Raw genomic sequence first — 144,179 nt, 5'->3', positions numbered from 1 at the left:
GTCACATGCGATATCTCAGACAACTGCACTGCATCATTTGTGGAGGATGACATGTTCATTGTTGCCTTGTTTAACACCTGATTTACTTAACAAAAAGCACATCTCAATAGGTGGTTCAGGTAAATCATGATATCGCTAAAGGGGGACTTTCCTATTTTTCTCTATTGCGCCTCTACTTTTCCTCAAGCAAGGGAGAGGCTGACTTTTATTTTTTTTTACCCTTTAGTGTGTGTACTTTGGGATATCGCTTTAACAGTAAACAAAAAAAAATCGCCAGAGGACATCTTTCATACTCAATGTTCCAGGTACAACAGTGTTTGTCAGTTTCTGATTCATCTACAACAAATAATGGTTTTAACTGAAAAGCACTAATGTCCTAGTGAAATAAATACTTACCCAGTGAACAGGAGGGAGCAATGTTCTCTGCATGTATTTGTAAGGACAACATACTTGAATCATTTAAGACTTGAGCCCATTTTGAATTTAACATTACCTACCTAGGCTCTTGTACTATATTGCATATATACATGTATGACTAATTGTGGTCAGTTTGTGGCTATTTGCATCTTTCAGTAATAATTTAGACTGCAAGAAACCCTGGCTGCTGTAACACATGACCTAGTATACTGTACACCGCCACTATGTTATTAAGAATCTGAGACTGCAATCCATTGATCAACATATTCATTACCCCCTCTATTCTTTGAGACAATGGTTTAGCCCTTAATTGAATGGTTTAGACCTGAAATGATCTCAATGAACAGAATACATACTGAAATATCTTTAGAAGTTGTAAAGTCTCCATCTCAGTTATGTGTTCTTGTAGCTAATTGATTTGGCTTCTAATTTTATCTACCTCAGTTTCTGTTCAATGCAATTGTGTTGCTTGTTCAGTCATTATAGGTCTAAAGAATACCGGAAAAGCCTGCCTCAGTTTTTCATATGTAACATTTAAACGTATGGCATTTGATAAACTGCAGTGTTCTTAAAAAAGCAATACTGGTATAAAACTGTTTGCAAAAAAAAAACTACTGGATGTACACTCGGTATGCCCCCAAAACACACTTCAAATTATATTTCCATCAAAATGTTCCATGTGCTTTCACATTTGTGTTTGCAGTCAAACTTAAGTGAATATCCACTTTTCTTTCCATGTCTGTAGCTAGGTTTCTATCAAATTGACAACAGATTCATACGAATATTAAAAAATTAACAAAGAAAATACTGCATGCTCACTTTCCCACCAGTGATGTTTCCACCAAACAGACCTGTTGCGGATAAAACTCATTGCGTGATGACGTAGGGCACAAAACATTTTCTTTTTCGCTGAAGTTTATGTACCGACAAAAAAAAAATCTATTCTATTTGGCGCATAAAGGCGTTTCCACCGCCATTTCTCTCATCATACATTTTACAGACACAAAAAGATCACACCATGCCGAACAAACAAATGATCTGTCGTATTTATAAAATTGTACCGAAACTTCCATTTATTTTTAATACTTTTACTTTAGCCACAAAACTGTGCAGGGAAATGTGGTTTGTGTCGTAGATGTTTTACCTTCTGGAGTCATAAAAAGGGAAATAATCTGACAATGTTATGATGATGCGATGGCTTTTAAATCATACCATTTTACTTTTAGCCCAGTCCTGTTGTATAATTCTTAAGCATTGTCTGTGTGACCACTGTTTTTATTCTTATTAATCACTGTGATTTTTCTTATCTGCAACGATTGTGTTTTGGGGTAAATACTAATTTGTGGGTCAATCCTGGTCCTTGAAGGCTGTGTCTAGTTTGTTCTTTTGATTGGTTTTCTAGCTCAAAATCAATGCTTGATTATATAGCAACTATGAAAACCAATAGACGGGGTGGCCCTCAGACGAGTTGAGGACACTAGCTGGATTACCTGAAAATATACAGTAAATATAGTAGTTAGTGGAACCATACAGTACCACTGAACAAAAGGGTCAAAGATCTGACAATGTGTAGTTTTCTATTTTTTAGGTGGAGCCATCAATGGAGAAATAACCACTAATATGTTGACATTTTTAATAGCCAGGAGTATATTAAATTGCGAGAAACATAAAGGTAATTTAATGTAAATTGTGATAGTACCTGAATTGCTGCTTAGTGCTTACCCCACCATAGTCTAAATTGTACAGTGTAAATCTTAACAAAGCGCCTTGCCCTCAAGGAGGTAGGGTTAAGATCATGCCTTCTGTTATTGTCTAAGGGCATAATCTTCACAGCAATAAATCACATTCACCTGTATGCCTTCAGAGGCCAGATTAATGAGGGCTGTTGGGTAATACCAATGTATAGAATCTCAAAATGTAGATTCTATTTATATGTATCGATCAGCCTTATGGATTTGGCTTCGCAACATCAAGTTCAGTAAGGTCCAGTTAATTTATACTGTACATGTAAATGTTAATTTTAATATCATGAAATGTTTTTGAAAATCTAAAAATATAGTAGCATGAATTTGTAGCTATTTGTATTATTGAGTAGCTTCTTGCTACCCTTCATTATTCCAGAGAAAACCCAGTTGGAAAGCATTTGTTGGCCATGGTTACACTCCTTTCAGCACAACAATTGATTCCAAAATACTTTTAGCACACAGGAAGCTGAGCACCATAACAATTTCAATAAACCTACAACAGCTGTTCCAAGAGATTCATTCAATGTGATAACCTTGTTTTATAATATTATTTCTAGGAGGGGTGAAATATTGAGGCTGACCCCATTTGTCTGTTTGCTACACTTTGGACAAATGAATAAACAGACACTTACTGGTTATTCAAACAACTATTTGTCACTAACAAAACATTACACAGGAAAACCATTTCAGACACACAGACCGAAAACGTCAGTGTTTTATATAGCAAATATGTTGGAATGAACAAATCGATTTTCCCCAGATTTCAAAGGTTTAGAGTCCGAGCTAAAGTCATATGTACATTAGAAACTTGATTTTACATTACCTGATTCTGCTCAGTTGGGGACAGAGGAATGTTTGATATACAGTATCTATGGTATTTTTTACTGGCTAATCACTGGTTGCTAATAAATCCACTTTCCACCAAAGCAATTTTTTAAAAGGTATATTTGGCTTCATCAGTCAAGCAACAAACACCACACCAGCAAAATGTTTGAATTAAAAGTGACCTGTAAACATTAAATATTAATTGGGATTCTGTGATGTAATTTCCTGTTTGATAATTTCCTGTTCCTGTTAAAAGGTTAGTCATCTGAATGAATGTATGGAGAGCGATTTAATAGGCAGGCTCTGCTCTGGGTTCCACCACTGAAATGATAAACTGAAATGGCAGCAGGCCACGAGTTGTTTAGAGGACCGATGCTTGGTCAACGAAGGTAGCCAAAGTGATGTCTCTCTGAGAGAGGCCCCCACAGTCGTGTGTGCTGAGTGTGATTTGGACCTGGGGGAAAGGAGAAGATGGAGTGAGGATAAGGATGAGAGACTGCAGGAAAGACATGGTAAATGGAAACCAGAATGACAGGAATGGGTGAGAATGAGACATACAGAGGGACATTTACATTTAAAAAAATGTCAAGTCACAACATACCTTTTACAACAAGTGACGCTAACAGCTTTGTCTATATCTATTTTACCCCAGGCAGTGGGCCTTGGGCAGGGGCTTATTGAAATACCTTGTTGTACACGTTAAACCACTCAGGGTGATGGTCCATCTTCTCAGCTTGTAGTGCCACCCTGGACATGAAACCAAAGGCCTGTGATAAAGTAGCAGATTATACTTCCAAGGTCTTATTGTCACAGTCAAGTAATATGCATTGTATAGCCTACAGCCATTTATTAGCAAGTTTCGTATTTTGTTTGACGTCACATGGTCAGAAAATAATCTGTGCCTGTATTCAAAAAGTATCTCAGAGTAGGAGTGCTGATCTAGCTAGGATCAGTGTTGACTTTTAGAACATAATGAATAATATAGCATGGACAGAGAGCACCTGATCTTAGATAAAACAGACACTTTATAAATAATGGGCCCTGAGCCCTAGTTTGAGTATATTGTCCAAGCCTTTCTGACCTGGTTAAAGTCTTTGAAGATGAACTCTTTGTAGATGGCATCCCTGCCCACAACCTCCACCCATTGGGCGTTCCGTAGCAGGGGGAGTAAGTGGTCCCTCTCCTCCTCACTCAAACCCTGGATTTTACTGGCCTGGAAGAGCAAAGCAAACATTCACCGGATTCCAATGTAAAGGGGGCAGTTGCACAAATGCAAACTGTGATTGGTTACAAAGAAGCCCATCTGGAATCAATAGAGTGTTGCATAGCATTTCCAAGGCCTGTTCATAAGGGTGCAAATGTTACAGAACGTTCAGATAGAAATGTGTTTTGTAGAACAAGACATGTACAATTACCGGTTATGTAGAATTGGGAATTGTGTCAGCTTTATTAATAAAAAAAAATTCACCCTAACTGCAAACACCCTGGTTTTCAAAATGGGGGAGGCTTCATTGCATTCTCCATATCGCTTCAATAGAATTCCCATAGAGATAGATAGAGGACTCAAGTGCCCAAAAGCCCGTTTTAGAATGGGTCGAGGACTTTCCCCATTTTGGAAGTAGTCAACTGGGTGGGACTTCCTATGGGATAAGGAAGGATCACATAATTCCATCCTGGTCACCAGGAGGGCTCAGCCAATGAATTATACTTGTGATGAAACATTCCATAGCTGCAGATGGCAGTAAATGGCCAACCTTGTCTTTATACCTGTTCAAACAACACACTCTAGCTGGCAGTGTGCACACTTTCAGTTTGTTTACCAACTCATAGAAGTAGTGGAAGAAGAAAATGGGCCATTTCAAAATGGAGATGGCATCAAAGGCGCTGCCCATGCTCTCAGACACCATAATGGGACAGATATAATGATGCAATGTCTAAGTCTATGGGAATCCCACAACGCTTCACACATGTGGTATCACATGAGCTTAAAACTCAGTTAATTCTGAAAGGTAAATCAAAAAGGAGGCTTATGTCAGCTGCAGTTGTGAACGGAAAAGGCACAGACTATGGAGTGCAATAATAAGCAAATCACTCATCTTCAACTAATTTGTGTTATAGATTAAAAGGCATGCAACTGAATGAATGAAGGGAGATATTTGAGGATTTGTCAATGCCCCCAAATGAACGTAATGGTGTTGAGCCAACATAGACACAAAGCAAACATGTCACAATGAAGTAGTCGATACTGCTGATAAAGTGGAACGAAGTCAACAGGTATCTTAGCAACAGGCTAATCTGTTCTATCTGAGAAACGCTGACAGATTTTGGGGACAGCACATTGAGCACAGGCATACAATAACCTGAGGCTTCAACCTCATCTCATCCAATGATTGGCTGCATAGAGACTGTTCCTGTCAGGACAATAATATGTTTTATTGCAAAACAACGTATACACTTTAGGTGCCATCTCATGTTATAATATTGAGTTACTATTCTGTTCGTCAAATATTCTATTTGGCACGATTAAATGATCAATCAACAGTAAAAACTCATATTGCTTCATCTTCAGTATCTATTGAAGACAACGCAGCAACATAACAATACAGTTGGCACTTGGCTATGAGCAGCGCCCTCTGATAAGATTGAAGCAATTCACTCACCATGGTTTTTGTCTGTTCTCAGAGAGACAGAGGGCTCGGCTTCTGCTCGTTTCACTTGCAGTGAGTCAATCTGCTATTGCAGTTAGCAGCTGGAATGCAAGCGGGGGTCCTGTTTCAGCTGTCCATGCAGAAGCCTGAAGAGAAATGCCCTCTTCTGGTTATACTGCCCAGCTTGTCTTCAGCATGGCAATCATCATAAATCCTCTGCCGTTGCCCATAACAACGCCATTTCTCTAGCCAGTCTTTATGAGGGGAAATTGAAAAGGGCAACCATGTAGGATTATGTTTTCTTCGTGAAAGGAGGATCACACATTATGTTCTCATATACAACAGCACTTACTGTAATCAAAAATCACTGATTCACATGAGTGCAGGATACTAATGTTCAATGGTTTACTGCGATGGAGACGTAGACTTAGCTAAATGAAGACCCATATGTCTGAGCGAGTCGACGGTTACCTCTGTCCCACTGTCATGGTCCAATGCAGGTCAAAGTTTAATGAGTTGCCCTACTGTGAGATGACCCCTGTGAACTCAGCCCTCACGGGGAGCGCTCATGGAAATTAACTAGTTAATGAAATGAACCAACGGAGAGGATGTGACAAGTGATAATGTTAAATGGCTGAATGAGTGTGGGAAATTAATATGCCGCTTCAGTGGTTTGGTTTGATTTGCACTGCAAAGGATTTGTTAATGTGCATATATTGAGTGGCTAGAACTTGAGGTAGATGGGTAATGGGGGTTGTTGTACTGATAGAGGGTTGTTTGAGCTCTCTTCTTTCCCCCAAATGATATCACCTTAGAATATGGCTCCCTCTCATCTGTATATCCTTTGTCGTAAGACAGACCCTGGGATGGTACACCAATAGAGTCTTAGTACCAACATATCAATGCACACATGTTCATATTGCAAAGGGTTTCAAATGTGTGGGTAAAACCTTTAGGTACCATGTACTATGAATAACCCCTTCATAATACATTATAAGCACACATATAACTCCTTATGTGACTGTTTATGTTGTCTTATCCCCTCAATCCAAACCCAAAGACACTCCAAGCCAAACGAGGGGAACTACTCTGCACGCATGCATACTGCCCTTGAAACACTATTTGTAACTGTCTGTCATAAAGATGAGTGGCAGTGGAATTGTTTTGTAGTAGGAAATAGAGCTCAGAAGAATTCCAACACAGACACTATTTTTTTGCTCCTTCTTATACAACCAAGCTAAATGAAGGAAAGCATAATGCAAAGTTGTATTCAGGCGAGTGTTCTCCTTCAGGTGTAAGGGCGAAAGAGGTGGTCTTATTTTGATGTCCAACAGAGAATGTGTAAGGCTGTGTATGCATAGTCGAACAGCAAAGTTCAATCCACGTGGCTGTATATACAGTACCGTGGCTTCACTTTATCAACTGTAACCAAAATGAGCGACGTTTTTACATATTAGATCATTTTCTTCAAGGCAGCACAAAATGACGTGTCAGTTTACTTGTATTTACTGTTACCACTTTATAACCAACTTTTAAAAACAATTTGTCACAGCTTTGCCATATCTTAAAGTACAATGAAATGTGTAGATTTGACATTGAATATCATTTAAAAGAGGAAAGAGAATTTGCAAACTGTCATTTGTTGTCAGTTGTAGGCATGCTATTTACAGTGTTTTACGCCTGCTTTATCGTTATGATTCAGATAAAGCTTTTTCATGGAATTGTAAATGACTGTATTCATATTTTTATGAATCCATTGTTCTTTAAGACTGCCTGCATTGAAAATGGACCAGGCATGGCTTACGCTCCATAACCTTCTACCAACCAAAGTTGATGTCCTCGACATCTCTGATTACTGTTACAAGGTACAGTGTCTGTCTATAAATTCTACAAGGTTGAAAAGGGGTAAAAATGTCAACTAGAGATTTACAGAGAGGTAACAATATTGTTAGATAAAAATGCAAAAAGACAGTTTCATATTTTAGCTTCGTTCACAGGTGTAACAATGCTCAGTACATCTGTTTCTGAGTGCACATGCTTGCATATTTGTATAAAACAAAGAACATCATGCATACAGTGTTTGACGGTGACATCATGCCCAAACATCACAAACCAGTGCATTTTTAGAATCTACTTAACCTGTTTTCTCTTCCATGCAGGGTCTGTACCAGCCCGTTGTCAGTGTTTGTCACAGCTTTGCTGTGACACAACTCTCTGCAGGTAATGTATTCACAGATATTGAGCACATAATTAAACATAAGACATAACATCTACACAAGCAAAACATATCAATTGCCGTAGGCATTGTTGCCATCAATGAGCAACATGCATGACTTAAAACATGATATACATAGACTTGAATTAGTATACTGAACATTCCACATAACATCATGATTTGTAAGTAAATCACTACACATTCTAGTTCCTTGTGTTTTTGATAATTAGAGTCCTCTCTCAGTGGATTGGCTGCAGGTCTGTAACCTTCCCAGATCCTGACACAGAGCAGAATATACTGCTTTGGCATTCTGATGATTGCATTTGAGATTATTTCCTGGGGTGGGAGTGTAATCCTGACCTGCTTTCTGAGCCTGACAGATGCTTCTGCTGAAACTACCTCGCCACATATTGATCAGAGGCCCTTTGTGGGGTTAATAGGAGCTGACACGCCAATAATGATGGAAAGAGCCATTAAGCCTGCAAAGATACCGGTGGAAACCTCAGAAGGCATGTTACGGCAGTGGCCGTATTTATAAACAATCAGAGCGTTACAAGACATCAGGGTAGAGCATTGACATTTGGGGGTCACCTTAAACGTGCTCCAAGGGATCTGGTTTCACAGGACAAGGCAGGTTCATCTTCTCCTCTTCAGTTGAGGTCTAGTCTTGGACTTCCTATAGATCAATGCCGAGGTCCCTAACCAGAGTGAGCCACTATCGAATTCCTTTCCCCCTTAAAAAAAACACTCCAAGTGATAGCTAGTATGTCATCCCCCAGTCGATCAATAGGAGCTTGTAATGCACATTTTTTGGGGAGGGGGGGTGAAACTGGAGACGTGTAGGATACAGCTGAAGGCTGCACTACTGGCTTATGGACACTAGGTGTCCCCCACGAGCTACATTGATTCCTGTGTGGACCCTTCAGAGGGGAGGGTGTGGAAAGGACCATTTACCACTATGGGAAATTCATACAAATGTGTACTGCAACAATGTTGAGTGAATGTGTGACAGATACAAAGGACAATCAAATGCATGCTTTTTGATGATCACTGAAAAAAACGTAATGATGAGCTGGTCGTTCGTTGCCTTTGTGTCTTCCCCCTATGGAGTGCATTGTTGTTGATACAGCCGTAGTCTCCCATCAATGTCACCTGCTACCATACTGTGCATGTCAGTCCAAGTAACACTCATTTGCTTGTGTAAACAAAACCAATTTCCTGTCATTTTGAAAACAAAATATTTAGAACAGCATCCTTTTAATTGTTTTATTACTTTGGATACTTTTTTAACTATAGATAAATAATTTTACTGACAATGTCCAATCAACGGGACAAGATGATTTAAGATATGGACTTTTATGTACGTTTTATGTACTTTTTGTGACATCACAATTACTTAGTACAGTGGATGATAACTGTTAATAATGGCAAATGCCAACAAAAGTGAAAGTAGACAGTACTAAAGTACTTGTGAATCCTTCTTGGAGTAAGGCTCAGCCTGAGACTTTGATCCTCACAGTTCCTAATTGAGTCAGCAAAGAGGAGCCGTGTTGTACACTCCTATTGAGAAGTAATTCTCTCTCCTCTCATGGGACAAGATGTGTATCGATTAGATAAGACAGTCTTTCTTGAAGCAGATAAAAGAAAAGCTTTTCTGTTTGTTTTGGATGGTGCTCTGCACAGGAAAGGGATTGTGGGTTATACATTAGGGAGCATGGAGGGATTAAGCCGTAATGGGATTTTGAAAGCGTTTCTCCATAATGTACACTCTACTTAACAATATTTCAGATTATGTTGTAGATCAGACTTTTAAGGCCAAGTAGCCATTATCTGGCAGATATATGGCTAGTGTGACAGCACCCCCCGCAGTATTATGAGCTTCCATTAGCTTCACTGTCTGGTGATTATAGTCAGGCCCCATAGGGCTCTCACAGCATTAAGTAATGGGCTGGTCATCAGCAGAAGCTAAAGGCAGATGGGCAGGTTAGAGTTAGCCTTTGCAATTTAAAAGTTAACTTTAACCCTATCAGTCTCGAAACCCCAGCAAAAATAGTATTTTCATTTATCTGACTTTCATTTATCTGCATGTCCAGCCCTTATATTTAGCCTCACAATGAAGTGTTTTACTATTTTATTTCAGGACAACCAGGGCTACAAGTAGAATCAAAAACAATTTGACATGAACAGTTGCATTCATGATTTTTATTGACAAATGTCAATAAATCAAAGAAGGTCAGGAGGAAGCAAAAACATAATATAAATTCATTTCTATGAATGCTGTGTACAGAAATGGTTTGCTCAGTGGGAAATTAGTTTGGAGTTAATGAGCATATTACAGTATTATAGACACTGTGTCCTGGGCTATAAAATCTATAAAATCCCTGAATATTACAGTGGACATGCAAGTCCACTCTCTAATGTTATTTGTACTGTATTTTACTTGTATTTATTAAATTAACCTTTTTTTAAAAAAAATCAGGACGTCAAACTGAGACCAACGTCTCTTTTACAATGAGCCATGAATGACATAAATGACAGAAAATACACATCAAAATATGAACACAATGCCAGCAGAAATGCCAAGTGTACGTTGGGCCATAGCACACAGTCCTGAGAGAGGCTGGCATTTACCCTCTGGATGGTGGCAGGGTGGAAATCTCTCTTCTGGAGAAGGGTAGATATTGCAATCTTAGCAAGAGGAATGATGGTGGAGGCCCTCTCTATCAGACTCTTGGTGATGTGGCCATCCTCTCTTGTAGGGCATGCAGGTCATTGGTCCCCGTGTGAATGATGATATGGCTGAGGGTGACAAGCTGGGCTTACAGTCAAGAGCTCCATAGCACTCTCTGTTGTGGGGCCCCATAACTTTGCCACCTTTTTATTAGAGAAACGTTTATTCTCTAATATAAACTTTTCATTGCAGTCCGTCATTAATATAATGCCTGGTTTCTCGTCAGGTCTGTGGAGTGATGGGAGGAATTACGGACTGTGAGATGGGGATGGAGGGGGTCAGCTGGGTTGGTCCATTGGTTGGTTGGGTTGGTTGGTGTGTTCTGATTTAGCTGTTGGCTTGGTCCTGGGTTTCTTTTGGGACTCTTTGTAGAGTGGATGGTGGTGGCGGGGAAATTCCTGCCTTAGCTCATGTAGCTCCATCTGCAGGTCCTCCATCTGGCTGGTGGCTATAAGATGCTGTGGTACTGCAGGTGTCACATGTGAGAGACACATGCCCAGGACTGTGTCTGCTGCAGGCAAGGGAGGGAGTGGGACACTGGGGACTACATACTGGGGCACAGAGGGAGTGGAGGATGCTGTAGGTAGTGGACAGTGGAGAAGTTTTAAGTTCAGCAACAAGAGGTTTTATTTGCTCATAGTAGTGGAAACATTTATCCAGACTGACCCCCGAACCTTGAACCATCACAGTGCCGTTATTATAAGTATTAATGTTACATTTTGGAGGTGGTATCAATGTACAGTTGCCTCATTGATCTGTTTTTCTGACATTTTAAGTTGTTGGTCTTGTGGAGAGCTGTTTTAGGATGAAGTCTGCCCTCAGAGTCTCTGGGGATTCTATTAGCAATTTCTTTTTTCCTGACTCACTTGTAACATTTTCAGGATATGTGATGGCAAGGTCTCTGAAAGAAATGCTTAGAGAATACATCCATCTTCATCTCCATGGTGACCTATTTTAAAAATGCACTCTGCTATAGAATGATGTGCATGTGCCTATTGATAAAAGCACCTATTTAAATAATGTGCCTATAGATACATTCACTTTTGTAGGAATAATACAAATAAATATATTTATATATATATAACACATTACACATAAGATACTCTCTCAATGTTCAGAATGTTCCCACCTCCTTTCCAAGTGCTCTTTTTCCTTCTTGTTTGTTTGTTTGTCTGAACGATCTTCCAGAAATACCTAAAAAGATCCTTCCTGTTTCTCCCTCTGTTGGTTATCTATGTCCTAATTCTTCTTGTGGTCCTTGTTGGGTTTACAGTCCCCCAATCCCAATCCTTCCTTGTGTTGCCTGATGATTCAGTAGATGAGCCATGCAAGAACCAAGTCGATCAATCTCTCAACATCTCTCCAAACCGTTTCCACAAAATAAAAGTATCTTCCAATTCCTCTAGATGTGCAGAACACAACAATACACTAAAATAAACTGTTCACATATACTAAAATAATTTAACAAAACATTGACATTTAAGGAGGAGCTCATGGAATTGGTTGCTAGGAGACTTGTGTTGCACTTACAGTAGCTCAAACCACAAGTCACCTGCCAGGTTAATGTAAGCAACAATGCTTCCCGTGTGGTTTGTGATATAGTGACGATTATAAAGTATTAATTAAACTAATACACATGACTTAGTCATTTTAGGATCTAATTTCCATGTCCAATGCTGTTTTTGAGTTTAAATGTATCCCTACTCCGTAAGCTATTTAGCTGATAATAAAGATGACTCTACTGTACAGTACATATATAAAGGGTTTTAATTACTTTAGCAAAGACACGATTTCCTTTCATATCACATTTCTATCAGGAGGATAAGAAACTAGGGCCAACGCACCATACCCACATTTACCCCAGCATGAATTGAGAGTAATATGGCTTTTTAATGAGTGACTGACAGAGAGGTTGGACTTTTTCAGAAGTGATCTAGTGCGTATTCTTTGTTCAGAGTGGATGTCATAGTGTCTATTCAACCAAAGATTAAATGTTTTTCCACTCTACGACAGACAGGGAGCACCTTGTTTACTTTCCCCTCTGCTTTGAGGCCTCTAATAACATAGCTGTTTTCAAATTCTATAGGTCAATGACACTTGTTTGGCCAATTTATTGTAGTTTACCTTTTATATTATATGGCTATTATCTTTCAATATAGCTGTAACGAGTGCTCTGAGAGTCGGGAAGCAAGTTCAGGGAGTGAGTGTTTTAATAAATAAAATAAACACAAAACACAAACAACGCACCGACATTAAAACAGAGACAACAACACCTGAGGAAAGAACCAACGGGAGTGACAGATATAGGGAAGATGATCAAGGAGGTGATTGAGTCCAGGCGAGTGTCAAGAGGCGCAGGTACGCGACACGATGGTGACAGGTGTGTGGGACAATCAGAAGCCTGACCTAGAGGCCGGAGAGGGAGTAAATGTGACAACAGCACATTAAGGTGTTAATGCAGTGGTTTAAACTTCACTGTTTCTTACTAAACAAGACAGTAGTCATAATACACCAGTGTAGTAATTGCAGATTTTTGTTGCTGATACAAAAGGTATCTGTAGGTGATTCATAGGATTTCACAGATTACATTATTAAGATTTGAAACCTACCCCAAAAAGCAGTATCTCTATTCTGTCTGTGCCCTGCTGCTGACACATATTAGTCTACTGCACATAGGTATAGTAATCCCCAAAAGCATTCTGTATCATTGATGACAGTCCACTACACTCAATCCATCTTTGTTTCCTTGTTCTGTTACAAAGTAGCCTAAGAGAATGTTCATTTTTGGATACCTTAAGGCTCAGATTACCTAGATTGACTGCTCTGTGATGGATTGGTCTAGTGTTTCATATTAGGGCTGTTTCTCTCCCTCGAGGGACCCCCTGTGACACTGGTTGGGTGACAGAACGCCACTGGGGAGCCTAGAAACAGACGATAGGGAGAAAATCATTTGAGCTGGCCTGGAAGTGGTCAGCTCTAGTCAGATCCTGGTTTGATAGAGAGGTATATAACACTCCTGACATGGACATCCAGACAGGGCTGTGATGTAACCTAGGAAGTTGTTGTCTGATTTCTCTGTTCAGTTCAGTCGGAAAGGCTTTGGGTCTTTTAAACTTTATGTATTCATCATTTTTTTAGAATGATTTAAAAAATATATGTTTTTTAAAAATGTTTATATCTTCCAAATTTACAAGGGAGGTCCATTCTCCGCTTCCCATCTGCACAGGCAGACTTACCTTTTTGATGGTGCTGCTGACACATTGCTCACCTATGTGTCATTGCTCCCTACCTATACAGGTACTGTATTTGATTAATTCTACAGAAGACTTTGTAAATGCTCCTTGTTTTCTGTTTACAGGAGGTGCTGTATGACAAAGCGTATCGAGACCGTTTGCTGCAAAGGCCCACAGTATGCAATGGATGTTGGTAATAATATTCATATTCACTTATTGCAATGCAAATCTCAAGTTAGGATTTAAAGGGAAAGTGCAGTCAAAAACGTGATTTTCCTGTTTTGACATTGAGATTAAAAAAAAGTTGCATTGGATCTTTCACCCTACTATGTTTTCTATACAATATATTATGTTTATACATCCAAAACATCACTCATCTTAAAGAATGCATTGTCCTTTGGAATCAAAACTCAACGAGCTTAGATTTACCAAATGCATTGAGACGTTTTCGTCAACTTATTCTATGACATTTGAGAGGCATTTGAAATTACTGAAAGCCTCCAGACTCCAGTCAAAGTCATTTGTGAGATGCTAATATGATAATTGATAAAAAATGTTAGCGGAGTCAGCAGACCTACATTAGAGTGATAGATCAAGCATTGTGTCTATCCTCTTGTTTTAGTCCATAACGTGACAGCCTGACAGGTTCATGTGTATTTTTGGAGAGCATGAATAGCTCCTCTCATCTTCTGGAGGAAGAGGCCTTCATCTCCCATATGCTCTCATGATGGCAGTCAGATCCATCATACAGAATTAGTGCTAGTGTCTTCCTGCTCTGGCCCTCCAAACTGCAGCATGGAGGCCAACAGGCCAGGGTAATCAAACTGGGAGAGCAAGTAATCCAAGCCTGCTATTCAAAAAACAAGGAAGTAGTGGCCAACTACTACTCACCACAGCTAGAAGGAAGGATAGAGACATACAAGTCCAACTCGATCCATCTGACTCATTTTGGTACTCTGTAACTGCAAATTCAAGTTTTGTTTGCGTTTGTTACACATTAGCAGAGGCAATACTATCAAGTAAGCATGATTTGACGATTGTAAAATAAACAGAATAATGTTTTTGGCAACACTGAACATTACATGCTGTTTACATTATTACAGGGTATTTATTTACTAGGGCCTAACTTATGTAATGTGTTTAAGTCATGGCATGTACGTACAAGCTTGTTACATGGTTATAACTGGTTGCTACTTTGGTATAAGGCCTAAGTATCATAAAGAAGTACCCAAAAATGAAACTTTGTTGACTGAAATGTTTTTGTTCAGGATGAAACCCAAAGTTGTGTGGATGAGGCTAACACTGCCAAACCAAAATCAACACGACTGCACTCCCTTGATACTTTCTGAGGGTATGTACATGGATAATTGTTTCTCTCTAGCGCCACATACGACTTGTTTACAAGCTAATTGATTTCAGGCTAATCATAAAAGCATGCTGAAGTTATACAGAACACAAAACATAGTGTGTATTGTATGAGTGTGTATTGTATAATGAAAGATCATTGGGGTCACTGTCTGGTTACATGGTCACTTAAGCCATTGTTTTCAGGCAATCGCTTTGGGCATGATTTGTAATATCTCTTGTTGTCTATCTACCGTTGAGAAGAGTGTATTTCTGTTGGACAGGAGTGATGTGATTTAATCTCGGATCCCTGCTCTTCTCTCTGGAAACAGGAAGCTGGTGTGGGTTTTACCTCCCCCTTGCCAAATAATTGATGTAATAATACCGTCAACATATCAGCACACATTCACTGAACCATAGATCTACAGCTGAGATAGAAAGGAAAGAGCTTCCCAGAGCAAGGTTTTTAGTATCGTGCAGACTGCTCCATGTCTGCTCCCTTCACTTTAATGTGGGGAAATTATTTGTCAGCTGTAAGAATATATTGGACAGATTATTTTGGAAATGTTGAAATCTCATTCACTGTGTCCGCTCAATCTGACTTAATATTGTTTTGGTCATAGAAGAAAAATAAGAAAGGGAGCGCTGCTAGGATAAAAATAAAAAAACATCCATATTGGGCTTTACAATCATTTACACAAAGACTTAGAAATCTATTTAAAATGACAAAAAAGAACATGACAGTAAGGATCTTTAAAAAGAACTTGCAGTGTTTTGTGTTGGCGGTTGTCCTATCTGTTTTGGTAAAGGGTTTAATTGGTCATCAACAAAAATGAGGACCAAGGCACTCATGTACTTAAAATGCCTTTATTGTTATTGTTCAATGGAACAAAGATTTAAAACCTATACTGAAATCCTTCTGAGTTTTTCATCAGAAAGTACAAAAGGTAACATTGTATATCTTCAAATCAACATACCAAGCCTTCCTCAACTGGGGAAAATAAATTGCTCAACATCACATTGTTTCAAAATGCTTTTAGGTACCAGGAAATGACCATGATGTAGATACCGTATAATACATCTTAATGAATCACATTTTCAAATGCTCTAGAGAAGTACAAGTTAAAAGCCAAATTAGAAGCTTGTGAAAACAAGTGTTCTAACTGCTGTTCCCTGACACGAACCAGTAGCCTAACTTTTCTCTGGGCTTTTCACATATAGTCAACAACAGACCTCTCATTAGAAATATGTCAGAATGTTGAAATGTGTTGGATGTGCTCTAACAATGCAATTGTTATTTGTCCAAAACTGTTTATTTTCCCTTTGAATATATAATTTAAAAAAACTTTGATCAAAAACAATTAAAGAATGTTCAAATGTTGAAAGACTAAAAAGTAGCCACCCTTTGCCTTGAGGACAGCTTTGAGCCAATCAGTTGTGTTGTGACAAGGGAGGTGTGGTATACAGAAAATAGCCCTATTTGGTAAAAGACTAAGTCCATATTATGGCAAGAACTGCTCAAATAAGCGAAAAGGAACGAAAGTACATCACTACTGACATGAAGGTCAGTCAATACAGAACATTTCATGGACTTTTAAAGTTTCTTCAACTGCAGTCGCAAAAACCATCAAGTGCTGTGATGAAACTGGCTCTCCTGAGGACCACCACAGGAAAGGAACACCCAGAGTTACCTCTGCTGCAGAGGATAAGTTCATTAGTTACCAGCCTCAGAAATTTCAGTCCAAATAAATGCTTCACAGATTTAAAGTAACAGACATATCTCAACATCAACTGTTCAGAAGAGACTGTGAATCAGGCCTTCATGGTCAAATTGCTGCAAAGAAACCACTTCTAAAGGACACCAATAATAAGAAGAGACTTACCTGGGCCAAGAAACACGAGCAATGAACATTAGACCATTAGAAATCTGTCCTTTGGTCTGATGAGTCCAAATTTGACACTTTTAGTTCCAACCTCCATGGCTTTGTGAGACGCAGAGTAGGTGAACGGATGATCTCTGCATGTGTGGTTCCCACCGTGAAGCATGAAGGAGGAGGTATGGTGGTGTGGGGGTGCTTTTCTGGTGACACTGTCTGTGATTTCTTCAGAATTCGAGGCACACTTAACCTGCATGGCTACCACAGCATTCTGCAGCGATACTCCATCCCATCTGGTTTGGGCTTAGTGGGACTATCATTTGTTTTTCAACAGGACAATGACCCAACACACAGGACAATAGCCCTGTAAGGGCTGTTTGACCAAGAAGGAAAAAGATGCTGAGAGTGCTGCTTCAGATGACCTGGCCTCCACGATCACCCGCCCTCAACCCAATTGAGATGGTTTGGGATGAGTTGGACCGCAGAGTGAAGGAAAAGCAGCCAACAAGGCGTAGGGGTTGGTAATCTTCTCTAGTTGCGCCATGATTGGCTTAGTATTCTGTCACTCATGGGGACACTACTTCACTGCAAAATCTACAGGGAGAGCTAGAAAGTTCAAGCCAACTTTGGTGCTGCCATAGATTTACATTAGAAGTGCCCATCCAAGAAGGCTCAAGGTCATTGGCCACAATTTGAATTCGCGATTTGAATACATTTTATCTACCGTAGCTTTGCTTGGACTGATCATCATGTCAACATCATACTTTCAAAATCTTAGCTAGCAAGCTAGAAAATCAACATGGATCACGTCGACAATCTACTGGCAAATCATTTTCAATCCTAGTCATATGAAGAGAAAATATAGATAACATTTATCGGTGGTCATTGGCCATTTGACAAACATTACACAACAAGTTGGAAATCGCAAATTCAACAATGAGTGGTTTGGAAGGAATCAGTGGCTAACTGCAAGCGTTGCAAAGCAATGACTATTTTTCTTCCCCTGCTATTCATTGGAGTGGGTGTGTAGTCCAAGTCTGGGTTTAAGAGTCTATTTTCAAAGCTTAAAAGGATAAACATTCACCAGAAACAACATGGGCCAGAATAGGATGAATACATTGGCCATGATGTCCGTTCAGCATGATTTCTGTCACGTTCAAAACAAATGGAAACTCAGAACTGGGAAATCTCAGACTTCAGTGAGTTAAAGACAACAGGGAACTCTGGGTAAAAAAAATAGCTTCGACTGGAAAAATTCGTTTTGAATGGTCATCCAACTCGAAATTCCAAGTCAGGAACTCTGGTCTCTTTCTAAAGCTCCGACCTGAAAATCACTGACGTCATGATTCGACCTTGTTTTTTTCCAGAGTTCCCAGTTGTCTTGAAAGCACCATAAATCCAGAGAATGCCAGACTTTGATGACAATTTGCCCACAAGATGGACCGCCGCGCCACCTTCCTGTTCAAGTGAGCACAACGGTAAGTCCAAAAATGTATTGTATGCTGCTTCACAAATTATGTTATATGCCAGGGAAATATGTATACTGTATCTAAGAAAGTAATATTAAGTGTACAGTATGTTGTGTGGTAATCTGTTAGCAGTCCATGTGCGGCACCCAATAATTTGGTCCCTATCCCCCTCATCACTTAGCCTACTGTTCTGACTTGGTGGTGCACACGTAGCCTATAGCCTGTTTTAAAGAAATGTCATCTAATATTTTAAGAGCTTTCATTATATGCTCATATGCCCCCTTTATTTATCCTACGGTCCTGACTTGGTGTGCTGGGAGAATACTGTAAGAACGGCCCATGTTCTGAATTATGTTGTTGTACATTTTGAAAGTGCTCAACAAACAGTTATATTGGCTACGTCCATCCTACCTCACTCATTAATTTCTTAATCAAAATTAAGGATTGCCTCTGATCCGCTCATCATCCCCTTATGCCATAGTTTGTACATCTCAATTGTCAGTAGAAACCACATGTGTATTAAGCAAGTCAGCCATATCAGTTATGTTTTTTTTTTTAAAGGGAGTAAAATTAGTCTGAATAACTGTTTTGCTGCCAGACAAGGCTCTGCTGATAGCCAGGTGCATCAGCGGTAAGGATTCACTCCACGGTGCTGAAAAGAAAGCTCTGTTATTGGGACAGCTTTCTGTAGGGCTTAACAGTTTGTGGGCACCATTTGTCACCACTATAGTGCAACTAATGTATTGTTTAGTGTTGTGTTGTGGCTTTGCTGGCATGCTTCTAAAACAAAACATGTTGAGTTTGCCCCACCAAGATTCAAATGCTATAATCGGCAATGTGAATGAAGGATACTACAACACGTGTTATGACGGGTTTCATAAAGGTGTTATGAATGCCTTATGTATACCCCCTTCAAGTATACCCCCTTCAAGTGTTACTGTATTTTCTCATATCCTATGTAATACAAATGTAAAGATGTCAGAGGATATACTGCTGAGACAACCTGTAAAATATTGATGTTCTCATGCTTAATCAAAACCTGACTCAGGGCTCAAAATTCATATTCCAATGCACCTCAACAGGCTGAGTTATGATCCAGATGCCAGTAACAACTTTCCATTGAGGAGAGGAGGCATCAGTCATCTGTCATGAAGCTACATTTCTTGAAGCCAAAAGGGTTTCGTCTCCTCTGAAAGACTTTTCAGCTCATTCCTCAGACTCCACTGACATGAGTTATAGAGAACAGCTAGACTGCGTAAAAACAATTCTAAAAGGACCTTGATTTTTATCTTGTGTCCACTGCTAAAAGCCTGCAGCAATTTCACGTATTTTGAAGAATACGTACCTAAATATTATTGTCATATATTAGGAGACGCAGCAATACAGCAAAACAGGATGGTGTCAATTACAAAAGGTACCAAGGGACTGAAATAATAACATGGTCTCATTAGAATGTCAAAGTAGTGACATTTAACCTTTGCAGTTATACAGTATGTCACCTAAGATGACATGTCACAGTGTGGTTGGGGACAGGTTAATGGATAGGGTTAGGGACATGTTAATGGATAGGGTTAGGGAATACAACCACTATGTTTAAATGTTACGCTCGTCGTTGGAAGGAGTAGACCAAGGTGCAGCGTGGTAGGCGTACATCTTTCATATATCGATGACACCGGAAAAACAACAAATACAAAACGAAACGCACAGTTCTGTAGGGCTGGAAAGCAACAGTACAAAAACAAGATCTCACAAATTAAGGTGGAAAAAAGGCTGCCTAAGTATGATCCCCAATCAGAGACAACGATAGGCAGCTGCCTCTGATTGGGAACCATACCCGGCCAACAAAGAAATAGACAACGTAGATTGCCCACCCTGACCTAACCAAATAGAGAATAAAAGATCAGGTCATGACAGTACCCCCCCCCCCCCCCCCAAAGGTGCGGATTCCGGCCGCAAACCTGAACCTATAGGGGAGGGTCCGGGTGGGCATCTACCCTCGGTAGCGGCTCTGGTGCGGGACGCAGACCCCGCTCTGCTAGTGGCTCCGTCAACTTCAGTGGCGCCTCTGGTGCGGGGATCGTCGCCGGGAGCTCTGGATCATGAATCATCGCCGGAAGAATGGATGGATCATTGCCAGGGATTCCGGACCGTAGATCGTCGCAGAAGGCTCCAGGCAGGGATCCGTCGCTGGAGGCTCCGGGCCATGGATCATCACTGGAGTCCTCGGGCCATGGATCATCACTGGAGTCCTCGGGCCATGGATCATCACTGCAGGCTCCGGGCCATGGATCATCACTGCAGGCTCCGGGCCATGGATCGGGTCTGGAGCGTTGAGCTGGCACCACGCATCCTGGACAAAGGACAACCCTCGCAACGGCAAGTGCGGGGAGCTGGCACAGGACACACTGGGCTGTGAAGGCGCACCAGAGACACAGTGCGTAAGGCCGGCGCAGAATATACTGGGCCATGGAGGCGCACTGGAGGTCTGGATCGTAGAGCTGGCACAACGCGTCCTGGACAAAGGACTACCTTCGCACGGGGCTGTGGATGCGCATTGGAGACACAGTGCGTATCATCGCAAAACATGGTGCCTGACCTGTCACACGCTCCCCACGATGAGTACGGGGAGTTGGCTCTGGTTCAACCCCTGGCTCCGCCAACCACCCCGTGTGCCTCCCCTCCCAATTGTTTTTTTTGGGGGGCTGCCTCTCTGGCTCCCGTCGTGGTTGCGAACTCCGGAGTCGTCGTTGATCCTCCTTTGCTGCCTCCGCCTGCTTCCATGGCAGGCTCTTGTCTCCTGCCATGATCTCCTACCACGTCCAGGAAGTCCTCCAATCCCTGCTCCTCCTGGCCACGCTGCTTGGTCCGTTTGTGGGATCTTCTGTTACGATCGTTGGAAGGAGTAGATCAAGGTGCAGCGTGGTAGGCGTACATCTTTCATTTATCGATGACACCGAAAAAACAACAAATACAAAACGAAACGCACAGTTATGTTGGTCTGGAAAGCAACAGTACAAAAACAATATCCCACAAACTAAGGTGGATAAAAGGCTGCCTAAGTATGATCCCCAATTAGAGACAACGATAGACAGCTGCCTCTGATTGGGACCCATACCTGGCCAACAAAGAAATAGACAACATAGATTGCCCACCCTAGTCACACCCTGACCTAACCAAATAGAGAATAAATATCTCTAAGGTCAGGGCGTGAAATTCAATGTTAACATTCTGTCGTATTTCGAATGAGGTACAGTATGTGTGGAGTCAACCCTGTCAATAAAGTACTTCTTAATTGTTACAAAATATGAACAACTTAGCACATTGTGTGCGCCAATGTTATTGATAGAATTGGAAAGAGCGATGTTAATTGAGAGGACAATCTATACTTTTCATTCTGAAAGGCAGCAGTGTTTGGCCACTGAAATAGGCGGCATGACATTTCGTTTCAAGTCCATGACATTTGTAACGACTAGGTTGTACTTGATGTGGCTAGCAATAATGTAAGTTACTCAATAGTGATTGAGTGTAGCCATCCATTTGCTTTAAGGATAAAGAAGCAGTGTATTGAACTGAAAACCTAATTGCTGATGCCTGTAAAGAGATCAAAATCCAAGAAATGTGATGGCGTTATCGTCCAAAAGCATCTATTAGCCATGACGGTGTGTCTGTGTTTGTGTAGAAACGACGTGGTGTTTTGTGGTCATTCACCTGTATCTGTCTGGTGTTCATAAAACTGTTATTAATCCAAAAAAACGTTATTTGTATCCTGACAGGCTTGATCTATTCAATTTGCTGATAAAGTGGTAAAAATTAGTCATATGATATTTTGGACAACAATCAAGTCTATACAAAGAAGGAGCTTTACACTGACAATCTTTTGAATTTGAACTAAGTGTATATTTAGTTTTGTATTGTAACGTATCTTAATAATTACAATCTGTGTCCCTCTATCAGGCCAATTTCATAAGGCAATGGAAGGTTAAAGAATTGATAGTTTAGTCTGACTAAGATGGTTCTCTTACAGAAGTAGGCCAGAGAGTTGACACCAAAAGCATTACATTAAAAAGATTGGCAATAAGGTACTATATTGCGGCAATTTACACAGAGCTCATCTGGAAAATGGCTTAACCTTTGTTTCTGTTTCTAAGATGACTAATGGACGTATTCGTTACAATCTGAATGAGAATGCACAGGAGGTGTGTGTGAAAAAGTGTTTGTGTGCATGTGTGTGCAGAAGTGCATGCATGTATTCAAGTGTCCATGTGTGTCTGTGTATATGCATGTGTGAATGCATGTGCATGCATGTGCGTGTATGCAGAGTTCGCTTGGCTTTATTAGCCCTTTTGAGATGATAGTGCCAGATTAAAATCTTGAATCAGCAGGTTAGGGCTAAAGAGAGTCGTAATGGCTTCTGGTGTACTTCTTAATTGCATCTGGGCAGAAAAAAACAAAGGGAGGCTCAAGCTTAGGTAGACACAGTGCAACTTATCAGACCACCTCTACTGGGAGCGTGCTTTAATCTCTTTATGGTCCTTAAAGACAGCCTAATGTTTTATTTCTTCCATTAAAATGACTCTTGAATCAAAAGCAGAAACTGCCTTTTAAGCTGGTGGAAGGAGTCAAGCTGCGATAGAGAAAGCCACTGCACTATACCTGACACTGGGCGTGTTGTGTATTCCACCAAGCAAATCTGTGCAATGTAATGCAAATACACACTTTCTGACACGTGAAACAAGCACCCATCTCCAGTAGCAGCTGATTCAGTGTAGTATTCCGTCACGCATGCTGTGTTTCAGCAGCCCTCGCGAGCAGTAAGTTGTAAGTGTGTCATAAATTAGAGCCAAAGTCTTAAGTCAGCAGTCCTGCACGAGGAGATCTGGAGGACAAGTGTTCATTTCCTGAGTGATTCATAATGCTTAGATTGCATTATCTTGTATTGCATTTCCTTGTGTGACAGAATATATGCCCCACCCTTGGCCTTTGGATCTTTGATTTAGAAGTTATGTCTTTATTAAAAAGGTAAACGATGGAAACTGAGTGGTATTCTAAAACCATTATACAGTATACCGTAAAGACATTTTCTTTATAATTTCATGTTAGGTGTCAAAGACCAATAGAAACAATGTTAGCCTACAAACTGAATCTATTTTTCCCCCCAATATTTTATAGACTTTCCCTGACAATCATGTCTTTTGTAAACTATGGAGGTGTAGGGTACTGGATATATGAACATGCACCATGGACTGGTTAGTATACAATTCTATGATACATCACCACACCAAACTCTCTCCAATTTCAATGCTACTGTAAATTCAGGCTGTGATGTAATTTCTTATCTGGGCCATATCAAGGACCCTCCCAATGGATCAATAACACTAACAACCTAAGGGGAGATGAGGAGGGAGGCTTGCATGTTACATTTTAATGAAGACTATTACCAAATACATCTCCAACAGTATTTAATAAAGGTGAACTCAATTTAAGTTGTATAATAGCCCCTTCATCACATCCGCTGAATCGTATTGATTCCAGAGGATAGTTGATGGATTTTGATATTACGACGAGGCTCCTTACTGTCATGGAGGTTCGGACGTTTAGAAATCCCTATAATAAGAAAAGCTGTATTTTAAGGGTATTGAATAAATTATTATTAAATCACACGCTCAGGCTGTTTTGGAGTGTTGCCAAGTTTGTACATAGCAAGCCCTGATTATCTGGATATAAGACCAATAACTATACTGTATATCTGTAGTAGTATAGTAGGTATACTGTATGTTTTGTTTCTCACAATGAGTATATATAGTCCTGCACTTAAGACAGTATGCATCTGTCTGCCTGTCTGTTTGGTCTATCCATCTGTATTGATACGCATGTCTCGGTGTTCCAAGTCTTACTGTGGCCGATGTTGTGGGTTTGACTGCAATAACTAATTCAATAAATCACTGTTGAATTATTTGCAGGCATGAGTAGAGGAAGCTCTTATACATAGCACAAATGAATACTGCTCCTACAGTGCAGACACAGTAAATCAGTTCACTCAAGTTACTAAAACTACACTAATGGTGTTTCAGTACCTTTGTTTCAATTTCAGAATTGATTGACAGTGGGTTGTTTGAAGGTTCCTTTGCGAAGACTTTCAGACACTCATTTTTACACGGACAATTATTGAATATTACGCACTAAATAGTTTTGTCCTATGTTTATTTAACACAAAAGGCTCTAAGAGGTCTAATGATGTGATTAGATGTGGCGCTTCATAGTCAGGAACTTTAAATGGGTGGTGTATCACTGTAACAGAATAGCCAATTTAGGAGACCAATCATTATGTCAGCGCAGTCATTTGGTAAACATTACAAAGAATACAGTGAATTATAGATTGACATTTGATATCAGGAAATGCTATTAGACCCTTTAACCAGCAAGATTATCCTTTATCCTTCGGTATTGTGACTAATTAAAGGGATATTACACTCAAATCAAAGTTTGTCAGATGTTTTTATTTTCCTCAAAATGAGTCTTTTGATAAGTCCACAGCCTATGTCTTCTGTTTAGAAGATTCCTGAGTAGTCTCTCAGTCCCTGCCACTGAAAAACATCCCCATCCTGCCATCACCATTTTTACTTTATTTATTTAACCTTTATTTAACCAGGAAGGGCTCATTGAGATTTAAAATCTCTTTTTCAAGAGCGTCCTGGCCAAGATAGGCAGCACCAAGTCATTACAAAAATTACAGACAAACAACATGAAAAACTACAAGTAATCTAGTAAAAACCATAGAATTCACAAGAGTATAACAAAATCAAAAACAGCAAATTAAAAACATTGACAGGTCAGGGAATCAAATCAAAATCAAATCAAATGTATTTATATAGACCTTCGTACATCAGCTGATATCTCAAAGTGCTGTACAGAAACCCAGCCTAAAACCCCAAACAGCAAGCAATGCAGGTGTAGAAGCACAGTGGCTAGGAAAAACTCCCTAGAAAAGCCAAAACCTAGGAAGAAACCTAGAGAGGTACCAGGCTATTAGGGGTGGCCAGTCCTCTTCTGGCTGTGCCGGGTGGAGATTATAACAGAACATGGCCAAGATGTTCAAATGTTCATAAATGACCAGCATGATCAAATAATAATAATCACAGTAGTTGTCAAGGGTGCAGCAAGTCAGCACATCAGGAGTAAATGTCTCATGTAAATCAGTCTCAAGATCATTCATCAGTGATTTAAAAATACCAATCGGGACAAGTTCTTCCAGTTTAAAAGTATTTTGAAAAGGTGTTCCAAGACGATGGCGCAGAGTACATAAAAGCCCTTTTACCAAATTCAGTTCGGACATTTGGAACAGTTAGCAGGATAAAGTCCAGCGAACGAAGAGAGTACCCACCACATTTCTGAACAATAAAAATGCCTAAATAAAAAGGTAGTAAACCCAAAATGGCTTTGTAAATAAAAGTATACCAGTGCCTGAGCCTACGAGTGACTAGAGAAGGCCAGCCAACCCTGGTATACAAAGTGCAGTGGTGCGTAAGGGTTTTGCAGTTTAAAATAAATCTCAAAGTGCCCTGGTAAAGGGTGTCAATTGATCTCAAACACTGAGCGGAAGCATTCATATATAAAATATCCCCATAGTCTAGTAAAGGCATAAATGTAGCTGATTACTAGCCTCCTTCTGGCTTCAAAAGAAAAACAGGCATTATTCCTAAAATAAAATCCCAATTTCAGCTTAAATTTTTTTGTAAGTTGTTGAATATGCAATTTAAAAGAGAGGCCGTCATCAATTAGAATTCCAAGATATTTATATGAGATTACAACCTCAATCTCCTTGCCCTGATAGGTAGTAATAGGTGCAAGGTTCAGAGGTCTATTTCTTGCTTTAGAAAACACCAGTAGTTTAGTTTTGTCAGTATTGAGGATAAGCTTCAATTGACACGGTATGTTGAACAGTATAAAAAGCAGTTTGCAAGTTCTGGAAAGCTTTTGTAAGAGACGAGGCACAACAGTAAATAACAGTATCAACAGCATAAAAAGTATTATTTATATAAATAGTGAATAAGAGAGGACCAAGTACAAAGCCTTGGGGCACACCATTAAAGACAGACAATTTAACAGACATAAGCCCATCAAATTGAGTGCACTGAGTTCTATCAGACAGATAGTTAGCAAACCATGCAACTGCATGCTCTGAAAGACCTACTCTCGACAACCATGCTTCACCGTGGGGATGGTATTGGCCAGGTAATGAGAAGTGTCTGGTTTCCTCCAGACGTGACACTTGGCATTCAGGCCAGAGAGTTCAATCTTGGTTTCGTCAGACCAGAGAATCTTGTTTATCATGGTCTGAGAGTCTTTAAGTGCTTTTTGGCATACTCCAAGCGGGCTGTCATGTGCTTTTTACTGAGGAGTGGCTTCCGTCTGGCCACTCTACCATAAAGGCCTGAATGGCGGAGTGCTGTAGAGATGGTTTTCCTTCTGGAAGATTCTCCAATTTCCACAGTGGATCCCTGGAACTCTGTCAGAGTGACCATCGGGATCTTGGTCACCTCCCTGACCAAGACCCTTCTCGCCCAATTGTTCAGCTCCAGGAAGAGTCTTGGTGGTTCCAAACATCTTCCATTTAAGTTTATGTTGGAGGCCACTGTGTTCTTGTGGACCTTCAATGCTGCAGAAATGTTTTGGTACCCTTCCCCAGATCTGTGCCTCGACACAATCCTGTCTCAGACATCTACGGACAATTCCTTCGACCTCATGGCTTGGTTTTTGCTCTGACATGCACTGTCAACTGTGGGACCATATATAGATAGGTGTGTGCCTTTCCAAATCATGTCCAATCAATTCAATTTACCACAGGTGGACTCCAATCAAGTTGTAGAAACATCCAGGTTTTCCTTAATGGAAACAGGATGCACCTGAGCTCAATTTTAAGTCTCTAAGCAAAGGGTCTGAATACTTATGTAAATAAGGTATTTCTGGTTTAGTTTGTTTCTACATTTGCAAAAATGTCTAAAAACCTGTTTTCACATTTTCATCATGGGGTATTGTGTGTAGATGGATACATTTTTTAAAACCGTTTTAGAATAAGGCTGTTACGTAACAATGTGGAAAAAGTCCAGGGTTGTGAATACTGTCCGAATGCACTGTATTTTACAGTACCAGTCAAAAGTTCGGACAAACTTACTCATTCCAGGGTTTTTCTTTATTTTTACTATTTTTCTACATTGTAGAATAATAGTGAAGACATCAAAACTATGAAATAACACATATGGAATCATGTTGTAACCAAAAAAGTGTTAAACAAATCCAATATATTTTAGATTCTTCAAAGTAGCCACCCTTTGCATTGATTACAGCTTTGCACACTCTTGGCATTCTCTCAACCAGCTTTACGAGGAATGCTTTTCCAACAGTCTTGAAGGAGTTCCCACATATGCTGAGCACTTGTTGTGTGCTTTTTTCCTTCACTCTGCGGTTTAACTCATCCCAAACCATCTCAATTGGGTTGATGTCGGGTGGTTGTGGAGACCAGGTCATTTGATGAAGCACTCCATCACTCTCCTTGGTGAAATAGCCCTTACACAGCCTGGACGTGTGTTGGATTATTGTCCTGTTGAAAAACAAATGATAGTCAAACTAAGCGCAAACCAGATGGAATGGCGTATTGCTGCAGAATGCTGTGGTAGCCATGCTGGTTTAGTGTGCCATAAATTATGAATAAATCACAGACCGTGTCATCAGCAAAGCACCCCCACACCATTACACCTCCTCCTCCATGCTTCATGGTGGGAACCACATATGCGGAGATCATCCGTTCACCCATTCTGTGTCTCAAAAGACGCAGCTGTTGGAACCAAAAATCAGACCAAAGTACAGATTTCCACTGGTCTAATGTCCATTGCTTGTGTTTCCTGGCCCAAGCAAGTCTCTTCTTATTATTGGTGTCCTATGGTAGTGGTTTCTTTGCAGAAATTTGACAATGAAGTCCTGATTCACGCAGTCTCCTCTGAACAGTTGATGTTGAAATGTGTCTGTTACTTGAACTCTATGAAGCATTTATTTGGGCTGCAATTTCTGAGGATGGTAACTCCAATGAATTTATTCTCTGCAGCAGAGGTAACTCTGGGCCTTCCTTTCCTGTGGCGGTCCTCATGAGAGGAAGTGCAACTGCACTTAAAGAAACTTTCAAAGTTCTTAATGTTCTGTATTCACTGACCTTCATGTCTTAAAGTAATGATGGACTGTCATTTCGCTTTGCTTATTTGAGCGGATTTTGCCATAATATGGACTTGGTCTTTTACCAAAATAGGGCTATACCACCCCTATCTTGTCACAGCACAACTGATTGGCTCAAACGCAGTAAGAAGGAAGGAAATTAACTTTTAACAAGGCACACCTGTTAATTGAAATGCATTCCAGGTGACTACCTCATGAAGCTGGTCAAGAGAATGCCAACAGTGTGCAAAGAGGTCAACAAGGCAAAGGATGGCTACCTTGAAGAATCTAATATCTAAAATATATTTTGATTTGTTTAACACTTTTTTGGTTACTTCATGATTCCATAGGTTTTATTTTATAGTTTTTATGTCTTCACTATTATTCTACAATGTAGAAAAAAGTATAAAATAAAGAAAAACCCTGGAATTAATAGGTGTGTCCAAACGTTTGACTGGTACTGTATAAATATATACACGCCCCCAACAATTTAAATGGGGAATTTTTTTTTTGCAAAAATGTTGTTTGATTTACGAAGGAGAAACAGATTTTTTTGGTTGTAAAAACAGTAACAAAGTGATACACTGTTAAAATGAAGTGTTTTATAACTCTACAACTAGTGACACCTGAGCTGCCACCAATGTTAAGGAGACAAATGTTTTGCTTTGATGGCGTTTCGAAACAAGTGGGTGTAAGGGGCTATGAGACAGATTTAAGATGTACTGAAACATTCATCCTTTGGTGGTCTGAAGCATGACACGGTGTGTTGTAAGACAACTTAATCAATGGTGTTATGGTATTTTTTAGGTGAGGGAGCTTTTAAAATGACGTCAAAATTTCCTCAAAGTTTGTATCGACAAATGTAGCCAATTGAATAGCCTATCATTATAGAATATGCATTAATACCCTTAAACACCAAGTTAGTCATAGGCTGCCTAATTTCAAAATAAGCCATCATCACTATCAATCATGAATGATAATTCTTCACGTTTTAAAGGTGAAACATCCAAAATGCATCTCCATCTCAATCAGTTTCATATGAATATGCATTTACCTTCTTCATATGCATTTATCTTCTTGAATGACTGTTTCGTGAGCGAATTAGAGCAGATGGTGTTAACAAACTATTAGCCTTTCTTGTATATTGTTTCAATCAAATCATACTGTATGTCCTGCCTAGTGGCGCGCTCTGTTGAGTTTTGGCGCATTAATTTTTGTTGTTGTTGACTATTCAGGTTCAGCTAACCAGCCTAAAATCTTATGAGAAATAAAGTGTTTTTTGGTGTAATAGTAACGTTATAGGCCTCCTATGCTATCATATTCGGTTCTGTTGTGTAAAATGCTAATGAATCATTATGTGATTTTGGGAGACATTGATTCCGCTATGATCTAACTTTACTAAACAAGCACCATTGTGAGAAGCAGTGGTGCTAAAAGTAACCCATTTTCATACTTGAGTAAAAGTAAAGATACCTTAATAGAACTTCTTATGGGCAGTATTGAATAGCTTGGATGAACCCAGGGACTCTGATGGCACAGCGCCCTTAACCACTGCGCCACCCGGGAGGCCCTGATGTCAACAGTCTTTAGAAACTTGTTTGAGGCTTCTACTGTAAAGGAGGGGCTCATAAGGGCTCTTTGAGTCAGAGGTCTGGCAGAGTGCCACAAGCTCGCGATGCTCGTTCATGTGAGAGTTAGCTCGCGTTCCATTGCTTTTCTACAGACAAAGGAATTTTCCGGGTTGGAACATTATTGAAGATTTATGTTAAAAACATCCTAAAGATTGATTCTATACATCATTTGACATTTTTTTACGGACTGTAATGGAACTTTTTGACATTTCGTCTGCTTCAAGTGAACGCGCTTCGTGAGGTTGGATTTGTTTACAAAACGCGCTAACAAAAGTAGCTTTTTGGACATAAATGATGGACAAAATAGAAGAAAAAAAACATTTATTGTGGAACTGGGATTCCTGGGAGTGCATTCTGATGAATATCATCAAAGGTAAGTTAATATTTATAATGTTATTTCTGACTTCTGTTGACTGCACAATATGGCGGATATCTTTTTGGCTTGTTTTGTCTCTGAGCGCCGTACTCAGACTATTGCATGGTTTGCTTTTTTGAAATCTGACACAACGGTTGCATTATGGAGAAGTTTATCTAAAGTTCCATTCAACATTTATTATGAGAATTTCTGTAAATTGATGTGGCTCTCTGCAAAATCACCGGATGTTTTTGGAACTACTGAACATAACGCGCCAATGTATACTTAGATTTTTTGATATAAATATGAACTTTATCGAACAAAACATACATGTATTGTATAACATGAAGTCCTATGAGTGTCATCTGATGAAGATCAACAAAAGGTTAGTGATGAATTCTATCTCTATTTCTGATTTTGGCTGGAAAAATGGCTGTGTTTTTCAGTGACTTGGCTCTGACCTAACATAATCGTTTGTAGTGCTTTCGCCGTAAAGCCTATTTGAAATCGGACACTGTGGTGGGATTAACAAGAAGTGTATCTTTAAAATGGTGTGAAATACTTCTATGTTTGAGGAATTTTAATTACGGGATTTCTGTTGTTTTGAATTTGGCGCCCTGCACTTTCATATCGATCCCATTAGTGGGATCTCAGCTCTAAGAAGTTTTTAATAGAAAATAACTCCAGTAAAAGTGAAAGTCACCCACTAAAATACTACTTGAGTAAAAGTCTAAAAGTATTTGATTTTAAATATACTTAAGTATCAAAAGTAAATGTCATTGCTAAAATATACTTAAGTATAAAAATAAAAAAGTAAAAGTCAATTCCTTATATAAAGCAAACCAGACAGCAACATTTACTTTTTAAAAATTTAAAATTTACGGTTAGCCAGGGGCACGCTCCAACACTCGGACTTAATTTCCAAACAAAGCATGTGTTTAGTGTGTCCGCCAGATCAGAGGCAGTAGGGATGACCAGGGATGTGCTCTTGGTAAGTGTGTGAATTAGACAATATTCCTGTCCTGCTAAGCATTCAAAATGTAATGAGTACTTTTGGGTGTCAGGGAAAATGTATGGAATAAAAAGTACATTCACTTCATTACATTCCTAAAGAAAATTAAGTAAAAGTACTTTACACCACTGGGGAGAATTGATAAACTCATAATAATACGTGATAAGTATGACTATTAGGCATAGGCAAAAGATCTTGATGAAATATCATTTGAAATGTTTGGAGTGCCCTTCATGGTTCTAAAAAGACAGCGCCAGCATCGCACAATGATGTTAAAAAAGTTGAACCAACTTGTGGTGCTGAAGGATAGTTCTGTGCATTTGGCCAGTTCAGGAACAAACCTGGTATAGCTATTTGTAGGCTATAGCCTAATGTAAATACAAATACATACAGTTGAAGTCGGAACTTCAACTATATGTATAACAAACTGTAGTTTTGGCAAGTCTGTTAGGACATTATTTCACTTATAATTCACTGTATCACAATTCCAGTGGGTCAAAAGTTTACATACACTAAGTTGACTGTGCATTTAAACAATTGGAAAATTCCAGAAAATTATGTCATGGCTTTAGAAGCTTCTGATTGACATAATTTGAGTCAATTGGCGGTGTACCTGTGGATGTATTTCAAGTTCTACCAACAAATGCAGTGCCACTTTGCTTGACATCATGAGGAAATCAAAAGAAATCAGCCAAGACCTCAGAAAAATTATTGTAGACCTCCACAAGTTTGGTTCATTCTTGGCAGCAATTTCCAAACGCCTGAAGGTACCATGTTCATCTGTACAAACAATAATGTGCAAGTATAAACACCATGGGACCACTCAGCAGTCATACCACTCAGGAAAGAGACGCGTTCTGTCTTCTAGAGATGAATGTACTTTGGTGCGAAAAGTGCAAATCAACAGCAAAGGACCATGTGAAGATGCTGGAGGAAACAGGTACAAAAGTATCTATATCCACAGTAAAACGAGTCCTATATCGACAAAACCTGAAAGGCCGCTCAGCAAGGAAGATGCCACTGCTCCAAAACCGCCATAAAAAAGCCAGACTACGGTTTGCAACTGCACATGGGGACAAAGATCGTACTTTTTGGAGAAATGTCCTCTGGTCTGATGAAACAAAAATAGAACTGTTTGGCCATAATGACCATTGTTATGTTTGTAGGAAAAAGGGGGAGGCTTGCAAGCCGAAGAACTCCATCCCAACCGTGAGGCACGGGGGTGGCAGCATCATGTTGTGGGGGTGCTTTGCTGCAGGAGGGACTGGTGGACTTCCCAAAATAGATGGCTTCATGAGGAGGGAAAATTATGTGGATATATTGAAGCAACATCTCAAGACATCAGTCAGGAAGTTAAAGCTTGGTCGCAAATGGGTCTTCCAAATGGAAAATGACCCCAAGCATACTTCCAATGTTGTGGCAAAATGGCTTGAGGACAACAAAGTCAAGGTATTGGAGTGGCCATCACAAAGCCCTGACCTCAATCCTATAGAAAATTTGTGGGCAGAACTGAAAATGCATGTGTGAGCAAGGAGGCCTTACAAACCTGACTCAGTTACACCAGCTCTGTCAGGAGGAATGGGCCAAAATTCACCCAACTTATTGTGGGAAGTTTGTGGAAGGCTACCCGAAACATTTGACCCAAGTTAAACAATTTAAAGGCAATGCTACCAAATATTAATTGAGTGTATGTAAACTTCTGACCCACTGAGAATGTAATGGAAGAAATAAAAGCTGAAATAAATCATTGTCTCTACTATTATTCTGACATTAACGTTCTTAAAATAAAGTGGTGATCCTAACTGACCTAAGACAGGGAATTTTTACTAGGATTAAATGTCATGAATTGGGAAAAACTGAGTTTAAATATATTTGGCTAAGGTGTATGTAAACTTCTGACTTCAACTGTATAGCTGTATATCGTTGTACTGTTTGCAAGGAGAGCTTTATTGCGAGTAGGCATTTAGTTGTATTGTGTAGCTTTGTTTATCATAAATAAAACTTTGATTTATTTGATTAGCTTGAACACATGGTTACAATATACCCTATTACAAAATAAAAGAAAACAGAGAGGTGAACTATCTTTTCATATAATACATTTTCATAGATTAAACATGCTATCAAATCAATTAGTGAACACAAATCATTACTATGTACAATTGCAGGAAATTCATTTAGAACAACCATATGTTTTGTTGTGGTGTATTCATGCATGTCAATAAATTATAACCTAAGTGCATTATTACCTCCAACTTGGCCCAATTAACATTTCCAATCGCCCACCCTGACATACCAAACTAGAATGGGCCCTGTGTCTCAACAAATAGCCAATGTATGCCAAATATCCCAAGCAGGGCTACAGTAAGTTCCAGAGAGGGCCACTTTGGTTTGGGTGTCCTCAGCAGTGGTGTCTCCGTAACCAAGTGGTCAGATATTGTTCTGGGTTCCACTGTTTAAGAATGTGTTTAAGAGGGTCCGTGGAGTTTTATGAACATCAAGGCAGACACAGTGAATTATGATTTATTTTTTCTCAACATTCTGATTGGCCGAAGTGGTCAAGCCTCCGCAGTGCATACATGTAGCCTATATAGTTCATCATTCTCCCCACCGCCAGAGAAGACATGGAAGAAACTAGCATTTACCTACCTCTAGGCTGCTATACATATTTATTTGGTTTGTCATATCGTTTTTCCATTGAATTTGAGCTAATTAAATATAATTTATTTAGAATGTATCAGAATTAATTTTCCAGGAATAGTTTTACCAGCTCTGTGTATTCTCAAATTGAAAAAAAGGTGAGGGAGCGCCGCTCCTCCGCACTCTGGCAGCACTACACCCCTGCACTCAAGAGATGTGCAACACTGTCTAGTCTAGAATTAGATTCCTTCTACTGGAGTTTCAAAATTCTGTAAATGGGAGTTCCTCCTCTTTGTGTATCATCCCTAATCTTATATGGTGTGCTAATAAACTCCTCGTTGGTAATTCCAAAAGGTCAAATGTACAATATTATGCTCAAACAAAGGATATGAGGAAATATAGTTTGGTGAAAATAAAAATGTATACATTTGTCTAGGATAATAATTAATGAGAACAAAATTATTTTTTCAAGAAATGATTTTGAAGCTTCAAATGCTTTATTTTCTTTGCAAATCATCAAATGACAATAAAATATTACGTTTTTTCACATTTTTATATTGATAAATTAAGACAGTTCAAAGATCTGTAAGGTATTGATGATATTAATATTCTTAAAAATTAAGGGAAATATTGCATTATATTTCACATTCATAGAAAATAAATACAGGCAATGACTGCTACTGTTATCAGTAGCACTCATACAAAACTTGTACAAAACTTCAGTCAAAGAATTATGCTAATGTATCTGACCTGAGTCTTTGAATTCAGATTCAGATGATGGTGCATGGAAAGTTGTTCAGATGGATTGAATCACGAAACAGTTCAATTAGATGATATGATTGACAGCTCAATTGGTATTAGTCTGTGATCCTTGTCTTGATTGGTTTTGGTTATGATTAGCTTGTTGTGGGTGACGTAGTATGTACAGTATGTAAACTCAGCAAAAAAATAAATGTCCTCTCACTGTCAACCGCGTTTATATTCAGCAAACATAACATGTGTAAATATTTGTATAAACATAAGACTCAATAACTGAGACATAAACTGAACAAGTTCCACAGACATGTGACTAACAGAAATGGAATAATGTGTCCCTGAACAAAGGGGGGGGGGTCCAAATCAAAAGTAACAGTCAGTATCTGGTGTGGCCACCAGCTGCATTAAGTACTGCAGAGCATCTCCTTCTCATGGACTGCACCAGATTTGCCAGTTCTTGCTGTAAGATGTTACCCCACTCTTCCACCAAGGCATCTGCAAGTTCCCAGACATTTCTGGGGGGAATGGCCCTCACCCTCCTATTCAACAGGTCCTAGACATGCTCAATGGGATTGTGATCCGGGCTCTTTGCTGGCCATGGCAGAACACTGACATTCCTGTCTTGCAGGAAATCACACACAGAATGAGCAGTATGGCTGGTGGCATTGTCATGCTGAAGGGTCATGTCAGGATGAGCCTGCAGGAAGGGTACCACATGAGGAAGGAGGATGTATTCCCTGTAATGCACAGCCTTTGAGATTCCCTGCAATGACAACAAGCTCAGTCCGATGATGCTGTGACACACCGCCCCAGACCATGACGGACCCTCCACCTCCAAAATCAATCCCGTTCCAGAGTACAGGCCTCAGTGCTCATTACAGGCTCATTCCTTCGACGATAAACTTGAATCCGACTATCACCTCTGGTGAGAGAAAAACGCGACTCGTCAGTGAAGAGCACTTTTTGCCAGTCCCGTCTGGTCCAGCGACAGTGGGTTTGTGCCCATAGGTGGCATTGTTGCCGGTGAGGTCTGGTGAGGACCTGCCAACAGGCCTACAAGCCCTCAGTCCAGCCTCTCTTAGCCTATTGTGGACAGTCTGAGCACTGATGGAGGGATTGTGTGTTCCTGGTGTAACTCGGGCAGTTATTGTTGCCATCCTGTACCTGTTCCGCAGGTGTGATGTTTGGATGTTCCGAACCTGTGCAGGTGTAGTTACATGTGGTCTGCCACTGCGAGGACAATCAGCTGTCCATCCTGTCTCCCTGTAGGAGTCTCACAGTACAGACATTGCAATTTATTGCCTTGGCCACTTCTGCAGTCTTCATTCCTCCTTGCAGCATGCCTAAGGCACGTTCACGCAGATGAGCAGGGACCCTGGACATCTTTCTTTGATGTTTTTCAGAGTCAGTAGAAAGGCCTCTTTAGTGTGTCAAAAGTGTGATGCAATAACATGTGGTGGGATAGGCCAGAACTTGAGCAGGCTAAATTGTTAGTGGCTATTTAGCGTAGCATATAGCATGTGGGGCAAGCATCGAATAAAATATAAAGCTCATAAAGCTGGTTGGCAAACAAACCTGCAGTATTATCTCCAAAACAGGCCTTAATTGGCTTTTTTTTTTTAACTAGTGCACAAACTGTGCAAACCATGACGTGTTAATTAACAACTACATGTAGCATCAAGAAAACTGATCAATTAATTGAAATGGCTGTTTGACTTGGACTATAAGCAAAGAGTGACCATTAGCAGCCAAAATGCTCCACAAAACAAATGTTCTTGTCGAATGAATGAATTTCCTTCTTTGTTAAATTCCCCAGTTTCTGTGTTGTTTTGGGTTTGTATTTGTATGTTTGTGTATATGTTTCAGGATGGCTTCTTGGATTCCAAGCAGCTGATTGGTTGGCCCCATTACAGTTTGGAGCTCTGAAGCTCTGGAGCTCCCCCCCCCCCCCACATTTACCATGGTAATGAAATAAATTCCCTGTGAACGGTAATATTCTCTGCCTCTGTCTTCCTTACCCCCACCTACAATACCATACCTCTTTCACTCCACAGGGAGTTGAGTTGTAGCGGGGTGTTGCGTTCCCTCCACCAAGAGGCGTACGTAACATTCTTCAACGTAGTAACATTTTTGTACTCACGTTATCATTGACGCATACTTTTTGGATTTGTTTTGGAGTGTTTCACCTGAGCTTTATACATGCTCTTTCCTGTCTACTTTTGTGAAGGCCCTGAATACAGGGGAGGCAAACTTGCCTGTTTTTATACTTGACCATAGAGTTTGCTAGAGGGCACACCTGGCACAAATGACCTCTCTCCACCTCCATGCCCCAGACTTGGGGAATTCTGAACAGTACGGCAGCACAATCCTTGAAGTTCACATTTTGCCTTTAATCGAAACAATTGTCTCCTGATATGGGGGCCCAAATTCTTCACAGAATGTTTGGTTGAGTGGGTATTATTCCAAATAGATTTGCCATCTTAATGCCCAAAGGTCATGGGTTAAATTCCTGCTTCAACTGTCCAACTTTCACTCCTTCTGTGTCCTGTTTCTATTATGTCTAAGCAAAGCCCAGAAAAAAATAAATGTGTAATTCTTATTGAGATTTTTGTTGATTTAATATATTTTGCTTAAGTCTGTTTTATTGAGTCCATGTTGTCTACTAATCTCAAGTCTGAATCGGGCCCCATGTGCTGAATGTAAGAAGGGTGGTTCAGCATAAGAGTTTAGTCCTGCAGACTGGCTGAGTGGACTAATGCAATGTTTTGACAAGCATGAGACCCGGATTCACAACCACCTTCTCACGTTATGACCCAATTTTGTACGTTACCCCTGTTATAACTTACATAACCGTAAACATTAACTGTCACGCCCTGACCTTAGAGAGCCTTTTTATTTCTCTATTTGGTTAGGTCAGGGTGTGATTTGGGTGGGCATTCTAGTTTGTCTATTTCTTTGTTGGCCAGGTATGGTTCCCAATCAGAGGCAGCTGTCTATCGTTGTCTCTGATTGGAGATCATACTTAGGCAGCCCTTTTTCCCACCTTCAGTTGTGGGATCTTGCTTGTGTGTAGTTGCTTTTTGCACTGCATATAGCTTTACGTTCGTTTTCTTATTTAGTTTGTCTTTCGGTGTCATTTTGAATAAAGAAAAAATGTAGGCCTACCACGCTGCACCTTGGTCTCATTCTAACGATGGACGTAACATTAACCCTATAATTAGTGTCATTGTCTACCCTATGAAAATAATTAAATTCTCAGTGTCTTCTTTAAAATGTTAATTAAAATATTGTCTGACATTCAGCAGTAATCAATATTTACACTATAAACCATTGGCATTTCAAAACCATTTGATGGTATGAGAGACAGTCTGCCAAAACATGCCATTTGTGTGCAAAACATGCACTGAAACACCAACAATGGTTTTCACAAGACTATTAAAAACGTCAATATTCAGATTTAGGACTACGGTGTTTCAGAGTACTTCCATTCTGTTTTAAATTCAATTCAGTGTATTAAAACATTTACATTTACGTACCCTCCAAACACCAGATCTCAGCTTAGGTGCACTACTTTTCACGGTTTCACCACGCAATGATGGTGTTTTGAGTCTTTCTACTTTAACAGTGTACAAGAAAGTAGCAATGTGTTTCTCTGTGACATAGAATTGGTGAGACGAGATGTCTCCATTTGGAATCATAATAGTTTTATTTTAATGCTAAAGGAACGTTGTGAACCATAAATCATAATGCCTGCATGCACCAGGAATATACAGGAGTAATGTAACATGCAATAAGTAATTAAAGTTATAATGTCTATCCAAACTTTTCTATTCAAGTAGGTCAGGAGCTAAATCTGTGGCAAGTCATTACAAACTTTCAACCCTAGCATCTTCCTGTTTCCATATGACCTTAAAGTGATGAGTTTGGAAGACTATTATTTAGATACCAGTAGATAACTTCATAATCATAATCCTGCAGGGACTTTACACAAGTAAACCATTCCAATTATTCCTGCGTTTAGCCTGGCAACCAAGAACAAGAGCTAGGATGGATTGAACTCTACAGTTTGTAATGAAGTCTGGCAGCGTGGGGTGGCGGGCAGCGGCTGGCTGCCAGAGACGTGACAGTGTTAAATGAGGAAAGCTGTCAGGATGGCGTGGAGTTATTGCTGTCCACCAAGGGCCAGAACGGGCGCCCTTCACACATTAGCCAACCCCGGCGCTAATGGACTTTCCTAGGTGGATGCATCTGTAACCGGGTTAACAAAAATATTGTTATTCCTCGCAGTGGCGAAACACAGCATCAGGGGACATTGTGCAAAAACAACCAGTGTTGCTGTAATGGACAATTACATCAGATAGTGTTACATGGTACCAGCTGTAGACAGTAGATGCTGTATAGTGTAAAACCTCTCATAATAGGATGATGAGTTTTACCATCAACCACTGGAGACAGTGTTGTTTTGCCCCTTTCGCTCTCCCTCTCTTTCCATCATGCCCTTGTTCTGTTCAATATGTTGAACTGCTCATGTGTCACATGAAGACGTTATGATCTTTGACGTGTGTTTTACCCATTCGAAATGGCCAGTCCCTTGTTGAAATGACAAGGTCAGCTTCACTGCCCATCTACAGGTTGGTTTAAGTTTTGGAGCATAAGTCAGCTAATAGCTGTTATGAGGTGATTGCGTGTACAGCAATAGTTTATTGCAGGGTTTGGATTCATTTCTGTATTCAACTTTGATTCAAGTCCTGCTCCATAAAATGTCCTTCTGTTTGATTCTTCATCAGGATGCTCTGTTGCAGGACACCCATTTATTTCCACTTTGCAATAAATCGCCACTTTCCAACTGGAAAAACTTTCTTGACTTCTTATAAAATATTGAGCTTTAACAGTCCAAACTTTAGGCTACTACGCAGAAGACTCATTATAGCTATTTATATTGATCAAAACCATATGCCACCAGAAAATGAAAAAAAAAAAAGTGTGCAATTTTAATATTGATGCATGACTCGTTTATGTAAAGAACAAGCAGTAGCCATAATGATTCATTTCAAAGTAACTTTCGTAGATGCTTGCATATTGAACTTGATAATGACGAATGTCGTGAGAGATAGCAGAGATGAGGGACCAATCTCGGAGAGGTGTAATTTACGGACTTAACAAACGTGTCATTAGTCATCCAAAGCGCTTTCTCCTTTCCTGTGAAAAAAATAAATTTCCGCTTCTTATTTGATTTGCCCAGATCAATGGATGGGATTATATTGTTTTTTACAGCACTTTGTGCCGCCAAGAGGTTTTCAATTAACTAATGTGGAGATTACCATCAATCTCTGAACCGAAGGCCATTCCCATCCTCCCCAATTTGCCTGGGCCTGGAGGTAACTGGGAATCTTTGATGAGCTTTCCACCTCCCTGACAGACACCTCGACATCCGAAGACTGACACCCATTTCCTCCTATATCCTCCCATAATGCATCCTGTCATCCTCCCTCGGGGAAGGTATTATTGTGGTCTCCCAGCTGTCGATGGGTGATGCTATTCATTTCCTGAGCAAAGATTAGCTTAAGTCTATAGAAATAGTTTTGCATCATTTAAAGAACTTCAGTATTTCATTTTCTCATTACATCTATTATGCTCACTGTCGAGCCTGTAACTCCAGTATAAAAGTATAAATCTAGACAGCCATACAGTTGGAGCTCTTGTACTGGACATGTATTTGTTGCAGATGGTTCATTTTTGTTCTCAAAATAACACCCTATATAGTGCACTACTTTTGAACAGAGTAGTGTCTTGTGAGAATTTGACCAAAAGTAGTGCCCTGTTAGTGAAATAGGGTGCCATTTCAGACATAGACCAGAATGCAGCTATTCTCTCTGTGTTGGCTATGCTGACAGTATTACAGTGTTCTGGTCTATTCCCACAGGTACAGTATGTGTGAAGGGTCATTCTATTTGTGTTACAGTATTATGGTCTTAGTTGAAGATCCCTGGAGTCCTCCATTGTCTTGGATTCACCTACTTCATACTGTCTCTGATGCAGACTTTCTGGGGCCAGAGAGAGATCTCACTGAGCTGGGAGAGACACTGACTTAGTCAGGTTCATTTTCATCTGTAATTAGACACTGGAAAGCAACCTTATATGACCATGGTGTAGCTGGGTGCCAAGCACAGGTTTATGCAATATATAACCCCAGGCAAACTAGGGTGCTACTCATAAATAACATCCTGCCGACTACGCCAAGTTTAACATGACAATTATATGAATTTTGCTTGATCTTAACTATAGGATTGCTCGTGGAACCCTGTGGTCTTGTATTGGCCAGAGTGGATGTTCATTATTCTCTTGGAGACACAATGGCTGCGTCTCCCCTTTTTTCTGCCCATGCCTAACTGCCCCACGTAAGTCAAATATACCTGAACACACTCAACAGGCTTTTTAGTTTATCATGTGATTATCACCATAAAAGTCATGATAGATGATGACTATGTCATGTGTCAAATCCAATAAACAATTATATTCTCTATACAATGCCATGGAATTTGGATGTGTGACTCTGTCCTAATATGGACACCGTATGAATTATTTTTAAACCAAGGAGAGATAATAAATACAATAATTTTGAACATTTCTACATGCTGTGGTGATGTGATAATTGGGCCATTAAACTGGGGTGATGCTGCGACTGTGGCTGTAGCTCAGCTTGTGTTAGTGTTGCGCTTGCTAGCTGGTGTTATGAGCCACTGTGATTTATGGTTCTGTGGTGGACGCTTCAGAGGGCATAATTAGCCAATCTCAGTCTGTCATGTGCAATAAGAGGAGGCAAGGCAGAGGATCCATCTTCCTCTCTCTCCCTCATCCCTGTCTCTCCCTCATCCCTGTCTCTCCCTTCGCTGTGCTTCACACCTATTCCTCCTTTTCAGTTTTTCTGTGATCTTCTCTCCTCTGTGCTTGACCCTGCCTGGCACTGTTATGATACTAAGGCAGCTTAGTATGTTTGAGTAAATGTAGATTATCAGAGCGAATAAAGACCATTTAAATTGTCCTTGACTTTCTCATAAACATGCACACATGTGTTGGGATTCGATTTGGATGTGACAAAAACCTCATACCTCTGCACATTGATCTGGTTCTGGCACTTGCTGTATGCATTCTGAAAGAATTCAGACCCTTTCCCTTTTTCCACATTTTGTTACGTTACAGCCTTATTATAAAATGTATTAAATACATTTTTTCCCTCATCAATCTACACACAATACCCCATAATAACAAAGCGAAAACAAGTTCCTAGACAGGATTGTGTCGAGGCATAGATCTGGGGAAGGGGACCAAAACATTTCTGCAGCATTAAAGGTCCCCAAGTACACAGTGGCCTCCATCATTCTTAAATGGAAGAATTTGGGAACCACCTAGACTTTTCCTAGAGCTGGCAATAATGAGCAATCGGGGGACAGGGCCTTGGTCAGGAAGTTGAGCAAGAACCCGATGGTCACTCTGACAGAGCTCCAGCACGGTGGTGGAAGCATCATGCTGTGGGGATGTTTTTCAGAAACAGGGACTTGGAGACTAGTCAGGATTGAGGGAAGATGAATGGAGCAAAGTACAGAGAGATCCTTGATGAAAATCTTCTCCATTGTGCTCAGCACCTCAGATTGAGGCGAAGGTTCACCTTCCAACAGGAAAACGACCCTAAGCACACATCCAAGACAATGCAGGAGTGGCTTCATGTCACGTTCTGACCATAGAGAGTCCTTATTTTCTATGGTAGAGTAGGTCAGGGCGTGACTGGGGGGTTAGTCTATTTTATTATTTCTATGTGGGGTTCTAGGTTTGTTTTTCTATGTTGGTGATTGTGTATGATTCCCAATTAGAGGCAGCGGGTAATCGTTGTCTCTAATTGGGGATCATATTTAAGTAGCTGTTTTTCCCACCTGTGTTTTATGTGATATTGTTTAGTGCACGTAGCATCGCTGTAGTCACGGTTCATTGTTAGTTTATTGTTTATTTGTTTTTGTCTTTGCTAAGTTTCACTTTCTAATAAATAATGTGGAACTCAACATCCGCTGCGCCTTGGTCCGACATTTATTCCAACGAACGTGACACTTCAGGGGAAGTCTCTGAATGTCCTTGAGTGGCCCAGCCAGAGCCCGGACTTGAACCCGATCTAACATCTCTGGAGAGACCGGAAAATAGCTGTGTAGCGACGCTCCACATCCAAACTGACAGAGCTTGAGAGGATCTGCAGAGAAGAATGTGAGAAACTCCCCAAATGCAGATTTGCCAAGTTTGTAGCGTCATACCCAAGAAGACTCGAGGCTGTAATCTCTGCCAAAGGTGCTTCAACAAAGTACTCTGAATACGTATGTAAATGTGATATTTCCATTTTCTTTTCTAAAAAATGTGCAAATGTGCAACCTGTTTATGCTTTGTCGTTATCGGGTATTGTGAGTAGATTGATGGGGGGGGGGGGGGGGGACAATTGAATCCATTTTAGAATAAGGCTGAAACGTAACAGAATGTGGAAAAAGTGAAGGTGTCTAAATACTTTCCGAATGCACTGTAGCTCCATTCTTCTGTATTTCATTTGATTCCTCTTGCATTACTATTTTATTGCTATTTTTGAAGTCTGCCTCATTAGGAAGGGCTCATAAGCAAGCATTTCAAATTGGATTTGATTTGTTTGGCAGTAGAAGTCGAATCTAGAATTTTTGCATCCAATACAGGTTATTTGGGTGCTGTGGGGGGGGGGGGGGGGGGGGTGGAATACTGGCCTGTATCCTAACTGTACTGGAGGGGCAGTCAGGTTATTAGCTAAATCTGGTGCAATTGTTGTACATGGTCCCTGACAAATAAATAAATAGCATCTACCTTTGACAAACATGCAGGGTAAGGAATATTACAGTTTCTCTTTCCCATATGTGATATAGTATTTAACATTTGAACACTTATTTTTAAGTCCGTAAACGATAAAGAGAGAAACTAATAGGGAATCTAATAGAAAGCACTTTATTACACAACAAATTCAACATTAGATAGATTATTTCACATTAGTGAAATTCTCTTAACATTAACCTGCTCCATATGAAATGGCTTGCTTGGTATTTCTTCTCATGTTGTACATGCAGGCAATGTATCATCCTACCCAGCCCTTTGACCCAGAGAGGGTTCTGGATCACAGGGCGGCTGCTGAGTGGAGGACGGCTCATAACAATGGCTGGAAAGGCAGAGAATGGAATGGCATCAAACACATGGAAACCATGTGTTTGATGTATTTGATATCATTCCACTAATTCCGTTCCAGCCATTACAACAAACCCGTCCTCTCCAATTAAGGTGCCACATTGGGATGCAAGTTAGCAACATTTTACCTCAATATTTTTGTACCGTTTTACCAGATGAATATATTTGTACCTCAATCTTCACTTAAGAAAAGGCCAAAGGTTTCACATCCATCTTATGCATGTGTTTAAGATATTTCAAGACTTAATGTAAGATACAGTGTGGAAATCATGTAAACTCGCACTTAGAAACAAACTTGATTTCAGCCTTTTATTTCGTTTCAGTTTTTCATTTTGGTCTCTCAATTAATTTCAGTTTTTAATGATTTGTCCCTGCATCATGACACGAAGGTTTAGTCATTAGTCTACTAAAATGGAGGTTGGCTCAGGGAGATTTTCCCGCCTCATGTCTGCACAACTGCTCTACTTTATTGACACAGAATGTCGTCTGAAGGTGAGGACGGAGCTTTGGGGTCTTTAGGGTGAGAGCCTTTAAAACAGCTCACGCACTTTGATGGCGACAGCGTCCTGTTAAACCATTTTCACAGTGGTAAGTTGCCATGCGAAAGTAGCTCAATTCCCTGTATGCGGTTAGCGCTGAGCCCTTCAGTCAGCGAGTCTTAAATGACATGCCAGGTGTCCTCTCCCCTTGTCTGTGTTTGCCCATGCTAATGTCCTCAGCTGAGACATATTCATCATCACCAAATTAATCAGAGCTCGCCGTTGCCTTCCATGCCACATCTGGCATCATGCGAATATGAGAAATATCTATATACTACCTTCAATGGCTCATTCATCCCCCTCCTCTCCCCAGTAACTATTCCCCAGGTCGTTGCTGCAAATGAGAACGTGTTCTCAGTCAACTTACCTGGTAAAATAACGGATAAATAAAATGGATAGGACTAACATCCATACCTCCTGTTGAAGATCCCGTAGGGCTGCATGTGCAGGCACACATTGCTTTATGCTCATGGATTGAAAGATGCGATTTATGATATTATGCTTCTGACCAGATTCTATTTAGATCATTTATTCCATTTTTATGGATTGATTGGTTTTTAATCAAATTAAACTAAATACAAACTTATTACAAAGATTCATCGGCAATGGGTTTATGTTGAGAACACACCTGGCTTGAATGCAATACAATTTCCTTGAAACTTCCATGATGTTTATTAAGCATTACATTTGGGAGCAGTATAATGGTGAGTGGACATTCCCCCTTTCTCATTATATTGGATCTTTTTCCAGCTCCTGTGAAAAGTTTGAATGTAAGTAAAATCTCCATAGCCTAAGTTGCCTTGTCTGTATTATACGCCCACGGGGAGAAATTATGGTGTCTGTACAGATGTCGGATCTTAATTGGACCCTTTTTCGTCGTAGGAGGAGAATAATCCTGCAGCAGGAGGATTTGAAAATCTGAAGAAATATTTTGAAACGCTGTCACGGGGCAGCTGGAAATGGTGTTTGTATACAATGTAGTATCGTACCTACATCGTACCTTATGTAGGCTATGTGCATGCTACAGCGCATCTCGTGTGAATTCTTATATGGATTATGCAGTGCATTCAGGGATGTTTTTCAGCAGTAGGGACTGGGAGACTAGTCAGGATTGAGGGAAAGATGAATGGAGAAAAGTACAGAGAAATCCTTAATGAAAACCTGCTCCAGAGCGCTCAGGACCTCAGACTGGTGCAAAGGTTCACCTTCCAATACAACAACAACCCTAAGCACACAGCCAAGACAATGCAGTAGTGGCTTTGGGACAGTCTCTGAATGTCCTTGAGTGGCCCAGCCAGAGCCTGGACTTGAACCTGATTGAACTTCTCTGAAGAGACCTGAAAATAGCTGTGCAGCAACACTCCCCATCTAACCTGACAGAGTTTGAGAGGATCTGCAGAGAAAAATGGGAGAAACTCCCCAAATACAGGTGTGCCAAGCTTGTACAGTAGCCTCATACCCTAGAAGACTCGATGCTGTAATCACTGCCAAAGGTGCTTCAACAAAGTACTGAGTAAAGGGTCTGAATACTTATGTAAATGTGATATTTCAAAAATATATATAAATTAGCAAACATTTCTAAAATCCTGTTTTTGCTTTTTCATTGTGGGGTATTGTGTGTCGATTGAAGAAAAAACTAATTAAAACGATTTTAGAGTAAGGCTGCAACGTAACAAAGTGTGGAAAAGGTCAAGGGGTCTGAATACTTTCCGAATGCACTGTAAGTATCTTCTGTTCCAGAGGGTAGTCTCTTTCTCTCATTTCTTGTGTGTCTCTCATGTGTGGTTTCAAAATGTACAAATCCTGCATATGAATTACATTGAGCTCCAACATCATGGCAAAGAGCTCATGTTCTCCTCTCCATTTACATTGCTCTGCTGAAGTGTACCATACCATACCCTAAGACTCAATACATAGTAGCAGTAGTCCAAACACACAGATCTTGGTTTTATGCTAGGCCTACAGTATAAACCAGTGTTCCGCACTATTCAAAGACAGTATTGTGTTGACATTTGTCCTTTAAATCATATTGTCAGCTAACATCAAATGTTCTTTCTTTTTTTATCTACCAATCATGAAGTCCAAGATAAGCTAAATGCCTGGACCAGAATTGAAGTACACTCGTGGTATTGATGTAAAGATAAGTCATTATGAAATAAATGTGATTCTTACATACTTGGGGGATCATTTAGTGGTAATGTTAATGTTTTGGTGGGACAGTGCTCAATGTGGGTGGTCTCAAAATATAAAGGGGCACAAGCTGTCCACTATTTCATTTGGGGGAGGGGGGGGGTGGTCTGTCCCATGGGGAAAACAAAGCTAAGTGTTATATGAAATTCCGACCCCTCTTTGCATCTGTTCGCCAACAAAGGGAAGACCTTCCACTCAAACGAGATTGACAAATCCCATGTAGTGATTTTATGTTTAGCCTAATCATGTGGACTATGTTAATTATGTCAAGTATAGGGAAACGTGCATGCTGCAGAGCTGTCAGAGTTGCACTGCATTGGCTGTAGTGAGAGGCTCCATGATACAGTGGGAGGGAAGGTACCTTGAGTTCCAGGACCCTGTGTCCAGGGGTGGTGATGGAGAGGTTTTAGCTGGATCAGAAACCCTTTGAAGTCTCACTACAGCAAGGAAAAACAAGGAACCAAAACAGACTTGAGGCCTCTTTAAAAACTGTTGGAGGAGGACTTGTTATAGAGTTTTATTAAGTCTTATTAAGTTTTATTCCAAACATTCAAATGCGTGTGTTCGATTTTCCATTAAATCATAATTCCTTTTATGTTGACAGATCTATTTGATAGAATATATTATGTTAACATGTAGCAATTCAATTCGAGAATTTTCTAGAACAAAACAGACCCTAATTTCGGTACAACGATACCTTATTAAAAGCAGCTTGTATAAATGGGATTAAGATGCACCTCCCTATAAAAAAGGGAATGTATTTGTGTGTTCTGTGAACCAGTTCAACATCAGAGGCCCCATCAGGGGCATTTAAATGTTGTTATTATCCTCAACACCTATGACAAATCTGTCCATTATGTTTCTTGTGTTGAATCTTATTAACTACTATTGTAACGGAGAGTGGCTTGGGGGAAGCAAAAATAAATTAGATTTCATGTTGCTCTTCCCAGAGGCGCAAGGTGATAGAGTAAACCTTCAAGTAAAAACATTATCAGCCTGTTTGTTCTATTTTGATATTTCTATCACACGGTTTACCAGTCAGCAATAGTAGCATGAAAATATTAGGCTACAATACTCTTTACTGTATGCTGTTGTTATGTTTGAGGTGTCCCATAGAACAGGCAGTTAACCCACAGTTCCCCGGGTGCCGAAGATGTGGGTCCCGATTAAGGCAGCTCAGAGGGGTTGTGTTAAATGTGGAAGACACATTTCAGTTGAATGCATTCAGTTGTACAACTGACTAGGTATCCCCCTTTCCCGTGGCAGACAGATGTATGAAATCGAGCACACAGCCATGCAATCGCCATAGACAAACATTGGCAGTAGAATCGCCTTACTGAAGAGCTCAGTGACTTTCAACGTGGCACCGTCATAGGATGCCAGTTCATCAAATGTATGCCCTGCTAGAGCTGCCCGTCAACTGTAAGTGCTGTTATTGTGAAGTGGAAACGTCTAGGAGCAACAACGGCTCAGCCGCAAAGTGGTAGGCCACACAAGCTCACAGAACGGGATCGGCGTGTGCTAAAGAATGTAGCATGTAAAAATCATCTGTCCTCGGTTGCAACACTGTCTCTGGAAGCAACGTCAGCACAATAACTTTTTGTTGGGAGCTTCATGAAATGGAGCCATTGGACTCTGCAGCAATGAACACGTATTCTCTGTACTGATGAATCAGTTTGGAGAAGGCCCTTTCCTGTTTCAGCATGACAATGTCCCTGTGCACAAAGGGAGGTCCATACAGAAGTGGTTTGTCGAGATCGGTGTGGAAGAACTTGACTGGCTTGCACAGAGCCCTGACCTCAACTCCATTGAACACTTTTGGGATGAATTGAAATGCAGAATGCGAGCCATGCCTAATCACCCAACATCAGTGCGCTACCTCACTAATGCTCTTGTGGCTGAATGGTAATGCTCTTGTGGCTGAATGGAAGCAGGTCCCGCAGCAATGTTCCAACATTTAGTGGAAAGCTTTCCCAGAAGAGTGGAGGCTGTTAAAGCAGCAAAGGGGAGACCAACTCCATATTAATGCCCATGATTTTGGAATGAGATGTTGGACGAGCAGGTGTCCACATACTTTTGGTCATGTAGATCTGTTTGCTCATGTCAGAAAAGTTGAGGGTGTAATGCTTGTTCTGTAGAGGTGTCCCTCCTGCCTTCATTTTCTCTTAAGTGTTTCTGAGATACGAACATGCTACAAACAAAGTCACTACATTTGTCGATGATTACCTTTGTATTGGAATTCTAGCCCGTCTTACTTATAGTCACGTGGATCAGTGTTAAGTGTCTTTTCCCACATGGCTAGTGAAATGAGTCAGACTGATTGACCAGCTGTTATTGTCGACTCGTCTGATGAGACGTGACCTTCTAGGAGAGGTTTGAAGCTGTCCTTGAACAGCCTCTTGTATCAGAAATGTGCTCTTGACATTAGTGGATAGCTCTGCCTGGCAGAGTAAGGAGCTAATTGATGCAGCCAGACAACCACAGAGTGTTTCATAGAAACCTATAATACTCATGGACCAGAGACAGTGTTATATACAGTACAGACTCAGCTTCAGGCAGAACAGTAACACAGTTGGTGTCCAAAACCTCATGTTTTTTTTAAATATAATAATGTCCTCTTTTAATTGCGAATGAGAATTGTGCCTATTCTTTCTGATTCACAGACTCAGCTCCAGACAGACAGTTGACCACTAGGAGGGACAGACAGGATGTTTCAGTAATGTTGTTGTGGCATGTTTTCTGGCTGACTGACGGTGCCTTGATATTCCGGGGCGACCATGCATCCTCATCCCAATAAACAGCAGCCAGAGTTAATTAAAGCTCAATGATAAAGGCTGGGGACTGAGAGATTGAAATTGAGCGATTGCCCCACATACCAGCCCGTCACACATCCTGCCTGCGTGCATAGCCTGGAGACTCAATCTAGCCACAGCCAGGCTATTTCCACACCATCGATTCTGTCATCCATACAAACAAGCATGTGTGGGTTCGAATCTACAGGGTTTCTTACAGGAATGCAAAAGCCCAACAAAAAAATTGAAATAAAGCTAGTCATATACTGTAGGTAAATAAATAGATAATGCTATAAAAGTGTGTATTGATATTTGACATAAACAAATATGCATATACAGTGTATAAGAATTTCTAGGACCGAAGCGTTCTCCTTCTAGACTAACAGTGGATTCACCATGAGCTGGGAGAGATCCAACTATGGCTCTTTCTTCCAGTTGGTTTACAGTTCTGTATTTCATGTGGGCATCTGGGCGAGACCTGGGGGACCTTGTTGATCGGAGGCTTAGATAATCGGTTAATCTGCCTGACTCGCTTGATTCTGTTGGCCCACGTTTTAGAAGGCCCAATACTACTTGCTTTATCGCCTGCATCGATTTGAAATCTGTTTCATTTCCACCCTCAGGGAATCTCCGCAGCCATCCTTTCTAAGTGCACGCGAGACAAAGGATTTATACTTGTCAATAAAAACCTTTGGTAAGTGCTTCCTGACCCTCTAAATCCAGCCAATTTTCCTCACAAAAGAAAGGATGAGTTTACAGCAGGCACAAATCAAGGCCTGCTAAAACATGCGTTTACTTACCTTTAACGACAGATACGACTGTAAATAATCACCTCGGCTGTCAGGGAGTGTGAGGCAAGCCTGGCGATACATCCTCCGTCAAGATCACTCTTCTTTACAGCCAAGAGAAAAACAGGCTTTTTTACACTCCCTCCCTACCCACCATCGTGGCAGGAAAACTGTTCCTTCACTGGCACACTGTCATAGGATGCCACCTTTCCAACAAGTCAGATTGTCAAATTTATGCCCTGCAAGAGCTGCCCCGGTCAACTGTACAGTAAGTGCTGCTATTGTGAAGTGGAAATGTCTAGGAGCAACAGCGACTCAGCCGCAAAGTAGTAGGCCACACAAGCTCACAGAACGGGACCACCGAGTGCCGAAGCGCCTAAAAATTATCTTTCATCAGTTGCAACACTCACTAATGAGTTCCAAACGGCCTCTGGAAGCAACATCAGCACAATAACTGTTCCTCGGGAGCTTCATGAAATGGATTTCCATGACCGATCAGCCACACACAAGCCTAAAACCACCATGTGCTATGCCAAGAGGCGGCTGGAGTGGTGTAAAGCTCACTTCCATTGGACTCTGGAGCAGTGAATCACATTTCACCATCTGGCAATCTGACAAACAAATCTGGGTTTAGAGGATGCCAGGAGAACGCTACCGGCCTGAATGCATAGTGCCAATTGTAAAGTTTGGTGGAGGAGACATAATGGTCTGGGATCTTTTTTATTGTTCGGTCTAGGCCCCTTGGTTCCAATGAAGGGAAATCTTAGCGCTACAGCATTCAATGACATTCTAGACGATTCTGTGCTTCCAACTTTGGGGCAACAGTTTGGGGATGGCCCTTTTCTGTTTCAGCATAACAATGTCCCCATGCACAAAGCAAGATCCATACAGAAATTGTTTGTCGAGATCAGTGTGGAAGAACTTGACTGGCCTACATAGAGCCCTGACCTCAAACCAATCACACACCTTTTGGATGAATTGGAACGCCGACTACGACGCAGGCCTAATCGCCCAACATGAGTGCCCGATCTTATTAATGTTCTTGTGGCTGAATGGAAGCAAGTCCCTGCAGCAATGTTCCAACATCTAGTGGAAAGCCTTCCCAAAATAGTGGATGGAGGCTGTTATAGCAGCAAAGGAGGGACCAATTCTATATTAATGCCCATGATTTTGGAACGAGATGTTTGACGAGCAGGTGTCCACATACTTTTGGTCATGTTTTGTATGTTATAGTCGTTATATTTCTTCCACACTTACAATACATATAATATGAATATAAGTCATTTTTATGTCATGTCAGACAGAGTAGAAATGAACCTCTGATATGTAAGCAGAATCTCCCATGATTCTCCCATAGGATCTTCTTCTCTATAGCCATGTTCATGCTTAGCCATTATACCTACCCTGGTTTTATAGACAGTTCATCATGCGCAGGTTATTGAGCTCTTGAGTATGAGTCCCTGCCGGAATATCTCAAAGTAATTAACTCCCAGCCTTAGTGTATTTTTTTGGCCCTCCTTCAGATGAGATAAAAGATGCCTACTGCTGCTGCAAGGATCTGGGATGTGGCCATTTTACATTAGATGATATTACATCAAACATTCTTGCACTTAGGAACAGACAGGGACATGACTCGCTGGCATGGCTCCATGGGGCGCGTGCCAAGGATCCACTACTAACACTAATGCATCATAGTAGCCTACCATACCGTAGCTCGGCATCAGCAGCAAAATCTATTATTTATTTATATGGCTGCTCAGTGTTGTTTACGCTTTGTTGTTCGCACTTTGTACTGGTCATCCAAACTGTTAATCACAAGTGCCGAGCTTCCCCATGGAAAAGTGTACACATAGTGCACTCCTCATACATACAGTGGAGTCGGGAAAGTATTCCCGACCCATTGACTTTTTCCACATTTTGTTACGTTACGGCCTCATTCTAAAATGGATTAAATAAAAAAACATTCCTCGTCAATCTACACACAATAACCCCTAATGACAACATTAAAACATTATCTTTGGTCTTCTTTGTTGCCCTCTGATTAATGCCCTCCTTGCCTGGTCTGTGAGTTGTGGTGGGCGGCCCTCTCTTGGCAGGTTGGTTGTGGTGCCATATTCTTCCCATGTTTTAATAATGCATTTAATGGTGCTCCGTATGATGTTTCAAGTTTCGCGCACACACCTGTCTATATAAAGGCCCACAGTTGACAGTGCATGTCAGAGCAAAAACCAAGCCATGAGGTTGAAGGAATTGTCCGTAGATGTCCAAGACAGCAGTGTGTCGAGGCACAGATCTGGGGGAAAGGTACCAAAAAATGTCTGCAGCATTGAAGATCCCCAAGAACACAGTGGCCTCCATCATTCTTAAATGGAAGAAGTTAGGAACCACCAAGACTCTTCCTGGAGCTGGCCGTCTGGCCAAACTGAGCAATCGGGGGAGAAGGGCCATGGCCAGGGAGGTGACCAACATCCCAACAGTCACTTTGACAGAGCTCCAGAATTCCTCTATGGAGATGGGAGAACCTTCTAGGGGGGCAACCATCTCTGCAGCACTCCACCAATCAGCCCTTTATGTTAGAGTTTCCAGATGGAAGCCACTCCTCAGTAAAAGGCACACGACAGCTCGCTTGGAGTTTGCCAAAAGCCACCTAAAGGACTCAGACCATGAGAAACAAAATTCTCTGGTCTGATGAAACCAAGATTGAACTCTCTGGCCTGAACTCCAAGCGTCACTTCTGGAGGAAACCTGGCACCATCCTTACAGTGATCCTTGATGAAAACCTGCTCCAGAGTGCTCAGAACCTCGGACTGGGGCCGAAGGTTCCCCTTTCAACATGACAACAACCCTAAGCACACAGCCAAGACAACGCAGGAGTGGCTTCGGGACAAGTCTATGAATGTACTTGAGTGAACCAGCCAGAGCCCGGACTGGAACCTGATCGAACATCTTTGGAGAGACCTGAAAATGACTGTCCCCATCCAACCTGACAGAGCTCAAAAGGATCTGCAGAGAAGAATGTGAGAAACTCCCCAAGAACAGGTGTGCCAAGCTTGTAGCGTCATACCCCAGAAGACTTGAGGCTGTAGTTGCTGCAAAAGTTGCTACTCAACAAAGTGCTGAGTATAGGGTTTGAATACTTATGTAAATGGTTGTTTTATTTTTTTATACAGTTGCAAGAATATCTAAAAGCCTGTTTTTGCTTTGTCATTATGGGGTATTGTGTGTAGATTGATGAGGGGGGGGGGGCGTATTTAATACATTTTAGAATAAGGCTGTAACGTGACAAAAAGGGAAACTCTGAGTGCACTGTATACAGGTAACTGCCTAAATAAAGGAAACACCAACATGAAGTGTCTTAATAGGGTGACCACGAGCCAGAACAGCTGCAATGCACCTTGGCATAGATTCTAACACACAGCAGGTAGTTGTCACCTAGTCAGCTCAGAGATTCGAACCAGCAACCTTTTGGTTATTGGCCAAACTCGTAACCGCAAAGGCTACCTGTTGTCCCTTGTTTTAAAACATCTACAAGTGTATGGAACTCTATTGGAGGGATGTGACACCATTCTTCCACAAGAAATTCCATAATTTGGTGTTTTGTTGTTGATGGTGGTGGGAAACGCTGTCTCAGGCACCACTCCAGAATCTCCTATATAAGCATTTCGCTACACCAACAATAACATCTTCAAAATATGTGTATGCGACCAATACAATTTGATTTGGTAAGTGTTAAATTGGGTTTAGATCTGGTGACTGAGACACACACACACACCCTTAATTAAAACCCCCATATGCTCCTTTGACACCCCTCTTCAAAGTCAATGATATCTCTTCTAGCCATGGCACCCAAAATAATGGGCAACTGGACATTTTTATACATGATCCTAAGCATGATGGGATGTTAATTGTTTAATTAACTCAGGAACCAAACCTGTGTGGAAGCACCTGCTTCTAGGAGGACGTCGTGTCATGTCATTGGAGGAGTGGGTGAGTGACTGACTTTTTCTCCTCATATCGGAAGAGAAATGGGGTTCCTTAATAAATAAAAACACAAATAAATACAAGTAGCACAATAAAGTGAATTTGTGTTGTGCATTTATATACAGGGAGCTCCAAAATTATTGGGACAGTGACAATTTTGTTGTTGTTTTGGATCTGTACTCCAGTACTTTCGATGAGGTTAAAGTGCAGTTTGTCAGCTTTAATTTGAGGGTATTTTTATTCATGTCGGGTGAATTGTTTCGAGGTTACAGCACTTTTTGTACATAGTCCCCCCCATTTTAGGGGTCCAAATGTATTGGAACAAATTCACTTAGTGTAAATCAAATCAAATTTTATTGGTCACATACACGTGGTTAGCAGATGTTATTGCGAGTCTAGCGAAATGATTATGCTTCTAGATCAGACAGTGCAGCAGTATCTAACAGGTAATATGGAACAGTTCCACAACAAAACCTAATACATCCAATCTAGTAAAATATTAAAGTGTATTAAAGTCGTAAAAAGTTATGTTGACCCATATTCATAGCACTCAATGACTACATCAAGCTTTTTTGTTGGAAGCATTTGCTGTTTGTTTTAGTTGTGTTTCGGATTATTTTGTGCCCAATAGAAATTAATGATAATGTATTTTGTCATTATGGAGTCACTTTTATTGTAAATAAGAATAGAATGTTTCTAGACACTTCTACATTAATGTGGATGCTACCATGACTACGGATAATCCTGAATGAATCGTGAATAATGATGAGTGAGAAAGTTACAAAGGAATAAATATCATACCCCGTTGGCCACTCTCTCCTGTGGTACTACATCCTCTTCGGCTGGGAGATGCGCTTTACGGACAGCCACTGTGAGGGGCTCTCTGGGTCACACTCCTGCTCTAGAGGAAGAAGTTATTTCTCAAAATCTAACAGCAACACAATCCCACTCCTTTCATCCACTGTCTGCTTTCATTCTGAGCCATTGTTGTGGGAATTATTGCAAATGCTCGATTTATTGTTTTACTGTAAAATGTGTTGTGATTTTAAATTAACATTAAAGTTTGATTTGACAGTATATGTGGATTATTATTTTATATGTGTAATGAATTACATTGTGTTCAATGGTATATTGTATGTGGTATACCTATGTGTATAACCACACAATAGTCTCTTCTTGATAATGGTATGAAATCTGGCCTTATGCTTACAGCTCAATTACTCAAAAACGGGAGTTGTATTGAAAGCAGATGTTTGATTTACTTTCTTGTATGGACACCCCGGGATGTTTTATTTGGTGTCAGTTGTGTTAGGCACTGAATATAGTGATTAAATCAAATATACTGAGGTGGTACTTAACAAATTAGAGCCAGCGATTCCCCAACACCAGGGTAGCTATTATGAGTCTGTTGCCATGGCCACTCCACCTCTCTTAGGTGGAGTGTGTGTACCATCTGCTCTCCAAGTGACAACACTTTAATGGGGGTCAAGATTGACAGCTCACTAAGGAGTGTCATTAGGAACAACACCTCTTGCACTCATATTAATGCAAAATCTGGGCAATAACACATCCACTCAATTTTCCCACTGATATCAAAGCTGCTCAAAATGTCCCAGAAATAAAACTAATTTCAATTCGTATTTCAATACATTTCTGCAAAGTTGTTTGTGGAGTTATATCAGTTGGCCCAGCACATGCAATAATTAAGCTTTTAGAACTAGGCCTACATTGTTCCAAGCACTCAGCAATAACTGTATTGTAAGGGTCGGTTAGCTAAATAGAATTTGAATGATTGATTGATGTTGTCTTGTGGAATTCCTATGTTCCATCTCTGTATTACTGAGATACTAAAGGGAATCTGTCATGATAAGATTTAATCTCCCTTCCTGGGAGGACCATTCTCAATCATCTCTGGGTAATTGCTCACTAAAACAATTATTTCACGATGTAAGTTTCTGTAAATTAGCATGAAAAAGTACTGCAATTATTTAATATACGTAATGTAATCATTTGCATCTTGAATAGCTGTTAATTTTCATTCTGTAATTTTCACATTTCAGTGTTTAAAGCATATTATCTTCTTGTAATGAAATAATGCAATATTTTCCATCTCTAAGTTCTTAAATAGCAGTAACGATATGGTGTAACATGGTGTAGTGGTTTTGGTCAATTGTGGTTGGTTCAAATCCCAGGAGAAGCATCCTGCCTTCTTGAACGAAGGACAACACTGTAATTTCCGTGTAAAGTACACTACCTACCCACTGTTCAACGTCTAGTTTTGATTTACATTTTGTTGAGTTGTCATCTAACGTGAATTTAATGTGAAATAGACAAAACATTTCACCATATAATTTGATTTAGGCTGAAAGTTGGGTAAAAAAATAAATAATCTATTGATGACTTTTTCCAAATCCAATCAGTTTTCCACACTGATTCAACGTCATCACATTCATTTGTTGAAATGTCATGAAAACAATGTTGATTCAACCAGTTTTTGCCCACTGGGTGGTGCCTAGCTGTAGAAATGTAGTACTCGCAAAACACCAGTCTCAACGTCAACAGTGAAAAGGCGACTCCGGGATAGTGGCCTTCTAGGCAGAGTTCCTCTGTCCAGTGTCTGTATTATTTTGCCCATTTGAATCTTTTATTTTTATTGGCCAGGCTGAGATATGTATTTTTCTTTGCAACTCTTCACTGTTGACATTGAGACTGGTGTTTTGCGGGTACTATTTAATGAAGCTGCCAATTGAGGACTTGTGAGGCGTCTGTTTGTCAAACTAGACACTCTAATGTACTTGTCCTCTTGCTCAGTTGTGCACCGGGGCCTCCCACTACTCTTTCTATTCTGGTTAGAGCCAGTTTGCGCTGTTCTGTGAAGGGAGTAGTACACAGCGTTGTACGAGATCATCAATTTCTTGGCAATTTCTCACATGGAATAGCCTTAATTTCTCATGACAAGAATATAGTTTCAGAAGAAAGGTCTTTGTTTCTGACCATTTTGAGCCTGTAATCGAACCCACAAATTATGATGCTCCAGATACTCAACCAGTCTAATGAAGGCCAGTTTTATTGCTTCTTTAATCAGTACAACAGTTTTCAGCTGTGCTAACATAATTGCAGAAGGGTTTTCTAATGATCAATTAGCCTTTTTTAATGATAAACTTGGATTAGCTAACACAACGTTCCATTGGAACACAGGAGTGATGGTTGCTTATAATGGGCCTCTGTATGCCTATGTAGATATTCCATATAAAATCTGCTGTTTCCAGCTACAATCGTCATTTACAACATTAACAATGTCTACACTGTATTTCTGATCAATTTGATGTTATTTTAATGGACAAAATGTGTTTTTCTTTCAAAAACAAGGACATTTCTAACTGAACCCAAACCTTTGAACAGTAGTGTACTTATACAGTATTGTACAAATGCCAACATCTCTCCATCTTCTATGAAACTGATCTGATGCTATACTAACTCTCCAGAAAGTAAAACCTCGGATAACGTTGTGGTTCCACATGTCATGAGATCGATGCCGCAGTTCCTTGTTTCCATATTGATCCACATCGACCATATGTCTCTGGATACCTATAGTCTGACATATGGTAACTTTAGCTTTGTTAATACGTTCTAATGGCAATGAGCCACATTCGCTTCTATATAATTGTCTCCTGATATAGTAATATTACCCTTTCTTTCTTTGAATATATATATTTTTTTTTTACAGAACATTGTTTAGATGTATTTAAAGTAGTATTTGTGGACAGGGATGGTGAACAGTTGTCTGGCTGAAAACCAGAGGTTACTGCAATGTTAGGGTGGGTGACACATTGCATGGGAAAGTTAACAGAAATACACTGTCAGAGAGATCCCGAAACACATCCGACACATCTCTGGTTCAACAAACAGGCACTCTGAACCAACCGACATGATACATAAGACGTGGACTTTATTCCCTGAACTGAGTGAGCTAGTCAGTTAATTAAAAAACACATAGGCCTGCAGCTAAAAAGCTTGTTGCATAAAATCATATTTTTTATATATATATATATACAAGGCACTTGTCATCTCCTGTCTGGACTACTGCAACAACCCCTGCAATTTATCCAGAATGCTGCAGCCCGCATGATTTTCAACCTTCCCATGTTTTCACATGCCACCTCTCTCCTCCGCACACTCCATTGGCTTCCAGTTGAAGCTTTCATCCACTACAAGACCATGGTGCTTGTCTACAGAGCAGTAAAGAGGAACTGTCCCTCCCTACTTTCCAGCTATAATCAAACCCTACACCCCAACCCAAGCACTCTGTTCTGCCACCTCTGGTCTCTTGGCCCTCCCACCCCAACAGGATAGCAGCTCCCACTGAGCACAGTCCAAGCTTTTCTCTGTCCTGTTCTTACCAAATAGGACTATCTTCTGTATTCCACCCTTACCATGTCACAACACAACTGATTGGCTCAAACGCATTAAAAAGAAGGAAGCAAATTCCACAAATGAACTTTTAACAAGGCACACATGTTAATTCAAATGCATTCCAGGTGACTACCTCATGAAGATAGTTGAGAGAATGACAAGAGTGTGCAAAGCTGTCATCAAGGCAAATGGTGGCTACTTTGAAGAATCTTAAATCTAAAATATATTTGTATTTTGTTTACGACATGTGTTATTTCATAGTTTTGATGTCTTCACTATTATTCTATTGACTGTAAGATGGCAGGTTTGGGTTTTTCCAGTGGGTCAAAATCACATTTCTACAGGTGTATGCCAAGACAATATTACATTTCTATTAATGATACACTACATGACCAAAAGTAAGAGGACACCTGCTCATCGAACATCTCATTGCAAAATCATGGGCATTAATATGGAGTTGGGCCCCCCTTTGCTGCTATAACAGCCTCCACTCGTCTGGGAAGGCTTTCCACTAAATTGTTGCGGGGACTTGCTTCCATTCAGCCACAAGAGCATTAGTGAGGTCGGGTACTGACGTTGGGCAATTAGGCCTGGGTCGTAGTCGACGTTCCAATTCATCCGAAAGGTGTTCGATGGGGTTGAGGTCAGGGCTCTGTGCAGGCAAGTCAAGTTCTTCCACACCGATTTCAACAAACCATTTCCGTATGGACCTCTCTTTATGCACAGGGGCATTGTCAGCAAAGTTGGAAGCACAGAATCATCTAGATTTCCATTGTATGCTGTAGCATTAAGATTTCCCTTCACTGGAACTAAGGGTTCTATCCCGAACCATGAAAAGCAGCCCCAGACCATGAGCCATTGTTGATCCTAGACGTTGCCACTTCACAATAACAGCACTTACAGTTAACCGGGGCAGCTCTAGCAGGGCAGAAATTTGACAAACTGACTTGTTGGAATCAAGCTCTTCAGTAAGGCCATTCTATTGCCAATGTTTGTCTATGTAGATTCCATGGCTGTGTCCTCAATTTTATACATTTTATACACCTGTCAGCAACAGTTGAGGCTGAAATAGCCGAATCCACAAATTTGAAGGGGTGTCCACATACCATTGTATATATAGTGTATTACTAAGGCCAGGTTAATGTTTCATGCATGAGTTACTAGCCATTAATTTACTGTAATGTGTAGCCTATAGCCAATTGGGTTATCAAATCAAATCAAATCAAATCGTATCAGTCAGATGCGCCAAAAACAACACAATACCTTACAGTGAAATGCTTACTTACGAGCCCCTAACCAACAATGCCGTTTCAAAAAAATATGGATAAGAATAAGAGATAAAAATAACAAGTAGTTAAAGAGCAGCAGTAAAATAACAAGAGTGAGACTATATACAGAGGGGTTCCAGTACAGAGTCAATGTGCGGGGGCACCGGTTAGTGAGGTAATATGTAGAGTTATTAAAGTGACTATGCATAGATGATAACAGCTAGGGGGGTGGGGGCATGCAAATAGTCTGGTAGCCATTTGATTAGATGTTCAGGAGTCTTATGGCTTGGGGGTAGAAGCTGTTTAGAAGACTCTTGGACCTAGACTTGGTGCTACGGTACAGCATGCCGTGCGGTAGCAGAAAGAACAGTCTATGACTAAGGTGACTGGAGTCCTTGACAATTTTTAGGGCCTTCCTCTGACACCGCCTGGTATAGAGGTCCTGGATGGCAGGAAGCTTAGCCCCAGTGATGTACTGGGCTGTTCGCACTACCCTCTGTAGTGCCTTGCGGTCAGAAGCCTGAGCAATTGCCGTACCAGGCAGTGATGCAACCAGACTCTCAATGCTCTCAATGGTGTAGCTGTAGAACCTTTTAAGGATCTGAGGACCCATGCCAAATCTTTTCAGTCTCCTGAGCAGGAATAGGGTTTGTCGTGCCCTCTTCACGACTGTCTTGGTGTGCTTGGACCATGTTAGTTTGTTGGTTTCTTGAAGCTCTCAACCTGCTCCACTGCAGCCCCGTCGATGAGAATGGGGGCATGCTCTGTCCTCTTTTTCCTGTAGTCCACAATCATCTCCTTTGTCTTGATCACGTTGATGGAGAGGTTGTTGTCCTTGCAAGAGGTCTCTGACCTCCTCCCTATAGGCTGTCTCGCCGTTGTCGGTGATCAGGCCTACCACTTTTGTGTCATCAGCAAATGTAATGATGGTGTTGGAGTCGTGCCTGGCCGTGCAGTCATGAGTGAACAGGGAGTACAGGAGGGGACTGAGCACGCACCCCTAAGGGGCCCCTGTGTTGAGGATCAGCGTGACGGATGTGTTGTTACCTACCCTTACCACCTGGGGGCACCCGTCAGGAAGTCCAGGATATAGTTGCAGAGGGAGGTGTTTAGTCCCAGGGTCCTTAGCTTAATGATGAGCTTTGAGGGCACTATGGTGTTGAACGCTGAGCTGTAGTCAAGGAATAGCATTCTCACATAGGTGTTCCTTTTGTCCAGGTGGGAAAGGGCAGTGTGGAGTGCAATAGAGATTGCATCATCTGTGGATCTTTTGGGGTGGTATGCAAATTGGAGTGGGTCTAGGGTTTCTGGGATAATGGTGTTGATGTGAGCCATGCTTACTACGGGTCAGTAGTCATTTAGGCAGGTTACCTTAGTGTTCTTGGGCACAGGCGCTATGGTGGTCTGCTTAAACAGGTTGGTATTACAGTCTCGGACAGGAAAAGGTTGAAAATGTCAGTGAAGACACTTGCCAGTTGGTCAGCGCATGCTCGCAGTACACGTCCTGGCAATCCATCTGGCCCTGCAGCCTTGTGAATGTTGACCTGTTTAAAGGTTTTCCGGAACAGCTGGTGCTCCCATGCATGTTTCAGTGTTATTTGCCTCGAAGTGTGCATAGAAGTAGTTTATCTTGTCTGTTAGGCTCGTGTCACTGGGCAGCTCTCGGCTGTGCATCCCTTTGAAGTCTATAATGGTTTTCCTTGCCTGGTTTGCCAGATCAAGCCTTTAGCTCAGTGAGGATGCTGCCTGTAATCCATGGCTTCTGGTTGGCGTATGTACGTATAGTCACTGTAGGGAAGACGTCATCGATGCACTTATTGATGAAGCCAATTACCAATGTGGTGTATTCCTCAATGCCATCGGAGGAATCCCGGAACATATTCCAGTCTGTGCTAGCAAAACAGTCCTGTAGCTTAGCATCTGCTTCATCTACCATTTCTTTTATTTATCTAGTCACTGGTGCTTCCTGCTTTAATTTTTACTTGGAAGCAGGAATCAGGAGTATAGAATTATGGTCAGATTTGCCAAATGGAGGGCGAGGGAGAGCTTTATATGCGTCTCTATGTGTGGAGTAAAGGTGGTCCAGAGTTATTTTTCCTCTGGTTGCACATGTAACATGCTGATAGAAATTTGATAAAAACGGATTTAAGTTTCCCTGCATTAAAGTCCCCGGCCACTAGATGCGCCGCCTCTTGTTGAGCGTTTTCTTGTTCGCTTATGGCGGAATACAGCTCATTCAATGCTGTCTTAGTTCCAGCCTCTGACTGTGGTGGTATGTAAACAGCTACCACAGATGAAAACCTTCTCGGTAGATAGTGTGGTCTGCAGCTTATCATGAGATATTCTACCTCAGTCGAGCTCAAGACCTCTTTAGATATCGTGCACCAGCTGTTATTTACAAAAAGACATAGTCCGCCGCCCCTTGTCTTACCAGACGCCGCTGTTCTATCCTGCGTATAACCAGCCAGCTGTATGTTGATGGTGTCGTCGTTCAGCCACGACTCCGTGAAGCATAAGATGTTACAGTTTTTAATATCCCGTTGGTAATGTTCAATGTAGCTCATCGACTTTATTCTCCAAAGATTGCACGTTTGCTAGCAGAATGGAGGGAAGTTAGGGTTTATTCGATTACCTACGAATTCTCAGAAGGCAGCCCGCCCTTTGGTCCCTCTTTATCCGCCTCCTCTTCAGCAGATCATAAGGATCAGGGCCAGTTCCCGAGAAAGCAGTATATCCTTCGCATCGGGCTCGTCAGAGTCGTGAAAGGAAAAAAGGATTCTGCTAGTCCGTGGTGAGTAATTGCAGTTCTGATGTCTAGAACTTATTTTCAGTCATAAGAGATGGTAGCGGCAACATTATGTACAAAATGAGTTAAAATAGTAAGCTACAAACTACGCAAACAAACAAACAAAAAAAGACAATCGGTAAGGGGCACTGAGGACGTCTGCTTTCTTCTCCGGCACCAGGCCATTGAGGCTGGTCTGATGGTATTAGATTGTATTGTATTCTAAGGTATAACTTGACTCTCTAGAAGATGTATTTTCAACATTGGGTGCATGTACTGTCAAGAGGACCACATGTTAGGGTCTCCTTCCATTTGAAGCACTTGCTTCAAACTATTATATGTACTGGAGAGCAGCACAAAGTATATTTGTTATGTTCATGTGGTGGGTAATATTTGATCTATATGCATATTATATACATGTGACTCGTAATAAGACTAGTCAATTAGCCTGATCAAATGTTTATCTGACCCCATGTAAACCATGTGCAATTAAGTATTATGCGTTTAGCTCACTAAGCTCAAGGAATGGTCATGAGGAGTGAATATCAAAGCAAGTATTATTTAATGAATGGATTCACATTCAAGGCATAAAGCTTAAGTCACGAGGCAATACTGACATTAACATTTCATAATTCTAGGCATGGATCATAGCCTCGACAGCACCCCCTCCACAAACATCTTCCCACAGCCATAGACTGGATACAGGATAAGAGAGAGAACAAAACCATTTAATTCAATTTAGAATATTTGAAGGTGTAACTCCTTCAACCCAAAACCAACCACCACTGACCAATCAAACAATACCAAGTTTACAGAAACCTGACCACCAGGCCCAATCTCCACGGGGTGTCACAGCATCTAAAGGCTTAAGTAGGGGATAAGACCAATGTAAATAAGACAGGAATTCTGAGAAGAACATAAAACCCCTTTGAATAGAGTAATTTAGAGTACACCCTGTACTGAGATACAAGTCACCACAGAGATCATACATACATTCATACGTACATACATATAGCTTCAGAGTCCTCTTTAGGAGACAAGTTTCAGATAGATACCAGACATGGATTCTGTAGTATTATTCTACCACACAGTCAATAGTCAGTCCTCTAGATACTTTAACAGATACATTTTGTCCCCTCAGAGGAGGAATGGCTGACTAGACCTGGGGCATTATGCTTTGTGCTTTCCTTGTGTTTCTGGATCATTTGCCATGCAGCTCCAGGTGACAGGGAGCACATAAATGAATGCCGAGCCTACATTAACAATACACAAATAATGTGATTTAAATGACTGTGATATTGAACATGTTGCGTTGTTTTTTTGAAAGTCTTGCAGTGTGTGCGTTTGTGCGTGTGGTTAGGCATGCGGGCATGTGTGATTCTCTCTGTGTGTGCATTTGTCTCTGTGCCTTTCTCTCTCTCTGGTGTTTGGCTGTACAGACGTTGATTGAAGTGATTGTTGTGTGATTGACTGGTGTGCTGCCCTGGGGCAGAGTAATGCATCACTCCACAGAAACCAACCGAAAACAAGATAATCCGCCAGCCTGAGAGTAATCCTAGACTAAGACAAAAAGTTTTTAAATTCAGAAACACCCCCCAGTCTTAGGGTAACAAGGGCCAGCTCTCACTATAACCCTTGGTTAGGGCCTGAGCTACACAGAGAACAGCTAAGACAGAGCACAGCTCCCATTCACAGGCTTGGATGCTTTGTGTAAGAAATGCCTGTTGGTTTAAAACAATTATAATTGTTCTGTAACGCCACCAGGGGAAATGTCCTAATAGATTAAATCAAGATAATCATCACCATCACTGCCTAGCACACCTCATATGAAATATCCTTGAAACAAATGGGAGTCTTTTTTTATTGGGCCCCCAGTGGAATGGATACATCAACGGAGGACTAGGCGCCTTGGCACAGCATCCAGCTAAACCCTGCCATCCACATGTTGGCAGAAGTTCAGTAAGTGTGCACACTCACAGAGCTGACTGGTTATCAATCTATGGTGAACAGATGGTTTGAAATGCTCAGATATATACGTTTCAAGGTATTTTATGATGGCAATACAGTATTTTCAACAGACCTACTTATCTTTTCAACAAATTCTGCCATGGGGCAGAGAGAACAAAGTGCAGTTTTATAATGTTATTCTACTCATTTTGTCATGAGTCTTGAAATGTTGATGCAGGGAGTCAGGAAGCAGGTGGAGAGTTTAATATAAACAAACACGTAACGATACAAAACCAAGGAATGCATCTGAACATGGAAACAGAGACAATACCATCTGATGGGAAATAACAACTGAGTGCTATATATAGGGGGAGTAATCAAGGAAGTGATAAGGTCCAGGTGTGCCTGATGACGAGGCACAGGTGTGCGTAATGAAGGGTTGCCAGGACCAGTGGTTAGTAAACCAGTGACGTCGAACGCCGGAGGGGAGGAGCAGACGTGACAAGTCTGAGAGAAAATGTTGCCATTTTAAAGCTAATTTCCTACAATTCTACACATTTTGCCATGGGGCAGGCAGAAAAATTTCCTGTTTTATAGCTCCTCTCATGCTATTCTTCACATTTTCCTATGAGGATGAGAGAAAAGGTTGCAGTTTTAATACTTATTTCCAACTACTCTACACATTTTGCCATGAGACTGAGAGGAAACGATGCAGCTTTTAAGTAACTGTCCAGTGAAAATCTAAATTTTAAATGTTCGTCTTCTGGTAACTCATACACAAATACTCGCATTTGTGGCCAAAGCGTAAATTGGAGAGAAAAACACTTCTTCCTCTATGAGGAAATAGCAAGCATTGTTTAAATGGTCTGTTTGAGATATAAGTGTGAGATGCGGTTTTTAATGTCATCCTCCTGAGGAGGATGAGCTGGCCAATCAATGTTCTACTCGCATTCATAATTTTTATGACCGTTATACACCCACACCATTCTGTTGTTGGGGTAACGCCCACACCATTCCAACACAGAAAATCTGCTTTTAAACATACTTAATTCAAAACATTTGGAAGGAAAACTATTTCACTCATATTGTAACTAATTATAGGGCATATTTCACAGAAATCTGGAAACACTGGACAGTTACTTCAAAGGTCAAGTTTGGGCAAAATGCAAAAAAATTGCTTTAAACTTTAGAACCGATCAATGCACCATCCTACCGGGTAATGTAACGCTTAAAAACTGACTGGATTAATAAGATATTTAGCTACAGAAGTGCCATTTCTTTTATTTATTTACATTTTGGGGGGTTCTAACCACCAACCCCCTCTTTGGAGGATAAAAATAAACTATATGTCACTTTTTTTACTTTTTTACAGTAGTTACATAGCAAGAATAAATTAATTTTACATTTTATATACAGTACGAGTCAAAGGTGTGGACACACCTACTCATTCAAGGGTTTTTCTTAATTTTGACTATTTTCTACATTGTAGAATAATAGTGAAGACATAAAAACTATAAAATAACACATATGGAATCATGTAGTAACCAAAAAGTGCTAAACAAATATATTTTAGATTTTAGATTCTTGAAAGTAGCCACCCTTTGCACACTCTTGGCATTCTCTCAACCAGCTTCATGAGGAATGCTTTTCCAACAGTCTTGAAGGAGTTCCCACATATGCTCAGCACTTGTTGGCTGCTTTTCCTTCACTCTGCAGTCCAGATACAAAACCATCTCAGTTGGGTTGAGGTCAGGTGATTGTGGAAGCCAGGTCATCTGATGCAGCACTCCATCACTCTCCTTCTTGGTCAAATAGCCCTAACACAGCCTGGAGGTGAGTTGAGTCGTTGTCCTGTTGAAAAGCAAATGATACTCCCACTAAGTGCAAACCAGATGGGATGGCATATCGCTGTAGAATGCTGTGGTAGCCATGCTGGTTAAGTGTGCCTTGAGTTCTAAAAATATCACTGACAGTGTCACCAGGAAAGCACCCTCACACCATCACACCTCCTCCTCCATGCTTCACAGTGGGAACCACACATGCAGAGATTCACCTACTCTGCTTCTCACAAAGACAAGTCAGTTGGAACCAAAAATCTAAAATTTAGACTCATCAGACCAAAGGACAGATTTCCACCGGTCTAATGTCCATTGCTAGTGTTTCTTGGCCCAAGCAACTCTTCTTCTTAATGGTCTTTTAGTGGTGGTTTCTTTGCAGCAATACGACCATGGAGGCCTGATTCACGCAGTCTCCTCTGAACAGTTGATGTTGAGATTTGTTACTTGAACTCTGTGAAGCATTTATTTGAGCTGCAATTTCTGAGGATTGTAACTCTAATGATCTTATCCTCTGCAGCAGAGGTAACTCTGTGGCGGTCCTCACCGAGAGCCAGTTTCATCATAGCGCTTGATGGTTTTTGCAACTGCACTTGAAGAAACTTCAAGTTCTTGAAATGTTCCGGATTGACTGACCTTCACGTCTTAAAGTAATGATGGACTGTCATTTCTCTTTGCTTATTTGAGCTGTTCTTGCCATAATATGGACTTGGTCTTACCCAAATAGGTCTATCTTCTGTATACCACCTCTACCTTGTCACAACACATCTGATTGGCTTAAACGGATTAAGCAGGAAAGAAATCCCACAAATTAACTTTTAACAAGGCACACTTGTTAATTGAAATGCATTCCAGGTGACTACCTCATGAAGCTGGTTGAAAGAATGCCAACTGTGTGCAAAGCTGTCATCAAAGCAAAGGATGGCTATTTTGAAGAATCTACAATATAATGTTTAATACTTTTTTGGTTACTACATGAGGGGCTCTCTACTTTCGTAGTTTTGATGTCTTCACTATTATTCTACAATGTAGAAAATAGTAAAAACAAAGAAAACCCTTGAATGAGTAGGTGTGTTCAAACTTTTGACTGGTACTGCACATATCACATATATAACTTATAATAAATATTTATTTATAAAAATTTTAAAAAATCAACAGTCGACCTGTTCTGAATATTGGGGAGGAGACATATCCCCCCACCCCGGTGGCAATTTCGCCTATGCCGGAGATGGTATTGGTTTATGCTGCTCTGGCTGGACAAGAAAATACATCGCAGCATATTAGCTTGATTTGAACCTCCCCCTGCTACAGCCGGCAAGCAGCAAAAACTGCAGAGACCAGCCTATCAATGGGACAGGGACGCCGTCAGTGAGTGAGGACTTCATTGTTTGCCCGGAGGAGCTGCGTGCGGGAAAACTGATTCTTTAATCTGGTTTATCCATAAGGTCTCTACGTGTGATTTTTGCTTATTCATCCTGAAACTTTCACTTATGATTGGCGATTATGGGGCCAACGTGTGGTTTCTCTCTGGGAAACATCGTTCTGGTCCTCCTGCTGTTGTGTGAAGGTAAGGGTCAACCTCAATTAGCCTCTATCGCATTTCATGGTTTTCTGGAAATAAAAGTTGAAATCTAAATAACCATATCTGAATGATATATCTGAAACATAGCCTAGTTTGCATGTAGCAACATGTAGTTTACACCTTTGTTATTACTAAAATGAGTTTCACTTTACAGAATAGGTGGATTTATTGGTTTTCCAGATGAAATCAAATGGAAATGTACGTAGTCAACCGAAACGTTATTGTCGCGGTGTATTCTATGAATAACCGTGCGTAAACGTGCGTAAACGCGTTTTGAGGCTGAAAGTTTAACTATAGGGACGCAAACAAACCTGTTCTAGGTGGGGTGTAGCCTATCATTGTTTGTCCTCTCCTCAGCATCAATCTCATGGCATCTTTTTGAGTTAATGGTCCAGATGATATTTGTCCTACTGAAATGTATGTGACGAATGGCAATTCGACTAAATGTGCACAAAATTCAAATCTCTTTCTGCTAATTCAAATACAGGACGCTAGTTCCTAAAACATTACAAAGTTGTGAGGTCCTATGACTTAATACTCAAAGCAAATTCAGATAGCATATTTATGGACTAAAACGAATATTCAATTTGGTTAGTTTGGGGATTTGAATGGAATTCAGTCAGTAAGTAGCCTATTTATAACAGTAAATTGTTATAAGATGCTATAGAAATGCTGCTGGCATACAGTATACATGCATTGTCCTTTAGATCGTGATATGCATGGCATGGTACATGGTCTCTGTGAGTATAATGCATACAGCTATATATCATAATAGTATAATCCCATTCACAATCCCATTGCCCAACTGTACTAACACTCTCCCCAACCAGACTATATTTATAGTCTATGGCTCAAGGTTTTGTAAATCGCAGTGTGTGGCCAGGTCTCTAAACGGAATGGTAGTTCAAAGGAAGACCATTGTGTAAAAGTAGGCCTTTTGATTGAATGAAAAATCTATTTCTAATAATTTAGAGCACATAAAATGGAAGGGGGCGGTGGGATATCAGCAATATGAGACAGAATAACCAGTTTTAGCTCTATTTAATTTACTTTTGAGAGAAATTAATACACGTGCTACGATATCTCCCTTTGGAGAGTTGAGTACGATAATTAATTAAATACTTTAATTAAGTTGTCATAGTTGTGTAAATGTTGTTTGGTTATTTTTTCATGGTGGCAGCAGTAGGCATCTAGTAACGCTCTTTACGTAATTTACCACTCTGCCTTTATGTTGTTTTCAGTCCGCAGGGGATATCTTTGAAGTAAACTCGCAATAAGCCACGCCCAAATGGTTTTGAGGGCCTGGAGTAACGATAAGTGGCGTATATGACCGATTGGAGTGTCATAAAATGTGCAGATTGTAACAGAAATGGCCCTATAGACTCCATTGTTTTGAACCAACGTCCCCACGTTTTTTAGGCCAATGAAATGATGTGTTGTTTATCAAGTTGAGTAGGCCTAACCTAGATTTCGAGAGTCATTTATCAGTTATTTTGTAGGCCCTAGTCCTAATTACAGAGGAGCTGAAAACACCATCCAATGCTACGCGCGCATTGGTTGGATTCTAGACATTGCCAGGCTGTCAGAACAAAGACCGGTGCCGGTCTGAAGGCAGGTGTGCGGCAAGTGCTCCCGTCTCTGGGTAAACAGTACATGTTTGTTTTCCGAATAGAGAATATAGCCAGTTAAACAACTGAATCCCACCATTCTAATAGCAAATTATGCCTAAAACCCAAACTGAAGACAGGGCAGCAAAATATATTTTTTCATGATGGGGTTTTTCTTTAAAATGTATGGTTGGTCAATGGCTAGGATATGCCTCTCTCTGGTGGTCACAACAATAAGGTGAGGTGAGGCCCTTAAGAGAGCATGACTGTAACTTGGCAAACAGTGGAGAGATGGAACTACAATGTCTTTTGACTGAGTTTGACTGTATTTATTTGTAATGTAACCTGAAATAGGCCTTTATCCAACTTGTAAATTAGATGACATTTTATACAGGTAGAAAGTTATCTTTCAAATGCAGATAGCAACTATTTCAGATCATAATGAAATAAAGAAAATTCAACAATTAACTAGCCACAGCAATAACAATAGCTTTAATTGAAAATTAATATATTTATATAACTTCTTTTGATCAATGCATCTGTACAGGGACTCTGCTTTAAAGGTGCAAAATGTAGAAATCGCTCTGCCATTTCCTGTTAGCTACATTTCTAATAGTTTGCCTAATTTTAGATTGTGACAAAACAAGCAATGTTATAGAAAATCATTGTACCTTCGAAACCACTGTGAAATATATTTTCAATAACCAAAAATATTGTATTTTCAGCTGTTTGAAGCTGTTGTACAAAATCGAAAATAAAAGACGAAAAAACTCAACTTAGGAACAGGAAGCAGAGAAATAGTGGACATAGAATCGACCTAACGCTTCTTAGACATTCTTCCAATGAGAATGACAGAGCTATAACTCACATTTCTATGTGAATTTGGTCAGGTCACCCAAAAAGTTACATATTGCAGCTTTAAATCTCGAGCCATTGTAGAGTTTAATAGTTTGACATTAAACAGTTGTTCTTATTTTTGTAATGATACCCTGGACAATATGTCCGCCCCAAGTAACCAATTACTGCTAATCTACATGCATGTTTTCAGCTTATTAAATCAAAGAAAGGAAACTGGCGATCAGTGCTGCTGTAATGGCTATCAGTGTGTTGAAATGATGGCTGGTTGGAGAGTTTGTGCACACACGTACACAGGAGGTGTGCAGGAGAAGCCTGTTCGAAATAATTTTTTTAACACAAGTTACGTGGTTTGAAGAAGGTTAAAATTAGTATTTCTATTCAGTCACTGGCAGAAAAAAAAACATTTCTCTCTTTGTTCATATGTATATTTCCATGTGCGTTAGGAAAGCAGTCGATGTACAGGTTGCCGAAAGATCAACACTATTTGATTTATCAGGCAGCCCAGTTCTGACATGGTTGTGGTCATATAATATATAATTCAGATCAACTGACTCATTTCCATGTGTCACGATCTTGGAAATGAGCGGACCAAAGCGCAGCGTGAGTATAGTTCAACATATTTAAGTGAAACTAACAAACAAAATAACAAAACTTACAAAGACCGTGAGGACGTAGTGCCCAAACACGCTAACAAACAATCAACATCCCACAAAACCCAGGTGGGGAAATAGCTACCTAAATATGATCCTCAATCAGAGGCAACGATAAACAGCTGCCTCTAATTGGGAACCATATTAGCACCAACATAGAAATAGATATACTAGATCACCCCCTAGTCACGCCCTGACCAACTACACCATAGAGAACCAAGGGCTCTCTATGGTCAGGGCGTGACACCATGTTTGCTAGCATTACTGTGTTCTCTCTCTTGTGTACAAAACCTGCAAAACCGCAAAACCTGAAACCAAATGGGGAGGGTAAGGGGGGGGGGGGGGTGATTAGTGTCGGTGGTGGCTGCAGTGCAGGTTGTAGCCCCCCACCCAGACCCCGGATCCGTCCATCGCGCCGGGCTGAACGCCGTGCCTGGACTGGGCATCAGCGCAGAGGAAGGCTCCAGCCATTGAGCGGGACTGGACGCCGTGCCTGGACATCGGCGCAGAGGAAGGCTCCCACCATGGAGCGGGACTGGACGCCGTGCCTGGACTGGCCACCGGCGCAGAGGAAGGCTCCCTCCCTGGAGCTGGACTGGACGCCGTGCCTGGACTGGCCACCGGCGCAGAGGAAGGCTCCCTCCCTGGAGCTGGACTGGACGCCGTGCCTGGACTGGGCACCGGCGCAGAGGAAGGCTCCAGCCATGGAGCGGGACTGGACGCCGTGCCTGGACTGGCCACCGTCGCAGAGGAAGGCTCCCTCCCTGGAGCGGGACTGGACGCCATGCCTGGAATGGGCATCGGCGCAGAGGAAGGCTCCCACCATGGAGCGGGACTGGACGCTGTTCCTGGACTGGGCACCGGCGCAGAGGAGGGCTCCTTCCCTGGAGCTGGACTGGACGCCGTGCCTGGACTGGGCACAGGCGCAGAGGAAGACTCCAGCCATGGAGCGGGACTGGACGCCGTGCCTGGACTGGCCACCGGCGCAGAGGAAGGCTCCTTCCCTGGAGCGGGACTGGACGTCGTGCCTGGACTGGGCACCGGCGCAGAGGAAGACTCCAGCCATGGAGCGGGACTGGACGCCGTGCCTGGACTGGCCACCGGCGCAGAGGAAGGCTCCTTCCCTGGAGCGGGACTGGACGTCGTGCCTGGACTTGCCACCGGTGCAGAGGAAGGCTCCTGCTCTGGAGCTGGACCGTGAACCGTCGCCGGAGGCTCCGGACCGTGAACCGTCGCCGGAAGCTCCGGACCGTGATCCGTCGCCGGAAGCTCCGGACCGTGATCCGTCGCCGGAAGCTCCGGACCGTGATCCGTCGCCGGAAGCTCCGGACCGTGATCCGTCGCCGGAAGCTCCGGACCGTGATCCGTCGCCGGAAGCTCCGGACCGTGATCCGTCGCCGGAAGCTCCGGACCGTGATCCGTCGCCGGAAGCTCCGGCCCGTGATCCGTCGCCGGAAGCTCCGGACCGTGAACCGTCGCCGGAAGCTCCGGACTGTGGATGCGTACTGGAGGACTAGTGTGTGGAGCCGGTACAGGTGGCACCGAACTGGTTACACGCACTTCAGGGCGAGTGCGAGGAGCAGGCACAGGACGTACCGGACTGGGGAGGAGCACTGGAGGCCTGATGCGTGGGGCCGGCACAGGTTGCACCGGACTGGTGACACGCTCTTCAGGGCGAGTGCGGAGAGCTGGCACAGGACGTATCGGACTGGGGAGGCGCACTGGAGACCTTGTGCGTGGAGCCGGCACAGGTGGCACCGGACTGGTGACACGCACTTCAGGGCTAGTGCGGGAAGCTGGCACAGGACGTACCGGACTGGAAAGGCACACTGGAGACCAGATGTGTGAAACTGGTGCAAATGGCACTGGACTGGTGTCATGCTCTTCAGCACTCCTGTGCTGCAGCATTCTCATCGCTACCACCTCTCTCCAGAATCTTTCATCAAATTCCTCCTCCGACTCCCAAACAGGCTCTGGCACTCTCCGCTGCTTGACCGCCAGCTCCATGTGCCCCCCCAAAAATCTTGGGGTTTCTGTGGCCGTGGTCCCCAGCATCTTCGCTGTCCTTCCATGCTCCTTGGCGACTCCCACCAAGGAAGGGTCTCGTGTCCTCTCAAGTACCTAATTTTCACACTGCTTGGTCCTTTGTTGGTGGGATATTCTGTCACGGTCTTTGAAATGAGCGGACCAAGGTGCAGCGTGAGTATAGTTCCACATATTTATTTAAGTGAAACTAACAAACAAAATAACAACACTTACAAAGCCCGTGAGGACGTAGCGCCCAAACACACTAACAAACTATCAATATCCCACAAAACCCATGTGGGGAAATAGCTACCTAAATATGACCCCCAATCAGAGGCAACGATAAACAGCTGCCTATTATTGGGAACCATATTAGCACCAACATAGAAATAGATATACTAGATCACCCCCTAGTCACGCCCTGACCAACTACACCATAGAGAACCAAGGGCTCTCTATGGTCAGGGCGTGACACCATGTTTGCTAGCATTACTGTGTTCTCTCTCTTGTGTACACTTAGCTACCAGAAAGCCTATTAAATGTGTTATTCTTCTCAATTAAAAAATGTACTGTATTTCCTGAACAAACAGCTCCTATACTATGGGAAATATGATATGCCCAGATGTTCAAATGTTTTCAAGTTCAAGTTACCAAGATCAGCAAAATTGAGAATGTTGGAGCTTCATCTTTAATGAAAGCCAGGAAGTGTAAAGTGATCTGGAGAATTGCCAAACCCTTTCCATATCGTCCCGAGACCCAGATATACATTTTTGTCCTCTCTAGTGGTCCATATCTCTGAGGCCATGCAAGCCAGTGTATTACATCCTGTTGTCCCTTTGAGAGGACATTCTGGGCTTTTCAATGATATCACATGTGGGGGTGTGACCTTGACAACTATATCTTCCTGGTTATTAAAAAAATTGATGCAAATTTTAGGGTAATTTGAAAAGAAGTGTGCGTAATTGTTAATTATAATTTTTGTGAGTTTAATATTCATATGGTTTCTAGTAAGTGAATAATCTTTTTTTTTTTTTTTACATTAAATAAGAACTTATCAAGAAATGTCTTACTGTACTCATTGACTGTAATGTAATTGTTTTCCTATTAACGTCCGAATGACCACTACAGGGGACAATTTTGCACTTACAATAAAAGATCAACATGTATTTTTAATATTTTTTTTATAACATGTTTTACTTTCACCTCAAACAATTATGTAAAGTGTCTCAGGAGGATAATTTGACAACAATTCTCTGGGAACTGAAGGTAGCCTGTTATGACCAAAGGGTGGGTGGGTGGGTGGGTCGGTCTCTCGCTCTCTCTCTCTCTCTCTCTCTCTCTCTCTCTCTCTCTCTATATATATATATATATATATATATAAAAACATATATATAAATATATATATATATATATTTACACATGTTTTGGGGAAAGGTGGATTGGGGGCAATTGTGCAGTATTTAGAAATCAGAATAAGAGTCTGGTAGCAGCGGTTGTGATGTGTGTGTAGCATGAATGTATGCAGTGCCTTCAGAACATTTTCACACCCTTTGACTTTTGCCACATATTGTTATGTTACAGCCTGAATTTAAAATGGATCACATTTATATGTGTTTGTCTCTGGCCTACACACAATACCCCATAATGTCAAAGTGGAATTATGTTCTTCAACATTTCTACAAATTAATTAAAAGTCAATAAGTAGTTGAGTCAATAAGTATTTGTTATGGCAAAGTTGCTTAACAACTGACACTGTTGGTATCAGACCTCATAACATTTTTGTCATTTACAGATGCTCTTATACAGAGTGGCTTACAGTAGTGAGTGCATACATTTTAATATTGTGTTTGTACTAGTTGCCCATGGGATTCAAACCCACAACACTAGCATTGCAAGTGCCATGCTCTACCAACTGAGCCACACAGGACAACAGGCACCGTTTTGAGTAGATGTCCTGGATGGCTGGGAGCACGGTTCCAGTGATGTACTGGGCCATCTTCACCACCCGCTGGAGGGTCTTGCGTTTGTGGACAGTGCAATTCCCATACCAGGCCATGATGCAACCAGTCAGGACGCTCTCGATGGTGCAGCGGTAGTATTTGGAGAGGACCCGGGGTGGCATGCCGAATTTCTTCAGCCGCCTTAGATAGTAGAGACACTGTTGCGCCCTCATGAAAAGAGTGGTGGTGTTGTTGGTCCATGTCAAGTCCTCAGTGATGTGGACCCGAGGAACTTAAACTGCAGACTCTCTCAACTGAAGTCCCATTGATGTGGATCGAGGCATGTTCCCTTCGTCTGCTTCCTGAAGTCACCAATCAAATCATTTGTTTTGCTGACGTTGCGGGAGAGGTTGTTGCTCCAACTTGATGATGGAGCTGGTGTAGTGCAGAGCCACGCTGTCGTGGGTGAACAGGGAGTACATCAGAGCGCTGAGGACATACCCCTGGGGGGGCCCTGTGTTAAGAGCCAGTGTGGAGTAGGTTTTGTTGCCAATCCTCACAGCCTGTGGTCTGACCATCCGGAAGTCCAGGATCCAGTCACATGTGAGCACATGTGAAAGCACTACATGAACACAACAGCAGCATGGACAACTAAGGTAGAAAAGCATCGATCTGTGGATCTGCTGTTCTGAAGGTATTACCCTATTTGTCGCCCTGGGATGACCTCTGACCCTTGTAACCCTAACCCAAGTGGTAGTGATCAGCCCCCTCCACCTCCCACAGGACATTTTGTTAGCAGCTGGTTAACCAGCCTCTCCTCCTTGCATTAGCGCCAGTATTGTCATCAGCATCCACCACTTTTGAGAAGGACCAGACCAATAAATCTAATTTGATACATGACACTATTTGATTTAGGCCCTTATTACATTATATGATTTAGTTAAGCTTGTGTCTTGGGTTCCTTATGCAGACATAAATGTTTTAAATGTTTCACTCTTGCTGTTTTCTTTTAGTATAATTGGAAAACATGAAGTTATTTGCTGGAGTGTTACCCCATTTCTTTCTTTTTATTCCAGTCATAGCTTGGTTTGTGTGTATTTTTCTTTGGTGAAAATCTACAGTACTGTACGTACACTAGGAGAAAAACACAAAACGTTCAATGTCAGTTCGCCACATCAACAAACGAGTTTGAGACGAAAGCTCAGCTGTGCTCTACTCTTGGGTCAGTAACGACTTTGCCCATAGGCAGTAGGTCGCATGTGTCATAGGAGTTGATACACTGTCCTCAATCTCAGTGTTAACACTGTTATTTCATCACATTTGCACATGGCGGCAACACACAATTTAGAGATGACCTAAATGTGATGTTCTATTGACATTTTTGGTTTGGCCATAGGAATTGTTTATAAGCATACATCATTTTTAAGGGGTGGCGGTGTTTTTCCGAATTCTCTGGAAGTCTCTTCCCGATAGCAGAAAATCTGAAGCTTTTGCACATGTGCAGGATTTTCTACTTTAAGCACAGTCTCCGCTCTACTTGTTCGGCTGCCCAGAGAACAGGCTACTCCGGCGACTTTCAATGATGAATGGAGAATGGCGCTTGTTTCAAAAATGGTATTACTTTCGGAACCGCAGCCTTTGTTTTTCTATAGACTCCAGCTTTAAGATGTGATCATCCTCATCATATTTACTGTATTAATATTGTGTAAGTGAACTGTTTCTGTCATGGGTAAAGTCATACAATTGGTCACCCAAAAAACACCATAATGATTTAAATGTGCTTCTCTCTCGAAGACAGAGGTACTCATTGGATTATACTTAATTGGTTTATTGCCATATGTCTACATTATGAGAGACCAAGCCCAGTGTCTATGTATGTTTAAGGTAGTCTACTGCTACAACTACCTTTCCCTGCTCTGGCACTGTCCCTGATCCTTCAGAGAGTTACGGGTCACATTTCCAACCCATTGCACGGGCACAATCTAATTTGCTTTGGTGGAAGGACAAGAAGACATTGATTGAAATTGTGTCCTCGGGGCATTTAGTGCTCTTTTTTTCACATGGGTCTTGACAAGTTATTTTCCTCTGGTCGGTGATGCGTGCTGTGTTTAACCAATCATTTACAATAATGAACACCGCAAAGACTAAAGCTGGGTTCGTGTTAAGCCTCTTTCTCACCATCTCTTTGACAAGCCAGGGTAGAGATGGGTGTAGGAGTGGCTCAGCGCTGCGACGTCTTTGGCAGTGGCATTTTGACCCTTTGGACTAATAAGATTTTGTATTTGTTTGATGAAATTATGGATCCTCTCTTTATGTTCAAGGGAATTATGATTACATACATGACATAAAATAGATAGCATGCCAACTCTATTGAATATGCAAGGCAAGCCTGCATGTAAGGCATTTTTTAAACAATAGTATGGAACACATTGACATAGATTTTGACATGTAAATATTTAGCAATATAATTGCCCCATAGAATTTCAACTGACTGTTATTTTAAAATACAACATACCACTCAATATGACATATTAACAGGTATTTAATAGCCTGGTTGTCAAAATCAGTGACCCATCGATAAGGAAGTTGCTGTTGCTGTGACCAAGCAAGCATGAATCTTGAGAGGTGGTAAATTGTGAGAAAATGCCAAGCGGAGGCAGAGCAGTCATTGCTTATGATGTTGACACAGACAATGTGGAGGCTACTAATACAGGTATCAATAAAAAAATCAATAAAACAATCAATAATCAATAAAAACATTTCTATTTGTATTTATTTTAGTCATTCAGCAGACACTCTTATCCAGAACGACTTACGTGAGTGAATACATTTTCATACTTTTTTCGTACTCAAGTCAATAAAATGTATTTATAAAGCCCTATTTTACGTCAGCTGTTGTCACAAAGTGCTTATACAGTAACCCGGCCTAGACCCCAAAGAACAAGCAGAAGCAGAGGCACATTGGCCTGGAAAAACTCCACAGAAGGAACAAACCTGGAGGTTACTGTAACATAAGGTTATTATATGTAAAAACAGCATAACAGTAGATTTTTGAAACTGGCTTTTCAACAGCCACGGTGGTGATACTGCATCTGGACATTTCACGTAAGTGGCCTGATGATAATGAAGACATCACAATAGATGATCTGCTGCATGATGTGTCCTCTGTTTACCTTCTAATGTCCTAGTCATTCCCAGAGGAATCCTTCAACTGAATTTGTAGTTGCAGCGAGGCTAGCTAATCCCTAAGGAGACGTTATATTAGATTTGTTGATGACTTATGAACATGGAACATTGCATTTCGGTTCTTGTAATCTTTGAGGCTAATTGGGCTACTAATTGGTTATTATATTACAAGTTAATCTACCTGCATGTAGTTTATCTATGTGCGTCAAGCAAAGAAATTGGCTAAAATAGTCAAATATCCCCTTACCCCTTACTAACTCAATTTCTTATTAAATTGCAAAGCCATCACAGAGAGAGGCCACAGAAAGCAGTTCCAGAACACAATGGCATTTTTGCATATTTGGTCTACAGAAATCATGTATCTGTGCTTACTGGACACACTGCCTCATGATGTGGTTATACTGCTTGTAATGGATGAATATTAATTAGCTCCATGGACAAAACAAATTCGGTCTCAAATTCAATCCAATATGCAGTAACTTGAACCCAAAACACTCATGGAACCAAAAACATCACTGTGTCTGTGTCATGCTCGTTCGCATGTGTATGAAATGATCACGTTACATTGTTATGGTTCTTGAATCGTTTCTCAGTTTTAGGTAGGCCTATCCTTATCACTAGTATGTTGCTTCATAGTGAGATTTAGCTTATCAGTGTTTTTTTAATGTTCAGTGGCATTGCTGTCTCAAATCATATAAAGTAAAATATTATCATTGTTCATTACTTTTGAATTACACTCAAACATTTTTGGGGACCCAAAAAGAAGTACTGTACTTCATCTGAAATTAAAACTGTTTTGATGAATGGTTATTTCCGCACACAACAAGCTGGACTCCACAGTATGATGAAACAATTCTATATATTGACAATGCAAACCAAAAACATTCTAATCAATTATAACATTAATCAATTAAGTAATTGCATGATTATTTTTTTTTGCCTTTTACTTAATTGGATCTTGCATAGTCCTTAGTAATTATTCTCATTACTGTTTTATATTTGGAAACAGAGTGATCACGACAGCTTTCAGAGTCTTTATGACAGATTCATTTGAACTTTGAATTTGATTTATATTCTATCATTGTTGATTTCTATGCTTACTCTGCATGGAATGATGGGTTATACACAAGCAGATCTGTGAGCATGATGAGTATGATCCATATGACTCTATTATAACAGACTTTCAGATTCCACAGTTGTAGTTTTGGTTTGAACAAAAATATACAGTGTATTGTATATAGTATGAGGCAAAGAGCCCTATTTTATGTCGTTGGAAATGGGTTGATTATGTTTCCACTTGCAACTACATGTATTCAATGCTTGTGTATTCCTATTGGTTGGTTGAATTTACATATGTTATGCCATCGGTGATGCTTGCAGATAGGGGGAGATCGCAAACGTCCATTTTTGCCAGTCTGATATTTCTATGCAAGCGGTAGGTCACGTTCTGAAATACTATTTTCTACTTTCATATTTACAATGTGTTCAGTATGAGTTCAGTATGTATATTTGATGTGTATATATATAGTAGGCTATGTGTACCTGTTAGCTTTGGGACACAACATCGATTCGGGAGTCTGTGTATTGGAGTTGTGCATCGTTCTGGTGGGTTGTGATAGAAAAAAAAACTATAACACCTCAAAAAAGGTTTCCCGTCATATGTATAATCTCTAGGAACTGTACTTACCAGACATAATGTGAAATGTGTCCCTCGCTATCAAATTATCATCTGAATCCAACTTTTGTCCACATCGCACCATATTCCTACTGTGTAAGTGCGTTAAGAACAAATTCTTATTTGCAATGACTGCCTACCCCAGCCAAACTTGGACAACGCAGGGCCAATTGTGCGCTGCCCTATGGTACTTCCAATCACAGCCAGATGTGATACAGCCTGGATTTGAACCAGGTACTGCCTACCCCAGCCAAACTTGGACAACGCAGGGCCAATTGTGTGAAACCTCTTGTACTGAGATGCAGTGCCTTAGACCGCTGCGCCACTCAGGAGCCCACTGCCTAACTTGGTTAGTTATTTCCATTCTAACAGGCTAATGATGAATCCACAACCATCAACATACTGTTGTCCTGTACATCTAATGTGCTTCCTTCTGTCAATCGTTAGGTACATACAGTATATTTATTGTATTTTGTACTATTTTTGTCAGTGTTATGTTTGACTACAAAATGCTCAGTCTGATAATTGTATGCAAACGACAAATCACGAATCTACAGCCATCAATGTACTGTTTTTATTTTATTAGGCACGTCCGTTAAGAACAAATTCTTATTTACCCCGGCCAAACCCTAAACCGGACAACACTGGGCCAATTATGCGCCGCCCTACGGGACTCCCAATCATGGCTGGTTGGGATACAGCCTGGAGGCGAATCAGGGTCTGTAGTGATGCTTCTAGCACTGAGATGCAGTGCCTTAGACCGCTGTGCCACTTGTCCTGTACCTCTAATGTGCTTTCTTGTGTCTGTCGTCAGAATAAACAACAATCAACTGGGATCGCTGGCTGGGCATTCCTTTCTTTAAAAACACAACATAAGATAGTTACAAAGTACGATCACATCTGTTACACTGGTGCCGAGATCTGTCTTCTTGTCTTCGTGGGACATCTGTTACACATGCAATGCTAAGCTTTTCTGTAGCTCATTAGTTAAAGCAATGAGCATTTTGATTAGTATTGCTATTGATTGGCCCGCTGCCAGATGCTTGACTTTCCAATGGGTCATTTCTCGGGTACAGATTTATGAATTAATGTTGACCTTGATAGAAAGGGCACAGGCTTTTCTCTTGTCACAGTCATACAACAAACGTATTGCCCAGACTCAAGACCCCTGCTAGACCCACATATCTTCAGACCTGGATTCAAATAGTATTTTAAATCTTTCAAATACTTTAGCTGTTTAAACTGCCAACCCCTCCAATCTGGAATTCCAGGCAGGCTCAAGCAAATGCTTAAAATACTGTTTGAACCCTGGTCTGCTTCTATTGCAGAGACTATCCCCAAGGTCAGATCTCATCATCTGCACAGAATTTGTGGAGAATTTTCAACGTGGAGCTATGGGTGGTAGATAGATGCCCCCCCCCCCCCAAGCCTCTCTGTGCTTGCCTCCTGTTCAGTTTTGACCTCACTCCTCAGGCAGATTAGTAAACAGAGAACTGTTGGGGCTGGGGCTCTTTCTCTAGTTTAGCAAATGAGCTCATAGATGGTAAATCTCTCTGGCGATGTGCGTCGTTAGATAATTGAGTTTCTGTCTTTGTCCTGGACGTCCCCAGTCTGTCTGTATGTCAGACTGGTCCAATCCTAAGCATCTTTCTTATCTGTCACTGGTGATCTGAGCATGCAGACATGTTTACAGTTTTTTGTTTATGTCCTGCAATGGATTATTGTCTTTGTCTAGACTTTGATTAAAGGAGGAGACAAGAGAACCAATTAATTCATACCCATAGCATGTCCTGGTTATGAAGTCAATATAAAGAAAAAGTTTACCATAATGATAGTGCAATTGTAGTGTTCTTAAAAACCTTTAATTAAGGAATGGATGAAAATGAGAGAAGAAAAAAACAATTCTGAGGAATTTCTAATTGATAATGCATAATGCTTTACATTTATGGTGTGTTTTATATGGTGTTTAGTTCTGTGCATTTACATGGGGTAACTCACCCCATCCTACACAAATGTATAGCACCCACCAGATTCTGGGGGTTATGAGACCAAAGTGTTGTTTTCTAAAAGTCAGACCTTCTGGCCGTAAGTCCTAGCTATGCCTTTGAGCTGGAATCAATATGTCCCTATTGCATCTCTGCGTTTGCAGTCATAATCCTTGTTGTGGTTATGAGAGGTCAACGCAGTGAGCACATCTGCTGGAGTGACTGTGGCTAACATTGAATTTCTCTGGGTTTTTGATCATCACAGTGTAGCATTTAGGGGTCCCGAGTCACTCCAGTAGAAAACTGTCATGGTATCACTGAACAAAGAAACCTATTTGCTCCGAAGTGTGCTTGATGCATTCAATTAATTAGCTTTGATATAAACGGCTTACTTTTCTGTTGGCCTCCATCCTGGAAATAAATCGAATTTTGACTGATATAAACCAATTGAGTAGCCAGCATATGGTTCACCCACCATGGCCAGTCTCGGGCCACAGTCAGCCCTCACTACTGAATTCTGGTTTCACGATGATGTTGTTCCTTTGTGTAAACATCGCTCAAGGATTAAGGATCAGAATTTTTTTTAAGGATGTTCTAACACTTTATTTTGCAGTGTTACCTACACCGTTATCATGTTCCTTATTGCCTTGGATTTCAGGGCAGGGTAAGTTGTTGGATCTGAAAAAGGGAAATTTCTCCCTCTGGTGGTCATTGGATAATGCTTGGATTTGGATGCTGGATGCTTGCAGGATGACACGTCACATTTATGTTGCTTTGCAAAAACTGGAACCTCTTCACTTTCTTAATCCATGACCGAATTCATGTCCAAATTCATGTCCAAATATTGTGGGTTCTACCTTTTTCAAGCACATCAAATGCTATGACTGGCTTTTATTTGAATTGATCTTTGTGTTGGATAACGTTCCCCACTAAAATTTGAGATGTGGAGTGAAACCTAGCCCTATAGCAGAATTGTATGAAGGGATATCCAGGCCAATATTCAAATGCAATATGAAAATGTTTTTGGGCAGAATTTGGCCAGGATTTTTCAGACAAGTGGACCACTTAGCACTGCTGTTTGTTTTTGTTTCAGCAAGACTTTTAATAAAGAGGGTTGTAGCTTGGCTGACTGTATCTCCATCCTTCAGGAAGACTGGCAACATTTTATCTATCAATCTGACCTCCTGTCATCCAAACATAGTGAAATTAAATTAATGTCTGAAACCAGAACCAATGCCTCAACTGCACCAACAGAAATAGAAAAATCTAGTTTCGCTGTCTGCTAATGACATTAGTGCGTTCCCTAAATGGCCACCCCCACCAACGTGGGACAGGAACGCAACAGGAGATATAATTACAGGCCGAACACTCACATCTCCATTTTCCTGTAAAATATGCATAGCCTGCTATTGCGCTTTATAGATTAGCCAACATTGGCCCCAACCCCCCCTCTCGGCTGGCAGGTAATGATTTATGATTCATTTCTTCACAGTATCATGTTAGTCCCTGTAATTAACCTTCCCAAGGTGAAACCAAGGAGAAACGGAAACCACATCCTTATTAACCATGTGAGAAATTCATTAGACAAGCTGCGTGGGTGACATTTGAGACATCCTTTTCAATTTCCATTGACGTAGGAATAAAATATATAATATATATGTATTGTATGGATACAGTCTCATTAGGTAGCTTAAATACATGGATGTTATTTTCATTTGACATGTATAGTGGCATAATTTAAATAGGCCTATCAGGGAGGAGATGTCTGAGTTTATAATGCATTATGTGCAGGCACACCCTCAAATTAGGCAGTTAAAGAAAATGTCACAGCATTGCAAAATTCACTGACATGGTAGGTTTAAAGGCTACATTCAGAATATGTTTATCATGGTATGTTAGTATCAGGAAAGTGAGAAATAGCCTATTACATTGAGCATATGACATCAGGGGTCACGGTATACTTCAACCCAACCAAAGCGAAACACTGTCCTGATAAATATCTATTGGCTCTTGGATTGTATAAAAACTTTTAAGTTACAGGTCTTGGGGCGACGCACAATTGGCCTAGTGTTGTCCGGGTTAGGGAGGGTTTGGCCGGTAGGGATATCCTTGTCTCATCGCGCACTAGCGACTCCTGTGATGGGCCGGGCGCAGTACACGCTAACCAGGTCGCCAGGTGCACGGTGTTTCCTCCGACACATTGATGCGGCTGGCTTCCGGGTTGGATGAGCGCTGTGTTAAGAAGCAGTGCAGCTTGGTTGGGTTGTGTTTCGGAGGACGCATGGCTTTCGACCTTCATCTCTCCCGAGTCCGTACGGGGGTTGTAGCGATGAGACAAGATAGTAACTACTAACAATTGGATACCACGAAATTGGGGAGAATTTTTTTTTACAAAAAAAAGTTACAGGTCTTGGCTGCCACTGACAAAGAATATCCCTAGAACACTGACAAATCTGGGAAACCAGGCCTGGTATTCACAGCTGACTTTGAAAAGCCTTTTGATAAAGTACGACTGCAATTTATATATTTTATAATGGAGAATCTCTTATACAATGGGTTAAAGGTATGTAAAATAACCCTAGGTGTAAAATAGTAAATAATTTGTCACAAAGTATTAAACTGTCAAGAGGAGTAAAACAAGGTTGTCCACTATCGGCATATCTATTTATTATGGCCATCGAAATGCTAGCTATTAAAATCAGATCCAACAATAATATCAAGGGGATAGAAATCCAGGGCTTAAAAACAAAGGTGTCATTGTATGCTGATGATTCATGCTTTCTTTTAAATCCACAACTTGGATCCCTCCACAGCCTCATAGAGGATCTAGATCATTTTAAAATAGAAATATACTAATTGATCATTTAAAAAAAACATTGTTTGAGAAAAAAATATATAAAAAGGGTATAATCTTTGTAAATCATATCATAAATAGGACTGGTGGAATTATGTCACACATGCAGTTTACAAAAATACATGCAAATGTATGCTCTATCCAAATTACAACCAACTAATTGCAGCATAACTGCAAAAATGGAAGAGGCAAGTGGAAGTGAGAGAAAGTAAGGAGCTTGTCTGTTGGCCCTGCATTAAAGACCGGAATTGGTTAAAGAAAATCGTGATCAATAAAAAAGTATACCAGTATAAATCCTCTTAAGTCTACCCCTTCCTTTTTCGAACATTCTGTTAAAAATCGCGCAACTTTTCAGCGTCCTGCTACTCATGCCAGGAATATAGTATATGCATATGATTAGTATGTGTGGATAGAAAACACTCTGAAGTTTCTAAAACTGGTTAAATCACGGCTGTGACTATAACAGATCGTGTGTTTCATTGAAAAACGCAAGAAAAACTGCTCTCTGAAAGCTAAAAATAATTTCCATAAGTCACTTTCATGGATTGTTAAAAGGGGACAAAATTTAATATCGACCTGCATGCAATTCATACAAATTCCACACGATGTCGCCATTGTCGTCATTTTCAATGGAATTTTTTGTTGGAAAATCCAACTATCTGGATTCCGTTTCTTCCGGTCTCCACCAGGATGTTTTCAATGTGGACATTGGCAGCCATTGATTTGCAGACGAGGAGCTATTGAATATACATCGCCCTGTAATCATTTTGATAGATTATAAACGTTTACTAATACCTAAAGTTGGATTACAAAAGGATTTCGAAGTGTTTTGTGAAAGTTTATCGTCGACTTTTTTAATTTTAAAAAATGACGCAGCGTTTAAAAACGATGTTTTTTTCTGAATGACACAGCTTCCATAGAAAGCTATTTTGGGTATATATGGACCGATTTAAACGAAAAAAAGACCCAATAGTGATGTTTATGGGGCATATAGGAGTGCCAAGAAAGAAGCTTGTCAAAGGTAATGAATGTTTTATATTTTATTTCTGTGTTTTGTGCAGCGCCGGATAAGCAAAGTCTTTGTTTACGTCGCATTCAGGCATTTTGAGGTGTTGCATGCTATCAGATAATAGGTTCTCATGCTTTCGCCGAAAAGCATTTTAAAAATCTGACTTGTTGGCTAGGTTCACAACGAGTGTAGCTTTAATTCAATACCCTGCTTGTGAATTTTGATCAAGGTTTGAGTTTTAACGAGTACATTTAGCATTTAGCGTAGCGCATTTGCATTTCCAGGTGCCTAGTTGAGACATCTGCGTCTCAAGTAGGATCAAGAAGTTAATTTAAGGACCAAAAAATTGACTGCCGTGCAATACAGATTGCAAAATAGTTGGGAAGAGATTTTCAATGTACCGATTCCATGGCACATGGTTTACACGAAACTACACCGGATTTAAAACATAGCAAATAGCACTGCTTGCTGATTTGAAAAGTCTTAGTCAATCAATCAATAATACTCTTAGAAAGAAAATGTATCTTTCATTTACAATCTGTAGAAACAATGAGAATTAAAAAAGATTCAGAACTTTTGTGAAACATCACAGCACAGTTGAAAAATATATGGCAAATAGAAACAATCAAAACTGGATGGTCTTCAGAGATAGATGAGAGGGGTTAAGGGTAGCTGAAGGATGGCACTAAAAACAAACAAAACATAACTAATGTAAAATATACTGTTTCTGTAAAATGTATATAGTATGTATAAACTGGAAGTAGAAGCCTAAGTGTTGTTGTCCATTTGTTTAAAATAATATTTTGTACATATAATAATAATTTAAATATAATATATAATATATAATATATAATATATATATATATAATATAATATAATATAAATATAATTTTGTACATATAATATATGTACAGTACCAGTCAAAAGTTTGGACACGCCTACTAATTCAAGGGTTCAAGGGTTTCTTTATTTTTACTATTTTCTACCTTGAAGAATAACAGCAAAGATATCAAAACTATGAAATAACAGAAATGGAATCATGTAGTAACTAAAAACAAATGTTAAACAAATCAAAATATATTTTATATTTGAGATTCTCTTGGCATTCTTTCAACCAGCTGGAATGCATTTCAATTAACAGGTGTGCCAATCGCCAATCATAAGTGAACGTTTCAGGCTGAATAAGCAAAAATCACAGTAGAGACCCTCATGTAGGAACCAAAAAACATTAAACATTATATTTTAGATTCTTCAAAATAGCCATCCTTTGCCTTGATGACAGCTTTGCACACAGTTGGCATTATTTTAACCAGCTTCATGAGGTAGTCACCTGGAATGCATTTCAATGAACATGTGTGCCTTGTTAATTGTGGAATTTCTTTCCTGCTTAATGCATCTGAGCCAAGAACAGCTCAAATAAGCAAAGAGAAACGACAGAACATCACTACTTTAAGACATGAATGTCAGTCAATCCGGAAAATTTCAAGAACTTTGAAAGCTTCTTCAGGTGCCGTCGCAAAAACCATCAAGTGCTATGATGAAACTGGCTCTCATGAGGACCACCACAGGAAAGGAAGATCCAGAGTCTGCAGAGGATAAGTTCATTAGAGAGTTACCAGCCTCAGATTGCAGTCCAAATAAATGCTTCACAGAGTTCAAGTAATAGACACATCTCAACATCAACTGTTCAGAGGAGACTGTGTAAATCAGGCCTTTATGGTCAAATTGCTGCAAAGAAACCACTACTAAAGGACACCAATAAAAATAAGAGACTTGCTTGGGCCAAGAAACATGAGCAATGGACATTACATTTGAGAATTTTGGTTCCAACCTCTGTGTCTTTGTGAGACGCAGAGTAGGTGAATGGATGATCTCCGCATGTGTGGTTCCCACCGTGAAGATAGGAGGAGGAGGTGTGATGGTGTGGGGGTGCTTTGCTGGTGACACTGTCTGTGAATTATTTAGAATTCAAAGCACACTTAACCAGCATGGATACCACAGCATTCTGCAGCGATACGCCACCCTATCTGGTTTGTGCTTAGTGGGACTATAATTATTTTTTCAACAGGACAATGACCCAAAACACATCCCTAGGCTGTGTAAGGGCTATTTGACCAAGAAGGAGAGTGATGGAGTGCTGCATCAAATGACCTGGCCTCCACAATCACCCAACCTCAACCCAATTGAGATGGTTTTGGATGAGTTGGAGCTCAGAGTGAAGGAAAAGCAGCCAACAAGTGCTCAGCATATGTGGGAACTCCTTCAAGACTGTTGGAAAATCATTCCTCGTGAAGCTGGTTGAGAGAATGCAAAGAGTGTGCAAAGCTATCAACAAGGCCAAGGGTGGTTACTTTCAAGAATATAAAATATAAAATATATTTGTTTAACACTTTTTGGGTTACAACATGATTCCATATGTGTTATTTCATAGTTTTGATGTCTTCACTATTATTCTTCAATGTAGAAAATAGTAAAACATTTAGAAAAACCCTTGAATGAGTAGGTGTGTCCAAACTTTTGACTCGTACTGTATATTTACCCCCAAAAAATATATGGGGGATTGGAAATGATCCCGACAATTACATTGATAGAAACCACAATCTATCTGCAATATTAAAGCTGATCTACCCTGTAAACAAGATAAAAAACAATTAAAAAAATATCCCTGTGTGTTTTTGCCAACACTGTTTATTTGTTTTTTTCTGCAATCGATACACCAGTTTATAAATGTTAAATTGTTGGTGACAAAAACAAAAATGAACAAAAGGTCATGCCAAAACAAAAAGATATTCAAACAAACGCAGGATGACCTCATCGAGCATTCCATGCACTCTCAGCATCTGCCCCAGTTGCTGCTGCCCTCTAGAGATGAGATGTGGAAGTGTGCTGTCTGCCTGTGCGCCTAAGCTCGAGCTACCTCTATTCCTAACACATGGTATTTCTTTCTTTTCACAGGGTCAGTTGGGCTCTACTTTCCCCAGAATCAATACAAGGAGACTGTGTATGTTGGGCAGTATGCAGGCACACCCGTGCTCCAGGTTCACGCCATGGTGGAGAGCGACTCTCAACAACCCCACTTCTACCTGTGGTGGAACACCCCCCTGAAGCCTCCAACCTATGCCCCGTGGTTCCACCTGGATGAGACCACAGGGATACTCTCCATGAATAAGACCCTGGAGTGGAGTGACTTTGACTATCGATGTGAGTTAAATAGAGACAGAAATATGTATTCTTTCCACATTGTTTATGGGATATTTAATGAAGTTGACTGTGCAGTCTATTTACTTTGCATATACCAATTGTCAATTGTCCATTGAACACAACACTCCAACATGTTTCCAATATAAAGGTATATTTAATATTATAAAATGTGTGTGGGGAAATTATGCTCAGCTTGCACGCTTTGTGAATACCAATAATGTTGAGCTTCACAGTGATACGTCATGTTCAGGGATCTGCTTTCAGAATCAGGACAGTAATGTAATTGCATAATAGCCCAGAAAGTGCCCAGTCATCAAGAACAAAATGCACTGTGGGAGATTAAAATGGGGGCCTTTGTTTCTGCTTTGGTTCTCTTGCTGATCAGATAAGCTTTGGATACTGCCGCTGACTGTCAAGGCGGCGACCAGACCCGTGAAGGGTTTCCTCCATGGCCTCCCTACCGTACGGGTCAGCCTGACCTTCATCAATGACACAGTGCCACCGTGTGGCCAGACCAGACCAGAGCTGGAGAATCTGTGTTTCCCTAACAAGGACCTGAACTCCCACATTAAGGAGAACAGGTTCCCCGGGGCCATCCGCCAGCTCAGACAGCTCACCAGGTTAAATGTCTGCCCCAACTACACCATCTCCTACAGTGTGGAATCAGGTTAGTCATGCTACACTCCATCCACCCACACTGTGTCTGTGCTTGATATTATGAGAAACATCAGACTCTTGGCAGGTCCCTACTAACCTTGTATGGTGAGGTTACCCCATGTTCTTACTCTTACAGAAATGTTTCTATTTTCAATTACCTTTTTCCTTGCTGCGCCAGTAGCTCAGTGAATATGAGACTACAAAGTCTGGCAACATGAGATTAACACGGTATGTTGTTTTACATCCCCTCTTTGTGTTCCTTTTGGCTCTAGATGTTCCAGCCCCATTTGCTATAAATGACAACACCACTGAGTTGATAGTGACCGCTCCTTTGGACCGCGAGGAGAGAGAGACGTACAGTCCCGTGCTGGTCTGCACAGTGCAGACTGACACAACGATAGACAAGTTCTTTGTTACACTACATATCAACATCTACGACGAAGATGACAATGCACCTTATGTCAATGAAACTGACACAGAGGATGTGGTGCTTGAGTTTGATCGCATGGAGGTGACTTTATTTAACTTTGCTTTGCTTTACTACCATACTGTATATCAATCAATTACTATAAAATGTATAATTGATACCACTGTTGTTGTTGTTTTTCAGGGAAGTTCTTTTGGCAATTTATTTGTCTATGATAGAGACACAACACCCAGGTATCCCAAAAACCAGAGTCAGAACAGATTTGTCGGATATATGATGACCAATGACTCATGGATAAATGAAATGTTCACCATAGAACACTCTTTCAAAGAAGAGAAGGCCATTTTTGGCAACGTCCGAGGCACTGTTCATGAGTTCTGTGAGTTGTCCAGTTACACAATCATTCTTAGGGCCTTTTTTTCCGGACACAGATTAAGCCTAGTCGGTTTTCAGTCTACGACCATGTTTAATAAGTATCCAGGAAACTAGCCCTTAATGTGACAAACTTTCACAAAATCTTTTGATCGATTCATTAAATAAACAACCCCCCCCCCCCCCCCCTTTGTGTGGTATCTAGGGCTTGCACTAAAGAAGCATTTGTCTGTAACCGAGAATAGGACCCTCCAGCTGGATTACCTGGTCAATGACACCACATACCCCGGTCCAGAGGGAACTGTGATGCTGCACTACAATATCACCATCTTACCTGTCCCCATCCGCTTCACCAATGTGACATATCTCTTCACCACAACACGTAGAGCTAACGTCTTTGCCCAGGTACCTATTGTTGACATAGCCCTCTTTGCATGAGAACAGGGATACTGCTAATAAAAGGCTTATGATGCAGACACCCTCCCCCCCCCCCCCCCCACCCATATGATCACAATGTTCCTTCTCATTTTAGGTTGGTAGAATCTGTGTGGACAACTGCCTGAAGTTCCGGGGCATCAATGTCATATACCGGCTAGCGGTAACAAACAAGACAGACAAAAATGTGTCCGGCGACATACAGTCATGCTTCACGGCGATTAGCATCGCACAGAGCCTCAAGGACATGGCGGGGGTGCTGTATGTGAACGACACAGAGGCTCTCCGCAGGTCAGAGTGCCAGGACCTGCAGTACGTGATCATTGCTCAAGAGCAGCAGAATCAGCTGCAGGCTAGCACTCAGATCCTCATTGTGCTCGATAGCAATAGTAAGTACACTCCTGAGATAGTAAGTACTTTCCCAGCAATACTCAAGACTGATGCTGATTTGGCCACAGAGATTACCAATGAATGAGTAATATGGCATCCATGTTTGGAAGTCGTCAGTTCTGTCTGACCTCCTGATATGGATGTCGTAGTGTTGCCCCTTTTTCAAGGCTCATTCCTCATAATATGAGACATGTTGTTGTATACTTCTCTAGAACTATGAAAAAGTAGCAGTGTAGTGAAGACATGTCAAATTATGTTAGCCTTATCCATAGCTTTTTTTCCAAGTCTGAGACTGGTATGACCTTGCTTGACAATTGCATCATAGTGAAGGATACAGTGAACATGTGTGCTGTCTTCATGAACTTTGTGTTTATGTTGTGTAGTTGATAAACAGGATACAGAGAACCATTGGTTCCTCTCCTGTGCAGAGGGGCGACAGCGTGGGGACTGTGAGAAAATCAGAGGCCTAGGGGCTACCACAGGGAGGTGCCAATGGAGACAGGGCTCTGAAAAAGGTATCCACGCTGTACATAATTAGGGGTATTTGATGGGCACAGGAAATGATGCTATCCATATATTGTTGGTTTCTTCTATCAATGAACTATTTGTATTTTAACTGACTGTACTATTTCTCCTCTATCTTTCAGGAATATCAGAAAGCTATTCCACCTGCTCCCCTGACCTCGGCACGTGCCCTGATGGCTTTTGTGATGCAGTCGAAAGCAAAGACGCGTCAATATGTCCTCAGGATTGCACAAGTAAGAAATGTCTCAATCCTTTGCAGCCATTTATATTTGTCTACTTTCTTGAAAACGTGTGTTTCAATACTTTCCTCATTCTTCTGACAGTATTTCCAAGTGTTTTTTTGTTTGTTTGTTTCATTGAAAAAATGTTTTATTGTTGAATTCAAGAAATTCGCATGTGTTTGTCTCTCTCAGTTGAACCCATTATCGGAGGTCATGAGAAGGGCATCATGTCTGGCATTAGAGCTGGCTATGGAACCTGCTACTGCTACTCTGAAAAATGCTTCTGTGAGAAGGATGATATAGAGGGTGAGTTGTTTCCATGCATTGACCCATAATACCACCCATATACGTAGGTAATGAAACAGCATTCCAAGAGATATTTCAAGATATGATATGTCAATCAAAGGTGAAATTACAGTTTGCCCTTTGTTGTCTAAGGATGGTTTACATGGTGTCTCTTTTTGACCCCTGACCCCTTCTACCCTGTCTGATCCAGAGGCCATGTGTGACGACGTCTGCAAAACCATCATTGCCACCGCGGTGCTGCTCTCCTTCATCGTCTCCATCCTCCTGTCCTCCTACTTCATCCATCGCTACCACAAGAACTCCCCCAAGCCCCCCATCGCCTCGGCTGAAATGACCTTCCGGCGGCCCCCACAGTCCTACCCCATCAGCTACTCTGCTAACAATGTGCGCCGTGGCTCATTGGACTCTATGGAGAACCAAGTGGCCATTGACGCCTTCAAAATACCTGTAAGGCCTTAGCTAATACGACGTTTGCCAAATTCCTGAAACTTTCCCCAAATTCCCAGCAACTTTATGCTTTTTAAAGTGTTACTTAATTGCTTTAACAGGAGGATCCCAAATGGGAATTTCCACGCAAAAACCTGGTGCTTGGTAAAACCTTGGGAGAAGGGGAATTTGGGAAGGTTGTCAAGGCGACTGCATTCCGGCTGAAAGGAAAGGCTGGCTACACCACAGTAGCTGTGAAAATGCTTAAAGGTAAGACTAGAGCAAACAATAGGAAAAATGATTGTCATGCAGTGAGTCAGTCCCTAGGTGTGTGCATACTGAATATACAGTAGAAGAGCTATTTTTATGATGTGACTTTTGGCCAGACCATGATCGATATAAGGTGAAGTATTTCATAATTCCCTCTTTTATTTTGCAACAGACCATGCCTCACATAGTGAACTGCGTGACCTCCTGTCCGAATTCACCTTACTGAAGCAAGTCAACCATCCACACGTCATCAAGATGTTCGGAGCTTGCAGCCAGGATGGTAAAGGGCTTTTTAACCATCCACTCTGAGCCACTCTGGGGTCACGGACTAAAAAAGTTTGGGAACCCCTGCTCTACAGACGATCTACAGAATATCAGTAACATTTCAACTAACTATCTACTAACCCTAACCCACCATAGGAGGGTATCAATGTTGCTGAGTAACGGTACCTTCACCAATGGAGAAGTGTGTGACCTGAGAATATTGCCTTCAGATCACGTCCTTTATGGTAGCAATGCCTCGGAGGCCCAGTCTGATGAAATTATACTCAAAGTCATCATGAAGTTGTGGTACAATTCATTGTGGACCCAGTTATTAATGAAAACATGATGTCCTTGCAATGCTGGTATACTTCTGATGCATCTTTCATTCAAAACCGCCAGACACTGTAGGCCCAAGTGTGTGTTCTAAAGTGGTGTGTCTCTCCATCTAGGTCCAATGTACCTGATTGTAGAATATGCCAAATTTGGGTCACTGCGCAACTTCCTGCGTGAGAGCCGAAAGGTAGGACCCAGCTACATGTCGGGCAACGATGCCAACCGCAACTCGAGCTACCTGGAGAACCCAGATGAGAGGGCACTCACCATGGGCGACCTGATCTCCTTCGCCTGGCAGATCTCCAGGGGTATGCAGTACCTGGCTGAAATGAAGGTGCCTGTATAGCAATTACCTTCAAAATATTCGCTAATGGGCGTATCCTCACTTCCACTTAAGTCAAAAGTTCAATTAGTCTCCAGTTGACATCAATGCATGACTCATTGAAAATGTGACTGAACTGGAAGTTAGAATTCCATGCTACACTTAGCTCAAGTTCAATGTGACTCAGTGTTTTGTAAAGAAAAGAGCTGAGCTTGAGTGGCTGTAAGAAGCTTGTATTGACTAATGTATTCCATAGCTTGTTCACAGGGACCTCGCTGCAAGAAATGTCCTAGTTGCAGAGGGGCGTAAGATGAAGATTTCAGACTTTGGTTTGTCCCGGGACGTGTATGAGGAAGACTCTTATGTGAAGAGGAGCAAGGTAGGGGTCCCAAATGTCAAATACACAATTATAAAAAATACAAAAAATCTCTCAATTATATTGTTTTCGAAATTGTCTCAATTCTTATAATTTTGGTAATACTTTATTTGGATAATCGATCTGTAGATGCTCAACAGCAGTGTTTCCCAAACTAGGGGTCGCAAAATTTGATAATGGGGTCGCGAGAGAAACACATTTTAAATAAATGTGAAAATAAACTTTTTTAAATACATTTTTAAAAATCGCGGTTGGTTCATAGAACCGGGGTTACGTCAGTAACCTCCAGTAGCCACTAGATGTGGTTGTAATAAACTGAGTGGTTTCTGTTAAACATTGTCTGTTGCTCACTTTGTTTTACATGATGGGGTCGCAACCATTGTTGGATATCAAAATGGGGTCAAGGACCAAAATAATCAGTGACATTTCAACTAACTATCTACTAACCCTAACCCTATCGCCAACCCTTATCCTAACCCTAAACTTAACCCTTACACTAACCCTTATTCTAAACCTAACCCTAATCCGAACCGTAACATTAGAAAGCAGTTGCTTATCAACAGATACTTTGTTGATAGTATGAACATCTACAGATGGATAATCCAGGCTATCCAGATAAAGTGTGGCCATACATTTCTTTAACAGAACTGACATCACAATTTCAATTCTCTTCTTTTTTGTCTCCTCTTTTCAGGGTCGAATCCCAGTGAAATGGATGGCAATAGAGTCCTTGTTTGATCACATTTACACAACACAAAGTGACGTGTGAGTACCTTTCACAATCAACTTAAAACATCTGTCATACATATGTCCATATCCAGAACCAACAATGCTTGCATGATCAAAAACCTACCTTCTCAATTTCACTTGGATAAAACACACAGCAAACATCAGAATCACTATTTCATCCATGCATTCGGTGGTGCTATTAATGTGGTGTTCTATTCTGTCTCCTGACAGCTGGTCCTTTGGTGTGCTGTTGTGGGAGATTGTGACACTGGGCGGAAACCCGTACCCAGGCATCGCCCCTGAACGCCTCTTTAACCTCCTCAAGACTGGCTACAGGATGGAGAAACCAGAGAACTGCACGGAAGAAATGTACGATTGCCACTTTACTTTACCCCAGCGTCATTGTACCCACAGTAAAACTCACTGCTACTCTATTACACACTGATAATGACATCCATGACTTGACCTACCAGCAGAAAATCATCATTCTGATGTTGTAGGGATCTATTGTAAATTGTAGGCGAGCCATCCCATTCGTTTATTATAATTATATATTCTAAATTGTAGGTAAACCACCCCTTTAGTTGTTTTACCTCTGACCATACGGGGGTGTATGAATGTGTTTCTGCAGGTATAATCTGATGCTTCGATGCTGGAAACAGGAGTCAGACAAAAGGCCCATATTCGCAGACATCAGTAAAGAACTGGAGAAGATGATGGTGAAAAACCGGGTAGGATCAAGCAAAACAACCAACACTCTTTCTCTGTCTAAAGTGGTCATTACACTGTTCAGTGGTAGTTACAGTACACACACTGTTATAAATGGAGTAAACAGAACAAGATTCGTTTTACGTCCAACAATAACTTTAACCAAATATCTGGCGAAAACCCTCAAAATATGGCCCCGGGCAACATGTGCACAAGTTATAATTACAATAGATAGCAGTTAGTCTTGTGTTGAGGTAAAGAGGCCAAATATACTGTAATGTTGAGGATGCCAAATACAGTGTAAACATGTGAAGGATGTGTTTAGGATTTGGAACAGAGTACTTTTAGTACTTTTTTATCTCACACACAAGTAGGAAATATATTTCTCAAATATTTTCTGTTTCCTATCAAGTGTCTGTCATTGGACCTACGATCCTAACTATGAGGTTATGTTAGGTCTGAGCTGCATGGTAGGATGTGAATGTATTAGCATTATGATCCACATTCCTGATGTTAGTGATTAGCCATATTAGGTGTTCCTCTCCTGTTGTCAGGATTACCTGGACCTGGCGGCATCCACGCCAGCCGACGCCCTGCTGTACGACGACGCCCTCTCCGAAGAGGACACACCCCTAGTGGATTGTAATAACGCCCCTCTCCCACGAACCATTCCCTCCACATGGATTGAAAACAAGCTTTATGGTAGAATTTCCCATGCATTTACTCGATTTTAGAGACAGGATACACAAACTCTTTTTTTTGACATGTTGTGATTGGCTTCCTGTAGACCGTGTGTGACTGTGATCTAGGCATGCTTCCTGAAAAAGTCTCCCATTTCTTAGAAAATGAGAGTCAGTGGAAAAAGATCATCTTGTGTCTGATGATTACTATTTGGACCTGCTTCTGATGTACATGAAACCTGACCGAAGTAATGACACATCTGTAAATAGTAAACATTTCTATAATAACATTCCCTTATATGACATATTGTAATCCACATTCATATCCACATATGTATATGATCATTAGGACACTCATACATTTTGGATGACATAAACATTCAGAACACATTCCAACATTCCACATTGTCTGTATTAATTTGGAAAATACTATTCAAAAACAGTTTGACATTTGAAACAGGTCCTTGCTGAATCAATCATTATCTATTTAGTTTGGATTCCAAACTGTTTTAAGTTATCTGGATTGTTTGTGTGTATATAGGCTACCTATTAAGCATATAGATTGTTTCTACAATGCTGAATAGAGAAACAGTAAGGCTTTTGAAATAAACTCTTGGCTAACATAGATAAACAATACTTTCTAAAAGTATTTCATAACAAATTCCCAAACAAATCCCACTGATCCTAGGCTCTTCCAGTTGATAGTTCATAAAAGTATTTAGCAATAAGATGGCTGCCAGTGACATAGTTACCATGACTAACTTGGTGTCCATGTATCCTGTTACAGTGATGCAATTATTGTATCTGCTTTATATTGAGAAAACAATTATCAATGGTGCATGAGCCAAGGAAAAACATTTAGAGATCATGACATACATTATCAATAATGTACCAATAATTGTTGTGTTCTTTTTCTTTGAAATCATATTGGTATCAATCCAGTACATTTTCTCAGTTAAACTGTACAGGAACTATGGACATCATTATTGTCTGTGAAGTGATTTCTTCGTAGAATTCTAAATTGATAGCCTTATCATGTCATATATGTCTTATCTTATGTCATAGTCAAACATCAGTCTATAATTCACTTCTGTCAAAAATGTAAAGGGGAAAAAAATGAGTTTCTTTTTGAGAGCCTTACTGTCTGCATTCTACTTTTTCTTTACTCAGTGCAGAAAAATGATATGTTCTCATTTTTAGGCATGTCATACCCGAACTGGCCTGAGAAGAGCCCGGTACTGCTCAACAGACTTGATGCCACTAACCCAGTCTTTACAAGATATGCCAATGATAGTGTTTATGCAAACTGGATGGCTTTGCCTTCACCCGCAAAAATTGTGGACAACCTTGATAGTTAAAAGCAAAAACTATTGTAGAAAATAAAGATTCCTAATTGGGTAGATGTGTATATTTATATAAAAACTGTACATATACAATCTAAAGTTGGTTCCCTTTTATTTCTGTTGCACGAGTATTCCAAGTTAAAACTGGGGGATTTAAAAAGTATATTTGCTGCAAAATGGCTGGAATGTCATAAACCATGCTTCAAGCAGCTCTTCGGTATGTTAATCATTACCTCAAGGTCATGTTGGTCAAGTATCATTGCATGACCGTATACCAGTTTGTATGTCAATGTTAATGTCTTTCAAGTGCCTGTGCCGCTTCTACGATAGCCTCTAATTAGTAGTATGCGACTGTGAAGATCTTGTTTCCAGCCAATGAATTAAAGGGGAGTTCTGTACCATCACCTGTCCTATATCGTAGACCTGTGAGGTTAAGGTGGACAAAGAGTGGACACTGAGTTCATCCAGAAAAGCTGCAAAGTTTCTACTTGATAGAATCATGTTCTTTGAAATGTAAAAGCTGCTTTTGTCTTTCCCCTTTAACGTTTCCAAGTATACTTGCCAAAGAAAAATAAGAGAACCACGTTTAGTTGAAGACGTTCTTTCTTCGACACCAAAAGTATCAAAAGTGAGTGCTACTGTGTCTTTAGGACGTGAGACTATAAAATATAAAATGTGGGAATGTCAAAACTGCAGCTTGCCATTTGATTCCTCATAATGGCAATCTTTGTGCAACAGTTATCTATGATTTTGAAAACAAATGAATGTTATGAATTGTTATGTTGTTATTACATGATTATGTTGCAATCAATAAAAAGTTCAAATATGTGCAGTCTATTTATATTTGACAGCCTCCCCTTCTCTCATCAGCTGTAATAATGTTAGAAATAATGGAAGCACATTGTGAATTAGCCTTCTTTATTTCTAACAGGTAGATCATGACCTTTTTTCAGTAACACACGCTTGGCAGAATTAGATTACCTTGTTATTTAATACAAATATTTTGTGTGTGTATGTTACTCTTTAAGATCGGTTTAATGTAGTTGTCATTGGAGGAGGGCAGGGAGGGAAGTCTAACCTGAACCTCAACTTTTCATGTCTACTTCCTTGACAGACTATTGTTGTGAGGCCAAATAATTATTAACCAGAACATGTGTGCAGCAGAACTGTATTATCATGATGGTAACTCAAGGATTGCACAATATAACATTATTTTAGGGGATGGAAAATGGCTTCTGTGCCATAATGAACTTCTTGATTTGCCCTGACAGAATGAGATTGTGCTTCGAATGACAAAGTCCTATCCAAGCATTTAATTAAAGATATTTACCACTGTCATTCCGCCATTGTCTAAATAGAATATACGTGACCTAACATACTGAACTTGCTGCCCAGTGTTAGAGGTTATAGCCATCCCGTCATGCAAAAGCTATATTTGTTTGCAGTAAATAAATGTACACCTTTCATGAATTCCAAGAAATGATTGTATTTGTCACATGCACTGAATACAACAGGTTACTGTCAAATAATTACTTCAACTACACAGATTTACACATTTGAAAAATAAAAATAGTAACCCAAGAGGAAGAAAATACACAAGAATTAAGCTATATAAAGGGAGTACCAATGCCAGTACAAGATCACTGTGCAGGGGTTTGAGGTATTTGAGGTAGATACAGTTGAAGTCGGAAGTTCACATACACTTAGGATAGAGTCATTAAAACTTGTTTTTCAACCACTCCACAAATTTCTTGTTAACAAACTATAGTTTCGGCAAGTTGGTTAGGACATCTACTTTGTGCGTTGACACAAGTCATTTTTCCAACAATTGTTTACAGACAGATTATTTCACTTATAATTCCCCGTATCACAATTCCAGTGGGTCAGAAATGTACATACACTAAGTTGACTGTGCCTTTAAAACAGTTTAGGAAATTCCAGAAAATTATGTAATGGCTTTAGAAGCTTCTGATAGGCTAATTGACATCATTTGAGTCAATTGGAGGTGTACCTGTGGATGTATTTCAAGGCCTACTTTCAAACTCAGGGCCTCTTTTGCTTGACATCATGGGAAAATCAAAATAAATCAGCCACAAGCCTCCCACAATAAGTTGGGTGAATTTTGGCCCATTTCTCCTGACAGAGCTGATGTAACTGAGTAAGGTTTGTATGCTTCCTTACTCGCACACACTTTTTTCAGTTCCGCCCACCAGTTTTCTATAGGATTGAGGTCAGGGCTTTGTGATGGCCACTCCAATACATTCATTTTGTTGTCCTCAAGCCATTTTGCCACAACTTTGGAAGCATGCTTGGGGTCATTGTCCAGTTGGAAGACCCATTTGTGACCAAGCTTTAACTTCCTGACTGATGTCTTGAGACACTGCTTCAATATATCCACATAATTTTCCTGCCTCATGATGCCATCTATTTTGTGAAGTGCACCAGTCCCTCCTGCAGCAAAGCACCCCCACAACATGATTCTGTCACCCCCGTGCTTCACGGTTGGGATGGTGTTCTTCGGCTTGCAAGCCTCTCCCTTTTTCCTCCAAACATAACGATGGTCATTATGGCCAAACAGTTCTATTTTTGTTTCATCAGACCAGAGAACATTTTTCCCAAAATAACAATCTTTGTCCCCATGTGCAGTTGCAAACCGTAGTCTGGCTTTTTTTATGGTGGCTTTGGAGCAGTGGGTTCTTCCTTGCTGAGCGGCATTTCAGGTTATGTCAATACAGGACTTGTTTAACTGTGGATATAGATAATTTTGTACCCGTTTCCTCCAGCATCTTCATAAGGTCCTTTGCTGTTATCTGGGATTGATTTGCACTTTTCGCACCAAAGTACATTCATCTCTAGGAGACAGAACGCGTCTCCTTCCTGAGTGGTGTGACAGCTGCATAGTCCCATGGTGTTTATGCTTGCGTACTATTGTTTGTACAGATGAACGTGGTAACTTCATGCGTTTGGAAATTGCTCCCAAGGATGAACCAGACTTGTGGAGGTCTACAATTATGAGGTCTTTGCTGATTTCTTTTGATTTTCCCATAATATCAAGCAAAGAGGCACTGAGTTTGAAGGTAGGCCTTGAAATACATCCACAGGTATACCTTCAATTGACTCATTTATCAGAAGCTTCTAAAGCCATGACATTTTCTGGAATTTTCCAACCTGTTTAAAGGCAGTCAACTTAGTATATTGAAACTTCTGACCCACTGGAATTGTGATACAGTGACATATAAATAAAAATAATCTGTCTGTAAACAATTGTTGGAAAAATGACTTGTGTCATCCAAAATTTCCAAAACTATAGTTTGTTAACAAGAAATGTGTGTAGTGGTTGAAAAATGAGTTTTAATGACTCCATCCTAAGTGTATGTAAACTTCCAACTTCAACTGTACATAAAGGCATCATGTGCCACTGCCAACTGAGTGAAAAATAATTTTCCTTATTTATTCTTAATAAGTTATCACTCAAATCAAAGTTTGTCAATGTCTTTTCAGATGTTAAAAGCAGCCTGGATGGGAAATAAGGCACCATTTTATTTGTATTTATCCTTTATTTAACTAGGCAAGCCAGTTTAAGAACAGATTATTATTTACAATGGCCTAGGAACAGTGGGTTTGTTCAGGGTACTGGCCCAACGCTCTAACCACAAGGCTACCTGCCGCCCCTTTGGTTAAGAACAAACTCTTATTTACAATAACGGCTACAATGACGGCCTAGGAACAGTGGGTGAACTGCCTTGTTCAGGGGCAGAACAACAGATTTGTACCTTGTCCGCACGGCGATTCAATCTAGCAACCTTTCGGTTACTAGTCCAACTCTCTAACCACTAGGCTACCTGACGCCCCTTTAAATGCACTTGCATGTATTATACTTTTAATTAACTTTAATAATTGATTGATTAACTTGAGTTGTATTTTATTAATTGCTGGCTGTGTCATACGTCTTTCACTTGTTTAAAATTTCATTTAGTTTTTTATGAAGATTTCGCCTATTGCTATCTGCAAATGTATGAACTTTTATTTTGAAGTAGCTACAGAAACGCCTTGGCCGCCCGGAAGTATAGTTTTTTTTCGATCAGTCCACTTTCCTCTGTGGCGTTGTTTAGCATCCCTTTTGATGTTACTGCGTTTTATTCCTTGAAAGGAGGTCTGACTATATGAGTAAGTATTTGCTAAAAATATGATTTACTGTTCGACGCAAATATTTGTTGATATATAGCTAGCTAACTAGCTAAACAACGCTACCAGCTCCAATCATGCCGTTGTTTACACGTATCTAGGTGTTAGCTAGCCAACTCTGGTTCCCTTTGTAGTTTGGTTGTTATCTATCTAGCCACAAGCTCATATAGGCTCGGCTAGCGTTGTAGTGTAGCTTTTTAGCTAGCTATTTTCCTAGAGGTAGCAGTTACATAAGCAGACATTGCATTAACGTTCTACTGGCAGCAGGATCGCGGAATTATATTTCAAAATAATAGGCCCACTACAAAGACATCCTACACTTTGGGAAGGTAGATATTTTTTGTCACTCCGGTGTGGTACAACTGTTTTTCATAGCATTGCAACCACCACTGGATAATTTGACGTACTTTTAATATTCATAAAAATATTTATTTAGAAAGTTTACACCAATACTGATGTGTTGAAAGCTATTGTGTAGTAGGCTATATGTCAAGAAATACACTTTTAATCAAATACAAATATATTGTAACAGGCAGGGTCTCGAACCTTTGACCTTCGAGCTCGATGTCCGCGCTTATAAACCTAGGGTCGTTACAATATGTAATTGGAATTACTCAATAGTCTACAGAATTGAAATTGGTATATTGTGCAGGACAACTGGTTTAATACAGAGTTCTGGTGGCTCCTTACTCCACCCACTCCATTCACTGTATAATAAATACATATTGGCTTATAGTGAAAAAAAACTATTATTTGTGCCGATGTAAATGTGGGTTGGGAGTACTCAGTAGGGTCTGTAGAGTTTTATATGATGTAATTTCACGGGGCACTGAATAATACGGAGTGCTGCTACAGCAGAACAGATAGAACAATGAGACCGATATTTCCCCGGATGTATAAAGGTGAAGCGTCGGGTTTCCACTCACTACCAAATACAGTAGTGAGAGGAAGCCCAGTGGCCGGCAGTGGGGAAAGATGGAACCAGATGGATTATGGCCAACATTATACTAATTTTCTCATCAATGAAACATTTGATCTCAAAGTTCTCTTTTCCCAAAACTAGAATATGTTACGAACAGAGTGGACAATGTTTTGTAGACTTTACTCTTTGCCAAAGTTTTAAAAAAATGGCATTGTTCAGAAGGAGCGCAAAGGCGAATTGAGTTATTGCACAAGCACACTTCACAGAGTAGGCATTCCCTAACGGAAATATGCAAATGTATGTTCGAACGGGCCAGTAGAATCTTGCTAGCTCGTGCTTGGCTCTGCCCACATCATTCCTTGTTCTGTCCACTATGACTCACTTGTTCCCATTGGAAAAGACAGGCTGTGGTCTATCTTGGGTTAGTTATCGAAATCTTTGGCTGCAGTGTTCCTAACTCGGGGACCAGCATTAGGTCTACCTGTTTGATATTTGCCCTAACCTGAAGAACAATTCTGATCATTAGCATGTTCTATTTGTATGTTAATTGCTTTGGTAGTTCCTGTCACGCCAAACTTGATTCCTCACCATCATTGGGTGTGGTGAGACCTTCTCCAAGTGAATTACTTCATATCACAATCTGTTTGGATTTATTCCATGAATCTAAATCTTACACCGTTCACAGATAGGGTCTTTCAGGAGGTGTGTTTTGGTTCTAAAAAGAGCCTAAAATGTCCACTTTCATCTTCTCAAAAATTGAGATAGAAATGTAAAAAGCATGTCAAACATCCTTCCTCCCGATGACATTTCTATGTGAAAATTACCATAACAATGTGAGATACTAAAAATATTTGAGTTTAAATGTATTTGGCTATGGTGTATGTAAACGTCCGACTTCAACTGTAGCCGCAAAACATGGTTAAAACTATAACTTTGATATCATGGATGGTTAGTCATTGCATCCATAGCTCTGTCTATGAATTTGAGTGGTACATTTCTCCAGCACCATCCCTCAGCTTTTTACTGAAACAAGTGTTTCTACTTATGATTGTTGCTTAAAATAAGACAGGATTTCTAATAAGACAAAGGCAAAGTAATAGTAACTTGTATTTTCTCACAAATGACAATTGGGAGACATAGGCTGTATGATCCATGAGTTTAGGCATTTCTTAGTGAGCACATATTTTATGAGGAGGCAAATAAAATGTTCACACAATTGCCAAAAAACAACACAGATTTCTATGACTTTCAATCCAGAACCTAAGCCCTAGGGGCAAACTATTTATTTGTCAGGCCAAGCAAATTTAAATGTATAAAGCCAAGATGCAGCCGGCTCATCAGCATTAGGTTAATCTAGGTTGTTAAGAGGTATGCCAGTCCATCATTGTTTTCATTGTGTCTTTGAAGCAGTTGGCTTCTCAACTAATCACCTACTTATAATCAGTACTTGGCACCTCAGTTAGGCCATGGCAAGTGTGCATGGAAGTCGGTAGCATGGAATGGCATTTTATTACACACTGGAAGTGAACAGGGTAAGCTAAAAAAGTACTCCCAACACCACATTTACATCAGCGCAAATAATATATATTTATTTATTTGTATTTTTATATAAGCCAATATATAGTTCAAATACAGTGATTTGCTTTGTCTATCAAATGGGTGTAGTAAAAGGCCAGCAACACTCCATATTATTCACTGCCCCATGAAATTACACCTTATATAGATTGTACAAACCCTACTGAGTACCCAACCCCTCTTTTACATCGGCACAAATAATAGATTTTTCACTATAAGCCAATATGTATTTAATATACAGTGATTTGTGTTGTGGCCTATGGAATGAGTGTAGTAAAAGGTCAGCAATACTCTGTATTATTTAGTGCCCTCATGAAATGACACTATAAAGTTTTCACACCCCTTGATTTTCTCCACATTTTGTTGTTATAAAATTATATTAATTGTAATTTTCTGTCAGCAATCTACACAAAATACTCTGTAATGTCAAAGTGGAAAAATTCTAACACTTGTGAAACAAAATCATGAAAAATAAAACACTAATATATCTTAGATAGGTATTCAACCCAGAGTCAATACATGTTAGAATCAACTTTGGCAGCGATTAGTTTTTAGTCTTTCTGGGTAAGTCTCTTAAGAGCTTTCCACACCTGGATTGTGCAACATTTTTCAATTCCTTTCAAAATTCTTCAAGCTGGTTGTTGATCATTGCTAGACAACCATTTTCAGGTCTTGCCATATATTTTCAAGCAGATTTAAGACAAAACTGTAACTCGGCCACACAACATTCACACGGTGTCTTCTTGGTAAACAACTCCAGTGTAGATTTGGCCTTGTGTTTTAGGTTATCGTCCTGCTGAAAGGTGAATTAATCTCCCAGTGTCTAGTGGAAAGCAGACTGAACCAGGTTTGCCTCAAAGATTTTGCCTGTGCTTAACCCCATCCCGTTTCTTTTTTATCCTGAAACTCCCCAGTCCTTATTAACGATTACAATTGGGCTCCCAAGTGGCGCAGCGGTCTAAGGCACTGCATCTCGGTGCTAGAGGCGTCACTACAGACTAGAGGTCGACCGATTTATGATTTTTCAACGCAGATACCGATTATTGGAGGACCAAAAAAGCCGATACCGATTAATCGGCCCCCCAAAAAAATATTTCTAATAATGACAATTACAACAATACTGAATGAACACTTATTTTAACTTAATATAATACATCAATAAAATCAATTTAGCCTCAAGTAAATAATGAAACATGTTCAATTTGGTTTAAATAATGCAAAAACAGTGTTGGAGAAGAAAGTAAAAGTGCAATATGTGCTATGTAAGAAAGCTAACGTTTCAGTTCCTTGCTCAGAACATGAGAACATATGAAAGCTGGTGGTTCCTTTTAACATGAGACTTCAATATTCCAAGGTAAGAAGTTTTAGGTTGTAGTTATTATAGGAATTATAGGACTATTTCCCTCTATACCGTTTGTATTTCATTAACCTTTGACTATTGGATGTTCTTATAGGCACTTTAGTATTGCCAGTGTAACAGTATAGCTTCCGTCCCTCTCCTCGCTCCTCCCTGGGCTCGAACCAGGAACACAACGACAACAGCCACCATCGAAGCAATGTTACCCATGCAGAGCAAGGGGAACAACTACTAGAAGGCTCAGAGCGAGTGACGTTTGAAATGCTATTAGCGAACGCTAACTAGCTAGCCATTTCACTTCGGTTACACCAGCCTCTTCTCGGGAGTTGATAGGCTTGAAGTCATAAACAGCGCAATGCTTGACGCACAACGAAGAGCTACTGGCAAAACGCAAAGAAAGTGCTGTTTGAATGAATGTTTACGCGCCTGCTTCTGCCTACCACCGCTCAGTCAGATACTTGATTGATTGATTATATGCAATGCAGGATACGCTAGATAATATCTAGTAATATCAACAACCATGTGTAGTTAACTAGTGATTATGATTGATTGTTTTTTATAAGATACATTTAATGCTAGCTTGCAACTTACCTTGGCTTACTACATTCGCGTGACAGGCGTAATCTTTGTGGAGTGCAACGAGAGAGAGGCATCTCCCCCGAGCTGACAAGGTGAAAATCTGTCGTTCTGCCCCTGAACAAGGCAGTTAACCCACCGTTCCTAGGCCGTCATTGAAAATAAGAGTGTGTTCTTAACGGACTTGCCTTGTTAAATCAAAATTAAATAAAGGTGTAAAAAATAAAAAAGTCAAATCGGCGCCCAAAAATACCGATTTCCGATTGTTATTAAAACTTGAAATCGGCCCTAATTAATCGGTCGACCTCTACTACAGACACCCTGGTTCGAATCCAGGCTGTATCACAACTGGCCGTGATTGGGAGTCCCATAGGGCAGTGCACAATTGGCCCAGTGTCGTCCGGGTATGGCCTGTGTAGGCCGTCATTGTAATCTGTATTTTTAGATAGTTGTCTTAAATAGACACGTAAAAAAAAAATAGGTGCATTTGCTAAATAGCACAAGAGAAATCGTCATTGATTAAAATGTAATATCTTTTGAATTAGTTTTCATCCTTGAAACGTTTTGAAATGCAGGCTTTTATTTTGAAGTTTACCACAGGAAAGTGACGTCATCGTTAGTCCTGCTAGCAGAATAGTAGTAGACATTGCTGCTTTGTATGACACAGCCCTGAGATCGAGTCTTAAATAAAAATCGCATTGAGGGAAAGTGGTTCAGAGGACAGTCTATTCTAGTTACCTCGTATAACCTAGTAAAATATCATGAAATTCAAGTTCCTCTTGAAATCATACCTAGGTCAACATTGCATTTATTTCACCAGCATTTCTTTTCTTGCATAATTTGTTGTCAGCATATTGATTACTGATTTGCATTTTATTCTAAAGGTTATAAATACACACTGATGGAAGGAATGAAAATGGATACCACTCACAATGTAACTCCCCATCAAACAAGACACACAAGGTGTTCCTGACTTTATCTGAATGATGTGACATGAATGAACAAAATAGCTTTTTATAGCTGCACTCGAACAAACATCCAACTTGAGTTGCTAATATAACTTGTTAATTAAAGGGAACTTTTGAACAATCCTAGAATATGCATTGGGCCTAATTCAGTACATATTAAAGTAGATTTCCCTGACGTTGAAGGGGAATGCAGACTTGTCACCCATAGACTGCATGCGAGTGTGATGCCCAGGCGAAGCTTGCCGCTGCAGGGCCGGATGCGCTGGATGCTCCTGGGGCTCTTCCTGTTGCTGGTCCTCCTCCTCTTTGCTTACCTGCTGGAGTGCACTCCCCCAGCTGATGTTAGCCTGGTCCTGCCTGGCCTGGGAGGGGAGTCCCATGGAAAGGAGTACTACCAGGCACTGCTGCAAGAGCAGGAGGAGCGGTACCTCAGCCGCTCCGCCAGCCTCAAGCGGCAGATCGCCCAACTCAAGCAGGAGCTCCAGGAGATGAGTGAGAAACTCAAGGTCCTGCAGGACAGAAAGGAAGGTCTCGGGGTCCAGGGGCTTGTTGAAACCAAGGACCAGGAGCCTGGGGATCTTCTCGAATTCCTCCACTCCCAGATCGACAAAGCCGAGGTGAACACGGGAGCACGACTGCCCAGCGAGTACGCCCTGGTCCCCTTCGAGAGCTTCACCTCTAGTAAGGTGTATCAGCTGGAGATGGGGCTGACCAGGCACCCAGAGGAGAAGCCTGTGCGGAAGGACCGCAGGGATGAGCTGGTGGAGGTCATTGAGGCAGCCCTGGACGTCATAAACAACCCAGATGAGGAGGATGGCCAGGAGGATGATGTGCCCATGCAGAGGCAGACCTACACCGAGAGCCACTTTACTGAGGGTAAGAGCGCTATACTGGGGTAATGTATAACAGTGGTTCTCAACCTGATCCTCTGGGCCCCCCTAGCCACTCCACATATTATTTATTCCACTACCAGCATGGCTGATTTAATTATGGTCTGATGATAGATTGACTAATTAAATCAGATGTGCTGCCACATACACTGAGTGTACAAAACATTAGGAACACCTGCTCTTTCTATGATAGACTGACCAGGTGAATCCAGGTGACAAAAAATGTAAGTGCCTTTGAACAAGGTATGGTAGTAGGTGCCAGGCACACCAGTTTGAGTGTCAAGAACTTCAACGCTGCTGGGATTGTCAAGCTCAACTGTTTCCCGTTTGTATCAAGAATGATCCACCAACCAAAGGACATCCAACCAACTTCACACCGTGGGAAGCATTGGAGTCAACATGGGCCAGCTTCCCCATGGAACGCTTTTGACACCTTGTAGTGTCCATGCCCCCAACAAATTGAGGCTGTTCTGAGGGCAAAGGGGGATGCAACTCAAAATTAGGAAGGTGTTCCTAGTGTTTTGTACACTCGTGTATGTGGAGTGGCTGAGGGCCAGCATGGGAACCCCTGATGCAGATTACTATCTGCTTGTTTCATTCAAGCAAAAATGTAATCTAGCCTGTAAAGTTGAACAATATTTGTTCCCTATGTTTGACAAAACTGATGTTTCCCCTTTATGTGGGCAGGGCTGTACAGAACAGAACGGGACAAGGGCACACTCTACGAGCTCTTCTTTGCAAAAGAGAACTCCGACAACTTCCGCCATGTCACTCTTTTCCGTCCTTTTGGTCCTTTAATGAAAGTCAGAAGCACGTCTGTAGAAACAACTGGAGTCATCATTAATATCATTGTGCCGTTGGCAGGCAGAACAGAGGCATTCTCACAGTTCCTACACAACTTCAGGTTAGTGGTGGTGAGTCACGTGAAAAAGGCAATATGCAGCCTATGCCTAGTATTTGTGAAGATTGTGGTAACAGTTATTTTTGTTTGCAGGGAAGTGTGCATAGAACACGATAGGCGAGTGCATCTTACAGTGGTCTACTTTGGACAAGAGGGCTTACAAGAGGTGAAGTCTTACTTGGAAAAAATGTCCAGGTTTGTTGTCTTTTAATATGAAAGAAAGGATTTATGTGATTTTACTGCTGTACATTTCTCACTTGTCCATATGTTATGTTATTTTCTAGTCAAGACATCAAAGGAAGGAATCTACCCAATGTGTTGAGTTGCTTGGTTGAGTGTGACTGACTGATGTTACCCCTGGCTCTATAGAAAAGGGAGTTTTGGGCTCAAACAACACCTCTATTTAAATGGTATTGTTGGTTTTTAGGGAGGCAAGCTTTTCCAACTACACACTTATCCCAGTGGACGAGGAGTTTTCCAGAGGCAGGGGTCTGGACATCGGTGCCCATACCTGGAAGAAGGGTGACGTATTGATGTTCTTCTGTGATGTGGATATCTACTTCACACTGGACTATCTCAACACCTGCCGTCTTCACACCGCTCCAAGTAGGTGCCTTCTACCAAAACATTAGCCTACACATCCATGTTTCCTAATTTCTAATTATGAGTACTTAATGCAGGTGGTGTGACTTTTTCTAAACATGTACTATATGCATTTTGGATGTAATTTATACCAAAATATACTATATGTAAAACCCATCCCTTTTTGTGTTTTTTTTTTCTTGTAGACAAGAGAGTCTTTTATCCGGTGGTTTTCAGTTTGTATAATCCTGCCATAGTCTATGGAAATCTGGAGCTGGCTCCCCCCATTGAAAGTCAACTTGTAAGTACCTGAAAAAATAGTGTATGTATGTACAGTTGAAGTCGGAAGTTTACATACACTTTAGCCAAATACATTTAAACTCAGTTTTTCTCAATTCCTGACATTTCATCTGAGTGGTTAGTTAGGATCACCACTTTATTTTAAAAATGTTAAATGTCAGAATAATAGTAGAGAGTGATTTATTTCAGCTTTTATTTCTTTCATCACATTCCCAGTGGGTCAGAAGTTTACATACTCAATTAGTATTTGGCAGCATTGGCTTCTAAATAGTTTAACTTGTGTCAAATGTGTCGGGTAGCCTTCCACAAGCCTCCCACAATAAATTGGGTGAATTTTCTCCCATTCCTCCTGACAGAGCTGATGTAATTGAGTCAGGTTTGTAGGCCTCCTTGCTCACACATGCTTTTTCAGTTCTCCCCACAAACTTTCTATAGGATTGAGGTCAGGGCTTTGTGATGGCCACTCCAATACCTTGACTATGTTGTCCTTAAGCCACATAATTTCCCTTCCTCGTGGAGCCATCTATTTTGTGAAATGCACCAGTCCCTCCTGCAGCAAAGCACCGCCACAACATGATGCTGCCTCCCCGTGCTTCACAGTTGGGATGGTGTTCTTCAGCCTCCCCCTTTTTGCTCCAAACATAACGATGGTCATTATGGCCAAACAGTTCTATTTTTGTTTCATCAGACCAGAGGACATTTCTCCAAAAAGTACGATCTTTGTCCCCATGTGCAGTTGCAAACCGTAGTCTGGCTTTTTTATGGCCGTTTTGGAGCAGTGGCTTCTTCCTTGCTGAGCGGCCTTTCAGGTTATGTCGATATAGGACTAGTTTTACTGTGGATATAGATACTTTTGTACCTGTTTTGTCCAGCATTTTAACAAGGTCCTTTGCTGTTCTGGGATTGATTTTCAATTTTCGCACCAAAGTATGTTCATCTCTAGGAGACTCGTCTCCTTTCTGAGTGGTATGACAGCTGCGTGGTCCCATGGTGTTTATAATGGCACACTATTGTTTGTACAGACGAACGTGGTACCCTCAGGCATTTGGAAATTGCTTCCAGCAGAGCGGGAAAAAATCCCAGTGGCTAGATGTGCCAAGTTTATAGAGACAGACCCCAAGAAATTTGCAGCTGTAATTGCTGCAAAAGGTGGCTCTGCAAAGTATTGGCTTTTGGAATAGCATTCATGGAATAGCATTCATTTCTCAGAACAAGAATAGACTTTCAGAAGAAAGTCTTTGTTTCTAACCATTTTGAGCTGTAATCAAAAGCACAAATGCTTACACTCCACATACTCAACTAGTCTAAAGGACAGTTTTATTGCTTCTTTAATCAGTGCAACAGTTTTCAGCTGTGCTAACATAATTGCAAAAGGGTTTTCTAATGATCAATTAGCCTTTTAAAATGATAAACTTGGATTAGCTAACACAACGTGCCATTGGAACACAGTAGTGATGGTAATGCTCATAATGGGCCTCTGTACGCCTATGTAGATATTCCATAAAAAATCAGCTGTTTACAGCTACAAAAGTCATTTACAACATTAGCAACATCTACACTGTATTTCTGATCAATTTTATGTTATTTAAATGGACAGAAAATGTGCAAGGACATTTCTAAGTGGCCCCAAACTTACACACACACAATACCAGTCAAAAGTTTGGACACCTACTTATTTTTATTATTTTCTACATTGTAGAATAATAGTGAAGACATCAAAACTATTAAATAACACATATGGAATCATGTAGTAACCAAAAAAGTGTTACTCATATAAAATATGTTTTGATTTGTTTACAGTGAGGGAAAAAAGTATTTGAACCCCCTGCTGATTTTGTACGTTTGCCCACTGACAAAGAAATGATCAGTCTATAATTTTAATGGTAGGTTTATTTGAACAGTGAGAGATAGAATAACAAAGAAATCCAGAAAAGCACATGTCAAAAATATATATATATATTGAATATGCATTTTAATGAGGGAAATAAGTATTTGACCCCCTCTCAATCAGAAAGATTTCTGGCTCCCAGGTGTCTTTTATACAGGTAACGAGCTGAGATTAGGAGCACACTCTTAAAGGGAGTGCTCCTAATCTCAGTTTGCTTCTGTGGACAGGTGTCTTTTATACAATCAATAAGATTCCAAACTCTCCACCATGGCCAAGACCAAAGAGCTCTCCAAGGATGTCAGGGACAAGATTGTAGACCTACACAAGGCTGGAATGGGCTACAAGACCATCGCCAAGCAGCTTGGTGAGAAGATGACAACAGTTGGTGCGATTATTCGCAAATGGAAGAAACGCAAAATAACTGTCAATCTCCCTCGGCCTGGGGCTCCATGCAAGATCTCACCTCGTGGAGTTGCTAGGATCATGAGAACAGTGAGGAATCAGCCCAGAACTACACGGGATGATCTTGTCAATGATCTCAAGGCAGCTGGGACCATAGTCACCAAGAAAACAATTTGTAACACACTACACTGTGAAGGACGGAAATCCTGCAGCGCCCGCAAGGTCCCCCTGCTCAAGAAAGCACATACATGCCCTTCTGAAGTTTGCCAATGAACATCTGAATGATTCAGAGGACAACTGGGTGAAAGTGTTGTGGTCGGATGAGACCAAAATGGAGCTCTTTGGCATCAACTCAACTCGCCGTGTTTGGAGGAGGAATGCTGCCTATGACCCCAAGAACACAATCCCCACCATCAAACATGGAGGTGGAAACATTATGCTTTGGGGGTGTTTTTGGGGGTGGGACAGGACAACTTCGCCGCATCAAAGGGACGATGGACGGGGCCATCAAATCTTGGGTGAGAACCTCCTTCCCTCAGCCAAGGCATTGAAAATGGGTCGTGGATCGGTATTCCAGCATGACAATGACCCCAAACACACAGCCAAGGCAACAAAATGGCTCAAGAAGAAGCACATTAAGGTCCTGGAGTGGCCTAGCCAGTCTCCAGACCTTAATCCCATAGAAAATCTGTGGAGGGAGCTGAAGGTTCGAGTTGCCAAACGTCAGTCTCGAAACCCTAATGACTTGGAGAAGATCTGCAAAGAGGAGCGGGACAAAATCCCTCCTGAGATGTGTGCAAACCTGGTGGCCAACTACAAGAAACGTCTAACCTCTGTGATTGCCACCAAGTACTAAGTCATGTTTTGCAGAGGGGTTAAATACACTGCTCAAAAAAATAAAGGCAACACTAAAATAACACATCCTAGATCTGAATGAATGAAATATTCTTATTAAATACTTTTTTCTTTACATAGTTGAATGTGCTGACAGCAAAATCACACACAAATGATCAATGGAAATCAAATTTATCAACCCATGGAGGTCTGGATTTAGAGTCACACTCAAAATTAAAGTGGAAAACCACACTACAGGCTGATCCAACTGATGTAATGTCCTTAAAACAAGTCAAAATTAGGCTCAGTAGTGTGTGTGGCCTCCACGTGCCTGTATGACCTCCCTACAACGCCTGGGCATGCTCCTGATGAGGTGGCGGATGGTCTCCTGGGGGATCTCCTCCTAGACCTGGACTAAAGCATCCGCCAACTCCTGGACAGTCTGTGGTGCAGCGTTGGTGGATGACATGATGTCCCAGATGTGCTCAATTGGATTCAGGTCTGGGGAACGGGCGGGCCAGTCCATAGCATCAATGCCTTCCTCTTGCAGGAACTGCTGACACACTCCAGCCACATGAGGTCTAGCATTGTCTTGCATTAGGAGGAACCCAGGGCCAACCGCACCAGCATATGATCTCACAAGGGGTCTGAGGATCTCATCTCGGTACCTAATGGCAGTCAGGCTACCTCTGGCGAGCACATGGAGGGCTGTGCGGCCCCCCAAAGAAATGCCACCCCACACCATGACCGACCCACCGCCAAACCGGTCATGCTGGAGGATGTTGCAGGCAGCAGAACGTTCTGTACGGCGTCTCCAGACTCTGTCACATCTGTTCATCTGTGAAGAGCACAGGGCGCCAGTGGCGAATTTGCCAATCTTGGTGTTCTCTGGCAAATGCCAAACGTCCTGCACGGTGTTGGGCTGTAAGCACAACCCCCACCTGTGGACGTCGGGCCCTCCTAGAGTCTGTTTCTGATCGTTTGAGCAGGCACATGCACATTTGTGGCCTGCTGGAGGTCATTTTGCAGGGCTCTGGCAGTGCTCCTCCTGCTCCTCCTTGCACAAAGGCGGCGGTAGCGGTCCTGCTGCTGGTTTGTTGCCCTCCTATGGCCTCCTCCACGTCTTCTGATGTACTGGCCTGTCTCCTGGTAGCGCCTCCATGCTCTGGACACTACACTGACAGACACAGCAAAACTTCTTGCCACAGCTCGCATTGATGTGCCATCCTGGATGAGCTGCACTACCTGAGCCACTTGTGTGGGTTGTAGACTCCGTCTCATGCTACCACTAGAGTGAAAGCACCGCCAGCATTCAAAAGTGACCAAAACATCAGCCAGGAAGCATAGGAACTGAGAAAGGGTCTGTGGTCACCACCTGCAAAACCACTCCTTTAGCTAATTGCCTATAATTTCAACCTGTTGTCTATTCCATTTGCGCAACAGCATGTGAAATGTATTGTCAATCAGTGTTGCTTCCTAAGTGGACAGTTTGATTTCACAGAAGTGTGATTGACTTGGAGTTACATTGTGTTGTTTAAGTGTTCCCTTTATATTTTTGAGCAGTGTACTTATTTCCCTCATTAAAATGCAAATACATGTATAACATTTTTGACATGTGATTTCTGGATTGTTTTGTTGTTATTCTCTCTCACTGTTCAAATAAACCTACCATTAAAATTATAGACGGATCATTTCTTTGTCAGTGGGCAAACGTACAAAATCAGCAGGGGATCAAATAGTCCCCCCCCCCCCCCCCCTCACTGTATCCTCAAAGTAGCCACACTTTGCATTAATGACAGCTTTTCACACAGTTTGCATTCTCTCAACCAGATTCATGAGGTAGTCACCTGGAATGTTTTTCAATTAACAGGTGTACCTTGTTAAAAGTTTGTATGTGGAATATAAGTTGTGTTGTGACAAGGTAGGGGTGGTTTACAGAAGTAGCCCTATTTGGTAAAAGACCAAGTCCATATTATGGCAAGAACAGCTCAAATAAGCAACGAGAAACAACAGTCCATAATTACTTTAAGACATGAAGGTCAGTCAATCTGGAACATTTCAAGAACTTTGAAAGATTCTTCTAGTGCAGTTACAAAAAGCATCCAGCGCTATGATGAAACTGGCTCTCATGAGGACCGCCACAGGAAAGGAAGACCCAGAGTTACCTCTGCAGTAGAGGATAAGTTCATTAGAGTTACCAGCCTCAGAAATCTGAAATGAACTGCACCTCAGATTGCAGCCCAAATAAATGCTTCACGGAGTTCAAGTAACAGACACATCTCAACATCAACTGTTCACAGGAGACTGTGTGTATCAAGCCTTCATGGTCAAATTGCTGCAAAGAAAGCACTACTAAAGGATATCAATAAGAAGAAGATACTTGCTTGGGCCAAGAAACACAACCAATGGACATTAGACCGGTGGATATCTGTCCTTTGGTGTGATGAGTCCAAATTTTAGATTTTTGGTTCCAACCACCGTGTCTTTGTGAGACACAGAGTAGGTGAACGGATGATCTCTGCATGTGTAGTTTCCAATGTGAAGCATGGAGGAGGTGGTGTGATGGTGCTTTGCTGGTGACACTGTCTGGGATTTATTTAGAATTCAAGGCACACTTAACCAACATGGCTACCACAGCATTTTGCAGCGATACGCCATCCCATCTGATTTGTGCTTAGTGGGACTAGCATTTGTGTTTCAACAGGACTATGACCCAAAACACACCTCCAAGCTGTGTAAGGGCTATTTGACCAAGAAGGAGAGTGATGGAGTGCTGCATCAGATGACCTCAACCCAATTGAGATGGATTGGGATGAGTTGGACCACAGAGTGAAGGAAAAGCAGCCAACAAGTGTTCAGCATATGTGGGAGCTCCTTTAAGATGGTTGGAAAAGCATTCCAGGTGACTACCTCATGAAGCTGGTTGAGAGAATGCCAAGAGTATGCAAAGCTGTCATTTGTTTAACACTTTTAGTTACTACATGATATTTCATAGTTTTTATGTCTTCACTAGTATTCAATAATGTTGAAAATAGTACAAATAAAGAAACTCTGGAATGAGTAGGTGTGTGCAAACCTTTGACTGGTACTGTCTATATATATTTTGTATTTAATTGTTACTTAATGTTGACATTAGTCAACTCGCCAATGACAAGTGTACTTTCCGTATAGATTCACAAGAAAGATGCTGGATTCTGGAGAGATTTTGGCTTTGGAATGACATGTCAGTACCGCTCGGACTTCCTCAATATAGGTAAGCAGTGTTGACTGATAAGTATTGTTATGTGTGCTTGCTACATATTTTTACTGTGACAATTATATTCTACCCCTCAATTGTATTTTCTAGGAGGTTTTGACCTGGAAGTGAAAGGTTGGGGTGTGGAAGATGTCCACTTGTACAGGAAGTACCTGCGGAGCGACCTGATTGTGACGCGTACGCCGGTATCTGGCCTCTTCCACCTGTGGCACGAGAAGCAGTGTGCAGACGAGCTGACTCCAGAACAGTATCGCATGTGCATCCAGTCCAAAGCCATGAATGAGGCTTCCCATTCCCACCTGGGCATGCTGGTGTTCCGCGAGGAGATCGAGAATCACCTCCGCAAGCAGGCCTACAAGACCCAGAGCAATACTGAAAACTGAATGGCTTTTCGTTAGGCGGCCATCTTGGGTACTCTAAATCAGAACTCCTCGCATTTTTTTTATTTTATTTTTAAACATAAATACAAGAACTGCGGTACACATGTCGTTACTAACATGATTAAAACCAGTTTACACAATCTTGTTACATTTCACAGCTCAGCTAAAGACACCTATGAATGTACAAAAATGGATGTTAGTAAATGTGAAGTGTCAACTTAAACATTTCAAGAGACTGAGAATGGCACTACCTGTGTCAACAACACAAAAAGGCTAATGGAACATCTTTGAAGCTGGGGAAACTTGCATAACCTATCATTAGCAAGTCAAGGCAATGTTCTTGCCTGTGAGGTCAAGCAATCAATGGACAAGTGTTGTTTTTTTTAAATCGCTACTATAACCTGTTCTCTCTATAGCCATATTGTTTAATTTGTGTAAAAATGTCAAGCTTGGTTTAAAGTTGTACAGTGACTAAAAAAAGGGACATTTTTATGTTAGAATATTATTTGTTCAAAGGAACCATCAGTCAGAGGCAGTGCTCATCAGCATCGAAGAAGGTTTATCCTATCAGCGTTTATTTGGAAATGTACCAAAATCTACAGATCGGACTGGATTGAAGCAGCAATTGAAACAAAACTTTGCAAAAAAGCATGCAGCACATTCATAATTTGCACAAGTGTCATTCTTCTGACATTTCTTGCTTTATTCTCTGAGGATGATTCACAGTATTATTTCATTGAATTGAGCCTTGCAGCCAATCAATGCCAGTTAAATCTTGAATGGAATAATGTATAAATAATTATTTTTTGCAGCCAGGGTTGTCATACTTGTCTGAATATGTGCCTATTAACTGGAGATGAGGATATCAAAGATACCTTTATATATATAGTGTATGTGGACACCCCTTCAAATTAGTGGATTTGGCTATTTCAGCCACACCCATTGCTGACAGGTGTATAAAATCGAGCACACCGCCATGCAATCTCCATAGACAAACATTGGCAGTAGAATAGCCTTAAAGAAGAGCTCAGTGACTTTCAAAGTGGCACCGTCATAGGATGCCACCTTTCCAGAGAGTCGGTTCGTCAAACCCTGCTAGAGCTGCCCCGGTCAACTGTAAGTGATGTTATTGTGAAGTGGCAACGTCTAGGATCAACAACGGCTCGGCCGCAAAGTGGTAGGCCACACAAACTCACAGAACGGGACCGCCGAGTGCTGAAGCATGTAAAAAAAGAAATCCACTCTACCGAGTCCCAAACTGCCTTTGGAAGCAACGTTAGCACAATAACTGTTCGTCGGGAGCTTTATGAAATGGGTTTCCATGGCCGAGCAGCCATACACAAGCCTAAGATCATTGTTCGCAATGCCAAGCGTTGGCTGGCGTGGTATAAAGCTTGCCACCATTGGACTCTGGAGTAGACAAATCTGGGTTTAGTGGATGCAAGGAGAACGCTACCTGCACCGTTCATGGAGGAGGAATAGAGGTCTGGTGCTGTATTTCATTGGTTTCATTAGACGATTCTGTGCTTCCAACTTTGTAGCAACAGTTTGGGGAAGGCCCTTTCCTGTTTTAGCATGACAATGCCCCCAGGCACAAGGCCTCACTAATGCTCGTGGCTGGATGGAAGAAAGACTCCGCAGCAATATTCCAACATCTAATGGAAATCCTTGCCAGAAGAGTGGTGGCTGTTATAGCAGTGAAGGGTGGACCAACTCCATATTAATGTCCATGACTTTGGAATGAGATGTTTGACAAGCAGGTGTCCACATACTTTTGGTAATGTAGAATACTAAATATTCCTCCTGAGGCTATTGATACAGTTATGAGACTGAATGTTTGCAGCCATTCATATCGTTATCATTGCCATACTTGTATGTTTTGTAATGGTCTAATCTTTATTAATAAAAATAAAAACATGAACTACCCATTCCAGTGTAAAAAATATATAAATGGTAGCTTAGGCTTTTATATGTAGAGCAAGCTAAATGTTTGACTTATTTTGGTGATTTCAAATGGATAGCAGGTAACAGGGTTGCAAACGTATTTTATTGAACGACCGATTGGAACCCATTGTGATTATGCTGGCCCAAAGGGCAGTGATATATTTGTATTTAATTTCACCTTTATTTAACCAGGTAGGCAAGTTGAGAACAAGTTCTCATTTACAACTGCGACCTGGGCAAGATAAAGCAAAGCAGTTCGACACATAACAGAGTTATACATGGAGTAAAACAAACATACAGTCAATAATACAGTAGAAATATAAGTCTATATACAAATGTGAGCAAATGAGGTGAGAAGGGAGGTAAAGGCAATAAATAGGCCACGGTGGCGACGTAAATACAATATAGCAATTGAAACACTGGAATGGTAAATTTGACAGTAGTTGAGTGTGCAAAGTAGAAATACTGGGGTGCAAAGGAGCAAAAATAAATAAATACAGTAGGGGAAGAGGTAGTTGTTTGGGCTATTTATAGATGGGCTATGTACAGGTGCAGTGATCTATGAGCTGATCTGACAGCTGGTGCTTAAAGCTAGTGAGGGAGATAAGTGTTTCCAGTTTGAGATTTTTGTAGTTCATTTCAGTCATTGACAGCAGAGAACTGGAAGGAGAGGTGGCTAAAGGAGGAATTGGCTTTGGGGGTGACAAGTGAGATATACCTGCTGGAACGTGTGCTACTGGTGGGTGCAGCTATGGTGACCAGCGAGCAGAGATAAAACGGGACTTTACCTAGCAGGGTATTGTAGATGACCTGGAACCAGTGGGTTTGGCGATGAGTATGAAGCGAGGGCCAGCCAACGAGAGCGTACAGGTCGCAGTGGTGGGTATTATATGGGGCTTTGGTGACAAAACGGATGGCACTGTGATAGCCTGCATCCAATTTATTGAGTAGAGTGTTGCAGGCTATTTTGTAAATGACACCGCCGAAGTCAAGGATCGGTATGATGGTCAGTTTTACGAGCGTATGTCTGGCAGCATGAGCGAAGGATGCTGTTGCGAAATAGGAAGCCAAATCTAGATTTAACTTTGGATTGGAGATGTTTTATGCGAGTCTGGAAGGAGAGTTTAGTCTAACCAGACACCTAGGTATTTGTAGTTGTCCACATATTCTAAGTCAGAACCGTCCAGAGTAGTGATGCTGGACGGGCGGGCAGGTACAGGCAGCAATCGGTTGAAGAGCATGCATTTAGTTTGACTTGTATTTAAGAGCAGTTGGAGGCCACTGAAGGAGAGTTGTATATATGGGTTATGGTTTGCAATTTTAGATTGTCACACACATTGATCAGGTCACATCCACCAAACGGGAGCAAAAGTCTGTCTAAGGCTGAGGAATCGTGTAATTCAGTACAAACCGTCACGCAATGTTGAAGCGAAATGAATTACAACCCAGGTTACACAGTAACTTTTTTTGTATCACACGAGTCCTCATGACAGCCTTTGAATAAAAAAAAGCGTATTTCCTCATTAAAACATTGCTGTCTCCTCTCTCTATATAAAAAAATGGTTTCCAGTCTTTTGGTTCTTGAAAGCCTCGGAGCTCAATAATTTCCTGAAAACCTTAACTGACCCTCTTTTCACTCCAATCCATTCAAGTAGTAGTGCTGCCTGATTTGTGCTTTTTGAGGTCGGTTCGGTTTTAGTTCGTTTAAAAAATATTCACGTTTTTCGATTTCAATATTTTTGAAATAATGACAAATGATTATTTCATTTTAATGCAAATTACAAAGCCTAAAATAGAGTTCTCTATTCTCCCCATACTGTAACGTTGCTGTCTTTAGTCATCGTATTTAGCTACGCTAGCCTGCCCAAGTATGCAGCAGCGCTGTCGGGCAATAATTTTGCTAGTTTTTCAAAGTAGATAACGCATACTTTCACAAACCGTCTCTATGCCTCGTTCCCATCGTGTTGTGTACATTTCTCTAACCCGGTGGCTTATGCGGTCGGTGTGTATCTAACTGAACATAGCAGGCATAAAAGTGTATCCATCTCTGTACGAGCCGGAAAAGAACCGGCACAGTGGATTGTGGTCGTTGCTGTTAATTATCACGTTTGTACGCTGAACTATGTTGAATATTTGCTTAATGAAAACTACAACTCCCTTCAGCCCAGTGTCCCATTTAGTTCTCCACTTAACTTCTCTCGTGAATGATTTACAGAAACAGCGAGTTGGGCTCACCAATTTAAAAATATATATATATAGATTCAAATAATTGAAATGACGTCTGTCAATTAGTTGTTTAATAACCGGTTAAATCGCTCGTCACCAAAGTAGTTACACAAACCTTTGTATATTTAAGCACACTAAGGTAATGGAGGAACCCTGGTTTTTGAAGCAGAAAGTAAAAGCCGTCTTCTATTTCGACCCAGATTTAAGGAGGATATGTGGAAGTCTACTTGTGCAATTTAATACGGTTTTTAACAATCAGCAATAAAAATACAACATAAAAGCACTGAAGACTGAAAATAAGTCAAGTAATGTGAAAGTAAAATGGTTTATTGCACAACTATTTTTAAACAAAATAAAAAACGGAGGTAAATATTTCATTTGCAGGTTTTATGTGATTTCTCTTGTATATGTTCCATTTGGTGATTCCATATTGTTCAGCACGCAAACCTCACCAGTTCTAGAATTTAGGCTATAAAAATGTAATTTCAAACAAGTGGTTTTGGAATCCACTAATTTGATCTAGTTAATTTAAGACAAATGGTATATTACACGCGTATTCATCTTCATACAATAGACTATGAGAATATACAAAAGGAAAATTAATATTAACAAGAAGCATAGAAGCATATATAAAATTAAAAAGCATTTACATGGCCAAACCTGATGGGGAGATAAACAGTATGAGGGTTTTAGAAAGGTGTATTATTCACTCTAATCAACCTGGTGGAACCAGCCTGATAGCTGTGTTCACCATTCCATTTAACTTACGTGCAGTGAAAGAAAATGGTAAACGTAGCAACCAGGCTGGTTCCACCAGGCTACCAATCTATTGCATCAGTGTAGAATCTGTTCTGGGTATATCCCCATGGTCATGTAAATCTCTTTTAGGAGTAGTAGGGCTGTGTCTTCAGACTCCCTGCAAAAAGAAAGGCACAAGTAAATCACTACAGACTGAATTATTTGTCAAACAGAATACATCAACTTAAAATAGATCAGCTGTGTAGAGAAGACAAACAATCCAAGCCATGGAGAGGGTTTCAGCCACAGATTCAAAACTCTTCAGCAGTAGACTCAAAATCGGCATTAGTGGCTATTTAGAATAAAACATTATATGGCTAAATCTTGGCTAACTTTTAATCATACAGAAGCTACAACCAACCACACACACACACAAGTATAACCTTGTGTGGAGCGCCCAAGAGGCAGAATGATACGAGTGGCTGATCCAGCCAAGGCCCACGTTAAAAGTATTCAACAGTGCACATTAGTCACCATTTCCACCTTGATGTAAAAGTGCCAGAACCGATTTTCATACCAGTAGCACAGGTGACTCTGCAGGGCGAAAAGGTACTCGTTGAAGCTCTCGATGGGCTTCTCCTGTAGGACGTAGTCGATGCGGTTTCCCCCGTTCAGCATTCCTATTTTCATCTGGGCCTCCTCTTCTCTCAGCAGCTCAGGACTCTCCACTATCCTGTGTTCTGCAACTAACCACATTATTTACAAGTTAACATTTTTATATACAAATAAACCAAAATACCAATATTTCATTACTTGTTTAAATCACTGTGCCCTTATGTTCACCATCGCTGCGTGCATGCTTCTCCTCCTCCTCCTTGATCTGATTGGCCACCATGGCAAGCTCGGCCGCCAGCTGGGCGTTGGTGGTGTGAGCGCGGGCAAAGTCGTTGAGGGTCTGCCAGGCACTCCTCAGGGAGCTGATGAAGCCATGCTTGAGGTCCGAACCCATGCGGGACAGACTCTCCTTCAGCTCTGCCATACACAAACAATCCATCATGTAAACCCCTCACAGTCATTATTCTAAAACAAAATTACACTTGGGAACCAATGGTTGACAATGGTAGGCTAAGAAATAGAAAATAAATCAGAGGATAAAATAGCCAGTAGTTCCATACCAAGATGCAGCCTCTTCCTCCCTTTGTGATGTGGAATCAGAACAGGTTTCAAGTCCAAGTCTGGCAAGATCATGGGCTCAATCCTGTAAGCAACTGGGTCCAGCTAAAACAAACAAAGAGCAATCAGATATTTTAACATTTAGAACTAAAAATAAAACTATTTGATTACACCCTTGCATATGAATGAATGTACAGTATTTGCTACCCTGATGTACTTTAATGAAACACATTGGCATTAACCATGTCACAGCTCAAATGTATTTATGAAGTAATTTATGTAAACAGTTGTCAAAGTGCTTTATAGCTGACAGTGACAATCCTATCACATACAGTATGTAATCTGCATGCACACCCATACTCCAGGAAAGATATGTCTGAGAAAGACTGGCTAACCGGATGGTAAATGTTGAAGAATCCCTTGCAGGTGGGTAGCTGGTAGTTCTCCTCGATCTTCTTCAGCCCTCGCACTGTGAGGAACATCCCTAAGGGAGATCCCAGGGCAAAGAAATTCACCGGTTCAAAGTCCAGAGTGTGGTACACAACAGACACCTATGGAGCAGAACACCAAAACCAGACAAGACAGTGCTTTTAGATAACTACACTGAACAAAAATATAAAACCGACATCCAACAATTTCAAAGATTCTACTGAGTTAGTTCATATAAGGAAATCAATAAATGTAAATAAATGAATTAGGCCTTAATCTATGGATTTTACATGACTATGAATACAGATATGCATTTCTTGGTCACAGATACCTTAAAAAAACAAAAGTAGGGGCGTGGATCAGAAAACCAGTCAGTATCTGGTGTGACCACCATTTGCCTCATGCAGCGCAACATCTCCTTCGCATAGAGTTGATCAGGCTGTTGATTGTGGCCTCTGCAATGTTGTCCCACTCTTCATCAATGGCTGTGCGAAGTTGCAGGATATTGGCGGGAACTGGAACACGCTGTTGTACATGTTGATCAAGAGCATCCCAAATATGCTCAATGGGTGACATGTCTTGTGAGCATGCTGACCATGGAAGAACTGGGACATTTTCAGCTTCCAGGTTGTTGGATCGAATCCCCGAGCTGACAAGGTAAAAATCTGTCTTTCTGCCCCTGATCAAGGCAGTTAACCCACTGTTCCCTGGGCGCCGAAGACGTGGATGTCGATTAAGGCAGCCCCCCGCACCTCTCTGATTCAGAGTTAAATGCAGAAGACATTTCAGTTGAAGGCATTCAGTTGTACAACTGACTACGTATCCCCCCTTTCCCTTTTCATTATCATGCTGAAACATGAGGTGATGGCAACAGATGAATGGCACGACAATGGACTTAGGATCCCGTCATGGTATCGCTGTGCATTTAAATTGCCATCGATAAAATGCAATTGTGTTCGTTGTCCGTAGCTTATGCCTGCCCATTCCATAACCCCACCGCCACAATGTTGACATCAGCAAACTGCTCGCCCACATGACATCCTCAGTTTCATCAGCTGTCCGGGTGGCTGGTCTCAGACGATCCTGCCGGTGAAGAAGCCGGAGATCCTGGGCTGGTTACACGTGGTCTGCGGTTGTGAGGCCGATTGGCAGTACGGCCAAATTCTCTAAAACAACGTTGGAGGCAGCTTATGGTAGAGAAATGAACATTCAATTATCTGGCAACAGCTCTGGTGGACATTCCTGCAGTTAGCATGCCAATTGCACGCCCCCTCAATGTAATGCTGTTTAATCAGCTTCTTGATATGCCACATGGGTCAGGTGGATGGATTATCTTGGCAAAGGAGAAACGCTCATTAACAGGGATGTAAACAAATGTATGCACAACATTTGAGAATTCTATTTTTGTGGGTATGGAACATTTCTGGGATCTTTTATTTTAGTTAATGAAACACTTATCATGTTGCATTCATATTTTTGTTAAGTGTACTTTAGATCCACACATACACCACAATTTTTTTCATGGCCAGGTATCCCTTGGGAAAGAGGTCTTCTGACCTCAATGGGACTTCCTGGATAAATAAGGGTTAAATAAAAAATGTAATGTTTTGAGTGAAAAAGATGTGTCCTAATGAAAATGTATGCTTATGCATGACATTACAGAAAGGCTGTAGACTAACATCATTAGGTCAGGATTCTGATCAACGGAGGTGTAACCTCATTAGAGCTGTCAAATCGGTGAGCAGCTTCTCTTGTGGTCACTGTTACGAAACCACATCTGTCCTTATATCCCACCCGCGTTAGAAGTTCAGAACGAGAAAGTGTAGGCTATATAGAAATAATAACACTGATCATTAAATGAAAGCGATTTATATTAGCCTAATAGAGGTGTACATTACATTACACATTCCAGTGTTCGAACGTGCAACACGACTGCATGGGATTTCTATTAATGCATCTTGGTGCATCCAATGGCAATGTCTGCAATACGTAACACCAGGAGCCGCTTGAGGATTTGACAGCTCTAACGCAGTTACACCTTCGACACCGCTGATCTGATTGAATCCTGACAGAGGTTTAGGTTTACCTGCCCAGTGCCAACATCAAAGTAGTTGTAATCCACATGGACAGAGGAGTAAGCCCCGCCAACAGGAAGCTTTGTGGTGCCTGGCCCTGGGAGGGGCTCGATTGATTGGGCAGGGACAACCTCTTGACTGGCCACTTTAACTTCTGCTGCCTTCTTCTCTTGTGCTACCTGACAAAAGGAGTCCGAAGTTGAAGGCACATGAACACACGATTAGTTGTCACTGTTTTAACCATCACTGGATTGTGTTCAGTAGGGCACACTGTAGCGAAACGTTTAGCAATAGAAAACAGAACTTTGTATTCTAAGTTCAGGTAGCATCGCCCCGTTTCAAAACATTTCTTCCTATTGAACACAACACTGGTGTCTGAGCGAAAAAGACAATTAAATGATCACCTGCTTAATTGCTCTTTCTTTGACAAACTTGGCTATTTTCTTCCTTGGCCCCAATGGAATGCTCATCTCTTTCAGGTCCTCAACTGTGCACATAAGCTATCAGAATATAGGAGAGGGGAAATTAGATTGCAACCACTGACTATGATATGGTCTAGGGAGTCATTGCAACATAATTGAATCCTTTAATTTCGGTTCCTGGGACATTTCACTCAAAAGTCAGTTATTTTCAGACCTCATATGTGGTTCTGTTCAGATAAGGCCATACCAATTTGTTTTGTAGATCCAGCTATATCCATATAGCTATATCCTTATAGCCACAATCAAAAATGAAAAGATAAGCATAGTAAATTATATTTTCCATTCATTTGTGGGGTAGGAATCATGATTGATTTAGGCATAAAGCTGGATCTACACAACCAATGGCGTGACTCACCTAGACTTTCGAGATCTGAAAACATCTGTCAAACATTTTATTTTGGAGTGTAATGTCTTCTTAATAGTGTGATAAGTATTGAAAGTAAATAGCAATAACTGTATGGGTTCATGACAAGCAAGGAGGGTTCTTACGAAAGATTCAAGGTCAATCTTCTCCTGTTCTAAAGTGCTCTGGTACTCAGACAGGCCCAGATGTTCCAAAGCAGAAGAAAGATCTACAAACTCCTTATCTTCCTCTTTAGGCTCCTCCTCTACAGCAGCAGGTGAAGTAGCAACAGTGGGGGATGCCACCTGCTTTAAGGAGAAGTGGGAAACTTTAGGTTATATTACTATTGTTACACTCTCTGTTGTCACCTAAATAAAGAAATAAACAATGTTTGGATAGTTATGGACCCACTACCTGTTTGGTGTCTGCAGGGTGGGCCCCATTAGCAGTTGGCATGGTTTGCAAAGGTAAGCCATTCTTCTGGTTTGACAGCAAGTCAAAAAGTATGAGAGATCCTGCAAACAAACATTCAGAGAGACCGGTTTGTCCAAATCTTTCTCACATGACTAAGCTAAAAGTAGGAACACTTGGGGATGCTTTTCTTAATGCTGTGTTTAGATGGTACGAGGCAGACGGCAAACCGGATGTCATTGTTTTCAATGAGGGCACAATGGTAAATTCCATCAGCTGCCACAGTAGATGGGACTTGCCGCCAGAGTTCAAATCTTTCAACTTTTGTCGTCTGCCTCAGCTTTGTTTTCTACCGGATGTTGATTTGCACTGATTGCTTACTGAAATCCCCATAGCAATGCATACAAATGTGCTAGCTTGCTTTTGCAGTCACCCTCTTTCTTGTCCTGTTATGTCGACTGGTATGACGGTTTTTGCGTCCCCCTAAAACACAGCATAAACCTAGTCCTGACCTAAAAAGCACAAAAGGTTTTTAATCCAGGACTAGGCTTTATCTGGGTCTGGAAAAGTGTCCCTTGATGTTTGGGTGTTTGTACCTAAACTATGTCCGGATACTGAAATGCCTCCTTTGAAGTCTGGGTTCCGCTGCAAGAACAGGGCATAGATCCTGTTAATCTCCAGGGCAACTGTGTCCATGATGGTCTGGCAGTAGGTGGGGCTGTTGTAGAACAGCACATCTAGGAGGGTCTCGTTAGTGAAGTGACGCAGACGACCTGTGCTGGGCAGGGTGATCTTCTTTATCCTCCTAAAACAGTAGGAAATTGATTGACACCAAATCCTTGCTTCCTCCATACTTGTTTCCTCAATTCCTCTCAAGGCACATTGGAGGAGAGGATCTAAGGTCCCTCCCTTGGACCTCTTCCTCCAATGAACTTTGAGAGAAATTGAGGAAATGAGGATAAAGGAAGCATTAGCAAGGTTTTGACAGCTAGTAACATTCTGTGACACAGCCATTTGTACAAGCTTGCCACTCAGGTCAGCAAAGACGTTTTGTGTTACAATATAATTTCCCTATCCCACAAAGAACAGGCCCTATTCCCAACTGTATGAACGTCCTCAAATTCTATTAGTGTCTCCTCACTTGTCCACCCCTGTGGCATCCCCATGCAGGGCCGTGTGCCACTGAACAGGAAGGAACTCCACTCGGCTGATGACACGCTCGTCCTGCGCCTTCTTAAAGTGACTCTGCAGCAGCTTCAGCGATACACTCCGGAAGTCATCCACTGTGAACACAAGGAACACACATTTTTAATACTCTATCTGGGTTAGTATGGAGTACTAAATGGATATTCAACACAATGACATTCAATAAACGCCATTCATTATTGCTGGGCATAGTAAACAACAACATAACAGGAAGAACATACCATGACATATGCCATTCAGGACATAAACAAGCACATCCATTTTACAATATTATTATAGCTCTGGGAAATATAGAGGCTATATGGAGAAATCACACATACCACACTCCACCATGCTCCTGAACCTCAGATCACAGACTGGACCGATGCCATGCACCATGAACACCAAGTGATCCACCTGAGGGAGCTCCCCATCGGGAACTTCGTCATGGTCATCATCGATGCCCCTCTTGACCACCCTGGGTCTGGTCTGTCCATCCTGGGTCGTACCCCACTCATCTGGCATGTCAGAGGGCTGGAATTGTACTATCACCTGTTGAAAGACATAAAAAGGCCTTTTCACAAACTAGAAACACAGTCATGTCTGGGTCTGCAAACAAAGTCCACTCAAAACCATGATGTTATTTTTCCTTACAGTCTTGATCAGTGTTCACAATTGGTAACTAACTGGTACCCAATGGTGCTTGTTGTAATGAATTCCAAAAAAACAAAAACAAGTTATGGATAAGTTACTACTTTGTGATTATCATGTAATTTTAGTAAACACTTGGTAATTCTGCACCGTAAAATTAAGGCCTACCAACATACCTTTGGATTGTGCATGACAATGGTTTCCCCTGATGGGAACTCCAGCCGACGGTGCCATTGATTGGTTGACACAGCTTTCTTATATTCTCCCTACATAGAGAAGACAGCCAATCAAACAAAGCTCAGACATAACATTCACCTATCAGTCCACTCTCAGGGCTAAAACCTGGGTATTGTTCATTAGGGAACACTAGTAAAACATAGGAAAACTTTTGCAATGGAAAACAAACACAGGCGTTTTCAGAAGTACATCCCTTTTTATGACTATTTTCCATCATTGCGTGGCCTAATGAACATGACCCTGGTCCATACAAGGTCCTGTTTTTTTTACGATGCGACAAACCTCTAGCTTCTCGCTGAACTCCTCTGAGTAGGGGATGAAGCGGCTGTCTGAGTCTCCCTTGTAGAACCAGGTGCAGCGCCGCACCTCTGTAGGTTCCTCCTCCCAGAATACAGCTGTTCGTATGCGGTCATAGAGCTGCACGTCGTAGCGCCCGCCGTCTGTGCACACAATCACGTTCTCAGGGTCCGGTTGCACTAGAGGAGAATTAAGAAACGTAGTCTTTATTCTTTATTGTCTGTTTCTCACAGATATTTGCTTTACATACCAGAAAATGCAGTGCGACAAGAAATGATTCACGACAAAAAGAGAGACATGGCATACTCTTGACAACATACAATTTTATGAAAAGCAAAACAAAATGACAGACTCGTGAGATGACCAGGTCTCTGTGAGTGTGCATAAATTAGGGTCGTGTTTATTAGGGCATGCAACGGATAATGTTTCAAAACATTTTGAAATGGTCGCTGCACTGACAGCTTTAACAAATTGCCAGGCCTAAATAAACGAGAGCGATGAAAAGTCAACTTGGATAACGATACTATGAATGGCTCTAATGTAGTAGAAATCAGATCCTTCATCTCACCTGAATTATAGATCTCCTCCAGCTGAATGGAGTCCAGGATACTGAAGGGAAGCCAGGCGCTCTTGGACTCCACTTGTTTGCAGAAGAACCAGTGAGGCTGAACAGCCTCGTACACGTTGTATTGCATCATTTGATTGGCTGGGACCAGTGCTCCAGCCATGGCGGCATGTTGGGCCATAGGGGGAGGCCCTTGAATCTGGGTGGGGGAGGGCTGAAGGGAGAGTAAAGACATATATATTAGCCTGATTGTCAGGCAATAAATAGCAAGAGAAACCAGTGAATGCACCCTATCAGAGTGGAGTTGTTGTTTACCTTTGTGAATGTGGAGGGTGCCGATTGGAATGTTGGAGCTGGAGAGCCCATAGTGTACGGATTTTGCTGCGGCGGTGGATGGAATAGCGACTGGACCTCTGGAGCTGGCACATAGGGTTTGGCTCTGCTGCTGAGGGGTGTGTGACGGTACGGATTATAACTCTGATCGGGGGCTTGTGGAGGGGGTGGGGTCACTGTGCTAGGGGGAGGAGTGTAGCTTCCCATGTGGTTCTGATGAACGCCAGTGCCAAATGGCTGTGGCACAGCAGGGTTGGAGTTGATTAGTGGGATAGGGGGTGTTGGGGCCATGCTGGCAACACTGGGAACAGAGGTTGGTCCCGATGTCGCGAGGGATACTGAGAGTGACGCTGGTGGTGGACATGCCGGCTGATGACCGATGGAAGCAAATGGGTCACTACTGTTCACGGGACTGGAGAAGTAGCTAAACGTGGATGGTGCTGGGGCATTTCCAGAGGCCTGGCCAAGAAAGCTGTCTTCTTCTCCGACATCTGCAGTATCATCTTGGAAAAACAGAACATTTGAGCAACTGAGTTACTGCAGTAGATTTGAACAGTACATTCATTCTAAATGTGCGCAATGTCAACAATCCAATGTGAATCCACCCTTTGAGAAACTCAACTGACTAACTAACTACAGACCAACAAGGGTTCTGTTGATACGACAGTTCTGTTGACCTGACACTGCTATAGATAGCTGAGGAACGCTAAACTAAATTCTGTTATATCGAGGCGTTTTGATAACTGGTCTCACAATTTGCTAGCACCAACACTGAGTCACCATAACTCAATACTGCAAAATGATCCGTTTCTCTGGTTTTACTATTGAAAGGTATGTGTTTGGGTAAAATGAACATTTCTGTTTTATACTATAAAACTACTGACAACATTTCTCCCAAATTCCAAATAAAAATATTGTCATTTAGAGCATTTATTTGCAGAAAATGACAACTGGTCAAAATAACAAAAAAATAGTGTTGTCAGACCTCAAAAAAATGCAAAGAAAATAAGTTCATATTCATTTTTAAACAACACAATACTGATGTTTTAACTTAGGAATTGTTCAGAAATCAATATTTGGTGGAATAACCCTGATTTCAATCACAGTTTTCATGCGTCTTCTTGGCATGCCAGTCTTTTCCATTGATGTTGGGTGACTTTACGCCACTCCTGGCGCAGAAATTCAAGCAGCTTGGCTCTGTTTGATGGCTTGTAACCATCCATCTTCCTCTTGACCACATTCCAGAGGTTTTCAATGGGGTTCAGATTAGAGGTCGACCGATTAATCGGAATGACCGAACAATCGGAAATCAGTATTTTTGGACACCGATTTTGCCGATTATTATTATTTTTTTTTACTACACCTTTATTTAACTAGGCAAGTCAGTTAAGAAAACACATTCTTATTTTCAATGACGGCCTAGGAACGGTGGATTAACTGCCTGCCTGGGGGGGATCCAATCTTGCAACCTTACAGTTAACTAGTCCTTGTGCACTCCACAAGGAGACTGCCTGTTACGCGAATGCAGTAAGCCAAGGCAAGTTGCTAGCTAGCATTAAACTTATCTTATAAAAAACAAATCAATCACAATCGCTAGTTAACTACACATGGTTTCTGATATTACTAGATATTATCTAGCGTGTCCTGCGTTACATATAATCTGACTGAGCATACAAGTATCTGACTGAGCGGTGGTAGGCAGAAGCAGGCGAGTAAACATTCATTCAAACAGCACTTTCTTTGCGTTTTGCCAGCAGCTCTTCGTTGTGCGTCAAGCATTGTGCTGTTTATGACTTCAAGCCTATCAACTCCCGAGATGAGGCTGGTGTAACCGAAGTGGAATTTCTAGCTAGTTAGTGCGCGCTAATAGCGTTTCAAACATCACTCGCTCTGAGCCTTGGAGTAGTTGTTTCCCTTGCTCTGCATGGGTAACGCTGCTTCGAGGGTGGCTGTTGTGTTCCTGGTTCGACCCCAGGTAGGGGTGAGAGTTGTGTTCCTGGTTCGAGCCCAGGTAGGGGCAAGAAGAGGGACGGAAGCTATACTGTTACACCGGCAATACTAAAGTGCCTATAAGAACATCCAATAGTCAAAGGTTAATGAAATACAAATGGTATAGAGGGAAATAGTCCTATAATAACTACAACCTAAAACTTCTTACCTGGGAATATTGAAGACTCATGTTAAAAGGAACCACCAGCTTTCATATGTTCTCATGTTCTGAGCAAGGAACTGAAACGTTAGCTTTCTTACATGGCACATATTGCACTTTTACTTTCTTCTCCAACACTTTGTTTTTGCATTATTTAAACCAAATTGAACATGTTTCATTATTTATTCGAGGCTAAATTGATTTTATTGATGTATTATATTAAACAAAATAAGTGTTCATTCAGTATTGTTGTAATTGTCATTATTACAAAGAAACATTTTTGGGGCCGATTAATCGGTATCAGCTTTTTTGGTCCTCCAATAATCAGTATCGGCGTTGAAAAATCATAATCTGTCGACCTCTAGTTCAGATCTGGAGACTGGGCTGGCCATAACAGGGTCTTGATCCGGTGGTCCTCCATCCACACCTTGATTGACCTGGCTGTGTGGCATGGAGCATTGTGCTGCTGGAAAAAACAATCCTAAGAGTTGGGGAACATTGCCAGAGCAGAAGAAAGCAAGATTTCTTCCAGGACAACCTTGTACGTGGCTTGATTCATGCATCCTTCACAAAGACAAATCTGCCTTGCTGAAGCACCCCCAGATCATCACTGATCCTCTACCAAATTTCACAGTGGGTGCGAGACCTGGAGAGGCCTACAAGCCACAGTGTCTCGCACCCACTGTGAAATTTGGTGGAGGATCGTTTACACATTTTTTTTTTGTATGTTGGCTATTTAGAATTGTATAAGATTAGTTGAATGAGAGAGAGAGAACTGAAAACAGTATTGAAGATGCACCAGATAAACTAACTCATTTAAAATCTTCAAGGTTTCAGACTCCATTGTTCTCACCCTACCCAGGTCCCAAGGTTTAAGAGGGTGCACTACATCATGTGTGTTGGGGTTTTTCAGTTTGAACTAAAAGGGGTTTAAGAGGGTACTAGGCCTATACTTTAACATTGCAGAGCAAGTAGTCAACGTTGCATTATGAGTACCATAAATTACTATGCTTTTGGTCACTTTACCCAAAAAACGGTGGGACACAGGCCCTCATCATACAATGTAAACAACTACCATGCTTACATGTTTTACTACATGCTGCTAATACAAAACCATGGTATTTTTTTCTTTGTACTAACATGGTAGCTAGTACAAAAAAAAAAAAAAAAGCCTGATTTTTTTAGCAGGTAAATACCATGGTACTGGTGTAAATAAAGGTCACCACTGTTCCATAAGGTGTATGTATGTATATGTTTTTTAAATCTGATTTTGCGACTTGCATGAGTTAGTTACTTGATGTGGAATAGAGTTCCATGTAGTACTGTGCGCCTCCCATTGTCTTTTCTGGACTTGGGGACTGTGAAGAGACCACTGGTTTGCATGTCTTGTGGGGTATGCATGAGTGTCTGAGCTGTGTGCTAGTAGTTTAAACAAACAGCTCGGTGCACATGTGTATATATTTTTTTGTTTTTTCATGCGCTCTTTTGTTTTTGATAACGTTTCGTTTTTATTGCATATATCTGCCGTTTTTGAGCCACGGCTCTGCAGATTGACTGACAGGTTAATACTTTTGGGCTTGGCTAGCTAGCTTTTGTTTGAAAAATGCATCTGGACACAGTACCATCTTTTTTGTTTCACCTGATCTTTTGAGAACATAATTTGAGTAGTGGCATAAAGCGTGAGATGAATGGGAGATAGAGGAATACAGCATTGCTGAGTGAGAGGACTTGTAGAGAGGACGACTGACTACTATTCTGAACTTTATGTGGGGACCTTTCTGGCGCCCAGAGCTGCTGAGGCGTCACCCAAGTGGTGCTACACAGAGTGGAAGAGAAGTCCAGTAACTGTAAGACTTCCCTCTACAAGATCATCAGCAGACTCCATCATCATCTACCATCCTCTGTCCAGCTCTCTCTGCTCAAATCAAGCTATATTTCTACAGCACATTTCAGACATCAAATGCAATGCAATGTGCTTCACAGGAAAAATAAAAATAAATGAATATTTACTACACAACAAGCATTAGATGATACAAAACTAAAGAATAACAAAAACTGAATGACTAAAAAGCAACCTATGGAAAGAAAGCTAAAAAGGTGTGTTTTAAGATAAGTCCACAGTTTCAGCTCACTATAGGTTTTTCTGGTAGGCTATTCCAGATGCTGGGGGCATAGTACCTAAAGGCTGCCTCTCTATGCCTCAGTTCAAGCCATGAACAGACCCTCTCCATCTTCGGAGGATGCAGCTTTCAAAGATTTGGCCACTACTGGTTGACCCGTCATGACATATTGCTTGTTTGTTTTTTTGCTCTTGAAGCACTTTGAGATTCTACAAAAAGTGCTATAGAAATGTAATAAATTATTATGCAACATGTCAATACGTTTCACAAATACATGTAGAGATGAAAACAATCTCTCCTTTGAGAGCTAAGCATCCCTCAGCTAAGCTGTAGCAACTGTTATTCTACTTATTTACCAAGCTATTAAAACAATTCCAAAAGAAATGTCCTGATATCTAATACATTGCAGAGATTTATCTACAAGTTTAAAATGTGTAATGGGCTTGTGGACAGCTAGCTCTCAAACTCTAGACGGCATTCTACCAACAGTTCTCAGCCAGCTTCGCAGCCGACTACTGCCACATGTGAACTACTACTTCTTCGTTGAGGTTTAACGGCAGTTGGCATCTAATAAATGTTGCATTACCGCCACCTACTAGACTGGAGTACAACTCCCTTATATTTTGTCAGTTAAGTCAGTTAAGAACAAATTCTTATTTTCAATGACGGCCTAGGAAGAGCGGGTTAACTGCCTGTTCAGGGAAAGAACGACATGTATAACGAATGTGTACCTTGTCAGCTCGGACCTTCCGGTTAGTAGTCCAACGCTCTAACCACTAGGCTACCCTGCCGCCCCTTGACCCACCTACTTTCTCCACTGCCTCAGCATATAACTTCTGCACTACTCTAACCCTTGAAACCTGCCCGGGCCATGTCTGATCCCCAGCCCCATGGGCACCCCTACAATCAACCACTGCTTTGCCCAATGCTACAGATTTCTTTGTCTCACGTCATGTGAACTACAATCCCCACGCTGTGTTTGAACGTTTCGAAACGTCAATAATCAGCGAGAAAGAATCCTTCAAATAAAAAAAAATATACACTTACTGTACCAGTTTTGCACAGATCAATACAGTTATGGGCGCCTCCAGCCAACGAAACGACACTTAGGCTACACCAGGGTTAAGGTTACACACAGGTGTTCAGAACATGCTTGATAGCTAATTAGCACAGGTGTTCTCTTTTTCCGTAAACAAGCGTTGTAACATGGATATATGGCCGTGTGGGAACACTACCCCTAACCCTATCAAGGTGTGTATCAAGTTTTATATATATATATATATATATATATATATATATGTCGCTTATTTGAACGATAAAGTTCCAAAACTATACCGCCAGCGATGCATGTTCAGAGCAAGCGTCGGGGATCTTAACAAACCATTCCTGCAAAAGACACCTTTGTCCAATGACTCTTATGAGTAATGTAACTGAGAGTCACGCATGATCAAGGGCTAGTTGACAGGTAACTAACCAGTAGTTAGTTGGCTAGCTAGCTGTCATGTTAGTCATTCAATTCCTAGGGGCCCTGCTGTGCCTGGCTTAGCGTTATCTTACCTCCCGATAACACCGCTGGACCACTGGCCTGGCTGACAGGTATGACAGGTAAATTGAAGTTGAACTCCGGTGCCGCAGAAAACAGTAGATTTGCGCTGGAATTCGGCACATTATTGGTTTTCCTATCAGCCATTTTCACCCCAAATTACACGTAGCAAAGCTTATTTTACTGTCGGAGCAGCATAATTTCACAACCCGGATGTCAGACGTAGTTCTCAGTGCTGGCGTTTGCAAAAATTCACTGATCTGTTATACAAGTGATAAACTCAAGCCAAAAACAGTACAACTACGTGGTCAAGTGTTCCTCGTTAAGTAGGCGCTGAATCGCCGCAAGTTCTTTGCAGTCTTGATGGACCGGGTACGGGAATAAATATATGAGTAAGATTCAGTGCTGCCATCTACTGCTGTGGCTGAGGTACTGTAATTTATGAAAAAAAAAAAATGAAAAAAAAGGTTAACAATGTTTCTGATTGACTTTACTCTATAGTCGACAGCCAACATTATTAACAGAATACTTATTAAAATGCAATAATATTAAATATATTCTCGAAAATATCCCAAAAAGAGTCTTTCCCGCCACTGTGATCCAGTGAGGTATAACCCGGGCCAGGAGAGAGCGAGTCGAGTGATAAAGTTATTGAGGCATAATTATTGCTAACGAGAATATGTTTGTTCGGGAATTTAGCTAGTTAACTAGCCACCTCAATAGCTAACTAATGTTAGCTAGCTTCTTAAGGGTTTGACACTATTTTTTCATTTTTCACCTAAAATGACAAACCCAAATCTAACTACCTGTAGTTCTGGACCTGATGCAAGGATATGCATATTCTTGATACCATTTGAAAGTAAAAACTTGGATGTTTGTGAGAATATAACACATTAGATCTGGTAAAAGATCATACAAACTAAAAAAAAACATGCATTTTCTATAAAAAATGTTGTTCCATCTTTGAAATGTAAGAGAAAGGCAATACTTTAAGATATGAGTCTAGGTGTAATTTAGAATTACATTCCTGCACAATATTTTGTATCAAGTCTGTCAGTTTGAGTTTGCCCAAATATGCCGAATTGGTCATTTGATACATTTAAGTACATAACTATAGAGATTGAGAACATACAAACATGCTATGGTAATAAAAAAGTTTACACACTCCCAGGAATGACATACATGATGGATCATTAGCTTATACACTCACTGTCACACATCTAGAAGGCGGGGTGGGTGTGGAGCCAGATACCGCAGTGGGGTCAAACGGTAGACCCCAGTTCCTACATTTGAACATACAAATGGATTTTATCAAACAAAATTATGCTACATTTTTATCTCTGAGACCCTCAGGATGACAAATCAGAGCAAGATTACTGACTGTAAAGTACATTATTTACCTTCAGAGGTGAATGTATCAAACCAGTTTTTTGTTGTTGTGCACTCTCCTCAAACAATAGCTTGCTATTTTTTTCACTGTAATAGCTACTGTTAATTGCAGTTAGAGAAACAAGAACTTAAGTTTTCTGCCCATATTAGACATGTCTATGTCCTGGAAAGTTGGCTCTTGTATACAACTTCATTCTAGTCTCATTAGCACACGTTAGCAACAACCGTCCAGGTTTAGGGACAACGATCCCGCAGAAGCTAGCTAGCGAGTGCAAACCACAGTAAGCTAGCTAGGCGTTTGAAAAAAACTGCTTTTTCTAGGTAAACAGACCAATAAGGCTTATCAGAGTAAACAAACGTATCAGACTGGAATGAGTTACTAAGCTTGCTTACATGGAACTGCTTTAGTCGTGTTTCAATAAACACTGGTTAATTGGGAGTTAATTCATTTAGTGGGGAATTATCTTTGTATTGTGATAGTTGCTGTTGTTTCTTATGATTAGTCAATACACATGGTTTACATCTCGTCTTTACAACCATAACAGCCATGTGAATTTATCCTGATCAGCATGCATAATGAGGATGTGGTTTGTCTGACCTGACCCTCTGTCCTGCAGCCCAGAGCAACTAACCCAGAATGGGAAGCAAAAGTGTTGGAATACTTCAAAGACCCCACAGAGTAAGGCAACTCCAGAGGAACAGAGAGCACACAACTTGCTGAATGCACTGTATTACTCCATATCTGTAGCGTATAGTGAGTACCCCCACTAGGGATGGGCACAGTTATTTGAATATGTGAATGGAAGTTAGTATTCAATTACTTGCAAGAGTGTTCATTTTTGAGAAAATAAAATATTTTAAAAACAATATGTAACATAGCTCAAAGTGCTGTACAGAAACCCAGCCTAAAACCCCAAACAGCAAGCAATGCAGGTGTAGAAGCACGGTGGCTAGGAAAAACTCCCTAGAAAGGCCAAAACCTAGGAAGGAACCTAGAGAGGAACCAGGCTATGTGGGGTGGCCAGTCCTCTTCTGGCTGTGCCAGGTGGAGATTATAACAGAACATGGCCAAGATGTTCAAATGTTCATAAATGACCAGCATGGTCAAATAATAATAAGGCAGAACAGTTGAAACTGGAGCAGCAGCACAGTCAGGTAGACTGGGAACAGCAAGGAGTCATCATGTCAGGTATTCCTGGGGCATGGTCCCAGGGCTCAGGTCCTCCGAGAGAGAGAAAGAAAGAGAGAATTAGAGAGAGCATATGTGGGATGGCCAGTCCTCTTCTGGCTGTGCCGGGTGGAGATTATAACAGAACATGGCCAAGATGTTCAAATGTTCATAAATGACCAGCATGGTCAAATAATAATAAGGCAGAACAGTTGAAACTGGAGCAGCAGCACGGCCAGGTGGACTGGGGACAGCAAGGAGTCATCATGTCAGGTAGTCCTGGGGCATGGTCCTAGGGCTCAGGTCCTCCGAGAGAGAGAGAAAGAAAGAGAGAAGGAGAGAATTAGAGAACGCACACTTAGATTCACACAGGACACCGAATAGGACAGGAGAAGTACTCCAGATATAACAAACTGACCCTAGCCCCCCGACACATAAACTACTGCAGCATAAATACTGGAGGCTGAGACAGGAGGGGTCAGGAGACACTGTGGCCCCATCCGAGGACACCCCCGGACAGGGCCAAACAGGAAGGATATAACCCCACCCACTTTGCCAAAGCACAGCCCCCACACCACTAGAGGGATATCTTCAACCACCAACTTACCATCCTGAGACAAGGCTGAGTATAGCCCAAAGACCTCCGCCACGGCCAACCCAAGGGGGGGGGGGGGGGGGGCGCCAACCCAGACAGGATGACCACATCAGTGAATCAACCCACTCAGGTGACGCACCCCCTCCAGGGACGGCATGAGAGAGCCCCAGTAAGCCAGTGACTCAGCCCCTGTAATAGGGTTAGAGGCAGAGAATCCCAGTGGAAAGAGGGGAACCGGCCAGGCAGAGACAGCAAGGGCGGTTCGTTGCTCCAGAGCCTTTCCGTTCACCCTCCCACTCCTGGGCCAGACTACACTCAATCATATGACCCACTGAAGAGATGAGTCTTCAGTAGAGACTTAAAGGTTGAGACCGAGTTTGCGTCTCTGACATGGGTAGGCAGACCGTTCCATAAAAATGGAGCTCTATAGGAGAAAGCCCTGCCTCCAGCTGTTTGCTTAGAAATTCTAGGGACAATTAGGAGGCCTGCGTCTTGTGACCGTAGCGTACGTGTAGGTATGTACGGCAGGACCAAATCAGAGAGATAGGTAGGAGCAAGCCCATGTAATGCTTTGTAGGCTAGCAGTAAAACCTTGAAATCAGCCATTGCCTTGACAGGAAGCCAGTGTAGAGAGGCTAGCACTGGAGTAATATGATCAAATTTTTTGGTTCTAGTCAGGCTTCTAGCAGCCGTATTTAGCACTAACTGAAGTTTATTTAGTGCTTTATCCGGGTAGCCGGAAAGTAGAGCATTGCAGTAGTCTAACCTAGAAGTGACAAAAGCATGGATTAATTTTTCTGCATCATTTTTGGACAGAAAGTTTGATTTTTGCAATGTTACGTAGATGGAAAAAAGCTGTCCTTGAAATGGTCTTGATGTTCTTCAAAAGAGAGATCAGGGTCCAGAGTAACGCCAAGGTCCTTCACAGTTTTATTTGAGACGACTGTACAACCATTAAGATTAATTGTCAGATTCAACAGAAGATCTCTTTGTTTCTTGGGACCTAGAACAAGCATCTCTGTTTTGTCAGAGTTTAAAAGTAGAAAGTTTGCAGCCATCCACTTCCTTATGTCTGAAACACATTCTTCTAGCAAGGACAATTTTGGGGCTTCACCATGTTTCATTGAAATGTACAGCTGTGTGTCATCCGCATAGCAGTGAAAGTTAACATTATGTTTTCGAATAACATCCCAAAGAGGTAAAATATATAGTGAAAACAATAGTGGTCCTAAAACGGAACCTTGAGGAACACCGAAATTTACAGTTGATTTGTCAGAGGACAAACCATTCACAGAGACAAACTGATATCTTTCCGACAGATAAGATCTAAACCAGGCCAGAACTTGTCCGTGTAGACCAATTTGGGTTTCCAATCTCTCCAAAAGAATGTGGTGATCGATGGTATCAAAAGCAGCACTAAGATCTAGGAGCACGAGGACAGATGCAGAGCCTCGGTCCGATGCCATTAAAATGTCATTCACCACCTTCACAAGTGCCGTCTCAGTGCTATGATGGGGTCTAAAACCAGACTGAAGCATTTCGTATACATTGTTTGTCTTCAGGAAGGCAGTGAGTTGTTGCGCAACAGCCTTTTCTAAAATTTTTGAGAGGAATGGAAGATTCGATATAGGCCGATAGTTTTTTATATTTTCTGGGTCAAGGTTTGGCTTTTTCAAGAGAGGCTTTATTACTGCCACTTTTAGTGAGTTTGGTACACATCCGGTGGATAGAGAGCCGTTTATTATGTTCAACATAGGAGGGCCAAGCACAGGAAGCAGCTCTTTCAGTAGTTTAGTTGGAATAGGGTCCAGTATGCAGCTTGAAGGTTTAGAGGCCATGATTATTTTCATCATTGTGTCAAGAGATATAGTACTAAAACACTTGAGCGTCTCTCTTGATCCTAGGTCCTGGCAGAGTTGTGCAGACTCAGGACAACTGAGCTTTGAAGGAATACGCAGATTTAAGGAGGAGTCCGTAATTTGCTTTCTAATAATCATAATCTTTTCCTCAAAGAAGTTCATGAATTTATCACTGCTAAAGTGAAAGTCATCCTCTCTTGGGGAATGCTGCATTTTAGTTACCTTTGCGACAGTATCAAAAAGGAATTTCGGATTGTTCTTATTTTCCTCAATTAAGTTAGAAAAATAGGATGATCGAGCAGCAGTAAGGGCTCTTCGGTACTGCACGGTACTGTCTTTTCAAGCTAGTCGGAAGACTTCCAGTTTGGTGTGGCGCCATTTCCGTTCCAATTTTCTGGAAGCTTGCTTCAGAGCTCAGGTATTTTCTGTGTACCAGGGAGTTAGTTTCTTATGAGAAATGTTTTTAGTTTTTAGGGGTGCAACTGCATCTAGGGTATTGCGCAAGGTTAAATTGAGTTCCTCGGTTAGGTGGTTAACTGATTTTTGTTCTCTGGCGTCCTTGGGTAGACAGAGGGAATCTGGAAGGACATTAAGGAATCTTTGTGTTGTCTGTGAATTTATAGCACGACTTTTGATGATCCTTGGTTGGGGTCTGAGCAGATTATTTGTTGCAATTGCAAACGTAATAAAATGGTGGTCCGATAGTCCAGGATTATGAGGAAAAACATTAAGATCCACAACATTTATTCCATGGGACAAAACTAGGTCCAGCGTATGACTGTGACAGTGAGTGGGTCCAGAGACATGTTGGACAAAACCCACTGAGTCGATGATGGCTCCGAAAGCCTTTTGGAGTGGGTCTGTGGACTTTTCCATGTGAATATTAAAGTCACCAAAGATTAGAATATTATCCGCTATGACTACAAGGTCCGATAGGAATTCAGGGAACTCAGTGAGGAACGCTGTATATGGTCCAGGAGGCCTGTAAACAGTAGCTATAAAAAGTGATTGAGTAGGCTGCATAGATTTCATGACTAGAAGCTCAAAAGACGAAAACGTCATTTTTTTTTTTGTAAATTGAAATTTGCTATCGTAAATGTTAGCAACACCTCCGCCTTTGCGGGATGCACGGGGGATATGGTCACTAGTATAGCCAGGAGGTGAGGCCTCATTTAACACAGTAAATTCATCAGGCTTAAGCCATGTTTCAGTCAGGCCAATCACATCAAGATTATGATCAGTGATTAGTTCATTGACTATAATTGCCTTTGAAGTAAGGGATCTAACATTAAGTAGCCCTATTTTGAGATGTGAGGTATCATGATCTCTTTCAATAATGACAGGAATGGAGGTGGTCTTTATCCTAGTGAGATTGCTAAGGCGAACACCGCCATGTTTAGTTTTGCCCAACCTAGGTCGAGGCACAGACACGGTCTCAATGGTGATAGCCGAGCTGACTACACTGACTGTGCTAGTGGCAGACTCCACTATGCTGGCAGGCTGGCTAACAGCCTGCTGCCTGGCCTGCACCCTATTTCATTGTGGAGCTAGAGGAGTTAGAGCCCTGTCTATGTTGGTAGATAAAATGAGAGCACCCCTCCAGCTAGGATGGAGTCCGTCACTCCTCAGCAGGTCAGGCTTGGTCCTGTTTGTGGGTGAGTCCCAGAAAGAGGGCCAATTATCTACAAATTCTATCTTTTGGGAGGGGCAGAAAACAGTTTTCAACCAGCGATTGAGTTGTGAGACTCTGCTGTAGAGCTTATCACTCCCCCTAACTGGGAGGGGGCCAGAGACAATTACTCGATGCCGACATCTTTCTAGCTGATTTACACGCAGAAGCTATGTTGCGCTTGGTGATCTCTGACTGTTTCATCCTAACATCGTTGGTGCCGACGTGGATAACAATATCTCTATACTCTCTACACTCGCCAGTTTTAGCTTTAGCCAGCACCATCTTCAGATTAGCCTTAACGTCGGTAGCCCTGCCCCCCGGTAAACAGTGTATGATCGCTGGATGATTTGTTTTAAATCTAATACTGCGGGTAATGGAGTCGCCAATGACTAGAGTTTTCAATTTGTCAGAGCTAATGGTGGGAAGCTTCGGTGTCTCAGACCCCGTAACGGGATGAGTAGAGACCAGAGAAGACTCGGCCTCTGACTCCGACCCCCTGCTTAATGGGGAAAACCGGTTTCAAGTTTCTGTCGGCTGAATGAGCGACACCGGTTGAGCGTTCCTACAGCATTTCCTTCCAGAAACCGTGAGAAAGTTGTCCGGCTGCGGGGACTGTGCCAGGGGATTTATACTACTATCTGTACTTACTGGTGGCACAGACGCGGTTTCATCCTTTCCTACACTGAAATTACCCTTGCCTAGCGATTGCGTCTGAAGCTGGGCTTGTAGCACAGCTATCCTCGCCGTAAGGCTAGTACAGCGACTGCAATTAGAAGGCATCATGTTAATGTTACTACTTAGCTTCGGCTGTTGGAGGTCCTGACGAATCGTGTCCAGATAAAGCGTCCGGAGTGAAAAAGTTGAGGAAAAAAAAATATATATATATAAACGGTAATTAAAAAGTAAAAACCGTAAATTTGTCAGGTAGCAAAACAGGTTGGCAACAAAATGCACAGCAACTCGAAAACAAGTCTGCAAGTTGTGACCGGAAATGACGTATGAGCCTCCACACCATGAACAGCCTGCATCTGGTGCCCAAGAAGGACTCCGTGGCTAACCAGCTGGTGAGTCGAGCCTTGCAGCTGGCCAGGGACACTGCCCTCTTCCTGGATGAGATGCAGCTGGAGCAGGGTCAACTGGACACCTCAGGTAAGAGGAGGGGGCTCTGGGAACCACAGGGCACATTGAGGAGCAACTAGGGCCAGAGTTTGGCCCAGAGATGAAGCCCTGCCCAGAAACAACCTCTAACCTAAGACACTTGTGTAGATCAGAGAGTATTTGATAGGTGTACACATTGGGGTAGTTGCTCCATCTTGCTCTCTGATAGGCTGGGTAGAATTTTAGACATTG

At 41.3% G+C, this 144,179-nt stretch overlaps 4 protein-coding genes across 4 annotated transcripts; 2 read left to right on the top strand and 2 right to left on the bottom strand.

The window, feature by feature from the left end:
* Positions 1-1,463: 1,463 nt before the first annotated feature.
* Positions 1,464-5,771, bottom strand: LOC139381229 (pterin-4 alpha-carbinolamine dehydratase/dimerization cofactor of hepatocyte nuclear factor 1 alpha). The gene is made up of 4 exons (XM_071124691.1): positions 5,648-5,771; positions 4,069-4,200; positions 3,674-3,754; positions 1,464-3,441 (listed from the first exon to the last, which is right to left on the bottom strand). The coding sequence occupies exons 1-4, from the start codon at positions 5,648-5,650 to the stop codon at positions 3,349-3,351; spliced, it is 309 nt and encodes a 102-aa protein (XP_070980792.1). The 5' UTR covers positions 5,651-5,771; the 3' UTR covers positions 1,464-3,348.
* Positions 5,772-68,352: 62,581 nt separating this feature from the next.
* LOC139381357 (proto-oncogene tyrosine-protein kinase receptor Ret-like) lies at positions 68,353-98,917 on the top strand. The gene is made up of 20 exons (XM_071124823.1): positions 68,353-68,440; positions 89,200-89,445; positions 89,831-90,112; positions 90,375-90,613; positions 90,713-90,908; positions 91,107-91,306; positions 91,434-91,725; positions 92,110-92,241; positions 92,374-92,484; positions 92,665-92,778; positions 92,969-93,225; positions 93,327-93,474; positions 93,647-93,754; positions 94,188-94,405; positions 94,650-94,772; positions 95,464-95,534; positions 95,730-95,867; positions 96,130-96,229; positions 96,761-96,908; positions 98,087-98,917. The coding sequence occupies exons 1-20, from the start codon at positions 68,377-68,379 to the stop codon at positions 98,242-98,244; spliced, it is 3,345 nt and encodes a 1,114-aa protein (XP_070980924.1). The 5' UTR covers positions 68,353-68,376; the 3' UTR covers positions 98,245-98,917.
* A 3,366-nt stretch (positions 98,918-102,283) lies between these two features.
* On the top strand, positions 102,284-119,173 carry LOC139381745 (chondroitin sulfate N-acetylgalactosaminyltransferase 2-like). The gene is made up of 8 exons (XM_071125492.1): positions 102,284-102,396; positions 107,729-108,688; positions 109,390-109,606; positions 109,697-109,798; positions 110,031-110,209; positions 110,392-110,486; positions 116,781-116,862; positions 116,956-119,173. The coding sequence occupies exons 2-8, from the start codon at positions 108,037-108,039 to the stop codon at positions 117,246-117,248; spliced, it is 1,620 nt and encodes a 539-aa protein (XP_070981593.1). The 5' UTR covers positions 102,284-102,396; positions 107,729-108,036; the 3' UTR covers positions 117,249-119,173.
* Positions 119,174-121,721: 2,548 nt separating this feature from the next.
* Positions 121,722-136,486, bottom strand: LOC139381735 (SEC23-interacting protein-like). Its single transcript, XM_071125476.1, has 17 exons — positions 136,161-136,486; positions 130,317-130,837; positions 130,005-130,215; positions 129,422-129,615; positions 129,079-129,168; positions 128,593-128,803; positions 128,208-128,349; positions 127,663-127,871; positions 127,070-127,170; positions 126,802-126,963; positions 126,235-126,330; positions 125,842-126,009; positions 123,722-123,877; positions 123,329-123,431; positions 122,997-123,185; positions 122,731-122,899; positions 121,722-122,331 (listed from the first exon to the last, which is right to left on the bottom strand). The coding sequence occupies exons 1-17, from the start codon at positions 136,291-136,293 to the stop codon at positions 122,250-122,252; spliced, it is 2,937 nt and encodes a 978-aa protein (XP_070981577.1). The 5' UTR covers positions 136,294-136,486; the 3' UTR covers positions 121,722-122,249.
* Positions 136,487-144,179: the final 7,693 nt, after the last annotated feature.

This window comes from Oncorhynchus clarkii, chromosome 23 (assembly GCF_045791955.1).
Source record: "Oncorhynchus clarkii lewisi isolate Uvic-CL-2024 chromosome 23, UVic_Ocla_1.0, whole genome shotgun sequence".
In the NCBI taxonomy this organism is placed as follows: domain Eukaryota; kingdom Metazoa; phylum Chordata; class Actinopteri; order Salmoniformes; family Salmonidae; genus Oncorhynchus; species Oncorhynchus clarkii.
This window is presented reverse-complemented; position numbering and strand designations above follow the sequence as displayed.

What these genes read in the sequence shown, in the direction of transcription:
- LOC139381745 (XM_071125492.1), top strand. Translation starts at nt 108,037, where the DNA reads ATGCCCAGGCGAAGCTTGCCGCTGCAGGGCCGGATGCGCTGGATGCTC. An exon ending in CCGTCTTCACACCGCTCCAA is followed by an intron (nt 110,210 to 110,391) that starts GTAGGTGCCTTC and finishes TTTTTCTTGTAG; the next exon opens with ACAAGAGAGTCTTTTATCCG. An exon ending in CCCCCATTGAAAGTCAACTT is followed by an intron (nt 110,487 to 116,780) that starts GTAAGTACCTGA and finishes CTTTCCGTATAG; the next exon opens with ATTCACAAGAAAGATGCTGG.
- LOC139381229 (XM_071124691.1), bottom strand. An exon ending in TCTTCAAAGACTTTAACCAG is followed by an intron (nt 3,755 to 4,068) that starts GTCAGAAAGGCT and finishes ACTTTATCACAG; the next exon opens with GCCTTTGGTTTCATGTCCAG. An exon ending in GGTTTAACGTGTACAACAAG is followed by an intron (nt 3,442 to 3,673) that starts GTATTTCAATAA and finishes CCTTTCCCCCAG; the next exon opens with GTCCAAATCACACTCAGCAC.
- LOC139381735 (XM_071125476.1), bottom strand. Translation starts at nt 136,293, where the DNA reads ATGGCTGATAGGAAAACCAATAATGTGCCGAATTCCAGCGCAAATCTA. An exon ending in AGATTGACCTTGAATCTTTC is followed by an intron (nt 126,331 to 126,801) that starts GTAAGAACCCTC and finishes ATATTCTGATAG; the next exon opens with CTTATGTGCACAGTTGAGGA. An exon ending in TCTTCAACATTTACCATCCG is followed by an intron (nt 123,432 to 123,721) that starts GTTAGCCAGTCT and finishes TGTTTGTTTTAG; the next exon opens with CTGGACCCAGTTGCTTACAG.
- LOC139381357 (XM_071124823.1), top strand. Translation starts at nt 68,377, where the DNA reads ATGGGGCCAACGTGTGGTTTCTCTCTGGGAAACATCGTTCTGGTCCTC. An exon ending in GAGCTAACGTCTTTGCCCAG is followed by an intron (nt 91,307 to 91,433) that starts GTACCTATTGTT and finishes TTCTCATTTTAG; the next exon opens with GTTGGTAGAATCTGTGTGGA. An exon ending in CGGAGCTTGCAGCCAGGATG is followed by an intron (nt 93,755 to 94,187) that starts GTAAAGGGCTTT and finishes CTCTCCATCTAG; the next exon opens with GTCCAATGTACCTGATTGTA.